Raw genomic sequence first — 144,179 nt, forward strand, 5'->3', positions numbered from 1 at the left:
TCCAAACCACTGCCCACTCTTCAAAACACTGTCCACCCTCTCTCCAAACCACTGCTCATTCACTCTCCCAAACCATTGTCCACTGTGTCTCCAAACCAGTGTCCACTCTCTCTACAAACCACTGCCCACTGTCTCTCCAATCCACTGCCCATTCTCTCTCCAATCTACTGCTCACTCTCTCCCAAACCACTGCCCACTCTCTCTCCAATCCACTGCCCACTCTCTATCCAAACCACTGCCCAATCCCCCTCCAAAACCACTGCCCACTATCTCTCCAAACCACTGCCCACTTTCTCTCCAAACCACTCGGCACTCCCTCTCCAAACCACTGCCACTCTCTTTACAAACCACTGCCCACTCTCTCTCTAAACCACTGCACACTCTCTCTCAAACACCCTGCGCACTCCCTCTCCAAACCACTACCACTCTCTCAACAAACCACTGCCCACTCTCTCTCCAAACCACTGCCCACACTCTCTCCAACTCACTGCGCACTCCCTCTCCAATTCACTGCCCACTCACTCACAAATCCACTGCCCACTCTCTCTCCAAACCACTGCCCACTCTCTCTCCAATCCACTGCCCTCTCACTCTCCAAGCCACAGCCCATTCTCTCTCAAAACCTTTGTCGATCATCTCGAGATAACTGCCCACTCTCTCACAAATCCACTGCCCACTGTCTCTCCCAAACCACTGCCCACTCTCTCTGCAATCCACTGCCCACACTCTATCCAAACCACTGCCCAATCCCCCTCCAAAACCACTGCCAACTCTCTCTCCAAACTACTGCACACTCTCTCTTCAAACCACTGCGCATTCCCTCTCCAAACCACTGCCACTTTCTTAACAAACCACTGCCCACTCTCTCTCTAAACCACTGCACACTCTCTCTCAAAACCCCTGCGCACTCCCTCTCCAAACCTGTACCACTCTCTCTCCAAACCTCTGCCCACTCTCTCTCTAATCCACTGCCCACTCTGTCGCCAAACCACTGTCCAATTTCTCTCCAAAACCACTGCCCAATCTCTCTCCAATCGACTGCCCACACTCTCTCCAAATTACTGCCACTATCTCTCCAAACTACTGCCCACTCTCTCTCCAATCCACTGCCCACTCTCTCTCCAATCCACTGCCCTCTCTCTCTCCAAGCCACTGCCCATTCTCTCTCAAAACCATTGTCGATCATCTCGAGATAACTGCCCACTCTCTCACAAATCCACTGCCCACCCTCTCTCCAAACCACTGCCCACTGTCTCTCCAATCCACTGCCCACTCTCTCCTCAAACCACTGTCCAATTGCTCTCCAAAACCACTGCCCACTCTCTCCCAAAACTACTGGGCATTGCCTCACAATCCACTGCCACTCTCTCACAAACCACTGCCCAATCTCTCTCGAAACCACTGTCCACTCTCCCTCCAAACCACTGCTCACGATTCTCCAATCCACTGTCCACTGTCTCTCCAAACCACTGCCCACTCTCTCTCCAAACCACTAGGCACTCCCTCTCCAACCCACTGCCACTCTCTTTCCAAACCACTGCCCACTCTCTCTCTAAACCGCTGCACACTCTCTCCCAAAACTACTGCCCACTCCCTCTCCAAACCACTGCTCACGATTCTCCAATCCACTGTCAACTGACTCTCCAAACCACTGCACACTCTCTCGCCAATCCACTGCCCACTCTCTCTCCAATCCACTGCTCACTCTCTCTCCCAAACCATTGTCCACTGTCTCTCCAAACCACTGCCAACTCTCTCTCCAAATTACTGCACACTCTCTCTTCAAACCACTGCGCACTCCCTCGCCAAACCACTGGCAGTCTCTCTCCAAATCACTGCCTACTTTCTCTCTAAACCACTGCACACTCTCTCTCAAAACTACTGCGCACTCCCTCTCCAAACCACTGCCACTCTCTCTCAAAACTACTGCCCACTCTCTCTCCAATCCACTGCCCTCTCTCGCTCCAAGCCACTGCCCACTCTCTCTCAAAACCATTGCCGACCATCTCGAAATCACTGCCCACTCTCTCTCCAAACCACTGCCCACAATCTATCCAATCCACTGCCTACTCTCTCTCCAATCTACTGCTTACTCTCTCCCAAACGGCTCCCAATCGCTCGCCAAACCACTGCCCACTCTCTCTCCAAAACCACTGCCCACTCTCTCTCCAAATCACTAGCACACTCTCTCCAAACCACTGCCCACTCTTCAAACCACTGTCCACCCTCTCTCCAAACCACTGCTAATTCACTCTCCCAAACCATTGTCCACTGTCTCTCCAAACCAGTGTCCACTCTCTCTCCAAACCACTGCACACTTTCTCTCCTAACCACTGCCCACTGTCTCTCCAATCCACTGCCCATTCTCTCTCCAATCTACTGCTCACTCTCTCCCAAACCACTGCCCACTCTCTCTCCAATCCACTGCCCACTCTCTATCCAAACCACTGCCCAATCTCCCTCCAAAACCACTGCCCACTATCTCTCCAAAGCACTGCCCACTCTCTCTCCAAACCACTCGGCACTCCCTCTCCAAACCACTGCCACTCTCTTTACAAACCACTGCCCACTCTCTCTCTAAACCACTGCACACTCTCTCTCAAACCCCCTGCGCACTCCCTCTCCAAACCACTACCACTCCATCTCCAAACCACTGCCCACTCTCTCTCCAAACCACTGCCCAGTGTCTCGAAACCACTGCCCACTCTCTCTCCAAACCACTGCCCACACTCTCTCCAACCCACTGCGCACTCCCTCTCCAATTCACTGCCCACTCACTCACAAATCCACTGCCCACTCTCTCTCCAAACCACTGCCCACTCTCTCTCCAATCCACTGCCCACTCTGTCTCCAAACCACTGTCCAATTTCTCTCCAAAACCACTGCCCAATCTCTCTCCAATCGACTGCCCACTCTCTCTCCAAATTACTGCCCACTCTCTCTCCAATCCACTGCCCACTCTCTCTCCAATCCATTGCCCTCTCACTCTCCAAAGCCACAGCCCATTCTCTCTCAAAACCTTTGTCGATCATCTCGAGATAACTGCCCACTCTCTCACAAATCCACTGCCCACTGTCTCTCCAAACCACTGCCCCCTCTTTCTCCAATCCACTGCCCGCTCTCTCTCCCAAACCACTGCCCACTCTCTCTCCAATCCACTGCCCACACTCTTTCCAAACCACTGCCCAATCCCCCTCCAAAACCACTACGCACTCTCTCTCGAAACCACTGCCCACTCTCTCTCCAAACCACTGGGCACTCCCTCTCCAAATCACTGCCCACTCTCTCTCTAATCCACTGCCCACTCTGTCGCCAAACCACTGTCCAATTTCTCTCCAAAACCACTGCCCAATCTCTCTCCAATCGACTGCCCACTCTCTCTCCAAACCACTGGGCACTCCCTCTCCAAACCACTGCCCACTCTTTCTCTAATCCACTGCCCACTCTGTCGCCAAACCACTGCCCACTCTCTCTCCAATCCACTGCCCACTCTCTCTCCAATCCATTGCCCTCTCACTGTCCAAGCCACAGCCCATTCTCTCTCAAAACCTTTGTCGATCATCTCGAGATAACTGCCCACTCTCTCACAAATCCACTGCCCACTGTCTCTCCAAACCACTGCCCCCTCTTTCTCCAATCCACTGCCCGCTCTCTCTCCCAAACCACTGCCCACTCTCTCTCCAATCCACTGCCCACACTCTATCCAAACGACTGCCCAATCCCCCTCCAAAACCACTGCGCACTCTCTCTCGAAACCACTGCCCACTCTCTCTCCAAACCACTGGGCACTCCCTCTCCAAACCACTGCCACTCTCTTTACAAACCACTGCCCACTCTCTCTCTAAACCACTGCACACTCTCTCTCAAAACCCCTGCACACTCCCTCTCCAAACCTGTACCACTCTCTCTCCAAACCTCTGCCCACTCTCTCTCTAGTCCACTGCCCACTCTCTCTCCAATCCACTGCCCTCTATCTCTCCAAGCCACTGCCCATTCTCTCTCAAAACCATTGTCGATCATCTCGAGATAACTGTCCACTCTCTCACAAATCCACTGCCCACACTCTCTCCAAACCACTGCCCACTCTCTCTCCAAACCACTGTCCAATTGCTCTCCAAAACCACTGCCCACACTCTCCCAAAACTACTGGGCATTGCCTCACAATCCACTGCCACTCTCTCCCAAACCACTTCCCACTCTCTCTTCAAACCACTGGGCACTCCCTCTCCAACCCACTGCCACTCTCTTTCCAAACCACTGCCCACTCTCTCGCTAAACCACTGCCACTCTCTCCCAAACCACTGCCCAATCTCCCGCCAAACCACTGCCCACTCTCTCTCCAAAACCACTGCCCACTCTCTCTCCAAACCACTGCTCACGATTCTCCAATCCACTGTCAACTGACTCTCCAAACCACTGCACACTCTCTCGCCAATCCACTGCCCACTCTCTCTCCAATCCACTGCTCACTCTCTCTCCCAAACCACTGTCCACTGTCTCTCCAAACCACTGCCAACTCTCTCTCCAAACTACTGCACACTCTCTCTTCAAACCACTGCGCACTCCCTCGCCAAACCACTGCCACTCTCTCTCCATATCACTGCCTACTTTCTCTCTAAACCACTGCACACTCCCTCTCAAAACTACTGCGCACTCCCTCTCCAAACCACTGCCACTCTCTCTCAAAACTACTGCCCACTCTCTCTCCAATCCACTGCCCTCTCTCGCTCCAAGCCACTGCCCACTCTCTCTCAAAACAATTGCCGACCATATCGAAATCACTGCCCACTCTCTCTCCAAACCACTGCCCACAGTCTATCCAATCCACTGCCCACTCTCTCTCCAATCTACTGCTTACTCTCTCCCAAACGGCTCCCAATCTCTCGCCAAACCACTGCCCACTCTCTCTCCAAAACCACTGCCCACTCTCTCTCCAAACGACTGTCCACTCTCTCTCCAAACCACTGCTCATTCACTCTCCCAAACCATTGTCCACTGTCTCTCCAAACCAGTGTCCACTCTCTCTCCAAACCACTGCACACTTTCTCTCCTAACCACTGCCCACTGTCTCTCCAATCCACTGCCCATTCTCTCTCCAATCTACTGCTCACTCTCTCCCAAACCACTGCCCACTCTCTCCAATCCACTGTCCACTGTCTCTCCTAACCACTCGAAACTCTCTCTCCAATCCACTGCCCACTCTCTCTCCAATCCACTGCTCACTCTCTCTCCAAACCACTGCCCACTCTCTCTCCAAACCACTGGGCACTCCCTCTCCAAACCACTGCCACTCTATTTACAAACCACTGCCCACTCTCTCTCTAAACCACTGCACACTCTCTCTCAAACCCCCTGCGCACTCCCTCTCCAAACCACTACCACTCTCTCTCCAAACCACTGCCCACTCTCTCTCCAAACCACTGCCCACTCTCTCTTCAAACCACTGCCCACAGTGTCTCGAAACCACTGCCCACTCTCTCTCCAAACCACTGCCCACTCTCTCTCCAATCCACTGCCCACTCTGTCTCCAAACCACTGTCCAATTTCTCTCCAAAACCACTGCCCAATCTCTCTCAAAACCTTTGTCGATCATCTCGAGATAACTGCCCACTCTCTCACAAATCCACTGCCCACTGTCTCTACAAACCACTGCCCCCTCTCTCTCCAATCCACTGCCCACTCTCTCTCCAAACCACTGTCCAATTGCTCTCCAAAACCACTGCCCACTCTCTCTCCAAACCACTGAACCCTCTCTCTTCAAAACTCTGCCCACTCTCTCTCCAATCCACTGTCCAATGTCTCTTCAATCTACTGCTTACTCTCTCCCAAACGGCTCCCAATCTCTCGCCAAACCACTGCCCACTCTCTCTCCAAAACCACTGCCCACTCTCTCTCCAAACCACTGTCCACTCTCTCTCCAAACCACTGCTCATTCACTCTCCCAAACCATTGTCCACTGTCTCTCCAAACCAGTGTCCACTCTCTCTCCAAACCACTGCACACTTTCTCTCCTAACCACTGCCCACTCTCTCCAATCCACTGTCCACTGTCTCTCCTAACCACTCGAAACTCTCTCTCCAATCCACTGCCCACTCTCTCTCCAATCCACTGCTCACTCTCTCCCAAACAACTGCCCACTCCCTCTCCAATCCACTGCCCACTCTCTATCCAAACCACTGCCCAATCTCCCTCCAAAACCACTGCCCACTATCTCTCCAAACCACTGCCCACTCTCTCTCCAAACCACTGGGCACTCCCTCTCCAAACCACTGCCACTCTATTTACAAACCACTGCCCACTCTCTCTCTAAACCACTGCACACTCTCTCTCAAACCCCCTGCGCACTCCCTCTCCAAGCCACTACCACTCTCTCTCCAAACCACTGCCCACTCTCTCTCCAAACCACTGCCCACTCTCTCTTCAAACCACTGCCCACAGTGTCTCGAAACCACTGCCCACTCTCTCTCCAAACCACTGCCCACACTCTCTCCAACCAACTGCGCACTCCCTCTCCAATTCACTGCCCACTCACTCACAAATCCACTGCCCACTCTCTCTCCAAACCACTGCCCACTCTCTCTCCAATCCACTGCCCACTCTGTCTCCAAACCGCTGTCCAATTTCTCTCCAAAACCACTGGCCAATCTCTCTCAAAACCTTTGTCGATCATCTCGAGATAACTGCCCACTCTCTCACAAATCCACTGCCCACTGTCTCTCCAAACCACTGCCCCCTCTCTCTCCAATCCACTGCCCGCTCTCTCTCCAAACCACTGTCCAATTGCTCTCCAAAACCACTGCCCACTCTCTCTCCAAACCACTGAACCCTCTCTCTTCAAAACTCTGCCCACTCTCTCTCCAATCCACTGTCCAATGTCTCTCCAAACCACTCGAAACACTCTCTCCAATCCACTGCACGCACTCTCCAATCTACTGCCCATTCTCTCTCCCAAACCACTGCCAACTCTCTCCAATCCACTGCTCATTCACTCTCCAAAACCATTGTCCACTGTCTCTGCAAACCACTGTCCACTCTCTCTCCAAACCACTGCGAACATTCTCTCCAAATCAATGCCCACTGTCTCTCCAATGCACTGCTCACTGTCTCTCCAATCTACTGCTCACTCTCTCCCAAACCACGGCCCACTCTCTCTCCAATCCACTGCCCACACTCTATCCAAACAACTGCCCAATCCCCCTCCAAAACCACTGCCCACTCTCTCTCCAAACCACTGCCCACTCTCTCTCCAAACCACTGGGCACTCCGTCTACAAACCACTGCCACTCTCTTGACAAACCACTGCCCACTCTCTCTCTAAACCACTGCACACTCTCTCTCAAAACCCCTGCGCACTCCCTCTCCAAACCAGTACCACTCTCTCTCCAAACCTCTGCCCACTCTCTCTCCAAACCACTGCCCAGAGTGTCTCCAAACCACTGCCCACTCTCTCTCCAAACCACTGCCCACACTCTCTCCAACCCACTGCGCACTCCCTCTCCAATTCACTGCCCACTCACCCACAAATCCACTGCCCACTCTCTCTCCAAACCATTGCCCACTCTCTCTCCAATCCACTGCCCACACTGTCTCCAAACAACTGTCAAATTTCTCTCCAAATCCACTGCCCAATCTCTCTCCAATCGACTGCCCACTCTCTCTGCAAATTACTGCCACTATCTCTCCAATCCAGTGTCCACTCTCTCTCCAATCCACTGCACTCTCTCTCTCCAAGCCACTGCCCATTCTCTCTCAAAACCATGGTCGACCATCTCGAGATCACTGCCCACTCTCTCACAAATCCACTGCCCACTCTCTCTCCAAACCACTGCCCACTCTCTCTCCAATCCACTGCCACTCTCTCTCCAAACCACTGTCCAATTTCTCTCCAAACCACTGCCCACCCTCTCTCCAAACCACAGCCCCCTCTCTCTACATACCTCTGCCCACTCTCTCTCCAATCCACTGCCCACTCTCTCTCCAAACCACTGCTCACGCTCTCTCCAATCCACTGACCACTGTCTCTCCAAACCACTGCACACTCTCTCTCCAATCCACTGCCCACTCTCTCTCCAGTCCACTGCCCATTCTCTCTCCCAAACTACTGCCCACTCTCTCTCCAATCCACTGCTCACTCTCTCTCCCAAACCATTATCCACTGTCACTCCAAACCACTGCCCACTCTCTCTCCAAACCACTGCACACTCTCTCTCCAAATAACTGCCCACTGTCTCTAGAATCCACTGCCCACTCTACCTCCAATCTGCTGCTCACTCTCTCCCAAACCAGTGCCCAATCTCTCTCCAAACCACTATGCAGTCCCTCTCCAAACCACTGCCCACTCTCTCTACCAACCACTGCCCACTCTCTCTCAAAATCCCTGCCCACTCTCTCTCCAAAACACTGCGAACAGCCTCTCCAAATCACTGCCACTCTCTCGCCAAACGGCTGCCACTCTCTCTCTAAACCACTGCACATTCTCTCTCAATACTACTGCGCACTCCCTCTCCAAACCACTACCACTCTCTCTCCAAACCACTACCCACTCTCTCGCCAAACCACTGCCCACCCTCTCACACATCCACTGCCCACTCTCTCTCCAAACCACTGCCCATTGTCTCTCCAATCCACTGACCACTCTCTCTCCAATCCACTGTCCACACTCTCTCTAAACCACTGCCCACTCTCTCTCCAATCAACTGCCCACTCTCTCTCAAATCCACTGCCCACTATCTCTCCAATCCACTGCCCTCTCTCTCTCCAAGCCACTTCCCACTCTCTCTCAAAACCATTGCCGACCATCTCGATATCACTGCCCACTCTCTTAACCACTGCCCACTCTCTCTCTAATCCACTGTCCACTCTCTCTCCAATCTACTGCTCACTCTCTCCCAAACCACTGCCCAATCTCTCTAAAAAAAACACTGTCCACTCTCTCTCCAAAACCACTGCCCACTCTCTCTCCAAACCACTGTGCACTTTCTCTCCAAATCACTGCCCACTCTTCAAACCACTGCCCACTCTCTCTCTAAACCATTGCTCACGATTCTCCAATCCACTGTCCACTGTCTCTCCAAACCACTGCACACTCTCTCTCCAATTCACTGCCCACTCTCTCGCGAAAAACACTGCCCACTCTCTCTCCAATCCACTGCACACTCTCTCTCCCAAACCTTTGTCCACTGTCTCTCCAATCCACTGCACCATCTCTCTCTCCAAACCACTGCATACTCTCTCTCCAAACCACTGCTCACTGTCTCTCTAATCCACTGCCCACTCTCTCTCCAATCTACTGCTCACTCTCTCCCAAACCACTGCCTAATCTCTCTCCAAACCACTGTTCACTCTCTCTCCAAAACCACTGCCCACTCTCTCTCCAAACCACAGCGCACTCTCTCTCCAAACCACTGCCCACTCTTCATACCACTGTCCACTCTCTCTCCAAAACACTGCCCACAGTGTCTCCAAATCACTGCCCACTCTCTCTCCAACCCACTGCGCACACCCTCTCCAATTCACTGTCCACTCTCTCACAAATCCACGGCCCACTCTCTCTCCAAACCACTGCCCACTCTCTCTCCAATCCACTGCCCACTCTCTCTCCAAACCACTGTCCAATTTCTCTCCAAAACCACTGCCCACTCTCTCTCCAATCGACTGCCCACTCTCTCTCCAAATTACTGCCACTATCTCTCCAAACCACTGTCCAATTTCTCTCCAAAACCACTGCCCACTCTCTCACCAATCCACTGCCCCCTCTCTCTCTCCAAGTCACTGCCCACTCTCTCTCAAAACCATTGTCGGCCATCTCGAGATCACTGCCTACTCTCTCACAAATCCACTGCCCATTCTCTCTCCAAACCACTGCCCACTCTCTCTCCAAACCACTGCCCACTCTCTCTCCAAACTACTGGCCGATTTCTCTCCAAAACCACTGCCCTCTCTCTCTCCAAACCACTGCCCCCTCTCTCTACAAACCTCTGTCCACTCTCTCTCCAAACCACTGCCCACTCTCTCTCCAAACCACAGCTCACGCTCTCTCCAATCCACTGCCCATTCTATCTCCCAAACCACTGCCCACTCTCTCTCCAATCCACTGCTCACTCTCTCTTCAAATCCATTATCCACTGTCACTCCAAGCCACTGACCACTCTCTCTCCAAACCACTGCACACACTCTCTCCAAACAACTGCCCACTGTCTCTAGAATCCACTGCCCACTCTCCCTCCAATCTGCTGCTCACTCTCTCCCAAACCACTGCCCAATCTCTCTCCAAACCACTAAGCAGTCCCTCTCCAAACCACTGCCCACTCTCTCTACAAAATACTGCCCACTCTCTCTCCAAACCACTGCGCACTCTCTCTCCAAACTACTGCGGACTCCCTCTCCAAAACACTGCCACTCTCTCTCCAAACCACTGCCCAATCTCTCTCTGAACCACTGCACACTCTCTCTCAATACTACTGCGCACACCCTCTCCAAACTACTATCATTCTCTCTCTAAACCACTGCCCACTCTCTCTCCAAACCACTGCCCATTGTCTCTCCAATCGACTGCCCACTCTCTCTCCAAATTACTGCCACTATCTCTCCAAACCACTGCCCAGTCTCTCCCCAATCCACTACCCATCTCTCCAATCCACTGCCCTCTCTCTCTCCAAGCCACTGCCCACTCTCTCTCAAAACCATTGCCGACCATCTCGAGAGCACTGCCCACTCTCCCCAAACCAATGCCCACTGTCTCTCTAATCCACTGCCCACTCTCTCTGCAATCTACTGCTTACTCTCTCCCAAACCACTGCCAAATCACTCTCCAAACCACTGCCCACTCTCTCTCCAAAACCACTGCCCACTCTCTCTCTCCAAACCACTGCCCACTCTTCGACCCACTGCCCAGTCTCTCTCCAAACCATTGCTTACACTTCTCCAATCCACTGTCCACTCTCTCACCAATCCACTGCCCATTCTCTCTCGCAAAACACTGCCCCGTCTCTCTCCAATCCACTGCTCACTCTTTCATAGTTTCATCGAATTTACAGTGCAGAAGGAGGCCATTCGGCCCATCGAGTCTGCACCAGCTCTTGGAAAGAGCACCCTACCCAAGCCCACACCACTCTATCCCCATAACCCAGTAACCCCACTCAACCAACAGTAAGGGCAATTTTGGACACTAAGGGCAATCTAGCATGGCCAATCCACAAAACCTGCACATCTTTGGACTGTGGGAGGAAACCGGAGAACCCAGAGGAAACCCACGCACGCACGGGGAGAACGTGCAGACTCCGCACAGAGAGTGACCCAGCCGGGAATCGAACCTGGAACACTGCAGCTGTGAAGCAATTGCGCTAACCGCTATGCTACCGTGCTGCCCTAACCTTTCCCCCAAACCTTTGTCCACTCTCTCTCCAAACCACTGTCCAATTTCTCTCCAAAACCACTGCCCACTCTCTCTCCAACCGAATGCCCACTCTCTCTCCAAATTACTGCCACTACCTCTCCAAACCACTGCCCACTCTCTCTCCAATCCACTGCGCACTCTCTCTCGAATCCACTGCCCCCTCTCTCTCTCAAAGCCACTGCCCACTCTCTCTCAAAACCATTGTCGACCATCTCGAGATCACTGTCTACTCTCTCACAAATTCACTGCCCACTCTCTCTCCAAACCACTGCCCACTCTCTCCAATCAACTGCCCTCTCTCTCTGCAAACCGCTGACCCCTCTCTCTACAAACCTCTGCCCACTCTCTCTCCAAAACTCTGCGAACAGCCTCTCCAAATCACTGCCACTCTCTCGCCAAACGACTGCCACTCTCTCTCTAAGCCACTGCACACTCTCTCTCAATACTACTGCGCACTCCCTCTCCAAACCACTACCACTCTCTCTCCAAACCACTGCCCACTCTCTCGCCAAACCACTGCCCACCCTCTCACACATCCACTGCCCACTCTCTCTCCAAACCACTGCCCATTGTCTCTCCAATCCACTGACCAATCACTCTCCAATCCACTGTCCACACTTTCTCCAAACCACTGCCCACTCTCTCTCCAATCAACTGCCCACTCTCTCTCCAAATTACTGCCACTATCTCTCCAAACCACTGCCCACTCTCTCTCCAATCCACTGCCCACTATCTCTCCAATCCACTGCCCTCTCTCTCTCCAAGCCACTTCCCACTCTCTCTCAAAACCATTGCCGACCATCTCGATATCACTGCCCACTCTCTTAACCACTGCCCACTCTCTCTCTAATCCACTGTCCCCTCTCTCTCCAATCTACTGCTCACTCTCTCCCAAACCACTGCCCAATCTCTCTAAAAAAAACACTGTCCACTCTCTCTCCAAAACCACTGCCCACTCTCTCTCCAAACCACTGTGCACTTTCTCTCCAAACCACTGCCCACTCTTCAAACCACTGCCCACTCTCTCTCTAAACCATTGCTCACGATTCTCCAATCCACTGTCCACTGTCTCTCCAAACCACTGCACACTCTCTCTCCAATCCACTGCCCACTCTCTCGCGCAAAACACTGCCCACTCTCTCTCCAATCCACTGCACACTCTCTCTCCCAAACCTTTGTCCACTGTCTCTCCAATCCACTGCACACTCTCTCTCTCCAAACCACTGCACACTCTCTCTCCAAACCACTGCTCACTGTCTCTCTAATCCACTGCCCACTCTCTCTCCAATCTACTGCTCACTCTCTCCCAAACCACTGCCTAATCTCTCTCCAAACCACTGTTCACTCTCTCTCCAAAACCACTGCCCACTCTCTCTCCAAACCACAGCGCACTCTCTCTCCAAACCACTGCCCACTCTTCATACCACTGTCCACTCTCTCTCCAAAACACTGCCCACAGTGTCTCCAAACCACTGCCCACTCTCTCTCCAAAACACTGCCCACAGTGTCTCCAAACCACTGCCCACTCTCTCTCCAAACTACTGAACACACTCTTTCCAACCCACTGCGCACACCCTCTCCAATTCACTGTCCACTCTCTCACAAATCCACGGCCCACTCTCTCTCCAAACCACTGCCCACTCTGTCTCCAATCCACTGCCCACTCTCTCTCCAAACCACTGTCCAATTTCTCTCCAAAACCACTGCCCACTCTCTCTCCAATCGACTGCCCACTCTCTCTCCAAATTACTGCCACTACCTCTCCAAACCACTGTCCAATTTCTCTCCAAAACCACTGCCCACTCTCTCACCAATCCACTGCCCCCTCTCTCTCTCCAAGTCACTGCCCACTCTCTCTCAAAACCATTGTCGGCCATCTCGAGATCACTGCCTACTCTCTCACAAATCCACTGCCCAATCTCTCTCCAAACCACTGCCCACTCTCTCCCCAAACAACTGCCCATTGTCTCTCCAATCCACTGCCCACTCTCTCTCCAAACCACTGCCCACTCTCTCTCCAAACTACTGTCCGATTTCTCTCCAAAACCACTGCGCTCTCTCTCTCCAAACCACTGCCCCTTCTCTCTACAAACCTCTGTCCACTCTCTCTCCAAAACACTGCCCACTCTCTCTCCAAACCACAGCTCACGCTCTCTCCAATCCACTGCCCATTCTATCTCCCAAACCACTGCCCACTCTCTCTCCAATCCACTGCTCACTCTCTCTTCAAATCCATTATCCACTGTCACTCCAAACCACTGACCACTCTCTCTCCAAACCACTGCACACACACTCTCCAAACAACTACCCACTGTCTCTAGAATCCACTGCCCACTCTCCCTCCAATCTGCTGCTCACTCTCTCCCAAACCACTGCCCAATCTCTCTCCAAACCACTAAGCAGTCCCTCTCCAAACCACTGCCCACTCTCTCTACAAAATACTGCCCACTCTCTCTCCAAACCACTGCGCACTCTCTCTCCAAACTACTGCGGACTCCCTCTCCAAAACACTGCCACTCTCTCTCCAAACCACTGCCCACTCTCTCTCTGAACCACTGCACACTCTCTCTCAATACTACTGCGCACACCCTCTCCAAACTACTATCATTCTCTCTCTAAACCACTGCCCACTCTCTCTCCAAACCTCTGCCCACCCTCTCACACATCCACTGCCCACTCTCTCTCCAAACCACTGCCCATTGTTTCTCCAATCGACTGCCCACTCTCTCTCCAAATTACTGCCACTATCTCTCCAAACCACTGCCCAGTCTCTCCCCAATCCACTACCCATCTCTCCAATCCACTGCCCTCTCTCTCTCCAAGCCACTGCCCACTCTCTCTCAAAACCATTGCCGACCATCTCGAGAGCACTGCCCACTCTCCCCAAACCAATGCCCACTGTCTCTCTAATCCACTGCCCACTTTCTCTGCAATCTACTGCTTACTCTCTCCCAAACCACTGCCAAATCACTCTCCAAACCACTGCCCACTCTCTCTCCAAAACCACTGCCCACTCTCTCTCTCCAAACCACTGCCCACTCTTCGACCCACTGCCCAGTCTCTCTCCAAACCATTGCTTACACTTCTCCAATCCACTGTCCACTCTCTCACCAATCCACTGCCCATTCTCTCTCGCAAAACACTGCCCAGTCTCTCTCCAATCCACTGCTCACTCTTTCATAGTTTCATCGAATTTACAGTGCAGAAGGAGGCCATTCGGCCCATCGAGTCTGCACCAGCTCTTGGAAAGAGCACCCTACCCAAGCCCACACCACTCTATCCCCATAACCCAGTAACCCCACTCAACCAACAGTAAGGGCAATTTTGGACACTAAGGGCAATCTAGCATGGCCAATCCACAAAACCTGCACATCTTTGGACTGTGGGAGGAAACCGGCGAACCCAGAGGAAACCCACGCACACACGGGGAGAACGTGCAGACTCCGCACAGAGAGTGACCCAGCCGGAAATCGAACCTGGGACACTGCAGCTGTGAAGCAATTGCGCTAACCGCTATGCTACGGTGCTGCCCTAACCTTTCTCCCAAACCTTTGTCCACTCTCTCTCCAAACCACTGTCCAATTTCTCTCCAAAACCACTGACCACTCTCTCTCCAATCGACTGCCCACTCTCTCTCCAAATTACTGCCACTACCTCTCCAAACCACTGCCCACTCTCTCTCCAATCCACTGCCCACTCTCTCTCGAATCCACTGCCCCCTCTCTCTCTCTCAAAGCCACTGCCCACTCTTTCTCAAAACCATTGTCGACCATCTCGAGATCACTGTCTACTCTCTCACAAATCCACTGCCCACTCTCTCTCCAAACCACTGCCCACTCTCTCCAATCAACTGCCCTCTCTCTCTGCAAACCGCTGACCCCTCTCTCTACAAACCTCTGCACACTCTCTCTCCAAACCACTGCCCACTCTCTCTCCAAACTACTGAACACACTCTCTCCAACCCACTGCGCACACCCTCTCCAATCCACTGCCCACTCTCTCTCCAAACCACTGCCCACTCTCTCTCCAAACTACTGTCCGATTTCTCTCCAAAACCACTGCCCTCTCTCTCTCCAAACCACTGCACACACTCTCTCCAAACAACTGCCCACTGTCTCTAGAATCCACTGCCCACTCTCCCTCCAATCTGCTGCTCACTCTCTCCCAAACCACTGCCCAATCTCTCTCCAAACCACTAAGCAGTCCCTCTCCAAACCACTGCCCACTCTCTCTACAAAATACTGCCCACTCTCTCTCCAAACCACTGCGCACTCTTTCTCCAAACTACTGCGGACTCCCTCTCCAAAATACTGCCACTCTCTCTCCAAACCACTGCCCACTCTCTCTCTGAACCACTGCACACACTCTCTCCAAACAACTGCCCACTGTCTCTAGAATCCACTGCCCACTCTCCCTCCAATCTGCTGCTCACTCTCTCCCAAACCACTGCCCAATCTCTCTCCAAACCACTAAGCAGTCCCTCTCCAAACCACTGCCCACTCTCTCTACAAAATACTGCCCACTCTCTCTCCAAACCACTGCGCACTCTTTCTCCAAACTACTGCGGACTCCCTCTCCAAAACACTGCCACTCTCTCTCCAAACCACTGCCCACTCTCTCTCTGAACCACTGCACACTCTCTCTCAATACTACTGCGCACACCCTCTCCAAACTACTTTCATTCTCTCTCTAAACCACTGCCCACTCTCTCTCCAAACCACTGCCCACCCTCTCACACATCCACTGCCCACTCTCTCTCCAAACCACTGCCCATTGTCTCTCCAATCGACTGCCCACTCTCTCTCCAAATTACTGCCACTATCTCTCCAAACCATTGCCCAGTCTCTCCCCAATCCACTACCCATCTCTCCAATCCACTGCCCTCTCTCTCTCCAAGCCACTGCCCACTCTCTCTCAAAACCATTGCCGACCATCTCGAGAGCACTGCCCACTCTCCCCAAACCAATGCCCACTGTCTCTCTAATCCACTGCCCACTCTCTCTGCAATCTACTGCTTACTCTCTCCCAAACCACTGCCAAATCACTCTCCAAACCACTGCCCACTCTCTCTGCAAAACCACTGCCCACTCTCTCTCTCCAAACCACTGCCCACTCTTCGACCCACTGCCCAGTCTCTCTCCAAACCATTGCTTACACTTCTCCAATCCACTGTCCACTCTCTCACCAATCCACTGCCCATTCTCTCTCGCAAAACACTGCCCAGTCTCTCTCCAATCCACTGCTCACTCTTTCATAGTTTCATCGAATTTACAGTGCAGAAGGAGGCCATTCGGCCCATCGAGTCTGCACCAGCTCTTGGAAAGAGCACCCTACCCAAGCCCACACCACTCTATCCCCATAACCCAGTAACCCCACTCAACCAACAGTAAGGGCAATTTTGGACACTAAGGGCAATCTAGCATGGCCAATCCACAAAACCTGCACATCTTTGGACTGTGGGAGGAAACCGGAGAACCCAGAGGAAACCCACGCACACACGGGGAGAACGTGCAGACTCCGCACAGAGAGTGACCCAGCCGGGAATCGAACCTGGGACACTGCAGCTGTGAAGCAATTGCGCTAACCGCTATGCTACCGTGCTGCCCTAACCTTTCTCCCAAACCTTTGTCCACTCTCTCTCCAAACCACTGTCCAATTTCTCTCCAAAACCACTGCCCACTCTCTCTCCAATCGACTGCCCACTCTCTCTCCAAATTACTGCCACTACCTCTCCAAACCACTGCCCACTCTCTCTCCAATCCACTGCCCACTCTCTCTCGAATCCACTGCCCCCTCTCTCTCTCAAAGCCACTGCCCACTCTCTCTCAAAACCATTGTCGACCATCTCGAGATCACTGTCTACTCTCTCACAAATCCACTGCCCACTCTCTCTCCAAACCACTGCCCACTCTCTCCAATCAACTGCCCTCTCTCTCTGCAAACCGCTGACCCCTCTCTCTACAAACCTCTGCACACTTTCTCTCCAAACCACTGCCCACTCTCTCTCCAAACCACTGCTCACGCTCTCTCCAATCCACTGACCACTGTCTCTCCAAACCACTGCACACTTTCTCCCCAATCCACTGCCCACTCTCTCTCCAAGCCATTGCCCATTCTCTCTCCCAAACTACTGCCCACTCTCTCTCCAATCCACTGCTCACTCTCGCTCCCAATCCATTATCCACTGTCACTCCAAACCACTGCCCACTCTTTCTCCAAACCACTGCACACTTTCCCTCCAAACAACTGCCCACTGTCTCTAGAATCCACTGCCCACTCTCCCTCCAATCTGCTGCTCACTCTCTCCCAAACCACTGCACACTCTATCTCCAAACCACTGCTCACTGTCTCTCCAATCCACTGCCCACTCTCTCTCCAATCTACTGCTCACTCTCTCCCAAACCACGGCCCACTCTCTCTCCAATACACTGCCCACTCTCTATCCAAATCACTGCCCAATCTCTCTCCAAAACCACTGCCCACTCTCTCTCCAAACCGCTGCCCACTCTCTCTCCAAACCACTGGGCACTTCCTCTCCAAACCACTGCCACTCTCTTTCCAAACCACTGCCCACTCTCTCTCTACACCACTGCACACTCTATCTCAAACCCCCTGCGCACTCCATCTCCAAACCACTAGCACTCTCTCTCCAAACCACTGCCCACTCTCTCTCTCCAAACCACTGCCCACAGTGTCTCCAAACCATTGCCCACTCTCTCTCCAAATTACTGCCACTATCTCTCCAAACCACTGCCCACTCTCTCTCCAATCCACTGCCTACACTCTCTCCAATCCACTGCCCTCTCTCTCTCCAAGCCAGTGCCCACTCTCTTTCAAAACCATTGTCGACGATCTCGAGATCACTGCTCACTCTCTTACAAATCCACTGCCCACTCTCTCTCCAAGCCACTGTCCAATTTCTCTCCAAAACCACTGCCCTCTCTCTCTCCAAACCACTGCCCCCTCTCTCTACAAACCTCTGCCCTCTCTCACACCAAACCACTGCCCACTCTCTCTCCAAACCACTGCACACTCTCTCTCCAATCCACTGCCCACTATCTCTCTAATCCACTCCCCATTCTCTCTGCCAAATCACTGCCCACTCTCTCTCCAATCCACTGCTCACTCTCTCTCCCAATCCATTATTCACTGTCACTCCAAAACACTGCCCACTCTCTCTCCAAACCACTGCACACTCTCTCTCCAAACAACTGCCCACTGTCTCTAGAATCCACTGCCCACTCTCCCTCCAATCTGCTGCTCACTCTCTCCCAAACCACAGCCCAATCTCTCTCCAAACTACTAAGCAGTACCTCTCCAAACCACTGCCCACTCTCTCTACAAACCACTGCCCACTCTCTCTCCAAACGACTGCCCACTCTCTCTCCAAATCACTGCGCACTCCCTCTCCAAACCACTGCCACTCTCTCTCCCAACCACTGCCCACACTCTCTCTGAACCACTGCACACTCTCTCTCAATACTACTGCGCACTCCCTCTCCAAACCACTACCACTCTCTCTCCAACCCACTGCCCATTGTCTGTCCAATCGACTGCCCACTCTCTCTCCAAATTACTGCCACTATCTCTCCAAACCACTGACCAGTCGCTCTCCAATCCTCTGACCACTCTCTCTCCAATCCACTGACCTCTCTCTCTCAAAACCATTGCCGACCATCACGATATCACTGCCCACTCTCTCCAAACCACTGCCCACTGCCTCTCTAATCCACTGCCCACTCTCTCTGCAATCTACTGCTTACTCTCTCCCAAACCACTCTCCAAACCACTGCCCACTCTCTCTCCAAAACCACTGCCCACTCTCTCTCCCAAACCTTTGACCAGTGTCTCTCCAAACCACTGCACACTATCTCTCCAAACCACTGCACACTCTCTCTCCAAACCACTGCTGACTGTCTCTCCAATCCACTGCCCACTCTCTCTCCAATCTACTGCTCACTCTCTCCCAAACCACGGCCCACTCTCTCTCCAATACACTGCCCACTCTCTATCCAAACGACTGCCCAATCTCTCTCCAAAACCACTGCCCAGTCTCTCTCCAAACCGCTGCCCACTCTCTCCAAAACCACTGCCCAATCTCTCTTCAATCTACTGCTTACTCTCTCCCAAACCACGGGCCACTCTCTCTCCAATACACTGCCCACTCTCTATCCAAACGACTGCCCAATCTCTCTCCAAAACCACTGCCCACTCTCTCTCCAAACCGTTGCCCACTCTCTCTTCAAAACCACTGCCACTCTCTCTCCCAACCACTGCCCACACTCTCTCGGAACCACTGCCCACCATCTCACACATCCACTGCCCACTCTCTCTCCAAACCACTGCCCATTGTCTCTCCAATCGACTGCCCACTCTCTCTCCAAATTACTGCCACTATCTCTCCAAACCACTGCCCAGTCTCTCTCCAATCCACTGCCCCTCTCTCTCCAATCCACTGCCCTCGCTCTCTCCAAGCCACTGCCCACTCTCTCTCAAAACCATTGCCGACCATTTCGAGATCACTGCCCACTCTCTCCAAACAACTGCCCACTGTCTCTCTAATCCACTGCCCACTATCTCTGCAATCTACTGCGTATTCTCTCCCAAACCACTGCCAAATCTCTCTCCAAGCCACTGCCCACTCTCTCTCAAAACCATTGCCGACCATTTCGAGATCACTGCCCACTCTCTCCAAACCACTGCCCACTGTCTCTCTAATCCACTGCCCACAATCTCTGCAATCTACTGCTTATTCTCTCCCAAACCACTACCAAATCACTCTCCAAACCACTGCCCACTCTCTCTCCAAAACCACTGCCCACTCTCTCACCAAACCACTGCCCACTCTTCGAACCACTGCCCAGTCTCTCTCCAAACCATTGCTCACGATTCTCCAATCCACTGCCCACTCTCGCTCCAATCCACTGCTCACTCTCTCTCCCAAACCTTTGCCCACTGTCTCTCCAAAGTACTGCACGTTATCTCTCCAAACCACTGCACACTCTCTCTCCAAACCACTGCTCACTGTCTCTCCAATCCACTACCCACTCTCTCTCCAATCCACTGCCCACTCTCTCCCAAACCACGGCCCACTCTCTCTCCAATACACTGCCCACTCTCTCTCCAAACCACTGCGCAAACTATCTCCAACCCACTGCGCACTCCCTCTCCAATTCACTGCCCACTCTCTCACAAATCCACTGCCCACTCTCTCTCCAAACCACTGCCCACTCTCTCTCCAATCCACTGCTCACTCTCTCCAAACCAATATCCAATTTCTCTCCAAAATCACTGCCCACTCTCTCTCCAATCGACTGCCCACTCCTTCTCCAAATTACTGCCACTATCTCTGCAAACCACTGCCCACTCTCTCTCCAATCCACTGCCTACTCTCTCTCCAATCCACTGCCCTCTCTCTCTCCAAGCCACTGCCCACTCTCTCTCAAAACCATTGTCGACGATCTCGAGATCACTGCCCACTCTCTCACAAATCCACTGCCCACTCTCTCTCCAAACCATTGCCCACTCTCTCTCCAATCCACTGCCCACTCTCTATCCAAGCCACTGTCCAATTTCTCTCCAAAACCACTGTCCTCTCTCTCTCCAAACCACTGCCCCCTCTATCTACAAACCTCTGCCCTCTCTCACTCCAGACCACTGCCCACTCTCTCTCCAAACCACTGCTCACGCTCTCTCCATTCCACTGACCACTGTCGCGCCAAACCACTGCACACTCTCTCTCCAATCCACTGCCCACTCTCTCTCCAAACCAGTGCTCACTCTCTCTCCAACCCACTGCCCACTCTCTCTCCAAACCACTGTCCAAATTCTCTCCACAACAATTACCCACTCTCTCTCCAATCGACTGCCCACTCTCTCTCCAATCCACTGCCCACTCTCTCTCCAATCCACTGCCCCCTCTCTCTCTCCAAGCCACTGCCCACTCTCTCTCAAAACCATTGTCGACCATCTCGAGATCACTGCCTACTCTCTCACAAATCCACTGTCCACTCTCTCTCCAAACCACTGCCCACTCTCTCTCCAATCCACTGCCCACTCTCTCTCCAAACCACTGTCCAATTTCTCTCCAAAACCACTGCCCTCTCTCTCTCCAAACCACTGCCCACTCTCTCTCCAATCCACTGCTCACTCTCTCTCCCAATCCATTATCCACTGTCACTCCAAAACGCTGCCCACTCTCTCTCCAAACCACTGCACACTCTCTCTCCAAACAACTGCCCACTGTCTCTAGAATCCACTACCCACTCTTCCTCCAATCTGCTGCTCACTCTCTCCCAAACCACTGCCCAATCTCTCTCCAAACCACTAAGCAGTCCCTCTCCAAAACACTGCCCACTCTCTCTACAAACCACTGCCCACTCTCTCTCCAAACCACTGCCCACTCTCTCTCCAAACCACTGCGCACTCCCTCTCCAAACCACGACCACTCTCTCTCCAACCCACTGCCCATTGTCTATCCAATCGACTGCCCACTCTCTCTACAAATTACTGCCACTATCTCTCCAAACCACTGCCCAGTCTCTCTCCAATCCTCTGCCCACTCTCTCTCCAATCCACTGCCCTCTCTCTCTCAAAACCATTGCCGACCATTTCGATATCACTGCACACTCTCTCCAAACCACTGCCCACTGTCTCTCTAATCCACTGCCCACTCTCTCTGCAATCTACTGCTTACTCTCTCACAAACCACTCTCCAAACCACTGCCCACTCTCTCTCCAAAACCACTGCACACTCTCTCTCCAAATCACTGCCACTCTCTCTCCAAACCACTGCGCACTCCCTCTCCAAACCACTGCCACTCTCTCTCCCAACCACTGCCCACTCTCTCTCTGAACCACTGCACGTTCTCTCTCAATACTACTGCGCACTCCCTCTCAAAACCACTACCACTCTCTCTCCAAACCACTGCCCATTGTCTCTCCAATCGACTGCCCACTCTCTCTCCAAATTACTGCCACTATCTCTACAAACCACTGCCCACTCTCTCTCCAATCCTCTGCCCACTCTATCTCCAATCCACTGCCCACTCTCTCTCAAAACCATTGCCGACCATCTCGAGATCACTGCCCACTCTCTCCAAACCACTGCCCACTGTCTCTCTAATCCACTGCCCACTCACTCTGCAATCTACAGCTTACTCTCTCCCAAACCACTGCCAAATCACTCTCCAAACCACTGCCCACTCTTTCTCCAATACCACTGCCCACGCTCTCTTCAAACCACTGCGCACTCTCTCTCCAAACCACTGCCCACTCTTCGAACCACTGCCCACTCTCTCTCCAAACCATTGCTCTCGATTCTCCAATCCACTGTCCATTGTCTCTCCATACCACTGCACACTCTCTCTCCAATCCACTGCCCACTCTCTCACCAATCCACTGCCCATTCTCTCTCGCAAAACACTGTCCACTCTCTACAATCCACTGCTCACTCTCTCTCCCAAACCTTTGTCCACTGTCTCTCCAAACCACTGCACACTCTCTCTCCAGACCACTGCACACTATCTCTCCAAACCACTGCTCACTGTCTCTCCAATCCACTGCCCACTCTCTCTCCAATCTACTGCGCACTCTCTCCCAAACCACTGCCCACTCTCTCTCCAATCCACTGCACACTCTCTATCCAAAGCACTGCCCAATCTCTCTCCAAAACCACTGCCCACCCTCTCTCCAAACCACTGCCCACTTTCTCTCCAAACCACTGGGCACTCCCTCTCCAAACCACGGCCACTCTCTTTCCAAACCACTGCCCACTCTCTCTATACACCACTGCACACTCTCTCTCAAACTCCCTGCGCACTCCCGCTCCAATCCACTACCACTCTCTCTCCAAACCACTGCCCACTCTCTCTCCAAACCACTGCCCACAGTGTGTCCAAACCACTGCCCACTCTATCTCCAAACCACTACCCACACTCTCTCCAACCCACTGCGCACTCCCTCTCCAATTCACTGCCCACTCTCTCACAAATCCACTGCCTACTCTCTCTCCAAACCACTGCCATTCTATCTCCAATCCACTGAACACTCTCTCTCCAAACCACTGCCCATTGTCTATCCAATCGACTGCCCACTCTCTCTCCAAATTACTGGCACTGTCTCTCCAAACCACTGCCCACTCTCTCTCCAATCCACTGCCTACTCTCTCTCCAATCAACTGCCCTCTCTCTCCAAGCCACTGCCCACTCTCTCTCATAACCATTGTCGACCATCTCGAGATCACTGCCCACTCTCTCACAAATCCACTGCCCACTCTCTCTTTAAACCATTGCCCACTCTCTCTCCAATCCACTGCCCTCTCTCTCTCCAAACCACTGCCCCCTCTCTCTACAAACCTCTGCCCTCTCTCTCTCCAAACCACTGCCCACTCTCTCTCCAAACCACTGCCCACTCTCTCTCCAAACCACTGCGCACTGCCTCTCCAAACCACTGTCACTCTCTCTCCAAACCACTGTCCACTCTCACTGCAATCTACTGTTTAATCTCTCCCAAACCACTGCCAAATCTCTCTCCAAACCACTGCCCACTCACTCTCCAAAACCACTGCCCACTCTCTCTCCAAACCACTGCGCCCGTTTTCTCCAAACCACTACCCACTCTTCAACCACTGCCCACTCTCTCTCCAAACCATTGCTCACGATTCTCCAATCCACTGTCCACTGTCTCTCCAAACCACTGCACACTCACTCTCCAATCCACTGCCCACTCTCTCACCAATCCACTGCCCATTCTCTCTCGCAAAACACTGCCCACTCTCTCTCCAATCCACTGCTCACTCTCTCTCCCAAACCTTTGTCCACTGCCTCTCCAAAACACTGCTCACTGTCTCTCCAATCCACTGCCCACTCTCTCTCCAATCTACTGCTCACTCTCTCCCAAACCACTGCTCACTCTATCTCCAATCCACTGCCCACTCTCTATCCAAACCACTGCCCAATCTCTCTCCAAAACCACTGCCCACTCTCACTGCAATCTACTGTTTACTCTCTCCCAAACCACTGCCAAATCTCTCTCCAAACCACTGCCCACTCACTCTCCAAAACCACTGCCCACTCTCTCTCCAAACCACTGCGCCCTTTTTCTCCAAACCACTACCCACTCTTCAACCACTGCCCACTTTCTCTCAAAACCATTGCTCACGATTCTCCAATCCACTGTCCACTGTCTCTCCAAACCACTGCACACTCACTCTCCAATCCACTGCCCACTCTCTCACCAATCCACTGCCCATTCTCTCTCGCAAAACACTGCCCACTCTCTCTCCAATCTACTGCTCACTCACTCTCCCAAACCTTTGTCCACTGCCTCTCCAAAACACTGCTCACTGTCTCTCCAATCCACTGCCCACTCTCTCTCCAAACCACTGCCCAATCTCTCTCCAAAACCACTGCCCACTCTCTCTCCAAACCACTTCCCACTCTCTCTCCAAATCACTGGGCACTCCCTCTCCAAACCACTGCCACTCTCTTTCCAAAGCACTGCCCACTCTCTCTCTAAACCACTGCACACTCTCTCTCAAACCCCCTGCGCACTCCCTCTCCAAACCTCTTCCACTCCCCCCAAACCACTGCCCACTCTCTCTCCAAACTACTGCCCACATTGTCTGCAAACCACTGCCCACTCTCTCTCTCCAAACCACTGCCCCCTCTCTCTACAAAGCTTTGCCCACTCTCTCTCCAAACCACTGCCCACTCTCTCTCCAAACCACTGCTCACGCTCTCTCCAATCCACTGACCACAGTCTCTCCAAACCAATGCACACACTCTCTCAAATCCACTGCCCACTCTCTCTCCAAACCACTGACCCCTCTCTCTACAAACTACTGCCCACTCTCTCTCCAAACCACTGCCCACTCTCTCTCCAAACCACTGCTCACGCTCTCTCCAATCCACTGACCACTGTCTCTCCAAACCAATGCACACTCTCTCTCCAATCCACTGCCACTCTCTCTCCAATCTACTGCCCATTCTCTCTCTCCAAACCTCTGCCCACTCTCTCTCGAAACCACTGCCCACAGTGTCTCCAAACCACTGCCCACTCTCTCTCCAAACTACGGCCAACACTCTCTCCATCGCACTGCGCACTTCCTCTCCAATTCACTGCCCCCTCTCTCACAAATCCACTGCCCACTCTCTCTCAAAACAACTGCCCACTCTCTCTACAATCCATTGCCCATACTCTCTCCAAACCACTGTCCAATTTCTCTCCAAAACCACTGCCCACTCTCTCTCCAAACCACTGCCCACTCTCTCTCCAAACCACTGCTCACGCTCTCTCCAAACCACTGACCACAGTCTCTCCAAACCAATGCACACACTCTCTCAAATCCACTGCCCACACTCTCTCCAATCCACTGCCCATTCTCTCTCCCAAACCACTGCCACGCTCTCCAATCCACTGCCCACACTCTCTCCAATCCACTGCCCATTCTCTCTCCCAAACCACTGCCCACTCTCTCCAAACCACTGCCCACTCTCTCTCCAAACCACTGAACACTCTCTCCAAACAACTGCCCACTGTCTCTTGAATCCACTGCCCACACTCCCTCCAATCTGCTGGTGACTCTCTCCCAAACCACTGCCCTATCTCTCTCCAAACCACTAAGCAGTCCCTCTCCAAACCACTGCCCACTCTCTCTACCAACCACTTCCCACTCTCTCTCCAAACCACTGCCCACCCTCTCTCCAAACCACTGCGCACAGCCTCTCCAACATCCACTGCCCACTCTCTCTCCAAACCACTGTCCACACTCTCTCCAAACCACTTCCCACTCTCTCTCCAATCGACTGCCCACTCTCTCTCCAAGTTACTGCCACTATCTCTCCAAAACACTGCCCACTCTCTCGAGATAACTGCACACTCACTCCAAACCACTGCCCCCTGTCTCTCTAATCCACTGTCCACTCTCTCTCCAATCTACTGCTTCCTCTCTCCCAAACCACTGCCCAATCTCTCTCCAAACCACTGCCCACTCGATCTCCAAAACCACTGCCCACTCTCTCTCCAAACCACTGCGCACTCTCTCTACAAACCACTGCCCACTCTTCAAACCACTGCCCACTCGCTCTCGAATCCTTTGCTCACGATTCTCCAATCCACTGACCACTGTCTCTCCAGACCACTGTAAACTCTCTCTCCAATCCACTGCACACTCTCTCACTAATCCACTGCCCATTCTCTCTCGCAAAACACTGCCCACTCTCTCTACAATCCACTGCTCACACTCTCTCCCAAACCTTTGTCCACTGTCTCTCCAAACCACTGCACACTCTCTCTCCAAACCACTGCCCACTCTCTCTCCAAACCACTGCTCACTGTCTCTCCAATCCACTGCCCACTCTCTCTCCCGTCTACTGCTCACTCTGTCTCAAACCACTGCCTAATCTTTCTCCAAACCACTGCGCACTCCCTCTCAAAGCCACTGCCCACCATCTCTCCAGGCCACTGCCCACTCTCTCTCCAAACTACTAACCTCTCTCTCTCCAAACCACTGCACACTCTCTCCCAAATCCGCTGCGCACTCCCTCACAAACCACTTCCACTCTCTCTCCAAACAACTGCCCACTGTGTCTCCAAACCACTGCCCACTCTCTCTCCAAACCACTGCCCACACTCTTTCCAACCTTCTGCGCACTCCCTGTCCAAACCACTGCCCACTCTCTCTCCAAGCCACTGCCCACTCTCCCTAAACCACTGCACACTCTCTCTCAAAACCACTGCGCACTCCCTCTCCAAACCACTGCCCACTCTCTCACCAAACCACTGCCCACCCTCTCACACATCTACTGCCCACACTCTCTCCAAACCACTGCCTATTGTCTCTCCAATCCACTGGCCACTCTCTCTGCAATCCACTGTCCACACTCTCCCCAAACCACTGGCCACTCTCTCTCCAATCGACTGCCCACTCTCTCACCAAATTACTGCCACTATCTCTCCAAACGACTGCCCACTCTATCACCAAACCACTGCCCACTTTCTCTCCAATCTACTGCTTACTCTCTCCCAAACCACTGCTCAATCTCTCTCCAAACCACTGCCCACTCTCTCTCGCAAACCACTGCCCACTCTCTCTCCAATCCACTGCTCAAGATTCTCCAATCCACTGTCCACTGTCCCTCCAAACCACAGCACATTCTCTCTCCAATCCACTGCACATTCTCTCTCCAATCCACTGCCCATTCTCTCTCGCAAACCACTGCCCACTCTCTCTCCAATCCACTGCTCACACTCTCTCCCAAACCGTTGTCCACTGTCTCTCCAAACCACTGCCCACTCTCTCTCCAAACCACTGCACACTCTCTCTCCAAACTACTGCCCACTGTCTCTCCCATCCACTGCCCACTCTCTCTCCAATCTACTGCTCACTCTCTCCCAATCCACTGCCTAATCTCTCTCCAAACCACTGCGCACTCCCTCTCCAAACCACTGCCCACTCTCTCTCCAAATCACTGCCCAATATCTCTCCAAACTATTGCCCACTCTCTCTCCAAACAACTGGGCACTCCCTCTTCAAGCCACTGCCACTCTCTTTCCAAACCACTGCCCACTCTCTCTCTAAACCACGGCACACTCTCTCCCAAAACCACTGCGCACTCCCTCACAAACCACTGCCACTCTCTCTCCAATCGACTGCCCACTCTCTCTCCAAATTACTGCCACTATCTCTTCAAACGACTGCCCACTCTCTCTCCAAACAACTGCCCACTGTGTCTCCAAACCACTGCCCACTCTCTCTCCAAACCATTGCCCACACACTTTCCAACCCTCTGCGCACTCCCTGTCCAAACCACTGCCCACTCTCTCTCCAAACCACTGCCCACTCTCTCTAAACCACTGCACACTCTCTCTCAAAACCACTGCGCACTCCCTCTCCAAACCACTGCCCACTCTCTCACCAAACCACTGCCCACCCTCTCACACATCTACTGCCCACAGTCTCTCCAAACCACTGCCCACTGTCTCTCCAATCCACTGGCCACTCTCTCTCCAATCCACTGTCCACACTCTCCCCAAACCACTTCTATCTCTCTCTCCAAATTACTGCCACTATCTCTCGAAACGACTGCCCACTCTCTCTCCAAACCACTGCCCACTCTCTCTCCAATCTACCGCTCACTCTCTCCCAATCTACTGCCTAATCTCTCTCCAAACCACTGCCCACCCTCTCACACATCTACTGCCCACAGTCTCTCCAAACCACTGCCCACTGTCTCTCCAATCCACTGGCCACTCTCTCTCCAATCCACTGTCCACACTCTCCCCAAACCACTTCTCACTCTCTCTCCAATCGACTGCCCACTCTCTCACCAAATTACTGCCACTATCTCTCCAAACGACTGCCCACTCTATCACCAAACCACTGCCCACTGTCTCTCCAATCCACTTCCCAATCTCTCCCCAATCTACTGCTTTCTCTCTCCCAAACCACTGCTCAATCTCTCTCCAAACTACTGCCCACTCACTCTCGCAAACCACTGCCCACTCTCCCTCCGATCCACTGCTCACGATTCTCCAATCCACTGTCCACTGTACCTCCAAACCACTGCAAATTCTCTCTCCAATCCACTGCACATTCTCTCTCCAATCCACTGCCCATTCTCTCTCGCAAACCACTGCCCACTCTCTCGCCAATCCACTGCTCACTCTGTCTCCCAACCCGTTGTCCACTGTCTCTCCAAACCACTGCCCACTCTCTCTCCAAACCACTGCACACTCTCTCGCCAATCCACTGCTCACTCTGTCTCCCAACCCGTTGTCCACTGTATCTGCAATCTACTGCTCACTCTCTCCCAATCCACTGCCTAATCTCTCTCCAAACCACTACGCACTCCCTCTCCAAACCACTGCCCACTCTCTCTCCAAACCACTGCCCACTCTCTCTCCAAACTATTGCCCACTCTCTCTCCAAACAACTGGGCACTCCCTCTCCAAGCCACTGCCACTCTCTCCAATCGACTGCCCACTCTCTCTCCAAATTACTGCAACCATCTCTTCAAACGACTGCCCACTCTCTCTCCAAACTACTGCCCACTGTCTCTCCAATCCACTGCCATATCTCTCTCCAATCTACTGCTTACTCTCTCCCAAACCACTGCTCAATCTCTTTCAAACCACTGCCCACTCGCTCTCCAAAACCACTGTCCACTCTCTCTCCAAACCACTGCGCACTCTCTCTCCAAACCACTGCCCACTCTTCAAACCACAGCCCACTATCTCTCCAAACCACTGCTCACGATTCTGCAATCCACTGCGCACAGCCTCTCCAAACCACTGCCACTCTCTCTCCCAACCACTGCCCACTCTCTCTCTAAACCACTGCACACTCTCTCTCAATACTACTGCGCACACCTTCTCCAAACCACTACCACTCTCTCTCCAAACGACTGCCCACTCTCTCTCCAAACCACTGCCCACCCTCTCACACATCCACTGACCACTCTCATTCCAATCCACTGCCCTCTCTCTCTCCAAGCCACGGCACAATCTCTCTCAAAACCATTGCCGACCATCTCGAGATCACTGCCCAATCACTCCAAATCACTGCCCACTGTCTCTCTAATCCACTGTCCACTCTCTCTCCAATCTACTGCTTACTCTCTCCCAAACCACTGCCCAATCTCTCTCCAAACCACTGCCCACTCTCTCTCCAAATCCACTCCCACTCTCTCTCCAAATCACGGCGCACTCTCTCTCCAAACCACTGCCCACTCTTCAAACCACTGCCCACTCGCTCTCTAAACCATTGCTCACGATTCTCCAATCCACTGACCACTGTCTCTCCAAACCACTGCACACTCTCTCTCCAATCCACTGACCACTCTCTCACCAATCCACTGCCCATTCTCTCTCGCAAAACACTGCCCACTCTCTCTACAATCCACTGCTCACACTCTCTCCCAAACCTTTGTCCACTGTCTCTCCAAACCACTGCACATTCTCTCTCCAAACCACTGCACACTCTCTCTCCAAACCACTGCTCACTGTCTCTAAAATCCACTGCCCACTCTCTCTCCCATCTACTGCTCACTCTCTCCCAAACCACTGCCTAATCTCTCTCCAAACCACTGCGCACTCCCTCTCAAAACCACTGCCCACCATCTCTCCATTCCACTGTCCACTCTCTCTCCAATCTACTGCTCACTCTCTCCCAAACCACTGCTCACTCTATCTCCAATCCACTGCCCACTCTCTAGCCAAACCAAAGCCCAATCTCTCTCCAAAACCACTGCCCACTCTCTCTCCAAACCACTGCCCACTTTCTCTCCAAACCACTGGGCACTCCCTCTCCAAACCACTGCCACTCTCTTTCCAAACCACTGTCCACTCTCTATCTAAACCACTGCACACTCTCTCTCAAACCCCCTGCGCACTCCCTCTCCAAATACTACCACTCTCTCTCCAAACCACTGCCCACTCTCTCTCCAAACCACTGCCCACAGTGTCTCCAAACCACTGCCCACTCTCTCTCCAAACCACGGCCCACACTCTCTCCAACCCACTGCGCACTCCCTCTCCAATTCACTGCCCACTCTCTCACAAATCCACTGCCCACTCTCTCTCAAAACCACTGCCCACTCTCTCTCCAATTCATTACCCACCCTCTCTTCAAACCACTGTCCAATTTCTCTCCCAAACCACTGCCCACTCTCTCTCCAATCCACTGCTCACTCTCTCTCCCAAAACTTTGTCCACTGCTTCTCCAAACCACTGCACACTCTCTCTCCAAACCACTGCACACTCTCTCTCCAAACCTTTGCTCACTGTCTCTCCAATCCACTGCCCACTAATTCTCCAATCTACTGCTCACTTTCTCCAAATCCACTGCCCCCACTCTCTACAAACCTCTGCTATCTCTCTCTCCAAACCACTGCCCACTCTCTCTCCAAACCACTGCTCACGCTCTCTCCAATCCACTGACCACTGTCTCTCCAAACCACTGCACACTCTCTCTCCAATCCACTGACCACTCTCTCTCCAATCCACTGCCCATTCTCTCTCCCAAACCACTGCCCACTCTCTCTCCAATCCACTGCCCATTCTCTCTCCCAAACCACTGCCCACTCTCTCTCCAATCCACTGCTCACTCTCTCTCCCAAACCATTATCCACTGTCACACCAAACAACTGCCCACTCTCTCTCCAAATCACTGCACACTCTCTCTCCAAACCACTGCACACTCTCTCTCCAAACAACTGCCCACTGTCTCTAGAATCCACTGCCCACTCTCACTCCAATCTGCTGCTGACTCTCTCCCAAACCACTGCCCAATCTCTCTCCAAACCACTAAGCAGTCCCTATCCAAACTACTGCCCACTCTCTCTCCAAACCACTGCGCACATCCTCTCCAAACCACTGCCACTCTCTCTCCAACCCACTGCCCACTCTCTCTCCAAACCACTGCCCCCTCACTCTACAAACCTCTGCCCTCTCTCTCTCTCCAAACCACTGCCCACTCTCTCAAAAAACCACTGCTCACGCTCTCTCCAATCCACTGCCCACTCTCTCTCCAAACCATTGCTCACGGTTCTCCAATCCACTGTCTCTCCAAACCACTGCACACTCACTCTCCAATCCACTGCACAATCTCTCACCAATCCACTGCCCATTCTCTCTCGCAAAACATTGCCAACTCTCTCTCCAATCCACTGCTCACTCTCTCTCCCAAACCTTTGTCCACTGCCTCTCCAAACCACTGCACACTCTCTCTCCAAACCACTGCACACTCTCTCTCAATACCATTGTCGACCATCTCGAGATCACTGCCCACTCTCTCTCAAATCCACTCCCCACTCTCTCTCCAAAGCATTGCCGACTCTCTCTCCAACCCACTGCCCACTCTCTCTCCAAACCACTGCCCCCGCTCTCTACAAAACTCTGCCCTCTCTCTCTCCAAACCTCTGCCGACTCTCTCTCCAAACCACTGTTCACGCTCTCTCCAATCCACTGACCACTGTCTCTCCAAACCACTGCACACTCTCTCTCCAATCCACTGCCCACTCTCTCTCAAATCCACTGCCCATTCTCTCTCCCAAACCACTGCCCACTCTCTCTCCAATCCACTGCTCACTCTCTCTCCCAAACCATTATCCACTGTCACTCCAAACCACTGCCCATTCTCTCTCCAACCCACTGCCCACTCTCTCTCCAAACCACTGCCCCCTCACTCTACAAACCTCTGCCCTCTCTCTCCAAACCACTGCCCACTCTCTCAAAAAACCACTGCTCACGCTCTCTCCAATCCACTGCCCACTCTCTCTCCAAACCATTGCTCACGGTTCTCCAATTCACTGTCCACTGTCTCTCCAAACCACTGCACACTCAATCTCCAATCCACTGCACAATCTCTCACCAATCCACTGCCCATTCTCTCTCGCAAAACACTGCCCACTCTCTCTCCAATCCACTACTCACTCTCTCTCCCAAACCTTTGTCCACTGCCTCTCCAAACCACTGCACACTCTCTCTCCAAACCACTGCACACTCTCTCTCCAAACCTTCGCTCACTGTCTCTCCATTCCACTGTCCACTCTCTCTCCAATCTACTGCTCACTCTCTCCCAAACCACTGCTCACTCTATCTCCAATCCACTGCCCACTCTCTAGCCAAACCAAAGCCCAATCTCTCTCCAAAACCACTGCCCACTCTCTCTCCAAACCACTGCCCACTTTCTCTCCAAACCACTGGGCACTCCCTCTCCAAACCACTGCCACTCTCTTTCCAAACCACTGTCCACTCTCTATCTAAACCACTGCACACTCTCTCTCAAACCCCCTGCGCACTCCCTCTCCAAATACTACCACTCTCTCTCCAAACCACTGCCCACTCTCTCTCCAAACCACTGCCCACAGTGTCTCCAAACCACTGCCCACTCTCTCTCCAAACCACGGCCCACACTCTCTCCAACCCACTGCGCACTCCCTCTCCAATTCACTGCCCACTCTCTCACAAATCCACTGCCCACTCTCTCTCAAAACCACTGCCCACTCTCTCTCCAATTCATTACCCACCCTCTCTTCAAACCACTGTCCAATTTCTCTCCCAAACCACTGCCCACTCTCTCTCCAATCCACTGCTCACTCTCTCTCCCAAAACTTTGTCCACTGCTTCTCCAAACCACTGCACACTCTCTCTCCAAACCACTGCACACTCTCTCTCCAAACCTTTGCTCACTGTCTCTCCAATCCACTGCCCACTAATTCTCCAATCTACTGCTCACTTTCTCCAAATCCACTGCCCCCACTCTCTACAAACCTCTGCTATCTCTCTCTCCAAACCACTGCCCACTCTCTCTCCAAACCACTGCTCACGCTCTCTCCAATCCACTGACCACTGTCTCTCCAAACCACTGCACACTCTCTCTCCAATCCACTGACCACTCTCTCTCCAATCCACTGCCCATTCTCTCTCCCAAACCACTGCCCACTCTCTCTCCAATCCACTGCCCATTCTCTCTCCCAAACCACTGCCCACTCTCTCTCCAATCCACTGCTCACTCTCTCTCCCAAACCATTATCCACTGTCACACCAAACAACTGCCCACTCTCTCTCCAAATCACTGCACACTCTCTCTCCAAACCACTGCACACTCTCTCTCCAAACAACTGCCCACTGTCTCTAGAATCCACTGCCCACTCTCACTCCAATCTGCTGCTGACTCTCTCCCAAACCACTGCCCAATCTCTCTCCAAACCACTAAGCAGTCCCTATCCAAACTACTGCCCACTCTCTCTCCAAACCACTGCGCACATCCTCTCCAAACCACTGCCACTCTCTCTCGAAACCACTGCCACTCTCTCTCGAAACCACTGCCCACTCTCTCTCTAAACCACTGCACACTCTCTCTCAATACTACTGCGCTTCCCTCTCCAAACCACTACCACTCTCTCTCCAAACCACTGCCCACTCTCTCTCCAAACCACTGCACACCCTCTCACACATCCACTGCCCTCTCTCTCTCAAAACCATTGCCGACCATCTCGAGATCACTGCCCACTCTCTCCAAACCACTGCCCACTGTCTCTCTAATCCACTGCCCACTCTCTCTGCAATCTACTGCTTACTCTCTCCCAAACCACTGCCAAATCTCTCTCCAAACCACTGCCCACTCTCTCTCCAATTCACTGCCGACTCTCTCTCCAATCCACTGCCCTCTCTCTCTCCAAGCCACTGCCCACTCTCTCTCAAAACCATTGTCGACCATCTCGAGATCACTGCCCACTCTCTCACAAATCCACTCCCCACTCTCTCTCCAAACCATTGCCCACTCTCTCTCCAACCCACTGCCCATTCTCTCTCCAAATCAATGCCCCCTCTCTCTACAAACCTCTGCCCACTCTCTCTCCAAACCTCTGCCGACTCTCTCTCCAAACCACTGTTCACGCTCTCTCCAATCCACTGACCACTGTCTCTCCAAACCACTGCACACTCTCTCTCCAATCCACTGCCCACTCTCTCTCCAATCCACTGCCCAATCTCTCTCCCAAACCACTGCCCACTCTCTCTCCAATCCACTGCTCACTCTCTCTCCCAAACCATTATCCACTGTCACTCCAACCCACTGCCCACTCTCTCTCCAAACCACTGCACACTCTCTCTCCAAACAAATGCCCACTGTCTCTAGAATCCAATGCCCATACTCCCTCCAATCTGCTGCTCACTCTCTCCCAAACAACTGCCCACTCTCTCTCCAAACCACTAAGCAGTCCCTCTCCAAACCACTGCCCACTCTCTCTCCAAACCACTGCCCACTCTCTCCATACCACTGCCTACACTCTCTCCAAACCACTGCAAACTCCCTCTCAAAACCACTGCCACTCTTTCTCCAAACCACTGCCCACTCTCTCTCCAAACCACTGCCAACCCTCTCACACATCCACTGCCCACTCTCTCTCAAAATCATTGCCGACCATCTCGAGATCACTGCCCACTCTCTACAAACCACTGCCCACTGTCTCTCTAATCCACTGCCCACTCTCGCTGCAATCTACTGCTTACTCTCTCCCAAACCACTGCCAATTCTTTCTCCAAACCACTGCCCACTCCCTCTCCAATCTACTGCTTACTCTCTCCCAAACCACTGCCAAATCTCTCTCCAAACCACTGCCCACTATCTCTCCAAACCACTGCGCACTCTCTCTCCAAACCACTGCCCACTCTTCAACCACTGCCCACTCTCTCTCTCCAAACCATTGCTCACGATTCTCCAATCCACTGTCCACTGTCTCTCCAAACCACTTCTCACTCTCTCTCCAATCCACTGCTCATTCTCTCTCCAATCCACTGTCCAATTTCTCTCCAAAACCACTGCCCACTCTCTCTCCAATCGACTGCCCACTCTCTCTCGAAATTACTGCCACTACCTCTCCAAACCACTGCCCACTCTCTCTCCAATCCACTGCCTACTCTCTCTCAAATCCACTGCCCTCTCTCTCTCCAAGCCACTGCCCAATCTCTCTCAAAACCATTGTCGACCATTTCGAGATCACTGCCCACTCTCTCACAAATCCACTTCCCACTCTCTCCAAACCATTGCCCACTCTCTCTCCAACCCACTGCCCACTCTCTCTCCAAAGCACTGCCCCCTCACTCGACAAACCTCTGCCCTCTCTCTCTCCAAACCACTGCCCACTCTCTCAACAAACCACTGCTCACGCTCTCTCCAATCCACTGCCCACTCTCTCTCCAAACCATTGCTCACGGTTCTCCAATCCACTGCACAATCTCTCACCAATCCACTGCCCATTCTCTCTCGCAAAACACTGCCCACTCTCTCTCCAATCCACTGCCCATTCTCTCTCGCAAATCACTGCCCACTCTCTCTCCAATCCACTGCTCACTCTCTCTCCCAAACCTTTGTCCACTGCCCCTCCAAACCACTGCACACTCTCTCTCCAAACCACTGCACACTCTCTCTCCAAACCTTTGCTCACTCTCTCTCCAATCCACTGCTCACTCTCTCCGAAACCACTGCTCACTCTATCTCCAATCCACTGCCCACTCTCTAGCCAAACCAAAGCCCAATCTCTCTCCAAAACCACTGCCCACTCTCTCTCCAAACCACTGCCCACTCTCTCTCCAAACCACTGGGCACTCCCTCTCCAAATCACTGCCACTCTCTTTCCAAACCACTGTCCACTTTCTCTCTAAACCACTGCACACTCTCTCTCAAACCCCCTGCGCACTCCCTCTCCAAACCACTACCACTCTCTCTCCAAACCATTGCTCACGATTCTCCAATCCACTGTCCACTGTCCCAAACCACTGCACACTCTCTCTCCAATCCACTGCTCGCTCTCTCTCCAATCCACTGTCCAATTTCTCTCCAAAACCACTGCCCACTCTCTCTCCAATCGACTGCCCACTCTCTCTCCAAATTACTGCCACTATCTCTCCAAACCACTGCCCACTCTCTCTCCAATCCACTGCCAGCTCTCTCTCCAATCGTCTGCCCACTTTCTCTCCAAATTACTGCCACTATCTCTCCGAACCACTGCCCACTCTCTCTCCAATCTACTGCTTACTCTCTCCCAAACCACTGCCAAATCACTCTCCAAACCACTGCCCACTCTCTCTCCAAACCACTGCCCACTATCTCTCCAAACCACTGCGCACTCTCTCTCCAAACCACTGCCCACTCTTCAACCACTGCCCACTCTCTCTCCAAACCATTGCTCACGATTCTCCAATCCACTGTCCACTGTCTCTCCAAACCACTGCACACTCTCTCTCCAATCCACTGCTCATTCTCTCTCCATTCCACTGTCCAATTTCTCTCCAAATCCACTGCCCACTCTCTCTCCAATCGACTGCCCACTCTCTCTCCAAATTACTGCCCACTCTCTCAACAAACCACTGCTCACGCTCTCTCCAATCCACTGCCCAATCTCTCTCCAAACCATTGCTCACGATTCTCCAATCCACTGTCCACTGTCTCTCCAAACCACTGCACACTCTCTCTCCAATCCACTGTCCACTGTCTCTCCAAACCACTGCACACTCACTCTCCAATCCACTGCACAATCTCTCACCAATCCACTGCCCATTCTCTCTCGCAAAACACTGCCCACTCTCTCTCCAATCCACTGCTCACTCTCTCTCCCAAACCTTTGTCCACTGCCCCTCCAAACCACTGCACACTCTCTCTCCAAACCACTGCACACTCTCGCTCCAAACCTTTGCTCACTGTCTCTCCAATCCACTGCCCACTCTCTCTCCTATCCACTGCTCACTCTCTCCGAAACCACTGCTCACTCTATCTCCAATCCACTGCGCACTCTCTAGCCAAACCAAAGCCCAATCTCTCTCCAAAACCACTGCCCACTCTCTCTCCAAACCACTGCCCACTCTCTCGCCAAACCACTGAGCACGCCCTCTCCAAACCACTGCCACTCTCTTACCAAACCACTGTCCACTCTCTCTCTAAACCACTGCACACTCTATCTCAAACCCCCTGCGCACTCGCTCTCCAAACCACTACCACTCTCTCTCCAAACCACTGCCCACAGTGTCTCCAAACCACTGCCAACTCTCTCTCCAAACCACGGCCCACACTCTCTCCAACCCACTGCGCACTCCCTCTCCAATTCACTGCCCACTCTCTCACAAATCCACTGCCCACTCTCTCTCCAATCCTTTACCCACACTCTCTTCAAACCACTGTCCAATTTCTCTCCAAAACCACTGCACTCTCTCTCCAAACCACTGCCCCCTCTCTCTACAAACCTCTGCCCACTCTCTCTCCAAACCACTGCACGCTCTCTCTCCAAACCACTGCTCACGCTCTCTCCAATCCACTGACCACTGTCTCTCCAAACCACTGCACACTCACTCTCCAATCCACTGCACAATCTCTCACCAATCCACTGCCCATTCTCTCTCGCAAAACACTGCCCACTCTCTCTCCAATCCACTGCTCACTCTCTCTCCCAAACCTTTGTCCACTGCCCCTCCAAACCACTGCGCACTCTCTCTCCAAACCACTGCACACTCTCTCTCCAAACCTTTGCTCACTCTCTCTCCAATCCACTGCCCACTCTCTAGCCAAACCAAAGCCCAATCTCTCTCCAAAACCACTGCCCACTCTCTCTCCAAACCACTGCCCACTCTCTCTCCAAACCACTGGGCACTCGCTCTCCAAACCACTGCCACTCTCTTTCCAAACCACTGTCCACTCTCTCTCTAAACCACTGCACACTCTCTCTCAAACCCCCTGCGCACTCCCTCTCCAAACCACTACCACTCTCTCTCCAAACCATTGCTCACGATTCTCCAATCCACTGTCCAATGTCCCAAACCACTGCACACTCTCTCTCCAATCCACTGCTCGCTCTCTCTCCAATCCACTGTCCAATTTCTCTCCAAAACCACTGCCCACTCTCTCTCCAATCGACTGCCCACTCTCTCTCCAATCCACTGCTCACTCTCTCAACAAACCACTGCTCACGCTCTCTCCAATCCACTGTCCACTGTCTCTCCAAACCACTGCACACTCACTCTCCAATCCACTGCACAATCTCTCACCAATCCACTGCCCATTCTCTCTCGCAAAACACTGCCCACTCTCTCTCCAATCCACTGCTCACTCTCTCTCCCAAACCGTTGTCCACTACCCCTCCAAACCACTGCACACTCTCTCTCCAATCTACTGCACAATCTCTCACCAATCCACTGCCCATTCTCTCTCGCAAAACACTGCCCACTCTCTCTCCAATCCACTGCTCACTCTCTCTCCCAAACCTTTGTCCACTGCCCCTCCAAACCACTGCACACTCTCTCTCCAAACCACTGCACACTCTCTCTCCAAACTTTTGCTCACTCTCTCTCCAATCCACTGCTCACTCCCTCCGAAACCACTGCTCACTCTATCTCCAATCCACTGCCCACTCTCTAGCCAAACCAAAGCCCAATCTCTCTCCAAAACCACTGCCCACTCTCTCTCCAAACCACTGCCCAGTCTCTCTCCAAACCACTGGGCACTCCCTCTCCAAACCACTGCCACTCTCTCTCCAACCCACTGCCCACTCCCTCTCCAAACCACTGCCCACTCTCTCAACAAACCACTGCTCACGCTCTCTCCAATCCACTGCCCACTCTCTCTCCAAACCATTGCTCACGATTCTCCAATCCACTGTCTCTCCAAACCACTGCACACTCACTCTCCAATCCACTGCACAATCTCTCACCAATCCACTGCCCATTCTCTCTCGCAAAACACTGCCCACTCTCTCTCCAATCGACTGCTCACTCTCTCTCCCAAACCGTTGTCCACTACCCCTCCAAACCACTGCACACTCTCTCTCCAAACCACTGCACACTCTCTCTCCAAACCTTTGCTCACTGTCTCTCCAATCCATTGCCACTCTCTCTCCAATCTACTGCTCACTCTCTCCAAACCACTGCCCACTCTTCAACCACTGCCCAATCTCTCACCAAACTATTGCTCACGATTCTCCAATCCACTGTCCACTGTCCCAAACCACTGCACACTCTCTCTCCAATCCACTGCTCACTCTCTCTCCAATCCACTGTCCAATTTCTCTCCAAAACCACTGCCCACTCTCTCTCCAATCGCCTGCCCACTTTCTCTCCAAATTACTGCCACTATCTCTCCGAACCACTGCCCACTCTCTCTCCAAACCACTGCCCACTATCTCTCCAAACCACTGCGCACTCTCTCTCCAAACCACTGCCCACTCTTCAACCACTGCCCACTCTCTCTCCAAACCATTGCTCACGATTCTCCAATCCACTGCCCACTGTCTCTCCAAACCAATGCACACTCTCTCTCCAATCCACTGCTCATTCTCTCTCCAATCCACTGTCCAATTTCTCTCCAAAACCACTGCCCACTCTCTCTCCAATCGACTGCCCACTCTCTCTCCAAATTACTGCCACTATCTCTCCAAACCACTGCCCACTCTCTCTCCAATCCACTGCCTACTCTCTCACAAATCCACTGCCCTCTCTCTCTCCAAGCCACTGCCCAATCTCTCTCAAAACCATTGTCGACCATCTCGAGATCACTGCCCACTCTCTCACAAATCCACTTCCCACTCTCTCCAAACCATTGCGCACTCCCTCTCCAATTCACTGCCCACTCTCTCTCCAAACCACTGCCCACTCTCTCAACAAACCACTGCTCACGCTCTCTCCAATCCACTGTCCACTGTCTCTCCAAACCACTGCACACTCACTCTCCAATCCACTGCACAATCTCTCACCAATCCACTGCCCATTCTCTCTCGCAAAACACTGCCCACTCTCTCTCCAATCCACTGCTCACTCTCTCTCCCAAACCGTTGTCCACTACCCCTCCAAACCACTGCACACTCTCTCTCCAATCTACTGCACAATCTCTCACCAATCCACTGCCCATTCTCTCTCGCAAAACACTGCCCACTCTCTCTCCAATCCACTGCTCACTCTCTCTCCCAAACCTTTGTCCACTGCCCCTCCAAACCACTGCACACTCTCTCTCCAAACCACTGCACACTCTCTCTCCAAACTTTTGCTCACTCTCTCTCCAATCCACTGCTCACTCCCTCCGAAACCACTGCTCACTCTATCTCCAATCCACTGCCCACTCTCTAGCCAAACCAAAGCCCAATCTCTCTCCAAAACCACTGCCCACTCTCTCTCCAAACCACTGCCCAGTCTCTCTCCAAACCACTGGGCACTCCCTCTCCAAACCACTGCCACTCTCTCTCCAACCCACTGCCCACTCCCTCTCCAAACCACTGCCCACTCTCTCAACAAACCACTGCTCACGCTCTCTCCAATCCACTGCCCACTCTCTCTCCAAACCATTGCTCACGATTCTCCAATCCACTGTCTCTCCAAACCACTGCACACTCACTCTCCAATCCACTGCACAATCTCTCACCAATCCACTGCCCATTCTCTCTCGCAAAACACTGCCCACTCTCTCTCCAATCGACTGCTCACTCTCTCTCCCAAACCGTTGTCCACTACCCCTCCAAACCACTGCACACTCTCTCTCCAAACCACTGCACACTCTCTCTCCAAACCTTTGCTCACTGTCTCTCCAATCCATTGCCACTCTCTCTCCAATCTACTGCTCACTCTCTCCGAAACCACTGCTCACTCTATCTCCAATCCACTGCCCACTCTCTAGCCAAACCAAAGCCCAATCTCTCTACAAAACCACTGCCCACTCTCTCTCCAAACCACTGCCCAGTCTCTCTCCAAACCACTGGGCACTCCCTCTCCAAACCACTGCCACTCTCTTTCCAAACCACTGTCCACTCTCTCTCTAAACCACTGCACACACTCTCTCAAACCCCCTGCGCACTCCCTCTCCAAACCACTACTACTCTCTCTCCAAACCACTGCCCACTCTCTCTCCAAATCACTGCCCACAGTGTCTCCAAACCACTGCCCACTCTCTCTCCAAACCACGGCCCACACTCTCTCCAACCCACTGCGCACTCCCTCTCAAATTCACTGCCCACTCTCTCACAAATCCACTGCCCACTCACTCTCAAAATCATTGCCCACTCTCTCTCCAATCCATTACCCACACTCTCTTCAAACCACTGTCCAATTTCTCTCCAAAACCACTGCACTCTCTCTCCAAACCACTGCCCCCTCTCTCTACAAACCTCTGCCCACTCTCTCTCCAAACCACTGCCAACTCTCTCCAAACCACTGTTCACGCTCTCTCCAATCCACTGACCAATGTCTCTCCAAACCAATGCACACTCTCTCTCCAAACCACTGCCCACTCTTCAACCACTGCCCAATCTCTCACCAAACTATTGCTCACGATTCTCCAATCCACTGTCCACTGTCCCAAACCACTGCACACTCTCTCTCCAATCCACTGTCCAATGTCCCAAACCACTGCACACTCTCTCTCCAATCCACTGCTCACTCTCTCTCCAATCCACTGTCCAATTTCTCTCCAAAACCACTGCCCACTCTCTCTCCAATCGCCTGCCCACTTTCTCTCCAAATTACTGCCACTATCTCTCCGAACCACTGCCCACTCTCTCTCCAAACCACTGCCCACTATCTCTCCAAACCACTGCGCACTCTCTCTCCAAACCACTGCCCACTCTTCAACCACTGCCCACTCTCTCTCCAAACCATTGCTCACGATTCTCCAATCCACTGCCCACTGTCTCTCCAAACCAATGCACACTCTCTCTCCAATCCACTGCTCATTCTCTCTCCAATCCACTGTCCAATTTCTCTCCAAAACCACTGCCCACTCTCTCTCCAATCGACTGCCCACTCTCTCTCCAAATTACTGCCACTATCTCTCCAAACCACTGCCCACTCTCTCTCCAATCCACTGCCTACTCTCTCACAAATCCACTGCCCTCTCTCTCTCCAAGCCACTGCCCAATCTCTCTCAAAACCATTGTCGACCATCTCGAGATCACTGCCCACTCTCTCACAAATCCACTTCCCACTCTCTCCAAACCATTGCGCACTCCCTCTCCAATTCACTGCCCACTCTCTCTCCAAACCACTGCCCACTCTCTCAACAAACCACTGCTCACGCTCTCTCCAATCCACTGTCCACTGTCTCTCCAAACCACTGCACACTCACTCTCCAATCCACTGCACAATCTCTCACCAATCCACTGCCCATTCTCTCTCGCAAAACACTGCCCACTCTCTCTCCAATCCACTGCTCACTCTCTCTCCCAAACCGTTGTCCACTACCCCTCCAAACCACTGCACACTCTCTCTCCAATCTACTGCACAATCTCTCACCAATCCACTGCCCATTCTCTCTCGCAAAACACTGCCCACTCTCTCTCCAATCCACTGCTCACTCTCTCTCCCAAACCTTTGTCCACTGCCCCTCCAAACCACTGCACACTCTCTCTCCAAACCACTGCACACTCTCTCTCCAAACTTTTGCTCACTCTCTCTCCAATCCACTGCTCACTCCCTCCGAAACCACTGCTCACTCTATCTCCAATCCACTGCCCACTCTCTAGCCAAACCAAAGCCCAATCTCTCTCCAAAACCACTGCCCACTCTCTCTCCAAACCACTGCCCACTCTCTCTCCAAACCACTGGGCACTCGCTCTCCAAACCACTGCCACTCTCTTTCCAAACCACTGTCCACTCTCTCTCTAAACCACTGCACACTCTCTCTCAAACCCCCTGCGCACTCCCTCTCCAAACCACTACCACTCTCTCTCCAAACCATTGCTCACGATTCTCCAATCCACTGTCCAATGTCCCAAACCACTGCACACTCTCTCTCCAATCCACTGCTCGCTCTCTCTCCAATCCACTGTCCAATTTCTCTCCAAAACCACTGCCCACTCTCTCTCCAATCGACTGCCCACTCTCTCTCCAATCCACTGCTCACTCTCTCCGAAACAACTGCTCACGCTATCTCCAATCCACTGCCCACTCTCTAGCCAAACCAAAGCCCAATCTCTCTCCAAACCACTGCCCGCTCTCTCTCCAAACCACTGCTCACGCTCTCTCCAATCCACTGACCATTGTCTCTCCAAAACACGGCACACTCTCTCTCCAATCCACTGCCCACTCTCTCTCCAATCCACTGCCCATTCTCTCTCCCAAACCACTGCCCACTCTCTCTCCAATCCACTTCTCACTCTCTCTCCCAAACCATTATCCACTGTCACTCCAAACAACTGCCCACTCTCTCTCCAAACCACTGCACACTCTCTCTCCAAACCACTGCACACTCTCTCTCCAAACAACTGCCCACTGTCTCTAGAATCCACTGCCCACTCTCACTCCAATCTGCTGCTGACTCTCTCCCAAACCACTGCCCAATCTCTCTCCAAACCACTAAGCAGTCCCTCTCCAAACCACTGCGCACTCTCTCTCCAAACCACTGCGCACATCCTCTCCAAACCACTGCCACTCTCTCTCGAAACCACTGCCCACTCTCTCTCTAAACCACTGCACACTCTCTCTCAATACTACTGCGCATTCCCTCTCCAAACCACTACCACTCTCTCTCCAAACCACTGCCCACTCTCTCTCCAAACCACTGCACACCCTCTCACACATCCCCTGCCCACTCTCTCTCAAAATCATTGCCGACCATCTCGAGGTCACTGCCCACTCTCTCCAAAACACTGCCCACTGTCTCTCTAATCCACTGCCCACTCTCTCTGCAATCTACTGCTTACTCTCTCCCAAACCACTGCCAAATCTCTCTCCAAACCACTGCCCACTCTCTCTCCAATCCACTGCCTACTCTCTCTCCAATCCACTGCCCTGTCTCTCTCCAAGCCACTGCCCACTCTCTCTCAAAACCATTGTCGACCATCTCGAGATCACTGCCCACTCTCTCAAAAATCCACTCTCCACTCTCTCTCCAAACCATTGCCCACTCTCTCTCCAACCCACTGCCCACTCTCTCTCCAAACCTCTGCCCCCTCTCTCTACAAACCTCTGCACTCTCTCTCTCCAAACCACTGCCGACTCTCTCTCCAAACCACTGTTCACGCTCTCTCCAATCCACTGACCACTGTCTCTCCAAACCACTGCACACTCTCTCTCCAATCCACTGCCCACTCTCTCTCCAATCCACTGCCCATTCTCTCTCCCAAAAAACTGCCCACTCTCTCTCCAATCCACTGCCCATTCTCTCTCCCAAAAAACTGCCCACTCTCTCTCCAATCCACTGCTGACTCTCTCTCCCAAACCATTATCCACTGTCACTCCAAACCACTGCACACTCTCTCTCCAAACCACTGCACACTCTCTCTCCAAACAACTGCCCACTGTCTCTAGAATCCAATGCCCATACTCCCTCCAATCTGCTGCTCACTCTCTCCCAAACAACTGCCCACTCTTTCTCCAAACCACTAAGCAGTCCCTCTCCAAACCACTGCCCACTCTCTCTCCAAACCACTGCCCACTCTCTCTCCATACCACTGCCCACTCTCTCTCCAAACCACTGCGAACTCCCTCTCCAAACCACTGCCAATCTCTCTCCAAACCACTGCCCACTCTCTCTCTACACCACTGCACAGTCTCTCTCAATACTACTGCGCACTCCCTCTCCAAACCACTACAACTCTCTCTCCAAACCACTGCCCCTCTCTCTCCAAACCACTGCCCACCCTCTCACACATCCACTGCCCACTCTCTCTCAAAAACATTGCCGACCATCTCGAGATAACTGCCCACTCTCTCCAGACCACTGCCCACTGTCTCTCTAATCCACTGCCCACTCTCGCTGCAATCTACTGCTTACTCTCTCCCAAACCAATGCCAATTCTTTCTCCAAACCACTGCCCACACTCTCTCCAAAACCACTGCCCACTCTCTCTCCAAACCACTGCCCACTATCTCTCCAAACCACTGCCCACTCTTCAACCACTGCCCACTCTCTCTCCAAACCATTGCTCACGATTCTCCAATCCACTGTCCACTGTCTCTCCAAACCACTGCACACTCTCTCTCCAAACCACTGCCCACTCTCTCTCCATACCACTGCCCACTCTCTCTGCAATCTACTGCTTACTCTCTCCCAAACCACTGCCAAATTGGATTTCGGCGGCAGCGGTGCGCAGGGGCCTTCTTGGAGGTGAGTAGTGAGTTTAAAAACCTTACCTTTACAGGAGCAGCCCTTTGGATTTCGGCGGCAGCGGTGCGCAGGGGCCTTCTTGGAGGTGAGTAGTGAGTTTAAAAACCTTACCTTTACAGGAGCAGCCCTTTGGATTTCGGCGGCAGCGGTGCGCAGGGGCCTTCTTGGAGGTGAGTAGTGAGTTTAAAAACCTTACCTTTACAGGAGCAGCCCTTTGGATTTCGGCGGCAGCGGTGCGCAGGGGCCTTCTGGGAGGTGAGTAGTTAGTTTAAAAGCTCTTACCTTTACAGGAGCAGCCCATTGGATTTCGGTGGCAGCGGTGCGCAGGGGCCTTCTTGGAGGTGAGTAGTTAGTTTAAAAGCTCTTACCTTTACAGGAGCAGCCCATTGGATTTCGGTGGCAGCGGTGCGCAGGGGCCTTCTTGGAGGTGAGTAGTTAGTTTAAAAGCTCTTACCTTTACAGGAGCAGCCCATTGGATTTCGGTGGCAGCGGTGCGCAGGGGCCTTCTTGGAGGTGAGTAGTTAGTTTAAAAGCTCTTACCTTTACAGGAGCAGCCCATTGGATTTCGGTGGCAGCGGTGCGCAGGGGCCTTCTTGGAGGTGAGTAGTTAGTTTAAAAGCTCTTACCTTTACAGGAGCAGCCCATTGGATTTCGGCGGCAGCGGTGCGCAGGGGCCTTCTGGGAGGTGAGTAGTTAGTTTAAAAGCTCTTACCTTTACAGGAGCAGCCCATTGGATTTCGGCGGCAGCGGTGCGCAGGGGCCTTCTTGGAGGTGAGTAGTGAGTTTAAAAGCTCTTACCTTTACAGGAGCAGCCCATTGGATTTCGGTGGCAGCGGTGCGCAGGGGCCTTCTTGGAGGTGAGTAGTTAGTTTAAAAGCTCTTACCTTTACAGGAGCAGCCCATTGGATTTCGGTGGCAGCGGTGCGCAGGGGCCTTCTTGGAGGTGAGTAGTTAGTTTAAAAGCTCTTACCTTTACAGGAGCAGCCCATTGGATTTCGGCGGCAGCGGTGCGCAGGGGCCTTCTGGGAGGTGAGTAGTTAGTTTAAAAGCTCTTACCTTTACAGGAGCAGCCCATTGGATTTCGGCGGCAGCGGTGCGCAGGGGCCTTCTTGGAGGTGAGTAGTGAGTTTAAAAGCTCTTACCTTTACAGGAGCAGCCCATTGGATTTCGGTGGCAGCGGTGCGCAGGGGCCTTCTTGGAGGTGAGTAGTTAGTTTAAAAGCTCTTACCTTTACAGGAGCAGCCCATTGGATTTCGGTGGCAGCGGTGCGCAGGGGCCTTCTTGGAGGTGAGTAGTTAGTTTAAAAGCTCTTACCTTTACAGGAGCAGCCCATTGGATTTCGGTGGCAGCGGTGCGCAGGGGCCTTCTTGGAGGTGAGTAGTTAGTTTAAAAGCTCTTACCTTTACAGGAGCAGCCCATTGGATTTCGGTGGCAGCGGTGCGCAGGGGCCTTCTTGGAGGTGAGTAGTTAGTTTAAAAGCTCTTACCTTTACAGGAGCAGCCCATTGGATTTCGGCGGCAGCGGTGCGCAGGGGCCTTCTGGGAGGTGAGTAGTTAGTTTAAAAGCTCTTACCTTTACAGGAGCAGCCCATTGGATTTCGGCGGCAGCGGTGCGCAGGGGCCTTCTTGGAGGTGAGTAGTGAGTTTAAAAGCTCTTACCTTTACAGGAGCAGCCCATTGGATTTCGGTGGCAGCGGTGCGCAGGGGCCTTCTTGGAGGTGAGTAGTTAGTTTAAAAGCTCTTACCTTTACAGGAGCAGCCCATTGGATTTCGGTGGCAGCGGTGCGCAGGGGCCTTCTTGGAGGTGAGTAGTTAGTTTAAAAGCTCTTACCTTTACAGGAGCAGCCCATTGGATTTCGGTGGCAGCGGTGCGCAGGGGCCTTCTTGGAGGTGAGTAGTTAGTTTAAAAGCTCTTACCTTTACAGGAGCAGCCCATTGGATTTCGGTGGCAGCGTTGCGCAGGGGCCTTCTTGGAGGTGAGTAGTTAGTTTAAAAGCTCTTACCTTTACAGGAGCAGCCCATTGGATTTCGGTGGCAGCGGTGCGCAGGGGCCTTCTTGGAGGTGAGTAGTGAGTTTAAAAGCTCTTACCTTTACAGGAGCAGCCCATTGGATTTCGGTGGCAGCGGTGCGCAGGGGCCTTCTTGGAGGTGAGTAGTTAGTTTAAAAGCTCTTACCTTTACAGGAGCAGCCCATTGGATTTCGGTGGCAGCGGTGCGCAGGGGCCTTCTTGGAGGTGAGTAGTTAGTTTAAAAGCTCTTACCTTTACAGGAGCAGCCCATTGGATTTCGGTGGCAGCGGTGCGCAGGGGCCTTCTTGGAGGTGAGTAGTTAGTTTAAAAGCTCTTACCTTTACAGGAGCAGCCCATTGGATTTCGGTGGCAGCGTTGCGCAGGGGCCTTCTTGGAGGTGAGTAGTTAGTTTAAAAGCTCTTACCTTTACAGGAGCAGCCCATTGGATTTCGGTGGCAGCGGTGCGCAGGGGCCTTCTTGGAGGTGAGTAGTTAGTTTAAAAGCTCTTACCTTTACAGGAGCAGCCCATTGGATTTCGGTGGCAGCGGTGCGCAGGGGCCTTCTTGGAGGTGAGTAGTTAGTTTAAAAGCTCTTACCTTTACAGGAGCAGCCCATTGGATTTCGGTGGCAGCGTTGCGCAGGGGCCTTCTTGGAGGTGAGTAGTTAGTTTAAAAGCTCTTACCTTTACAGGAGCAGCCCATTGGATTTAGGTGGCAGCGGTGCGCAGGGGCCTTCTTGGAGGTGAGTAGTTAGTTTAAAAGCTCTTACCTTTACAGGAGCAGCCCATTGGATTTCGGCGGGAACCGGAAGTTCGACCTCTGGCAAGTCCCCCCCCCCCCCAATAAATTCTGGTGGAGAGGAAACCCGAGACACTACACGTGTAGTGTCTCCCACCCACCCTCCTCCTCTAACCTAATAATAAGACCCATTGGTGTAAGGTAAGTGCCATATTATATTATATATTATTAGCATTGTGCAGGCCAAGGATTGGAGGTGGAGGAGCAGTCTCTGTCAGCGAGAGAACCTGAGAACATCTCAGAAGGTAAGCAAGTGATTTTTACTTTTATACCTTTTTTCAAATTGTGTGTGTCGGGGGGAAACTGAAGTGACATCACAGAAAAGCTGTGACCTGAGTGGCTGGTTGGGATTCTAACCTAAATTTTTTTTGACTATTTGGGAACTAATTAAACATAATAACTTAATTATAATTTAGAGGATATCTAAGCCAGAGATCGGAGGATATTATAGTTAGCTATCGCATTTCTATTAGAAATCTAGTGCTAGGAAACAGATAGTTGACAGTAACTTTGTAATTTAAAAAAAAAAGTATTTATTAAAAAAAAAAAAGACAAATTTTAATTTTAATTAATTGACGCAATGTCAGTTAGAGGGGTGCTGTGCTCTGACTGTGAGATGTGGCAGGTCCGGGAGGCTTCCAGCGTCCTGGATGGCTTCATCTGCAGAAAGTGCACCCAACTGCAGCTCCTCACAGACCGCATGGTTCGGTTGGAGCAGCAATTGGATGCACTTAGGAGCATGCAGGTGGCGGAAAGCGTCATAGATCGCAGTTATGTAAGTGTGGTCACACCCAAGGTGCAGGCAGAGAAATGGGTGACCACCAGAAAGGGCAGGCAGTCAGTGCAGGAATCCCCTGTGGTTGTCCCCCTCTCGAACAGGTATACCCCTTTGGATACTGTCGGGGGGGATAGCCTATCAGGGGAAAACAGCAGCAGCCAGAGCAGTGGCACCACGGCTGGCTCTGATGTTCAGAAGGGAGGGTCAAAGCGCAGAAGAGTAATAGTTATAGGGGACTCTATAGTCAGGGGAACAGATAGGCGCTTCTGTGGACGTGAAAGAGACTCCAGGATGGTATGTTGCCTCCCTGGTGCCAGGGTCCAGGATGTCTCCGAACGGGTAGAGGGAATCCTGAAGGGGGAGGGCAAACAGGTAGAGGTCGTTGTACATATTGGTACTAACGACATAGGCAGGAAGAGGCATGAGGTCCTGCAGCAGGAGTTCAGGGAGCTAGGCAGAAAGTTAAAAGACAGGACCTCGAGGGTTGTAATCTCGGGATTACTCCCTGTGCCACGTGCCAGTGAGGCTAGAAATAGGAAGATAGAGCAGACAAACACGTGGCTAAACAGCTGGTGTAGGAGGGAGGGTTTCGGTTATCTGGACCACTGGGAGCTCTTCCGGGGCAGGTGTGACCTGTATAAGATGGACGGGTTGCATCTAAACCGGAGAGGCATAAATATCCTGGCCGCGAGATTTGCTAGTGTCACATGGGAGGGTTTAAACTAGTATGGCAGGGGGGTGGGCACGGGAGCAATAGGTCAGAAGGTGAGAGCGTTGAGGGAGAACTAGGGAATATGGACAGTGTGGCTCTGAGGCAGAGCAGACGGGGAGAAGTTGCTGAACACAGCGGGTCTGGTGGCCTGAAGTGCATATGTTTTAATGCAAGGAGCATTACGGGTAAGGCAGATGAACTTAGAGCTTGGATTACTACTTGGAACTATGATGTTGTTGCCATTACAGAGACCTGGTTGAGGGAAGGGCAGGATTGGCAGCTAAACGTTCCAGGTTTTAGATGTTTCAGGCGGGATAGAGGGGGATGTAAAAGGGGAGGCGGAGTTGCGCTACTTGTTCAGGAGAGTATCACAGCTATACAGCGAGAGGACACCTCAGAGGGCAGTGAGGCTATATGGGTAGAGATCAGGAATAAGAAGGGTGCAGTCACAATGTTGGGGGTATACTACAGGCCTCCCAACAGCCAGCGGGAGATAGAGGAGCAGATAGGTAGACAGATTTTGGAAAAGAGTAAAAACAACAGGGTTGTGGTGATGGGAGACTTCAACTTCCCCAATATTGACTGGGACTCACTTAGTGCCAGGGGCTTAGACGGGGCAGAGTTTGTAAGGAGCATCCAGGAGGGCTTCTTAAAACAATATGTAAACAGTCCAACTAGGGAAGAGGCGGTACTGGACCTGGTATTGGGGAATGAGCCCGGCCAGGTGGTAGATGTTTCAGTAGGGGAGCATTTCGGTAACAGTGACCACAATTCAGTAAGTTTTAAAGTACTGGTGGACAAGGATAAGAGTGGTCCGAGGATGAATGTGCTAAATTGGGGGAAGGCTAATTATAACAATATTAGGCGGGAACTGAAGAGCATAGATTGGGGGCGGATGTTTGAGGGCAAATCAACATCTGACATGTGGGAGGCTTTCAAGTGTCAGTTGATAGGAATACAGGACAGGCATGTTCCTGTGAGGAAGAAAGACAAATACGGCAATTTTCGGGAACCTTGGATGACGAATGATATTGTAGGCCTCGTCAAAAAGAAAAAGGAGGCATTTGTCAGGGCTAAAAGGCTGGGAACAGACGAAGCCTGTGTGGCATATAAGGAAAGTAGGAAGGAACTTAAGCAGGGAGTCAGGAGGGCTAGAAGGGGTCATGAAAAGTCATTGGCAAATAGGGTTAAGGAAAATCCCAAGGCTTTTTACACTTACATAAAAAGCAAGAGGGTAGCCAGGGAAAGGGTTGGCCCACTGAAGGATAGGCAAGGGAATCTATGTGTGGAGCCAGAGGAAATGGGCGAGGTACTAAATGAATACTTTGCATCAGTATTCACCAAAGAGAAGGAATTGGTAGATGTTGAGTCTGGAGAAGGGGGTGTAGATAGCCTGGGTCACATTGTGATCCAAAAAGACGAGGTGTTGGGTGTCTTAAAAAATATTAAGGTAGATAAGTCCCCAGGGCCGGATGGGATCTACCCCAGAATACTGAAGGAGGCTGGAGAGGAAATTGCTGAGGCCTTGACAGAAATCTTTGGATCCTCGCTGTCTTCAGGGGATGTCCCGGAGGACTGGAGAATAGCCAATGTTGTTCCTCTGTTTAAGAAGGGTGGCAGGGATAATCCCGGGAACTACAGGCCGGTGAGCCTTACTTCAGTGGTAGGGAAATTACTGGAGAGAATTCTTCGAGACAGGATCTACTCCCATTTGGAAGCAAATGGACGTATTAGTGAGAGGCAGCACGGTTTTGTGAAGGGGAGGTCGTGTCTCACTAACTTGATAGAGTTTTTCGAGGAGGTCACTAAGATGATTGATGCAGGTAGGGCAGTAGATGTTGTCTATATGGACTTCAGTAAGGCCTTTGACAAGGTCCCTCATGGTAGACTAGTACAAAAGGTGAAGTCACACGGGATCAGGGGTGAACTGGCAAGGTGGATACAGAACTGGCTAGGCCATAGAAGGCAGAGGGTAGCAATGGAGGGATGCTTTTCTAATTGGAGGGCTGTGACCAGTGGTGTTCCACAGGGATCAGTGCTGGGACCTTTGCTCTTTGTAGTATATATAAATGATTTGGAGGAAAATGTAACTGGTCTGATTAGTAAGTTTGCAGACGACACAAAGGTTGGTGGAATTGCGGATAGCGATGAGGACTGTCTGAGGATACAGCAGGATTTAGATTGTCTGGAGACTTGGGCGGAGAGATGGCAGATGGAGTTTAACCTGGACAAATGTGAGGTAATGCATTTTGGAAGGGCTAATGCAGGTAGGGAATATACGGTGAATGGTAGAACCCTCAAGAGTATTGAAAGTCAAAGAGATCTAGGAGTACAGGTCCACAGATCACTGAAAGGGGCTACACAGGTGGAGAAGGTAGTCAAGAAGGCATACGGCATGCTTGCCTTCATTGGCCGGGGCATTGAGTATAAGAATTGGCAAGTCATGTTGCAGCTGTATAGAACCTTAGTTAGGCCACACTTGGAGTATAGTGTTCAATTCTGGTCGCCACACTACCAGAAGGATGTGGAGGCTTTAGAGAGGGTGCAGAAGAGATTTACCAGAATGTTGCCTGGTATGGAGGGCATAAGCTATGAGGAGCGATTGAATAAACTCGGTTTGTTCTCACTGGAACGAAGGAGGTTGAGGGGCGACCTGATAGAGGTATACAAAATTATGAGGGGCATAGACAGAGTGGATAGTCAGAGGCTTTTCCCCAGGGTAGAGGGGTCAATTACTAGGGGGCATAGGTTTAAGGTGAGAGGGGCAAAGTTTAGAGTAGATGTACGAGGCAAGTTTTTTACGCAGAGGGTAGTGGGTGCCTGGAACTCACTACCGGAGGAGGTAGTGGAGGCAGGGACGATAGGGACATTTAAGGGGCATCTTGACAAATATATGAATAGGATGGGAATAGAAGGATACGGACCCAGGAAGTGTAGAAGATTGTAGTTTAGTCGGGCAGTATGGTCGGCACGGGCTTGGAGGGCCGAAGGGCCTGTTCCTGTGCTGTACATTTCTTTGTTCTTTGTTCTTTGTTCTTCAACCACTGCCCACTCTCTCTCCAAACCATTGCTCACGATTCTCCAATCCACTGTCCACTGTCTCTCCAAACCACTGCACACTCTCTCTCCAATCCACTGCTCATTCTCTCTCCAATCCACTGTCCAATTTCTCTCCAAATCCACTGCCCACTCTCTCTCCAATCGACTGCCCACTCTCTCCAAATTACTGCCACTATCTCTCCAAACCACTGGCCACTCTCTCTCCAATCCACTGCCTACTCTCTCACAAATCCACTGCCCTCTCTCTCTCCAAGCCACTGCCCAATCTCTCTCAAAACCATTGTCGACCATCTCGAGATCACTGCCCACTCTCTCACAAATCCACTTCCCACTCTCTACAAACCATTGCCCACTCTCTCTCCAACCCACTGCCCACTCCCTCTCCAAACCACTGCCCACTCTCTCAACAAACCACTGCTCACGCTCTCTCCAATCCACTGCCCACTCTCTCTCCAAACCATTGCTCACGATTCTCCAATCCACTGTCCACTGTCTCTCCAAACCACTGCACACTCACTCTCCAATCCACTGCACAATCTCTCACCAATCCACTGCCCATTCTCTCTCGCAAAACACTGCCCACTCTCTCTCCAATCCACTGCTCACTATCTCTCCCAAACCTTTGTCCACTACCCCTCCAAACCACTGCACACTCTCTCTCCAAACCACTGCACACTCTCTCTCCAAACCTTTGCTCACTGTCTCTCCAATCCATTGCCACTCTCTCTCCAATCTACTGCTCACTCTCTCCGAAACCACTGCTCACTCTATCTCCAATCCACTGCCCACTCTCTAGCCAAACCAAAGCCCAATCTCTCTACAAAACCACTGCCCACTCTCTCTCCAAACCACTGCCCAGTCTCTCTCCAAACCACTGGGCACTCCCTCTCCAAACCACTGCCACTCTCTTTCCAAACCACTGTCCACTCTCTCTCTAAACCACTGCACACTCTCTCTCAAACCCCCTGCGCACTCCCTCTCCAAACCACTACCACTCTCCAAACCACTGCCCACTCTCTCTCCAATCGACTGCCCACTCTCTCTCCAAATTACTGCCACTATCTCTCCAAACCACTGCCCACTCTCTCTCCAATCCACTGACTACTCTCTCACAAATCCACTGCCCTCTCTCTCTCCAAGCCACTGCCCAATCTCTCTCAAAACCATTGTCGACCATCTCGAGATCACTGCCCACTCTCTCACAAATCCACTTCCCACTCTCTCCAAACCATTGCCCACTCTCTCTCCAACCCACTGCCCACTCTCTCTCCAAACCACTGCCCACTCTCTCAACAAACCACTGCTCACGCTCTCTCCAATCCACTGTCCACTGTCTCTCCAAACCACTGCACACTCACTCTCCAATCCACTGCACAATCTCTCACCAATCCACTGCCCATTCTCTCTCGCAAAACACTGCCCACTCTCTCTCCAATCCACTGCTCACTCTCTCTCCCAAACCGTTGTCCACTACCCCTCCAAACCACTGCACACTCTCTCTCCAAACCACTGCACACTCTCTCTCCAAACCTTTGCTCACTGTCTCTCCAATCCATTGCCACTCTCTCTCCAATCTACTGCTCACTCTCTCCGAAAACACTGCTCACTCTATCTCCAATCCACTGCCCACTCTCTAGCCAAACCAAAGCCCAATCTCTCTACAAAACCACTGCCCACTCTCTCTCCAAACCACTGCCCAGTCTCTCTCCAAACCACTGGGCACTCCCTCTCCAAACCACTGCCACTCTCTTTCCAAACCACTGTCCACTCTCTCTCTAAACCACTGCACACTCTCTCTCAAACCCCCTGCGCACTCCCTCTCCAAACCACTGCCACTCTCTTTCCAAACCACTGCCAACTCTCTCTCCAAACCACGGCCCACACTCTCTCCAACCCACTGCGCACTCCCTCTCCAATTCACTGCCCACTCTCTCACAAATCCACTGCCCACTCTCTCTCCAATCCATTACCCACACTCTCTTCAAACCACTGTCCAATTTCTCTCCAAAACCACTGCACTCTCTCTCCAAACCACTGCCCCCTCTCTCTACAAACCTCTGCCCACTCTCTCTCCAAACCACTGCCCGCTCTCTCTCCAAACCACTGCTCACGCTCTCTCCAATCCACTGACCACTGTCTCTCCAAACCACTGCACACTCACTCTCCAATCCACTGCACAATCTTTCACCAATCCACTGCCCATTCTCTCTCGCAAAACACTGCCCACTCTCTCTCCAATCCACTGCTCACTCTCTCTCCCAAACCTTTGTCCACTGCCCCTCCAAACCACTGCACACTCTCTCTCCAAACCACTGCACACTCTCTCTCCAAACCTTTGCTCACTCTCTCTCCAATCCACTGCTCACTCCCTCCGAAACCACTGCTCACTCTATCTCCAATCCACTGCCCACTCTCTAGCCAAACCAAAGCCCAATCTCTCTCCAAACCACTGCCCACTCTCTCTCCAAACCACTGCCCACTCTCTCTCCAAACCACTGGGCACTCGCTCTCCAAACCACTGCCACTCTCATTCCAAACCACTGTCCACTCTCTCTCTAAACCACTGCACACTCTCTCTCAAACCCCCTGCGCACTCCCTCTCCAAACCACTACCACTCTCTCTCCAAACCATTGCTCACGATTCTCCAATCCACTGTCCAATGTCCCAAACCACTGCACACTCTCTCTCCCATCCACTGCTCGCTCTCTCTCCAATCCACTGTCCAATTTCTCTCCAAAACCACTGCCCACTCTCTCTCCAATCGACTGCCCAATCTCTCTCCAATCCACTGCTCACTCTCTCCGAAACAACTGCTCACGCTATCTCCAATCCACTGCCCACTCTCTAGCCAAACCAAAGCCCAATCTCTCTCCAAACCACTGCCCGCTCTCTCTCCAAACCACTGCTCACGCTCTCTCCAATCCACTGACCATTGTCTCTCCAAAACACGGCACACTCTCTCTCCAATCCACTGCCCACTCTCTCTCCAATCCACTGCCCACTCTCTCTCCCAAACCACTGCCCACTCTCTCTCCAATCCACTTCTCACTCTCTCTCCCAAACCATTATCCACTGTCACTCCAAACAACTGCCCACTCTCTCTCCAAACCACTGCACACTCTCTCTCCAAACCACTGCACACTCTCTCTCCAAACAACTGCCCACTGTCTCTAGAATCCACTGCCCACTCTCACTCCAATCTGCTGCTGACTCTCTCCCAAACCACTGCCCAATCTCTCTCCAAACCACTAAGCAGTCCCTCTCCAAACCACTGCGCACTCTCTCTCCAAACCACTGCGCACATCCTCTCCAAACCACTGCCACTCTCTCTCGAAACCACTGCCCACTCTCTCTCTAAACCACTGCACACTCTCTCTCAATACTACTGCGCATTCCCTCTCCAAACCACTACCACTCTCTCTCCAAACCACTGCCCACTCTCTCTCCAAACCACTGCACACCCTCTCACACATCCACTGCCCACTCTCTCTCAAAATCATTGCCGACCATCTCGAGGTCACTGCCCACTCTCTCCAAAACACTGCCCACTGTCTCTCTAATCCACTGCCCACTCTCTCTGCAATCTACTGCTTACTCTCTCCCAAACCACTGCCAAATCTCTCTCCAAACCACTGCCCACTCTCTCTCCAATCCACTGCCTACTCTCTCTCCAATCCACTGCCCTGTCTCTCTCCAAGCCACTGCCCACTCTCTCTCAAAACCATTGTCGACCATCTCGAGATCACTGCCCACTCTCTCAAAAATCCACTCTCCACTCTCTCTCCAAACCATTGCCCACTATCTCTCTCCAACCCACTGCCCACTCTCTCTCCAAACCTCTGCCTCCTCTCTCTACAAACCTCTGCACTCTCTCTCTCCAAACCACTGCCGACTCTCTCTCCAAACCACTGTTCACGCTCTCTCCAATCCACTGACCACTGTCTCTCCAAACCACTGCACACTCTCTCTCCAATCCACTGCCCACTCTCTCTCCAATCCACTGCCCATTCTCTCTCCCAAAAAACTGCCCACTCTCTCTCCAATCCACTGCTCACTCTCTCTCCCAAACCTTTGTCCACTGCCCCTCCAAACCATTGCTCACGATTCTCCAATCCACTATTCACTGTCTCTCCAAACCACTGCACACACACTCTCGAGATCACTGCCCACTCTCTCACAAATCCACTTCCCACTCTCTACAAACCATTGCCCACTCTCTCTCCAACCCACTGCCCACTCCCTCTCCAAACCACTGCCCACTCTCTCAACAAACCACTGCTCACGCTCTCTCCAATCCACTGCCCACTCTCTCTCCAAACCATTGCTCACGATTCTCCAATCCACTATTCACTGTCTCTCCAAACCACTGCACACACACTCTCCAATCTACTGCACAATCTCTCACCAATCCACTGCCCATTCTCTCTCGCAAAACACTGCCCACTCTCTCTCCAATCCACTGCCCACTCTCTCTCCAATCTACTACTCACTCTCTCCGAAACCACTGCTCACTCTATCTCCAATCCACTGCCCACTCCCTAGCCAAACCAAAGCCCAACCTCTCTCCAAAACCACTGCCCACTCTCTCTCCAAACCACTGCCCACTCTCTCTCCAAACCACTGGGCACTCCCTCTCCAAACCACTGCCACTCTCTTTCCAAACCACTGTCCACTCTCTCTCTAAACCACTGCACACTCTCTCTCAAACCCCCTGCGCACTCCCTCTCCAAACCACTACCACTCTCTCTCCAAACCACTGCCCACTCTCTCTCCAAACCACTGCCCACAGTGTCTCCAAACCACTGCCCACACTCTCTCCAAACCACGGCCCACACTCTCTCCAACACACTGCGCACTCCCTCTCCAATTCACTGCCCACTCTCTCACAAATCCACTGCCCACTCTCTCTCAAATCCACTGCCCACTCTCTCTCCAACCCATTACCCACACTCTCTTCATACCACTGTCCAATTTCTCTCCAAAACCACTGCACTCTCTCTCCAAACCACTGCCCCCTCTCTCTACAAACCTCTGCCCACTCTCTCTCCAAACCACTGCCCACTCTCTCTCCAAACCACTGTTCACGCTCTCTCCAATCCACTGACCACAGTCTCTAAAAACCAATGCACACTCTCTCTCCAATCCACTGCCCACTCTCTCTCCAATCCACTGCCCATTCTCTCTCCCAAACCACTGCCCACTCTCTCTCCAATCCACTGCTCACTTTCTCTCCCAAACCATTATCCACTGTCACTCCAAACCACTGCCCACTCTCTCTCCAAACCACTGCACACTCTCTCTCCAAACAACTGCCCACTGTCTCTAGAATCCACTGCCCACTCTCCCTCCAATCTACTGCTGACTCTCTCCCAAACCACTGCCCAATCTCTCTCCAAACTACTAAGCAGTCCCTCTCCAAACCACTGCCCACTCTCTCTCCAAACCCCTGCCCACTCTCTCTGCAAAACACTGCGCACTCCCTCTCCAAACCACTGCAACTCTCTCTCCAAACCACTGCCCACTCTCTCTAAACCACTGCCCACTCTCTAGCCAAACCAAAGCGCAATCTCTCTCCAAAACCACTGCACACTCTCTCTCAATAATACTGCGCACTCCCTCTCCAAACCACTACCATGTCTCTCCAAACCACTGCGCACTCTCTCTCCAAACCACTGCCCACACTGTCACACATCCACTGCCCACTCTCTCTCCTAACCACTGCCCATTGTCTCTCCAATCCACTGACCACTCTCTCTCCAATCCACTGCCCTCTCTCTCTCCAAGCCACTGCCCACTCTCTCACAAAACTATTGCCGACCATCTTGAGATCACTGCCCACTCTCTCCAAACCACTGTCCACTGTCCCTCTAATCCACTGTCCACTCTCTCTCCAAACGGCTGCACACTCTCTCCAATCCACTGCCCACTCTCTCACCAATCCACTGCCCATTCTCTCTCGCAAAACACTGCCCACTCTCTCTCCAATCCACTGTCCACACTCTCCCCAAACCACTGCCCACTCTCTCTCCATTCGACTGCCCACTCTCTCTCCAAATTACTGCCACAATCTCTCCAAACGACTGCCCACTCTCTCTCCAAACCACTGTCCACTGTCTCTCCAATCCACTGCCCAATCTCTCTCCAATCTACTGCTAACTCTCTCCCAAACCACTGCTCAATCTCTCTCCAAACCACTGCCCACTCTCTCTCCAAAACCACTGCCCACTCTCTCTCCAAACCACTGCGCACTCTCTTTCCAAACCACTGCCCAATCTTTAAACCACTGCCCACTATCTCTCCAAACCACTGCTCACGATTCTCCAATCCACTGTCCACTGTCCCCCCAAACCACTGCACATTCCCTCTCCAATCCACTGCACATTCTCTCTCCAATCCACTTCCCATTCTCTCTCGCAAGCCACTGCCCACTTTCTCTCCAATCCACTGCCCTCTCTCTCTGCAAGCCACTGCCCACTCTCTCACAAAACTATTGCCGACCATCTTGAGATCACTGCACACTCTCTCCAATCCACTGCCCACTCTCTCACCAATCCACTGCCCATTCTCTCTCGCAAAACACTGCCCACTCTCTCTACAATCCACTGCTCACACTCTCTCCCAAACCTTTGTCCACTGTCTCACCAAACCACTGCACACTCTCTCTCCAAACCACTGCACAATCTCTCTCCAAACCACTGCTCACTGTCTCTCCAATCCACTGCCCACTCTCTCTCCCATCTACTGCTCACTCTCTCCCAAACCACTGCCTAATCTCTCTCCACACCACTGCGCACTCCCTCTCCAAACCACTGCCCACTCTCTCTCCAGACCACTGCCCACTCTCTCTCCAGACTACTGCCCTCTCTCTCTCCAAACCACTTCACACTCTCTCCCAAATCCACTGCGCACTCCCTCACAAACCACTTCCACTCTCTCTCCAAGCAACTGCCCACTGTGTCTCCAAACCACTGCCCACTCTCTCACCAAACCACTGCCCACACTCTCTCCAACCCACTGCGCACTCCCTGTCCATACCACTGCCCACTCTCTCTCCAAACCACTGCCCACTCTCTCTAAACCACTGCACACTCTCTCTCAAAACCACTGCGCACTCCCTCTCACAACCACTGCCCACTCTCTCACCAAACCACTGCCCACACTGTCACACATCTACTGCCCACACTCTCTCAAAACCACTGCCCAATGTCTCTCCAATCCACTGTCCACACTCTCCCCAAACCCTGCCCACTCTCTCTCCAATCGACTGCCCACTCTCTCTCCAAATTACTGCCACTATCTCTCGAAACGACTGCCCACTCTCTCTCCAATCAACTGCCCACTCTCTCTCCAATCCATTGCCCTTTCTCTCTCCAAGCCTCTGCCCACTCTCTCACCAAACCACCTCCCGCCCTCTCACACATCTACTGCCCACACTCTCTCCAAACCACTGCCCATTGTCTCTCCAATCCACTGACCAGTCCCTCTCCAATCCACTGTCCACACTCTCCCCAAACCACTGCCCACTCTCTCTCCAATCGACTGCCCACTCTCTCTCCAAATTACTGCCACAATCTCTCCAAACGACTGCCCACTCTCTCTCCAAACCACTGTCCACTGTCTCTCCAATCCACTGCCCAATCTCTCTCCAATCTACTGCTAACTCTCTCCCAAAACACTGCTCAATCTCTCTCCAAACCGCTGCCCACTCTCTCTCCAAACCACTGCGCACTCTCTTTCCAAACCACTGCCCAATCTTTAAACCACTGTCCACTCTCTCTCCAAACCACTGCTCACGATTCTCAAATCCACTGTCCACTGTCCCTCCAAACCACTGCACATTCCCTCTCCAATCCACTGCACATTCTCTCTCCAATCCACTTCCCATTCTCTCTCGCAAACCACTGCCCACTCTCTCTCCAATCCACTGCTCAATCTCTCTCCCAAACCGTTGTCCCCTGTCTCTCCAAACCACTGCCCGCTCTCTCTCCAAACCACTGCACACTCTCCAAACCACTGCCCACTGTCTCTCCAATCCACTGCCCACTCTCTCTCCAATCTACTGCTCACTCTCTCCAAATCCACTGCCTAATCTCTCTCCAAACCACTGCGCACTCCCTCTCCAAACCACTGCTCACTCTCTCTCCAAACCACTGCCCACTCTCTCTCCAAACTACTGCCCACTCTCTCTCCAAACCACTGGGCACGCCCTCTCCAAGCCACTGCCACTCTCTTTCCAAACCACTGCCCTCTCTCTCTAAACCACTGCCCACTCTCTCCCAAATCCACTGCGCCCTCCCTGACAAACCACTGCCACTCTCTCTCCAATCGACTGCCCACTCTCTCTCCAAATTACTGCCACTATCTCTCCAAACGACTGCCCACTCTCTCTCAAAACCATTGCCCACTGTCTCTCCAATCCACGGCCCAATCTCTCTCCAATCTACTGCTTAATCTCTCCCAAGCCACTGCTCAATCTCTCTCCAAACCACTGCCCACTCTCTCTCCAAAACCACTGCCCACTCTATATCCAAACCACTGCCCAATCTTTAAACCACAGCCCACACTCTCTCCAAACCACTGCTCACGATTCTCCAATCCACTGTCCACTGTCCCTCCAAACCACTGCACATTCTCTCAACAATCCACTGCACATTCTCTCTCCAATCCACTGCCCATTCTCTTACAATCCACTGCCTAATCTCTCTCCAAACCACTGCGCATTCCCTCTCCAAACCACTGCCCACTCTCTCTCCAAACCACTGCCCACTCTCTCTCCAATCCACTGCTCACTCTCTCTCCCAAACCGTTGTCCATTGTCTCTCCAAACCAATGCCCACGCTCTCTCCAAACCACTGCACACTCTCTCCAAACCACTGCCCACAGTCTCTCCAATCCACTGCCCACTCTCTCTCCAATCTACTGCTCACTCTCTCCCAATCCAATGCCTAATCTCTCTCCAAACCACTGCGCACTCCCTCTCCAAACCACTGCCCACTCTCTCTCCAAACCACTGCCCAATCTCTCCCCAAACTACTGACAACTCTCTCTCCAAACCACTGGGCACTCCCTCTCCAAGCCACTGCCACTCTCTTTCCAAACCACTGCCCACTCTCTCTCCAAACCACTGCACACTCTCTCCCCAAACCACTGCGCACTCCCTCACAAACCAGTGCCACTCTCTCACCAAACCACTGCCCACACTCTCTCCAAACCACTGCCCACTGTGTCTCCAAACCACTGCCCACTCTCTCTCCAAACTACTGCCCACACTCTCTCCAACACACTGCGCACTCCCTGCCCAAACCACTGCCCACTCTCTCCCCAAACCACTGCCCACTCTCTCCAAACCACTGCCCACTCTCTCTCCAAACCACTGCCCACTGTGTCTCCAAACCACTGACCACTCTCTCTCCAAACCACTGCCCAATCTCTCTCCAAACCACTGACCACTGTGTCTCCAAACCATTGCCCACTCTCTCTGCAAACCACTGCCCACTCTCTCTCAAAACTACTGCCCACTGCTCTGCTGCCTGACAGCTCCAGGGTCCATGATTAGATTCCCCGCTGGGCCACTCTCTGTGCGAATTCTCCAAACCACTGCCCACTGTCTCTCCAAATCACTGCCCATTCTCTCTCCAAACCACTGCACACTCTCTCTCCAATCCACTGCCCACTCTCTCTGCAATCCATTGCCCTCTCTCTCTCCAAGCCTCTGCCCACTCTCTCACCAAATCACTGCCCACCCTCTCACACATCTACTGCCCACACTCTCTCCAAACCACTGCCCATTGTCACTCCAATCTACTGGCCACTCTCACTCCAATCCACTGTCCACACTCTCCCCAAACCACTGCCCACTGTCTCTCCAATCCACTGCCCAATCTCTCTCCACTCTACTGCTTACTCTCTCCCAAACCACTGCTCAATCTCTCTCCAAACCACTGCCCACTCGCTCTCCAAAACCACTGTCCACTCTCTCTCCAAACCACTGCGAACTTTCTCTCCAAACCACTGCCCACTCTCTCTCCAAACCACTGCTCACGATTCTCCAATCCACTGTCCACTGTCTCTCCAAACCACTGCACATTCTCTCTCCAATCCACTGCCCATTCTCTCTCCAATCCATTGCCCATTCTCTCTCGCAAACCACTGCCCACTCTCTCTCCAATCCACTGCTCACTCTCTCCCCCAATTCGTTGTCCACTGTCTCTCCAAACCACTGCCCACTCTCTCTCCAACCCACTGCACACTCTCTCTCCAAATCACTGCCCACTCTCTCTCCAATCTACTGCTCACTCTCTCCCAATCCACTGCCTAATCTCTCTCCAAACCACTGCGCACTCCCTCTGCAAACCACTGCCCACTCTATCTCCAAACCACTGCCCACTCTCTCTCCAAACTACTGCCCACTCTCTCTCCAAATCACTGGGCACGCCCTCTCCAAGCCACTGCCACCCTCTTTCTAAACCACTGCCCACTCTCTCTCTAAACCACTGCACACTCTCTCCCAAAACCACTGTGCACTCCCTCACAAACCACTGCCACTCTCTCACCAAACCACTGCCCACACTCTCTCCAGACCACTGCCCACTGTGTCTCCAAACCACTGACCACTCTCTCTCCAAACCACTGCTCTCGATTCTCCAATCCACTGTCCACTGTCTCTCCAAACCACTGCACATTCTCTCTCCAATCCACTGCCCATTCTCTCTCCAATCCATTGCCCATTCTCTCTCGCAAACCACTGCCCACTCTCTCTCCAATCCACTGCTCACTCTCTCCCCCAATTCGTTGTCCACTGTCTCTCCAAACCACTGGCCACTCTCTCTCCAAACCACTGCCCACTCTCTCTCCAACCCACTGCACACTCTCTCTCCAAACCACTGCCCACTCTCTCTCCAATCTACTGCTCACTCTCTCCCAATCCACTTGCTAATCTCTCTCCAAACCACTGCGCACTCCCTCTGCAAACCACTGCCCACTCTATCTCCAAACCACTGCCCACTCTCTCTCCAAACTACTGCCCACTCTCTCTCCAAATCACTGGGCACCCCCTCTCCAAGCCACTGCCACCCTCTTTCTAAACCACTGCCCACTCTCTCTCTAAACCACTGCACACTCTCTCCCAAAACCACTGTGCACTCCCTCACAAACCACTGCCACTCTCTCACCAAACCACTGCCCACACTCTCTCCAGACCACTGCCCACTGTGTCTCCAAACCACTGCCCACTCTCTCTCCAAACCACTGCCCACACTCTCTCCAACACACTGCGCACTCCCTGTCGAAACCACTGCCCACTCTCTCTCCAAACCACTGCCCACTCTCTCCAAACCACTGCACACTCTCTCCCAAAACCACTGCGCACTCCCTCACAAACCACTGCCACTCTCTCACCAAACCACTGCCCACACTCTCTCCAGACCACTGCCCACTGTGTCTCCAAACCACTGCCCACTCTCTCTCCAAACCACTGCCCACACTCTCTCCAACACACTGCGCACTCCCTGTCGAAACCACTGCCCACTCTCTCTCCAAACCACTGCCCACTCTCTCCAAACCACTGCCCACTCTCTCTCCAAACCACTGCCCACTGTGTCTCCAAACCACTGATCACTCACTCTCCAAACCACTGCCCAATCTCTTTCCAAACCACTGACGAATGTGTCTCCAAACCAGTGCCCACTCTCTCTGCAAACCAATGCCCACTCTCTCTCAAAACCACTGCCCACTCACTCTCCAAGCCACTGCCCACTCTCTCTCCAAACCGCTACACTCACTCTCACCAAACGACTGCCCACTTTCTCCAAACCACTGCTCACTCTCTCTCCAAATCACTGCTCACTCTCTCTCCAATTCACTGCCCCCTCTCTCTCAAGCAACTGCCCAATGTCTCAAAATAACTGATGCACTTTGACCAAAATACGGCCCACATTCTTTCCTAAAAATGTTTCACTCTCTCCAAACAACTGACCACTCTCTTTTCAATCCACAGTGGTTAGCACTGCTGCCTGACAGCTCCAGGGTCCATGATTAGATTCCCCGCTGGGCCACTCTCTGTGCGAATTCTCCAAACCACTGCCCATTCTCTCTCCAAATCACTGCGCATTCTCTCTCCAAAACACTGCCCACTCTCTCTCCAATCCACTGCCCACTCTCTCTGCAATCCATTGCCCTCTCTCTCTCCAAGCCTCTGCCCACTCTCTCACCAAACCACTGCCCACCCTCTCACACATCTACTGCCCACACTCTCTCGCAAACCACTGCCCACTCTCTCTCCAATCCACTGCTCACTCTCTCCCCCAATTCGTTGTCCACTGTCTCTCCAAACCACTGGCCACTCTCTCTCCAAACCACTGCCCACTCTCTCTCCAACCCACTGCACACTCTCTCTCCAAACCACTGCCCACTCTCTCTCCAATCTACTGCTCAATCTCTCCCAATCCACTGGCTAATCTCTCTCCAAACCACTGCGCACTCCCTCTGCAAACCACTGCCCACTCTATCTCCAAACCACTGCCCACTCTCTCTCCAAACTACTGCCCACTCTCTATCCAAATCACTGGGCACCCCCTCTCCAAGCCACTGCCACCCTCTTTCTAAACCACTGCCCACTCTCTCTCTAAACCACTGCACACTCTCTCCCAAAACCACTGTGCACTCCCTCACAAACCACTGCCACTCTCTCACCAAACCACTGCCCACACTCTCTCCAGACCACTGCCCACTGTGTCTCCAAACCACTGCCCACTCTCTCTCCAAACCACTGCCCACACTCTCTCCAACACACTGCGCACTCCCTGTCGAAACCACTGCCCACTCTCTCTCCAAATCACTGCCCAGTCTCTCCAAACCACTGCACACTCTCTCCCAAAACCACTGCGCACTCCCTCACAAACCACTGCCACTCTCTCACCAAACCACTGCCCACACTCTCTCCAGACCACTGCCCACTGTGTCTCCAAACCACTGCCCACTCTCTCTCCAAACCACTGCCCACAATCTCTATAACACACTGCGCACTCCCTGTCGAAACCACTGCCCACTCTCTCTCCAAACCACTGCCCACTCTCTCCAAACCACTGCCCACTCTCTCTCCAAACCACTGCCCACTGTGTCTCCAAACCACTGATCACTCACTCTCCAAACCACTGCCCAATCTCTTTCCAAACCACTGACGACTGTGTCTCCAAACCAGTGCCCACTCTCTCTGCAAACCAATGCCCACTCTCTCTCAAAACCACTGCCCACTCACTCTCCAAGCCACTGCCCACTCTCTCTCCAAACCGCTACACTCACTCTCACCAAACGACTGCCCACTTTCTCCAAACCACTGCTCACTCTCTCTCCAAACCACTGCTCACTCTCTCTCCAATTCACTGCCCCCTCTCTCTCAAGCAACTGCCCAATGTCTCAAAATAACTGATGCACTTTGACCAAAATACGGCCCACATTCTTTCCTAAAAATGTTTCACTCTCTCCAAACAACTGACCACTCTCTTTTCAATCCACAGTGGTTAGCACTGTTGCCTGACAGCTCCAGGGTCCATGATTAGATTCCCCGCTGGGCCACTCTCTGTGCGAATTCTCCAAACCACTGCCCATTCTCTCTCCAAATCACTGCGCATTCTCTCTCCAAACCACTGCCCACTCTCTCTCCAATCCACTGCCCACTCTCTCTGCAATCCATTGCCCTCTCTCTCTCCAAGCCTCTGCCCACTCTCTCACCAAACCACTGCCCACCCTCTCACACATCTACTGCCCACACTCTCTCCCAAACCACTGCCCACTCTCTCTCCAATCCACTGCCCACTCTCTCTCCCAAACCACTGTCCACTGTCTCTCCAATCCACTGCCCACTCTCTCCAATTGACTGCCCCCTCTCTCACTGATCGACTGCTCACTCTCTCTCCAATTTACAGCCCACTCTCTCCCCAATACACTGCCCACTCTCTCTCCAATCCACTGCCCACTCTCTCCAATTCACTGCCCACTCTCTCACCAATCCACTGCACACCCTCTCTCCAATCCACTGCCCAATCTCTCTCCAAACCACTGTCCACTCTCTCCCAATCTAGTGTCTCCCTCTTTCCAAACCACTGCCTCCCTCTTTCAAAACCACTACCGACTCTCTCGTCAATCCACTGTCGATTCTCTCCAAACCTATGCCCAGCCTCTTTCCAAACGACGACCCACTCTCCCTCCAAACCACTGCCCACTCTCTCTCCAAGCCACTGCCCATTGTCTCTCCAAATCACTGTCCACTCTCTCCCAAACCACTGCCTACCTCTTTCCAAACCACTGCCTCCCCCTTTCCAAACCACTACCTCCCGCTTTCCAATCCACTGCCCACTCTCTCACCAATCCACTGTCCACTCTCTCCAAACCTATGCCCAGCCTCTTTCCAATCGACGACCCACTCTCTCTCCAAACCACTACCCACTCTCTCTCCAAACCACCGCCCACTCTCGTTCTAAACTACTATGCATTCTCTCCAAACCACTGCCCATCTCTCCAAATCACTGCCACTCTCTCCAAACCACTGCCAACTCTCCTTCTAAATCATTGTCCACTCTTGCTTAGAAACCACTGCCCATTCTCTCCAATCCTCTGCCAACGCTCTCTTGGTTGTATTGCAATTCACCGACTGACCACTAGGAGCCTCACTAGTATTTACGTGCATGTTCGTGTTAAGAGATCTCAGAATGACTGCAGACCATGGGAGGGAGAAGTGGATTGTTAATACTGTTATTCACTTATTGTTTTTTATATAGTTGACCCATAGCTGATGTTAACAAATTGTTCATAGCTTTAGCTGCAAGTGTTCTTGTAATACAAATCAGGCTAGCCAACAAGAACATTACATGGTTCCTGGAGTGGGGTTGAAATAACATTCACATGCAGATCTACATCTTCAGCGATTTCATAGCTAATAGTTTGCATCGGTGCTCAAGATAATGCGTCTTCTTCAAATTGTATCTCGTTGGCAAATGGGAGTGCACTAAAATCCTTGTGGATAGCATAATTGCTTCACAGCTCCAGGGTCCCAGGTTCGATTCCGGCTTGGGTCACTGTCTGTGCGGAGTCTGCACATCCTCCCCGTGTGTGCGTGGGTTTCCTCCGGGTGCTCCGATTTCCTCCCACAGTCCAAAGATGTGCAGGTTAGGTGGATTGGCCATGATAAATTGCCCTTAGTGTCCAAAATTGCCCTTAGTGTTGGGTGGGGTTACTGGGTTATGAGGATAGGGTGGAGGTGTGGACCTTGGGTAGGGTGCTCTTTCCAAGAGCCGGTGCAGACTCGATGGGCTGAATTGCCTCCTTCTGCACTGTAAATTCTATGATAATCTATGAAAATCAGTGAACAAATCGCTGAATTTGCTGACAATGTTCTCTGACTCGTTGGAGTGTTGATTCAATCCTTTGAGGATGCTCTATACCAACTACACTAGACCTAATTCTTCACAGGACTGATCACCTGTCCAAGCCCTCGGACACAATACAGAATGGGGCAGAATAAACTGTGTTCTTCACCACCACTCTCAAGTCACAAGCACCATAACATTTAGTACTTCAACCGTTATGATCTCTCAGAGATATTTTGTGATTTCTTCTAATCGGCTGAATTTTTATATTTTTAAAATCAGTCATGCTGATGAAATTGGCTTTGGATCCAATATCTACATTTAATTGGATCCATGCGCCGTTAACCTCAAGTGGTAGAAGCTAGTTGTCCTCATCAACCGCATTTATTTTAAATGGAGCATCAGTTTGCATGTTTTTAAGTGCTGAAGAATGTTTTGATGTCTCAAGTAAATGATTCTTCTGTTATTACTCCAACAAACAATGATGTTTCATCACTGGAGACTGTGTCTTCCCCTGTGTTGACTGATCTGGGGCTGAGCTCAGAGTGACGATTCTGAGCAAAGTGATCTTTTTCCTTTGCATTTGGAACAAAACTTGCCAAACGCTGGACACGGCCTTAATCTGTGCCTCCGACCACATCTTTCACATAGAAATACTGTGTCCTGATCTTTATCCTGTTTGTTGGTGGGTGAGGAGCTGCAACAACTTTCCCGCCTTTATTGGACGTTTCCTGCCTTTTTGGGGAAAGGGCGATAAGCGGAGTGCTTTCCTCCAAGAAGCTGCCGCCATTACTGAGAAACATTTCACAATGCTGTGCTGCTAGCTCGTGAGCCTGGCAAATCTTAACTCTTTGTTCCAAAGAAAGATTCCCTGGCAACTGTTTCCTCAGCAACCGTTCCCTCCGTAACCGTTCCCTCAGCTTATTTTCATTCATACCGAACACAATCTGGTCCCGAATCATGTGGATTCCACCACAGAAAAATTCCAGGTGTTAACTTTTACCTTTAAATCAGCGATGAAATGATCTATGGACTCTCCTGTCTTCTGTTAACTTGATCTAAACAGACATCATTCATAAATTTCATTCTTTCTGGGGTGCAATGTGCATCTTACTATCTTCCATGTTGGCAAATTTAAACGTGTTAACCACAGCAAGCATTTCGGGCCTTGCCACTGTTCGGAGCATCGCTCATTCCGCAAATCTGATTGATGTCCGAAATGTACTGCAGTAAGGAACAGATTAAATTGTTGTTTAACACAGCCAGTTGCTCTGCACATTACCATGAAAGCTGAGACTGATTGGTGACTTCACCGACTCCATTCGTGCTGTCTGCATAATCTTCAAATCTCTGTGGACATCGTGGCAGGTTGATGTTTTTTTTTCTCAGTGTTTAATACCATCCTGATCTGGTACTGGTCCATCCGACCCACTGTCCAATCTCACCAAGGCACTTCCCACTCTCTATCCAGTCCACTGGCCACTCTCTCCAAACCACTGTCCACTCTCTCTACACCAAATCACTGCCCACTCTCTCTCCAAACTACTGCCCACTCTCCCCCCAAATCACTGCCCACTCTCTCTCCAAACTACTGCCCACATTCTCACCCGTCCACTGGCCATTCTCTCAAAATACACTGCTCACGCTCTTTCCAATCACTGCCCACTTCTCTCCAAATCACTGCCCACTCGCTCCCAAAACCACTGCCAACTCTCTCTCCAAGCTAATACCCACTCCCTCTCTAAACCACTGCCCACTCTCTCTACACCAAATCACTGCCCACTCTCTCTCCAAATCACTGCCCACTCTCTCTCCAAACCACTGCCCACTCTCTCTCCAAACCACTGCCCACTCTCCCAAACCACTGCCCACCCTCCCCCCAAGCCACTTCCCACTTTATCCAAAACACTTCCCACTCTCTCTCTAAATACCTGCCCACCCTTTCCGAACTATTGCCCACTCTCTTACCAAACCACTTATTCTTCTCTCTCTAAACCACAGGCCACTGTTTCCAACACACTGCCCACTCTCCCCCTCTCCAAACCACTACTCACCTGGTTCGGACCTGCTTCAAGACCCGACCCCAGGAGCACCCAGGGAGGGAACAGACCACGGGACTCAGCCCACCCTGCCTCAGGAAGCGCCTGCCGACGACCCAGGACCCCCAAAATGGCGGAGACCCCGCGCGAGGACCCGAACGCGCTGCAAGGTATTCACCTGCCCGCAGAACGCCGCGACCCATCCAGATCGCAAACATGCCCCCCTAGCAACCCCTCTACCTCAACCAGCGTCATGGATTCTGCCAGACGCGACCCTAGAAAGGTAGCCAGCGCCCTGGTCCCCGCCAGCGCACTGGACCCCGCCAGCGCCCTGGTCCCCGCCAGCGCCCTGGTCCCCGCCAGCGCACTGGACCCAACCAGATTCAACCGCCGACCTTCCACAAGGTCAGACCTCTCCCATCGGATCCCAGGATCATTCAGCCGCAGCTGCCGACCGAGGAAGCGAGGGAAACGCGGCGGTCTGCAGGTTAGACTGAAGCAATGCGGTTTCAAGACCCCTTTCCCCAGCATACTCCTGGCAAACGTCCAAGCGATCTAAAACAAGCTTTATGAACTTAACGCCAGACTTACCTCTCAGAGGGAAGTAAGTGACTGCTGTGTACTCTGTTTCACAGAGACATGGCTCACTCCCGCCTCACCGGACTGCGCCATACAACCTGAAGACTTCTCAATTCACCGGCGGACCGTACCGCGTCATCAGGCAAGGCGAAGGGTGGAGGGGTTTGCCTCCTCATCAACTTCTCCTGGTGCTTAGATGTGGCGACCCTGGCGACCTACTGCTCCCCGGTCCTGGAATACCTGACCGTGAAGTGCCGCCCATACTATCTTCCACGTGAGTTCATTCCAGCCATTATCACAGCGGTCTACATCCTACCCCAGGCAGAAGTGAGGAAGGCGCTGGACGAACTGTACACAGTTATAAACAGCTATGAACCAGAACATCCGGAGACCTTGTTCATCATGGCCAGAGACTTCAACAAGGCCGACTCCCCTCTCCTCCTGACTCTCTCTGCTTCTCCCACTTCCCCTCTCCACTACTCCCACTTGCCCTCTGCTCCCCACTCTCTCTGCTACTCCCACTTCACCTCTCCTCCCCACTCTCTCTGCTACTCTCCGTCCCACTTCCCCTCTCCTCCCCACTTTCTCTGCAACTCCCACTGCCCTTCCACTACCCACACTCTCTACTACTCTGCCTCCCACTTCCCCTCTCCTCCTCACTTTCTCTGCTGCTCCCACTTCCCTCTCCACTCCTGCCACTTCCCCTCTCCTCCTCACTCTCTCTGCTGCTCCCACTTCCCTCTCCACTCCTGCCACTTCCCCTCTCCTCCTCACTCTTTCTGCTAATCTCCCTCCCACTTGCCCTCACCCCCCCACTCTCTTTACTACTCCCACTTCCCCTCTCCACTACTCCCACTTCCCCTCTCCTCCTCACTCTCTCTGCTGCTCCCACTTCCCCTCTCCACTACTCCCACTTCCCCTCTCCACTACTCCCACTTCCCCTCTCCTCCTCACTCTCTCTGCTGCTCCCACTTCCCCTCTCCACTACTCCCACTTCCCCTCTCCACCCCACTCTCTCTGCTAATCTCCCTTCCACTTCCCCTCTCCTCCCCACTCTCTCTACTACTCCCACTCCCCCCCTCCTCACCACTCTCTCTGCTGGTCGTTCTCCCACTTCCCCTCTCCTCCTCCATCTCTCTGCTGCTCCAACTTCCCCTCTCCTCCCCACTCTGCGACACCAACTTCCCCTCTCCTGCCCACTCTCTCTGCAATGCGCACTTCCCGTCTCCTCCCTACTCTCTCTGCTACTCCCACTTCTCCTCTCCTCCTCACTCTCTCTGCTGCTCCAACTTCACCTCTCTACTATTCCCGCTTCTCCTCTGCTCCCCACTCTCGCTGCTACTCCCATTGCACATCTCCTCCCCACTCTATCTGTCCTCTCCCTCCCACTTCCCCTCTATTCCACACTCTATCAGCTACTCCCAGTGCCCCTCTCCTCCCCACTTTCTCTGCTACTCCCACTGCCCCTCCCCTCCCCACTCTCCCTGCTACGCCCACTTCACCTCTCCTCCCCAGTATCTCTGCTACTCTCCCTCCCCCTTCCCCGATCCTTCCCACTCTCTCTGCTACTCTCCCTCCGCTTTCCCCGATCCTTCGCACTCTCTCTGGTAGTCTGCCTCCCACTCCTCCTCTCCACCCCACTCTCTCTGACAATCTACCTTCCCCTTCCCTTCTCTTCCCAAAACCCTCTGCTACTCGCCCTCCCACTTTCCTTCTCCTCCCCACTCTCTCTGCTACTCTCCCTCCCACTTTCCCTCTCCTCCCCACTCTCTCTTCTACTGCCAGTACCCCTCTCCTCCCCACTCTCTCTACTGCTCTCCCTCCCACTTCCCCTCTCCTCGTTACTAACTCTGCTGCTCCCAATTCCCCTCTCCACTACTCCCACTTCCCCTCTCCTCCCCACTCTCTCTGCTTCTCCCACTTCCCATCTCCTCCCCACTCTCTCTACTGCTCTCCCTCCCACTTCCCCTCTCCTCGTTACTAACTCTGCTGCTCCCAATTCCCCTCTCCACTACTCCCACTTCCCCTCTCCTCCCCACTCTCTCTGCTTCTCCCACTTCCCCTCTCCTCCACACTCTCTCTGCTGCTCCCACTTCCCCTCTCCACTACTCCCACTTCATCTCTCCTCCCCACTCTCTCTGCTACTCCACCTTCACCTCGCCTCCTCACTCTCTCCGCTAGTCTCACTCCCACTTCCCCTCTCCTCCACACTCTCTCGGCTAATCTGCCTCCCACTTCCCCTCTCCTCCCCACTCTCCCTACTACTACCACTTCCCCACTCCTCCCCACTCTCTCAGGTGGTCCCACTCCAACTTCCCCTCACGTCCTCAGTCTCTCTGCTACTCCCACTTCCCCCCTCCTCCCCACTCACTCTGCTGCTCTCCCTCCCCCTTCCCCGATCCTTCCCACTCTCTCTGCTGGTCTCCCTCCCACTTCCACTCCCCTCCCCACTCTCTCTGCTACTCACCCTCCCCTTCCCTTCTCCTCCCAACTCTCTCTGCTTCTCTCGCTCCCAATTCCCCTCTCCTCCCCACTCTTTCTGCTGCTCCCAGTTCCCATCTCATCCAAAGACATTCTGCTACTCCCAATTCCACTCTAGTCCCCACTCTCTCTGCTACTCTCCCTTCAACATCCCCTCTCCTAAGCCCTCTCTCTCCTACTCCCAGTTCCCAACTCCACCCCAGACTCTCTGCTACTCCCGCTTCCCCCTCGTCCGCACTCTCTCTCCTACTCCCACTTCACCGCTCTTTCGCACTCTGTCTGCTATTCCCACTACCCCTCTCCTCTCCACTGTATCTGCTTCTCCCACTGCCCCACCCCTCCCCACTCTCTCTACTACTCTCCCTCCCACTTCCCCTTTCCAACCCACTCTCTCCGCTACTCCCACTTACCCTCTGCTCCCCACTTACTCTGCTACTCCCAATTCACCTCTCCTCCACACTCTCTCTGCTACTCCCACTTCCCTTCTCCTCCCCACTCTCCGTGCTACGCCCACTTACCCTCTCCTCTTCACTCTCTCTGCTACTCTCCCTCCACTTTCCCCGATCCTTCCCACTCTCTCTGCTACTCTCCCTCCGCCTTCCCCGATACTTCCCACTCTCTCTGGTTGTCTCCCTCCCACTCCCCCTCTCCACCCCACTATCTCTGACACTCTACCTTCCCCTTCCCTTCTCTTCCCAAAACCCTCTGCTACTCGCCCTCCCACTTTCACTCTCCTCCCCATTCTCTCTGCTACTCTCCCTCCCACTTTCCCTCTCCTCCCCACTCTCTCTTCTACTGCCAGTACCCCTCTCCTCCCCACTCTCTCTACTGCTCTCCCTCCCACATCCCCTCTCCTCGTTACTAACTCTGCTGCTCCCAATTCCCCTCTCCACTACTCCCACTTCCCCTCTCCTCCCCACTCTCTCTGCTTCTCCCACTTCCCCTCTCCTCCACACTCTCTCTGCTGCTCCCACTTCCACTCTCCACTACTCCCACTTCATCTCTCCTCCCCACTCTCTCTGCTACTCCACCTTCACCTCGCCTCCTCACTCTCTCCGCTAGTCTCACTCCCACTTCCCCTCTCCTCCCCACTCTCTCGGCTAATCTGCCTCCCACTTCCCCTCTCCTCCCCACTCTCCCTACTACTACCACTTCCCCACTCCTCACCACTCTCTCAGCTGGTCCCACTCCAACTTCCCCTCACGTCCTCAGTCTCTCTGTTACTCCCACTTCCCCCCTCCTCCCCACTCACTCTGCTGCTCTCCCTCCCCCTTCCCCGATCCTTCCCACTCTCTCTGCTGGTCTCCCTCCCACTTCCACTCTCCTCCCCACTCTCTCTGCTACTCACCCTCCCCTTCCCTTCTCCTCCCAACTCTCTCTGCTCCTCTCGCTCCCAATTCTCCTCTCCTCCCCACTCTTTCTGCTGCTCCCAGTTCCCATCTCATCCAAAGACACTCTGCTACTCCCAATTCCACTCTTGTCCCAACTCTCTCTGCTACTCTTCCTTCAACATCCGCTCTCCTAAGCCCTCTCTCTACTACTCCCAGTTCCCAACTCGACCCCAGACTCTCTGCTACTCCCGCTTCCCCCTCGTCCGCACTCTCTCTCCTACTCCCACTTCACCGCTCTTTCGCACTCTGTCTGCTATTCCCACTACTCCTCTCCTCCCCACTTTATCTGCTTCTCCCACTGCCCCACCCCTCCCCACTCTCTCTGCTACTCCCACTTCCCCTCTGCTCCCAACTTACTCTGCTACTCCCAATTCACCTCTGCTCCACACTCTCTCTGCTACTCCCACTTCCCTTCTCCTCCCCACTCTCCGTGCTACGCCCACTTACCCTCTCCTCTCCACTCTCTCTGCTACTCTCCCTCCACTTTTCCCCATCCTTCCCACTCTCTCTGCTACTCTCCCTCCCCTTCCCCGATCCTTCCCACTCTCCCTGCTACTCTCCCTCCGCCTTCCCCGATACTTCCCACTCTCTCTGGTAGTCTCCCTCCCACTCCCCCTCTCCACCCCACTCTCTCTGATACTCTACCTTCCCCTTCCCTTCTCTTCTCAAAACTCTCTGCTACTCGCCCTCCCACTTTCCCTCTCCACCCCACTCTCTCTGCTACTTTACCTCCCACTTTCCCTCTCCTCCCCACTCTCTCTGCTACTGCCAATTCCCCTCTCCTCCCCACTCTCTCTACTACTCTCCCTCCCATTTCCCCTCTCCTCCTTATTCACTCTGCTCCTCCCAATTTCCCTCTTCACTACTCCCACTTCCCCTCTCCTCCCCACTCTCTCGGCTAATCTGTCTTCCACTTCCACTCTCCTCCCCTCTCTCCCTACTACTACCACTTCCCCCCCCTCCTTCCCACTCTCTCAGCTGGTCCCATTCCCACTTCCCCTTACGTCCACAGTCTCTCTGCTACTCCCACTTCCCCCCTCCTCCCCACTCACTCTGCTGCTCTCTAACTCCCCCTTCCCCGATCCTTCCCACTCTCCCTGCTGGTCTCCCTCCCACTTCCACTCTCCTCCCCACTCTCTCTGCTGCTCACCCTCCCCTTCCCTTCTCCTCCCAACTCTCTCTGCTTCTCTCGCTCCCAATTCCCCTCTCCTCCCCACTCTTTCTGCTGCTCCCAGTTCCCATCTCATCCAAAGACACTCTGCTACTCCCAATTCCACTCTAGTCCCCACTCTCTCTGCTACTCTTCCTTCAACATTCTCTCTCCTAAGCCCTCTCTCTCCTACTCCCAGTTCCCAACTCCTCCCCAGGCTCTCTGCTACTCCCGCTTCCCCCTCCTCCGCACTCTCTCTCCTACTCCCACTTCACCGCTCTTTCGCACTCAGTCTGCTATTCCCACTACCCCTCTCCTCCCCATTGTTTCTGCTTCTCCCACTGCCCCACCCCTCCCCACTCTCTCTACTACTCTCCCTCCCACTTCCCCTTTCCAACCCACTCTCTCTGCTACTCCCACTTCCCCTCTGCTCCCCACTTACTCTGCTACTCCCAATTCACCTCTCCTCCACACTCTCTCTGCTACTCCCATTTCCCTTCTCCTCCCCACTCTCCGTGCTACGCCCACTTACCCTCTCCTCTCCACTCTCTCTACTACTCTCCCTCCACTTTCCCCGATCCTTCCCACTCTCTCTGCTACTCTCCCTCCCCTTCCCCGATCCTTCCCACTCTCCCTGCTACTCTCCCTCCGCCTTCCCCGATACTTCCCACTCTCTCTGGTAGTCTCCCTCCCACTCCCCCTCTCCACCCCACTCTCTCTGATACTCTACCTTCCCCTTCCCTTCTCTTCTCAAAACTCTCTGCTACTCGCCCTCCCACTTTCCCTCTCCTCCCCACTCTCTCTGCTACTTTACCTCCCACTTTCCCTCTCCTCCCCACTCTCTCTTCTACTGCCAGTTCCCCTCTCCTCCCCACTCTCTCTACTATTCTCCCTCCCACTTCCCCTCTCCTCCTGACTCGCTCTGCTCCTCCCAATTTCCCTCTCCACTACTCCCACTTCCCCTCTCCTCCCCACTCTCTCTGCTGCTCCCTATTCCCCTCTCCACTACTCCCACTTCATCTCTCCTCCCCACTCTCTCTGCTACTCCCCCTTCACCTCTCCTCCTCACTCTCTCCGCTAGTCTCACTCCCACTTCCCCTCTCCTCCCCACTCTCTCGGCTAATCTGCCTTCCACTTCCCCTCTCCTCCCCTCTCTCCCTACTGCTACCACTTCCCCCCCTCCCCACTCTCTCAGCTGGTCCCATTCCCACTTCCCCTCACGTCCTCAGTCTCTCTGCTACTCCCACTTCCCCCCTCCTCCCCACTCACTCTGCTGCTCTCCCTCCCCCTTCCCCGATCCTTCCCACTCTCTCTGCTGGTCTCCCTCCCACTTCCACTCTTCTCCCCACTCCCTCTGCTACTCACCCTCCCCTTCCCTTCTCCTCCCAACTCTCACTGCTTCTCTCGCTCCCAATTCCCCTCTAGTCACTCTGCTCCTCCCAATTCCACTCTAGTCCCCACTCTCTCTGCTACTCTCCCTTCAACATCCCCTCTCCTAAGCCCTCTCTCTGCTACTCCCAGTTCCCAACTCCTCCCCAGGCTCTCTGCTACTCCCGCTTCCCCCTCCTCCGCACTCTCTCTCCTACTCCCACTTCACCGCTCTTTCGCACTCTGTCTGCAATTCCCACTACCCCTCTCCTCCCCACTTTATCTGCTTCTCCCACTCCCCCACCCCTCCCCACTCTCTCTACTACTCTCCCTCCCACTTCCCCATTCCAACCCACTCTCTCTGCTACTCCCACTTCCCCTCTGCTCCCCACTTACTCTGCTACTCCAAATTCACCTCTCTTCCACACCCTCGCTACTACTCCCACTTCCCTTCTCCTCCCCACCCTCCCTGCTACGCCCACTTACCCTCTCCTCTCCACTCTCTCTGCTACTCTCCCTCCACTATCCCCGATTCTTCCCACTCTCTATGCTACTCTCCCTCCCCTTCCCCGATTCTTCCCACTCTCTCTGCTACTCTCCCTCTCACTTTCCCTCTCCTCCACACTCACTCTGCTGCTCCCACTTACCCTCTCCTCTCAACTCTCTCTGCTACTCTCACTCCTCTTTCCCCGATCCTTCCCACTCTCTCTGCTAATCTCCCTCTCACTTTCCCTCTCCTCCCCACTCACTCTGCTGCTCCCACTTACCCTCTCCACTACTCCCACGTTCCCTCTCCTGCCCAATCTCTCTGCTGCTATCCTCCCACTTCCCCCCTTCTCTCCACTCTCTCTGGTACTCAAGGTTCCCCTCTCCTCCCCACTTTCTCTGCTACTCCCACTTCCCCTCCCCTCCCCACTCTCTCTACAACACTCCCTCCCACATCCCCTCTCCTACACACTCTCTTTGCTACTCTCCTCCCACTGCCCATCGCCACCCCACTCGCTCTGCTGGTCCCACTCCCACTTCCCCTCTCCTCCACACTCTCTATACTACTTCCACTTCCTCCCCACTCTCTCTACTGGTCTCCCTCCCACTTCCCCTCTCCTCCCTATTCTCTCTGTTACTCTCCCTCCCACTTCCCTTCTTCTCCCTACTCTCTCTGCCACTCTCCCTTCACCATCCCCTCTCTTAAACCCTCTCTCTGCTACTCCCAGTTCCCAACCCGTGCCCAGACTCTCTGCTACTACCTCTTCCCCTCTCCTCCGCACTATCTCTGCTAGTCTCCCTCCCACTTCACCTCTCCTCCCCAATTTCTCTGCTACTCCCACTGCCCCTCCCCTCCCCACTCTCTCTGCTGCTCCCACTTGTCCTCTCATCCCCACTCTCTCTGTTACTCTCGCTCCCCCTTTCCCTCTCCTCCCCACTCTTTCTGCTACTCTCCCTCTCACTTCCCTCTCCTCCCCACTCTCTGTTCTACTCCCAGTTCCCCTCTCCTCCCCACTCTCTCTACTACTCTCCCTCCCACTTCCCCGCTCCTCTTTACTCACTCTGCTGCTCCCAATTCCCCTCTCCAATTCTCCCACTTCCCCTCTTCTACCCACTCTCTCGACTACTCACCCTCCCACTTCCCCTCTCCTCCTTACTCACTCTGCTGCTCCCAATTCCCCTCTCCACTACTCCCACTTCCCCTCTCCTCCCCACTCTCTCTGCTACTCGCACTTCACCTCTCCTCCCCACTCTCTCTGCTACTCTCCTGCCCACTTCCCCCCTCGTCCCCACTCTCTCTGTTACTCCAGGTTCCCCTCTCCTCCCCACTTTATCTGCTACTCCAACTTCCCCTAGCCTCCCCACTCTCTCTGCTACTCTCCCTCCCACGTGCACTCTCCTACCCACTCTCTCTGCTGCTCCCACTTCCCCTCTCCACTATTCCCACTTCATCTCTCCTCCCCACTCTTTCTGCTACTCCCCCTTCACCTCTCCTCCTCACTCTCTCCGCTAGTCTCACTCCCACTTCCCCTCTCCTCCCCACTCTCTCGGGTAATCTGCCTCCCACTTCCCCGCTCCTCCCCAATCTCCCAACTACTACCACTTCCCTTCTCCTCCCCACACTCTCAGCTGGTCCCACTCCCACTTCCCCTCTCGTCCTCAATCTCTCTGCTACTCCCACTTCCCTTCTCCTCCCCACCCTCCCTGCTACGCCCACTTACCCACTCCTCTCCACTCTCTCTGCTACTCTCACTCCACTATCCCCGATCCTTCCCACTCTCTATGCTACTCTCCCTCCCCTTCCCCGATTCTTCCCATTCTCTCTGCTACTCTCCCTCTCACTTTCCCTCTCCTCCCCACTCCCCCTACTACGCCCACTTCCCCTCTCCTCTCAACTCTCTCTGCTACTCTCTCTCCTCTTTCCCCGATCCTTCCCACTCTGCTACTCTCACACCCCTTCACCGATCCTTCCCACTCTCTCTGCAAATCTCCCTCTCCCTTTCTCTCTCCTCCCCACTCACTTTGCTGCTCCCACTTACCCTCTCCATTACTCCCACTTCCCCTCTCCTCCCCAATCTCTCTGCTGCTATCCTCCCACTTCCCCCCTCCTCCCCACTCTCTCTGGTACTCAAAGTTCCCCTCTCCTCCCCACATTCTCTGCTACTCCCACTTCCCCTCCCCTCCCCACTCTCTCTACAACACTCCCTCCCACATCCCCTCTCCTACACACTCTCTCTGCTACTTTCCTCCCACTGCCCCTCGCCACCCCACTCTCTCTGCTGGTCCCACTCCCACTTCCCCTCTTCTCCCCACTCTCTCTGTTGGTTTCCCTCCCACTTCCCCTTTCCTCCCCACTCTCTATACTACTTCCACTTCCACTTCCTCCCCACTCTCTCTGCTGGTCTCCCTCCCACTTCCCTTCTTCTCCCCACTCTATCTGCCACTCTCTCTTCACCATCCCCTCTCTTAAACCCTCTCTCTGCTACTCCCAGTTCCCAACCCGTGCCCAGACACTCTGCTACTCGCTCTTCCCCTCTCCTCCGCACTCTCTTTGCTACTCTCCCTCCCACTTCACCTCTTCTCCCCAATTTCTCTGCGACTCACACTGCCCCTCCCCTCCCCACTCTCTCTGCTGCTCCCACTTTCCCTCTCCTCCCCACTCTTTCTGCTACTCTCCCTCGGACTTTCCCTCTCCTCCACACACTCTCTTCTACTCCCAGTTCCCCTCTCCTCCCCACTCTCTCTACTACTCTCTCTCGCACTTCCCCTCTCCTCCTTACTCACTCTGCTGCTCCCAATTCCCCTCTCCACTACTCCCACTTCCCCTCTCCACCCCACTCTCTCTACTACTCTCCCTCCCACTTCCTCTCTCCTCCTTACTCACTCTGCTGCTCCCAATTACCCTCTCCACTACTCCAACTTCCCCTCTCCTCCCCACTCTCTCTGCTACTCTCCCTCCCACGTCCACTCTCCTACCCACTCTCTCTGCTGCTCCCACTTCCCCTCTCCACTATTCCCACTCCATCTCTCCCCCCTACTCTTTATGCTACTCCCCTTCACCTCTCCTCCTCACTCTCTCCGCTAGTCTCACTCCCACTTCCCCTCTCCTCCCCACTCTCTCGGGTAATCTGCCTCCGACTTCCCTGCTCCTCCCCACTCTCCCAACTACTACCACTTCCTTTCAGCTCCCCTCTCTCTAGCTGGTCCCACTCCCACTTCCCCTCTCGTCCTCAGTCTCTCTGCTATTCCCATTTCCCCTCTCCTCCCCACTCTCTCAGCTGCTCTCCCTCCCCCTTCCCCGATCCTTCCCACTCTCTCTGCTGGTCTCCGTCCCACTTCCCCGATCCTCCCCACTCTCTCTGCTACTCACCCTCCCCTTCCCTTCTCCTCACAACTCGCACTGCTTCTCTCGCTCCCAATTCCCCTCTCCTCCCCACTCTCTCTGCTGCTCCCAGTTCCCATCACATCCAATGACTCTCTGCTACTCCCAATTCCACTCTTGTCCCCCTCTCGCTGCTACTCTCCCTTCAATATCCCCTCTCCTAAGCCCTCTCTCTGCTACTCCCAGTTCCCAACTCCTCCCCAGCCTCTCTGCTACTCCCGCTTCCACCTCCTCCGCACTCTATCTCCTACTCCCACTTCACCGCTCTTTCACACTCTGTCTGCTACTCCCACTACCCCTCTCCTCCCCACCTTCTCTGCTTCTCCCACTGCCCCACCCCTCCCCACTCTCTCTATTTCTCTCCCTCCCACTTCTCCTTTCCAACCCACTCTCTGCTACTCCAACTTCCCCTCTGCTCCCCACTTACTCTGCTACTCACAATTCACTTCTCCTCTCAACTCTCTCCGCTATTCTCCCTCCACTTTCCCCGATCCTTCCCACTCTCTCTGCTACTCTCACTCCCCTTCCCCGATCCTTCCCACTCTCTCTGCTAATCTCCCTCTCACTTTCCCTCTCCTCCCCACTTACTCTGATGCTCCCACTTCCCCACTCCTCCGCACTCTCTCTGGTACTCCCAGTTCCCCTCTCCTCCCCACTCTCTCTGGAACTCCCAGTTCCCCTCTCCTCCCCACTTTCTCTGCTACTCCCACTTCCCCTCCCCTCCCCACTCTCTCTACAACACTCCCTCCCACATCCCCTCTCCTACACACTCTCTCTGCTACTTTCCTCCCACTGCCCCTCGCCACCCCACTCTCTCTGCTGGTCCCACTCCCACTTCCCCTCTTCTCCCCACTCTCTCTGTTGGTTTCCCTCCCACTTCCCCTCTCCTCCCCACTCTATTTACTACTTCCACTTCCACTTCCTCCCCACTCTCTCTGCTGGTCTCCCTCCCACTTCCCTTCTTCTCCCCACTCTCTCTGCCACTCTCCCTTCACCATCCCCTCTCTTAAACCCTCTCTCTGCTACTCCCAGTTCCCAACCCGTGCCCAGACTCTCTGCTACTCGCTCTTCCCCTCTCCTCCGCACTCTCTCTGCTACTCTCCCTCCCACTTCACCTCTTCTCCCCAATTTCTCTGCGACTCACACTGCCCCTCCCCTCCCCACTCTCTCTGCTGCTCCCACTTTCCCTCTCCTCCGCACTCTCTCTGCTACTCTCCCTCCCACTTCACCTCTTCTCCCCAATTTCTCTGCGACTCACACTGCCCCTCCCCTCCCCACTCTCTCTGCTGCTCCCACTTTCCCTCTCCTCCCCACTCTTTCTGCTACTCTCCCTCGGACTTTCCCTCTCCTCCACACTCTCTCTTCTACTCCCAGTTCCCCTCTCCTCCCCACTCTCTCTACTACTCTCTCTCGCACTTCCCCTCTCCTCCTTACTCACTCTGCTGCTCCCAATTCCCCTCTCCACTACTCCCACTTCCCCTCTCCACCCCACTCTCTCTACTACTCTCCCTCCCACTTCCTCTCTCCTCCTTACTCACTCTGCTGTTCCCAATTCCCCTCTCCACTACTCCAGCTTCCCCTCTCCTCCCCACTCTCTCTGCTACTCTCCCTCCCACGTCCACTCTCCTACCCACTCTCTCTGCTGCTCCCACTTCCTCTCTCCACTATTCCCACTCCATCTCTCCCCCCTACTCTTTCTGCTACTCCCCCTTCACCTCTCCTCCTCACTCTCTCCGCTAGTCTCACTCCCACTTCCCCTCTCCTCCCCACTCTCTCGGGTAATCTGCCTCCGACTTCCCCGCTCCTCCCCACTCTCCCAACCACTACCACTTCCTTTCAGCTCCCATCACATCCAATGACTCTCTGCTACTCCCAATTCCACTCTTGTCCCCCTCTCTCTGCTACTCTCCCTTCAATATCCCCTCTCCTCAGCCCTCTCTCTTCTACTCCCAGTTCCCAACTCCTCCCCAGCCTCTCTGCTACTCCCGCTTCCACCTCCTCCACACTCTATCTCCTACTCCCACTTCACCGCTCTTTCACACTCTGTCTGCTACTCCCACTACCCCTCTCCTCCCCACCTTCTCTGCTTCTCCCACTGCCCCACCCCTCCCCACTCTCTCTATTACTCTCCCTCCCACGTCTCCTTTCCAACCCACTCTCTCTGCTACTCCAACTTCCCCTCTGCTCCCCACTTACTCTGCTACTCACAATTCACTTCTCCTCTCAACTCTCTCCGCTACTCTCCCTCCACTTTCCCCGATCCTTCCCACTCTCTCTGCTACTCTCACTCCCCTTCCCCGATCCTTCCCACTCTCTCTGCTAATCTCCCTCTCACTTTCCCTCTCCTCCCCACTTACTCTGATGCTCCCACTTCCCCACTCCTCCGCACTCTCTCTGGTACTCCCAGTTCCCCTCTCCTCCCCACTCTCTCTGGTACTCCCAGTTCCCCTCTCCTCCCCACTTTCTCTGCTACTCCCACTTCCCCTCTCCTCCCCACTCTCTCTACTACTCCCACTCCCCCATCCTCCCCACTCTCTCTGGTACTCCCAGTTCCCCTCTCCTCCCCACTTTCTCTGCTACTCCCACTTCCCCACCCCTCCCCACTCTCTCTACAGCACTCCCTCCAACTTCCACTCTCCTCCCCACTCTCTCTGCTACTCTCCTCCCACTTTCCCTCTCCTGCCAACTCTCTTTGCTACATCCACTTCCCCTCTCCTCCGCACTCTCTCTACCACTCTCCCTACTAGTTCCCCTCTCCTCCTCACTCTCTCCGCAAGTCTCATTGCCACTGCCCCCCTCCTCCCCACTCTCTCTGCTGGTACCACTCCTACTTCCCCTCTTCTCCCCACTCTCTCTGCTGGCCTCCCTCTTACTTCCCCCCTAATCCCCACTCTCTCTACTACTTCCACTTCCACTTCCTCCCTACTCTCACTGCTGGTCCACCTTCCACTTCCTCTCTCCTCCCCACTCTCTCTGCTGCTCTCCCTCCCTCTTCCCTTCTTCTTCCCACTCTCACTGCTACTCTCCCTTCACCATCCCCTCTCTTAAGCCCTCTCTCTCCTACTCCCAGATCCCAACTCGTGTCCAGACTCTCTGTTACTCCCACTTCCCGTCTCCTCCGTACTCTCTCTACTACTCTCCCTCCCACTTCACCTCTCCTCACCACTTTCTCTGCTACTCACACTGCCCCTCCCCTCCCCACTCTCTCTACTAATCGCCCTCCCACTTCACCTCTCCTCCCTTCTCTCCCTGCTACTCCCACTTCTCCTCACCTCCTCAATCTCTCTGCTGCTCCCACTTCCTCTCTCCACTATTCCCACTTCTCCTCTGCTCCACACTCTCTCTGCTACTCCCGGCGCCCCTCTCCTCCCCACTTCCTCTGCTACTCCCACTGTCCCTCCACTCCCCACTCTCCCTGCTCCTCCCACTTCCCATCTCCTCTCCACTCTCTCTGATACTCTCCCTCCCCTTCCCCGATCCTTCCCACTCTCTCTGCTAGTCTCCTTCCCCTTTCCCCGATCCATACCACTCTCTCTTCTAATCCCAGTTCCCCTCTCCTCTCCACTCTCTCTACTACTCTCCCTCCCACTACCCCTCTCCTCCTTACTCACTCTGCGGCTCCCACTTCCCCTCTCCACTACTCCCACTTCCCCTCTCCTCCCCACTCTCTCTGCTACTCGCACTTCACCTCCCCTCCCCACTCTCACTGCTACTCTCCCTCCCTCTTGCCCCCTCCAGCCCACTCTCTCTGCTACTCCAGGTTCCCCTCTCCTCACCACTTTCTCTGCTACTCCCACTTCCCCTGCCCTCTCCACTCTCTCTACTACTGTCGCTCCCACTCCCCAACTCCAACCCACTCTCTCTGCTACTCCAGTTTCCCCTCTCCTACCCACTCTCTCTGCTACTCCCACTTCCCCTGTCCTCCTCACTCTCTCTGCTGCTCCCACTTCCTCTCTCCACTTCTACCACTTCCCCTATCATCCTCACTCTCTCTGCTACTCCCACTTCCCCTCTCCTCCTCCCCCTCTCTGCTGCTCCCACGTCCCCTCTCCACTGCTCCCTCTTCCACTATCCTCCCTACACTCTCTGCTACTCCCACTTCACCTCTCCTCCTTACTCTCTATGCTAGTCTCACACCCACTTCCCCGATCCTCCCCACTCTCTCTGCTACACTCCCTCCCACTTTCCCTCTCCTCCCCACTCTCTCTTCTACTCCCAGTTCCCGTCTCCTCCCCACTCTCTCTACTACTCTCCCTCCCATTTCCCCTCTCCTCCTTACTCACTCTGCTGCTCCCACTTCCCCTCGCCTCCTCACTCTCTCTGCTAGTCTCACTCCCACTTCCACGATCCTTCCCCCTCTCTCTGGTAGTCTACCTCCCACTGCCCCTCTCCTCCCCACTCTCTCTGCTACTCCCACTTCACCTCTCCTCCTCACTCTCTACGCTAGTCTCACTCCCACTTTCCCTCTACTCCCCACTCTCTGTACTACTCACACTTTCCCTCTTCTCCCCACTCTCTCTGCTGGTCGCACTCCCACTCCCCCTCTTCTTCTCAGTCTCTCTGCTAATCGCACTTCCCCTCTCCTCCGCAGTCTCTCTGCTACTTCCACTTTCGTTCTCCTCCCACTCTCCCTGATACGCTCACTTCCACTTCCTCCCCACTCTCTCTGATACTCTCCCTCCCTCTTCCCCGATCCTTCCCACTCTCTCTGCTGGTCTCCCTCCCACATCCCCTCTCCTCCCCACTCTCTCTGCTACTCTCCCTCCCACTTCCCCTCTCCACCCCTCTCTCTCTGCTACTCTCCCTTCAACATTCCCTCTCCTAAGCACTCTCTCTGCTACTCCCAGTTCCCAACTCGTACCCAGACTCTCTGCGACTCACACTTCCCCTCTCCTCCCCACTTTCTCTGCTACTCCCACTGCCCCTTCCATCCCACTCTCTCTACGACTCTCCCTCCCACTTCCCCTCTCCTCCCTACTCTCTCTTCTACTCGCACTTCTCCTCTGCTCCTCACTCTCTCTGCTGCTCCCACTCCCCCTCTCCACTATTCCCACTTCTCCTCTGCTCCCCACTCTCTCTGCTACTCCCATTGCACCTCTCCTCCCCACTCTATCTGCTGCTCTCCCTCCCACTTCCCCTCTCCTCCCCACTCTCTCAGCTACTCCCAGTGCCCCTCTCCTCCCCACTTTCACTGCTACTCCCACTGCCCCTCCCCTCACCACTCTCCCTGCTACGCCCACTTCCCCTCTCCTCTCTCTCTGCAACTCTCCCTCCCCCTTCCCCGATCCTTCCCACTCTCTCTGCTACTCTCCCTCCCCCTTCCCCGATCCTTTCCACTCTCTCTGGTAGTCTCGCTCCCACTCACCCTCTTCACCCCGCTCTCTATGATACACTACCTCCCCCTTCTCTTCTCCTCCCAAAATTCTCTGCTACTCGCCCTCCAACTTTCCCTCTCCTCCCCACTCTCTCTGCTACTCTCCCTCCCACATTCCCATTCCTCCCCACTCTCTCTGCTACTCTCGCTCCGACTTTCCCTCTCCTCCCCACTCTCTCTACTACTCTCCCTCCCACTTCCCCTCTCCTCCACACTCACTCTGATGCTCCCACCTCCCCTCTCCACTACTCCCACTTCACCTCTCCTCCCCACTCTCTCTGCTACACTGCCTCCCACCTCCCACCTCCAACCCACTCTCTCTGCTACTCCAGGTTCCCCTCTCCTCTCCACTTTCTCTGCTACTCCCACTTCCCGTCCCCTCTCCTCTCTCTCTACTACTCTCCCTCCCTCTGCCCCTCTCCTACCCACTCTCTCTGCTACTACCACTTCCCCTCTCCTCCTCACTCTCTCTGCTGCTCCCACATCCCCTCTCCACTTCTGCCACTTCCCCTATCCTGCTCACTCTCTCTGCTGCTCCCACGTCCCCTCTCCACTTCTCCCTCTTCCCCTATCCTCCACACTCTCTCTGCTACTCCCACTTCACCTCTCCTCCTCACTCTCTCCAGTAGTCTCACTCCCACTTCCCCGATCTTTCCCACTCTCTCTGCTACTCTCCCTCCCCCTTCCCCGATCCTTCCCACTCTCTCTGCTACTCTCCCACCCCCCCTTCCCCGATCCTTCCCACTCTCCCTGGTAGTCTCCCTCCCACTCTCATAGAACATAGAACAATACAGCGCAGTACAGGCCCTTCGGCCCACGATGTTGCACCGAAACAAAAGCCATCTAACCTACACTACGCCATTATCATCCATATGTTTATCCAATAAACTTTTAAATGCCCTCAATGTTGGCGAGTTCACTACTGTAGCAGGTAGGGCATTCCACTCTCTCTGATACTCTACCTCCCCTTCTCTTCTCCTCCCTAAACTCTCTGCTACTCTCCCTCCCACTTTCCCTCTCCTCTTCACTCTCTCCGCTAGTCTCACTCCCACTTCCACACTCCTCCCCACTCTCTCTACTACTCCCACTGCCCCTCTCGTCCCTACTCTCTCTGCTACTCCCACTTCCCGTCTCCTCCCCACTCTCTCTGCTAATCTCCCTCCCACTTCCCCTCTCGTCCTCAGTCTCTCTGCTAGTCCCACTTCCCCTCTCCTCCCTACTCTCTCTGCTACTCGCACTTCCCCTCTCCTCTCCATCCCTCTGTTACTCTCCCTCCCCTTACCCGATCCTTCCCACTCGCTCTGCAGGTCTCCCTCCCACATCCCCTCTCCTCCGCAATCTCTCTGCTACTCACTCTCCCCTTCCCTTCTCCTCCCAACTCACTCTGCTTCTCTCCCTCCCACTTCCCCTCTCCTCTCCACTCTCTCTGCTACTCTCCCTCCCACTTCCCCTCTCCTCCCCACTCTCCCTGCTGCTTCCAGTTCCCATCTCATCCAAAGACTCTCTGCTCCTCCCACTTCCACTCTCGTCCCCACTCTCTCTGCATTTCAGAGACCTGATTGAGGGAAGGGCAGGATTGGCAGCTAAACGTTCCAGGATTTAGATGTTTCAAGCGGTATAGAGGGGGATGTAAAAGGGGTGGCGGAGTTGCGCTACTGATTAGGGAGAATATCACATCTGTACTGCGGGAGGACACCTCAGAGGGCAGTGAAGCTATATGGGTAGAGATCAGAAATAAGAAGGGTGCAGTCACAATGTTGGGGGTTTGCTACAGGCCTCCCAACAGCCAGCGGGAGATAGAGGAGCAGATAGGTAGACAGATTTTGGAAAAGAGTATAAACAACAGGGTTGTGGTGATGGGAGACTTCAACTTCCCCAATATTGACTGGGACTCACTTAGTGCCAGGGGCGTATACGGGGCAGAGTTTGTAAGGAGCATCCAGGAGGGCTTCTTAAAACAATATGTTGCCTGTCCAACTAGGGTAGGGACGGCACTGGACATGGATTTGGGGAATTAGCCCGGCCAAGTGGTAGAAGTTTCAGTAGGAGAACATTTCGGGAACAGTGACCACAATTCAATAAGTTTTAAAGTGCTGGTGGACAAGGATAAGAGTGGTCCGAGGATGAATGTGCTAAATTGGGGGAAGGCTAATTATAACAATATTAGGCGGGAACTGAAGAACATAGATTGGGGGCAGATGTTTGAGGGCAAATCAACATCTGACATGTGGGACGCTTTCAAGCGAAAGTTGAAAGGAATTGAGGACCGGCATGTTCCTGTGAGGAAGAAGGATAAATACGGCAATTTTCGGGAACCTTCGATAACGAGAGATATTGTAGGACTCATCAAAAAGAAAAAGGAGGCATTTGTCGGGGCTAAAAGCCTGGGAACAGACGAAGCCTGTGTGGGATATAAGGAAAGTAGGAAGGAACTTAAGCAAGGAGTCAGGAGGGCTAGAAGGGGTCACGAAAAGTCATTGGCAAAAAGGTTAAGGAAAATCCCAAGGCTTTTTACACAAACAGAAAAAGCAAGAGGGTAGCCAGGGAAAGCGTTGGCCCACTGAAGGATAGGCAAGGGAATCTATGTGTGGAGCCGGAGGAAATGGGCGAGGTACTAAATGAATACTTTGCATCAGTATTCACCAAAGAGAAGGAATTGGTAGATGTTGAGTCTGGAGAAGGGTGTGTAGATAGCCGGGGTCACATTGAGATCCAAGAAGACGAGGTGTTGGGTGTCTTAAAAAATATTAAGGTAGATAAGTCCCCAGGGCCTGATGGGATCTACCCCAGAATACTGAAGGAGACTGGAGAGGAAATTGCTGAGGCTTTGAATGAAATCTTTGTATCCTCACTGTCTTCAGGTGATCTCCCGGAGGACTGGAGAATCGCCAATATTGTTTCTCTGTTTCAGAAGGGTGGCAAGGATAATCCAGGGAACTACAGGCCGGTGAGCCTTACTTCAGTGGTAGGGAAATTACTGGAGAAAATTCTTCGAGACAGGATCTACTCCCATTTGGAAGCAAATGGACGTATTATTGAGAGGCAGCATGGTTTTGTGAAGGGGAGGTCGTGACTCACTAATTTTTTCGAGGAGGTCACAAAGATGATTGATGCAGGTAGGGCAGTGGATGTTGTCTATATGGACTTCAGTAAGGCCTTTGACAAGGTCCCTTCTGGTAGACTAGTACAAAAGGTGAAGTCACACGGGATCAGGGATGAGCTGGCAAGGTGGATACAGAACTGGATAGGTCATAGAAGGCAGAGAGTAGCAATGGAAGGATGCTTTTCTAATTGGAGGGCTGTGAAGAGTGGTGTTCCACAGGGATCAGTGCTGGGACCTTTGCTCTTTGTAGTATACATAAATGATTTTGAGGAAAATGTAACTGGTCTGATTAGTAAGTTTGCAGACGACACAAAGGTTGGTGGAATTGCGGATAGCGATGAGGACTGTCAGAGGATACAGCAGGATTTAGATTGTTTGGAGACTTGGGCGGAGAGACGGCAGATGGACATTAATCCGGACAAATGAGAGGTACTGCATTTTGGAAGGTCTAATGCAGGTAGGGAATATACAGTGAATGGTAGAACCCTCAAGTGTATTGAAAGTCAGAGAGATCTAGGAGTACAGGTCCACAGGTCACTGAAAGGGGCAACACAGGTGGAGAAGGTAGTCAAGCAGGCATACGGCATGCTTGGCTTCATTGGCCGGGGCATTGAGTATAAGTATTGGCAAGTCATGGTGCAGCTGTATAGAACCTTAGTTAGGCTTGGAGTATACACACTTGGAGTATAGTGTTCAATTCTGGTCGCCACACTGCCAGAAGGATGTTGAGGCTTTAGAGAGGGTGCAGAAGAGATTTACCAGAATGTTGCCTGGTATGGAGGGCATTAGCTATGAGGAGCGGTTGAATAAACTCGGTTTGTTCTCACTGGAATGACGGAGGTTGAGGGGCGACCTGATAGAGGTCTACAAAACTATGAGGGGCATAGATAGAGTGGATAGTCAGAGGCTTTTCCCCAGGGTAGAGGGGTCAATTACTAGGGGGCATAGGTTTAAGGTGAGAGGGGCAAGGTTTAGAGTAGATGGACGAGGCAAGTTTTTTACACAGAGGGTAGTGGGTGCCTGGAACTCACTACCGGAGGAGGTGGTGGAAGCAGGGACGATAAGTGACATTTAAGGGGCATCTTGACAAATACATGAATAGGATGGGAATAGAGGGAATAGAGGGACCCAGGAAGAGTAGAAGATTGTAGTTTAGTCGGGCAGCATGATCGACACGGGCTTGGAGGGCCGAAGCGCCTGTTCCTCTGCTGTACATTTCTTTGTTCTTTGTCTTTGCTTCTCTCCCTTCAACATGCACTCTCCCCCCACTCTCTCTGCTACTCCCACTTCCCCTCTCCTCCGCACTCTCTCTGCTACTCCCACTTCCCCTCTCCTCCGCACTCTCTCTGCTACTCCCACTTCCCCTCTACTCCGCACTCTCTCTGCTACTCCCACTTCCCCTCTCCTCCGCACTCTCTCTGCTACTCCCACTTCCCCTCTCCTCCGCACTCTCTCTGCTACTCCCACTTCCCCTCTCCTCCGCACTCTCTCTGCTACTCCCACTTCCCCTCTCCTCCGCACTCTCTCTGCTACTCCCACTTCCCCTCTCCTCCGCACTCTCTCTGCTACTCCCACTTCCCCTCTCCTCCGCACTCTCTCTGCTACTCCCACTTCCCCTCTCCTCCGCACTCTCTCTGCTACTCCCACTTCCCCTCTCCTCCGCACTCTCTCTGCTACTCCCACTTCCCCTCTCCTCCGCACTCTCTCTGCTACTCCCACTTCCCCTCTCCTCCGCACTCTCTCTGCTACTCCCACTTCCCCTCTCCTCCGCACTCTCTCTGCTACTCCCACTTCCCCTCTCCTCCCCAGTATCTCTGCAACTCTCCCTCCCACTTCCCCTCTCCTCCCACTGTCGTGGCTACTGTCCCTTCCCTTTCCCTCTCGTCCTCACTCTCTCTGCTACTCCCACGACCCCTCTCATTCCCACTCTCTCTACTACTCTCCCTCCCCTTCCCCTCTTCTCCCCACTCTCTCTGCTACTCCATCTTCCCCTCTCCTCCTCACTCTCTCCGCTAGTCTCACTTCCACGTCCCATCTTTCCCCACTCTCTCTGCTACTCTCCCTCACACTTCCCTCTCGTCCTCACTCTCTCTGCTACTCCCACTTGCGTTATCCTCCTCACTCTCTCTGCTACACTCCCTCCCCTACCCCTCACCTCCCCAATCTCTCTGCTAGTCTCACTTCCACTCCCCCTCTTCCCCCACTCACTCTGCTACTCTCCCTCCCACTTCACTCTCCTCCTCACACTCACTGCTAATCCCACTCCCCCTCTCCTCCCCATTCTCTCTGCTACTATCCCTCCCCTGCCCCTCTCCTCCTCACTCTCTCTGCTACTCCATCTCCAACTTCCCCTCTCCTCCCCACTCTCGCTGCAGCTGTCCCTCCCACTTCCCTCTCGTCCACACTCTCTCTGCTACTCCCACTACCCCTCTCATCCCCAATCTCTCTGCTACTCAACCTCCCCCTTCCCCACTACTCCCCACTCTGCATTCTACTCCATCTTCCCCTCTCCTTCCTACTCTCTCTGCAACTCCCCCTTCCGCTCTCCTCCTCACTCTCTGTGCTACTCTACCACCCCCTTTCCACTCTCCTCCCCACCGCTCTGCAACTCCATCTTCCCTGTCCTTCCCACTCTCTCTGCTAATCCCACTTACCCACTACTCCTCACTCTCTCTGCTACTCCTACTTCCGCTCTCCTCCTCACTCTCTCTGCTACTCTCCCTCCCTGACCCCTCACCTCCACAATCGCTGTGCTACTCCCATTTGGCCTCTCCTCCTCACTCTCTCTGCTAGTCTCACTGCCACTTCCCCTCTCTTCCCACTCTGACTGCTAGTCTCACTTCCACTTCCCCTCTTCGCCCACTCGCTCTGCTACTCTCCCTCCCACTTCCCTCTCCTCCTCACTCTCACTGCTAATCCCACTCCCCCTCCCCTCCCCACTCTCTCTGCTACTCTCCCTCCCCTTCCCCTCTCATTCCCACTCTCTCTGCTACTCCCACTTCCCCTCTTCACCCCGCTCTCTCTCCAAATTACACTACCGCTCTCCTCTCCACTCTCTCCGCTAAACTCCTTCCCACTTCCCCTTTCCTCCCCACTCTCTCTGCTACTCCCCATTCCCCTCTCCTTCCTATTCTCTCTGCCACTCCCATTTCCCCTCTGCTCCCCACTCTCTCTATTACTCCCACTTCCCCTCTCCTCCCCACTCTCTCTGCTGGTCCCACTCCCACTTCCCCTCTCCTCCCCACGATCTCTGCTACTCTCACTCCCCCTTCCCCGCTCCTTCACACTCTCTTCTACTCTCCCTCCCCATTGCCTCCTCCTCCGAACTTTCTCTGCTCCTCTCCCTCCCACTTCCCCTCTCCTCCCCACTCTCTCTGCTACTCCCAGTTCCCCTTTCCTCCCCACTCTCTCTGCTACTACCTCCCACCTCCCCTATCCTCCCCGCTCTCTCTGCTACTCCCAGTTCCTCTCTCCTCCCCGCTCTCTCTGCTACTCCCACTTCCCCTCTCCTCTTTACTCTCTCTCTGCTGCTCCCACTTCCCCTCTCCACTGCTCCCAATTCCTCTCTCCTCCCCATTCTCACTGCTACTCCCACTTCACCTCTCCTCCTCACTCTCTCCGATAGTCTCACTCCCACTTCCCCTCCCCTACCCGCTCTCTCTGCTACTCTCCCTCCTCCTTCCCTCTCGCCCTCACTCTCTCCGCTAGTCTCACTCCCACATCCCCTCTCCTTCCCGCTCTCTCTGCTACATTCCATCCCACTTGCCCCTCTCCTCCTCACTCACTCTGCTAGTCTCACTTCCAAATCCCCTCCCCCACGCTCTCGGCTACTCTCCCTCCCCTTCCCCTCTACTTCCCACTCTCTCTGCTGCTCCCATTTCCCCTCTCCTCCCCACTATCTCTGCTACTCTACTTCACCTCTGCTTCCCACTCTCTGTGCTTCTCTCCCTCCCACTTCCATCTCGTCCGCAATCTCTGCTACTGACCCTCCACCTTTCCTTCTCCTCCCCACTCTCTCTGCTACTTTCCCTCCCACTTCCCTTCTCTCCTTACTCTCCCTGCTACTCCCACTTCCACTCTCGTCCCCACTCTCTCTGCTTCTCTCCCTAGCCCTACCCCTCACCTCCCCAATCTCTCTGCTGCTCTCATTTCCCATCTTCTCCTCACTCTCTCTGCTAGTCTCACTGCGACTTCCCCTCTCCTTCCCACTCTCACTGCTAGTCTCAATTCCACTTCCCCTCTCCCCCACGCTCTCTGCTACTCTCCCTCCCACTTCCCCTCTCCTCCCCACTCCCTCTGCTACTCCCTCTACCTCTCTCCTTCCCATTCTCTCTGCTACTCCCTATTCCCCTCTCCTCCTCACTCTCCCTGCTACTCCCATTTCCACTCTCCTTCGCACTATGTCTGCTACTCCCACTTTGCCTGTCCTCCTCACTCATAGATCATAGATCATAGATCATAGACTCTCTCTGCTACTCTCCCTCCCACTTCCACTCTCCTCGCCAGTATCTCTACAACTCGCCCTCCCATCCCCTCTCCTCCCAACATTCGTGGCTACTGTCCCTCCCCTTTCCCTCTCGTCCCCACTCTCTCTGCTACTCCATCTTCCCCTCTCCTCCTCACTCTCTCCGCTAGTCTCACTTCCACGTCCCATCTTTCCCCACTCTCTCTGCTACTCTCCCTCACACTTCCCTCTCGTCCTCACTCTCTCTGCTACTCCCACTTGCGTTATCCTCCTCACTCTCTCTGCTACACTCCCTCCCCTACCCCTCACCTCCCCAATCTCTCTGCTAGTCTCACTTCCACTTCCCCTCTTCCCCCACTCACTCTGCTACTCTCCCTCCCACTTCACTCTCCTCCTCACACTCACTGCTAATCCCACTCCCCCTCTCCTCCCCATTCTCTCTGCTACTATCCCTCCCCTGCCCCTCTCCTCCTCACTCTCTCTGCTACTCCATCTCCAACTTCCCCTCTCCTCCCCACTCTCGCTGCAGCTGTCCCTCCCACTTCCCTCTCGTCCACACTCTCTCTGCTACTCCCACTACCCCTCTCATCCCCAATCTCTCTGCTACTCAACCTCCCCCTTCCCCACTACTCCCCACTCTGCATTCTACTCCATCTTCCCCTCTCCTTCCTACTCTCTCTGCAACTCCCCCTTCCGCTCTCCTCCTCACTCTCTGTGCTACTCTACCACCCCCTTTCCACTCTCCTCCCCACCGCTCTGCAACTCCATCTTCCCTGTCCTTCCCACTCTCTCTGCTAATCCCACTTACCCACTACTCCTCACTCTCTCTGCTACTCCTACTTCCGCTCTCCTCCTCACTCTCTCTGCTACTCTCCCTCCCTGACCCCTCACCTCCACAATCGCTGTGCTACTCCCATTTGGCCTCTCCTCCTCACTCTCTCTGCTAGTCTCACTGCCACTACCCCTCTCTTCCCACTCTGACTGCTAGTCTCACTTCCACTTCCCCTCTTCGCCCACTCGCTCTGCTACTCTCCCTCCCACTTCCCTCTCCTCCTCACTCTCACTGCTAATCCCACTCCCCCTCCCCTCCCCACTCTCTCTGCTACTCTCCCTCCCCTTCCCCTCTCATTCCCACTCTCTCTGCTACTCCCACTTCCCCTCTTCACCCCGCTCTCTCTCCAAATTACACTACCGCTCTCCTCTCCACTCTCTCCGCTAAACTCCTTCCCACTTCCCCTTTCCTCCCCACTCTCTCTGCTGGTCCCACTCCCACTTCCCCTCTCCTCCCCACGATCTCTGCTACTCTCACTCCCCCTTCCCCGCTCCTTCCCACTCTCTTCTATTCTCCCTCCCCATTGCCTCCTCCTCCGAACTTTCTCTGCTCCTCTCCCTCCCACTTCCCCTCTCCTCCCCACTCTCTCTGCTACTCCCAGTTCCCCTTTCCTCCCCACTCTCTCTGCTACTACCTCCCACCTCCCCTATCCTCCCCGCTCTCTCTGCTACTCCCAGTTCCTCTCTCCTCCCCGCTCTCTCTGCTACTCCCACTTCCCCTCTCCTCCTTACTCTCTCTCTGCTGCTCCCACTTCCCCTCTCCACTGCTCCCAATTCCTCTCTCCTCCCCATTCTCACTGCTACTCCCACTTCACCTCTCCTCCTCACTCTCTCCGATAGTCTCACTCCCACTTCCCCTCCCCTACCCGCTCTCTCTGCTACTCTCCCTCCTCCTTCCCTCTCGCCCTCACTCTCTCCGCTAGTCTCACTCCCACATCCCCTCTCCTTCCCGCTCTCTCTGCTACATTCCATCCCACTTGCCCCTCTCCTCCTCACTCACTCTGCTAGTCTCACTTCCAAATCCCCTCCCCCACGCTCTCGGCTACTCTCCCTCCCCTTCCCCTCTACTTCCCACTCTCTCTGCTGCTCCCATTTCCCCTCTCCTCCCCACTATCTCTGCTACTCTACTTCACCTCTGCTTCCCACTCTCTGTGCTTCTCTCCCTCCCACTTCCATCTCGTCCGCAATCTCTGCTACTGACCCTCCACCTTTCCTTCTCCTCCCCACTCTCTCTGCTACTTTCCCTCCCACTTCCCTTCTCTCCTTACTCTCCCTGCTACTCCCACTTCCACTCTCGTCCCCACTCTCTCTGCTTCTCTCCCTAGCCCTACCCCTCACCTCCCCAATCTCTCTGCTGCTCTCATTTCCCATCTTCTCCTCACTCTCTCTGCTAGTCTCACTGCGACTTCCCCTCTCCTTCCCACTCTCACTGCTAGTCTCAATTCCACTTCCCCTCTCCCCCACGCTCTCTGCTACTCTCCCTCCCACTTCCCCTCTCCTCCCCACTCCCTCTGCTACTCCCTCTACCTCTCTCCTTCCCATTCTCTCTGCTACTCCCTATTCCCCTCTCCTCCTCACTCTCCCTGCTACTCCCATTTCCACTCTCCTTCGCACTATGTCTGCTACTCCCACTTTGCCTGTCCTCCTCACTCATAGATCATAGATCATAGACTCTCTCTGCTACTCTCCCTCCCACTTCCACTCTCCTCGCCAGTATCTCTACAACTCGCCCTCCCACATCCCCTCTCCTCCCACTGTCGTGGCTACTGTCCCTCCCCTTTCCCTCTCGTCCCCACTCTCTCTGCTACTCCATCTTCCCCTCTCCTCCTCACTCTCTCCGCTAGTCTCACTTCCACGTCCCATCTTTCCCCACTCTCTCTGCTACTCTCCCTCACACTTCCCTCTCGTCCTCACTCTCTCTGCTACTCTCACTTGCGTTATCCTCCTCACTCTCTCTGCTACACTCCCTCCCCTACCCCTCACCTCCCCAATCTCTCTGCTAGTCTCACTTCCACTTCCCCTCTTCCCCCACTCACTCTGCTACTCTCCCTCCCACTTCACTCTCCTCCTCACACTCACTGCTAATCCCACTCCCCCTCTCCTCCCCATTCTCTCTGCTACTATCCCTCCCCTGCCCCTCTCCTCCTCACTCTCTCTGCTACTCCATCTCTAACTTCCCCTCTCCTCCCCACTCTCGCTGCAGCTGTCCCTCCCACTTCCCTCTCGTCCACACTCTCTCTGCTACTCCCACTACCCCTCTCATCCCCAATCTCTCTGCTACTCAACCTCCCCCTTCCCCACTACTCCCCACTCTGCATTCTACTCCATCTTCCCCTCTCCTTCCTACTCTCTCTGCAACTCCCCCTTCCGCTCTCCTCCTCACTCTCTGTGCTACTCTACCACCCCCTTTCCACTCTCCTCCCCACCGCTCTGCAACTCCATCTTCCCTGTCCTTCCCACTCTCTCTGCTAATCCCACTTACCCACTACTCCTCACTCTCTCTGCTACTCCTACTTCCGCTCTCCTCCTCACTCTCTCTGCTACTCTCCCTCCCTGACCCCTCACCTCCACAATCGCTGTGCTACTCCCATTTGGCCTCTCCTCCTCACTCTCTCTGCTAGTCTCACTGCCACTTCCCCTCTCTTCCCACTCTGACTGCTAGTCTCACTTCCACTTCCCCTCTTCGCCCACTCGCTCTGCTACTCTCCCTCCCACTTCCCTCTCCTCCTCACTCTCACTGCTAATCCCACTCCCCCTCCCCTCCCCACTCTCTCTGCTACTCTCCCTCCCCTTCCCCTCTCATTCCCAGTCTCTCTGCTACTCCCACTTCCCCTCTTCACCCCGCTCTCTCTCCAAATTACACTACCGCTCTCCTCTCCACTCTCTCCGCTAAACTCCTTCCCACTTCCCCTTTCCTCCCCACTCTCTCTGCTACTCCCCATTCCCCTCTCCTTCCTATTCTTTCTGCCACTCCCATTTCCCCTCTGCTCCCCACTCTCTCTATTACTCCCACTTCCCCTCTCCTCCCCACTCTCTCTGCTGGTCCCACTCCCACTTCCCCTCTCCTCCCCACGATCTCTGCTACTCTCACTCCCCCTTCCCCGCTCCTTCCCACTCTCTTCTACTCTCCCTCCCCATTGCCTCCTCCTCCGAACTTTCTCTGCTCCTCTCCCTCCCACTTCCCCTCTCCTCCCCACTCTCTCTGCTACTCCCAGTTCCCCTTTCCTCCCCACTCTCTCTGCTACTACCTCCCACCTCCCCTATCCTCCCCGCTCTCTTTGCTACTCCCAGTTCCACTCTCCTCCCCGCTCTCTCTGCTACTCCCACTTCCCCTCTCCTCCTTACTCTCTCTCTGCTGCTCCCACTTCCCCTCTCCACTGCTCCCAATTCCTCTCTCCTCCCCATTCTCACTGCTACTCCCACTTCACCTCTCCTCCTCACTCTCTCCGATAGTCTCACTCCCACTTCCCCTCCCCTACCCGCTCTCTCTGCTACTCTCCCTCCTCCTTCCCTCTCGCCCTCACTCTCTCCGCTAGTCTCACTCCCACATCCCCTCTCCTTCCCGCTCTCTCTGCTACATTCCATCCCACTTGCCCCTCTCCTCTTCACTCACTCTGCTAGTCTCACTTCCAAATCCCCTCCCCCACGCTCTCGGCTACTCTCCCTCCCCTTCCCCTCTACTTCCCACTCTCTCTGCTGCTCCCATTTCCCCTCTCCTCCCCACTATCTCTGCTACTCTACTTCACCTCTGCTTCCCACTCTATGTGCTTCTCTCCCTCCCACTTCCATCTCGTCCGCAATCTCTGCTACTGACCCTCCACCTTTCCTTCTCCTCCCCACTCTCTCTGCTACTTTCCCTCCCACTTCCCTTCTCTCCTTACTCTCCCTGCTACTCCCACTTCCACTCTCGTCCCCACTCTCTCTGCTTCTCTCCCTAGCCCTACCCCTCACCTCCCCAATCTCTCTGCTGCTCTCATTTCCCATCTTCTCCTCACTCTCTCTGCTAGTCTCACTGCGACTTCCCCTCTCCTTCCCACTCTCACTGCTAGTCTCAATTCCACTTCCCCTCTCCCCCACGCTCTCTGCTACTCTCCCTCCCACTTCCCCTCTCCTCCCCACTCCCTCTGCTACTCCCTCTACCTCTCTCCTTCCCATTCTCTCTGCTACTCCCAATTCCCCTCTCCTCCTCACTCTCCCTGCTACTCCCATTTCCACTCTCCTTCGCACTATGTCTGCTACTCCCACTTTGCCTGTCCTCCTCACTCATAGATCATAGATCATAGATCATAGACTCTCTCTGCTACTCTCCCTCCCACTTCCACTCTCCTCGCCAGTATCTCTACAACTCGCCCTCCCACATCCCCTCTCCTCCACATTCTCCCTGCTAGTCTACCTCCCAATTCCCCTCTCCTCATCACTATCTGCTGCTCCCAGTTCCCCTTTCCTCCCCACTCTCTCTGCTACTCCATCTTTCATCTCCTTACCACTCTCTCAGCTACTCCCACCTGCCCTCTCCTTTACACGCTCTCTGCAGCTCCCACTTCCCCACTTCTCCCCACTCTCTCTGCTACTCTCCCTCCCGCTTTTCCCTCTCCTCCCCACGATCTCTGCTACTCCATCTTCCTCTCTCCTTCCCACTCTCTCTGCGATTTTTACTTCCACTCTCCTCCTCACTCTCTCTGCTACTCCCACTTCCGCTCTGCTCCTCACGCTCTCTGCAACTCTCCCACCCACTTTCCCTCTCCTCCCCACTATCTCTGCTGCTTTCCCTCCCACTTCCCCTGTCCTTCACACTCTCTTGCTAGTCTCACTGCCACTTTCCCTCTCCTCCCCACTCTCTCTGCTACTCACCCTCCCACTACCCTCTCCTCCTCACCCTCACTGCTAATCCCACTTCCCCTGCCCTCCCCACTCTCTCTGCTACTCTTTCTCCCCATCTCCTCTCCTTCCCACTCTCGCTGCTACTCCTACTTCCCCTCTTCTCCCCACTCTCCCTGCCACTCCCACTACCCCTCTCATCGCGTCTCTCTGCTAGTCTCCCTCCCAATTCCCCTCTCCTACCCACTCTCTCTGCAACTCCATCTTCCCCTCTTCTTACCACTCTCTCTGCTACTCCCACTTGCCCTCTCCTCCCTGCAACTCTCCCTCCCACTTCTCCTCTACTTCCCACTCTCTCTGCAAGTCTCACTGCCCACTTCCCCTCTTCCCCCCACTTTCTCTGCTACTCTCGCTCCCACTTCCCATCTCCACCCCACTTTCTCTGCTACTCCCTCGTCCCCTCTCCTCCCTACTCTCCCTGCTACTCCAACTTCCCCCCTCCACCCCACTTTCTCTGCTACTCCCAATTCACCTCTCAGCCATACTCTCTCTGCTAATGTCCCTCCTACTTTCCCTCTCCTCACGACTCTCCTACTCCCAGTAGGTAACTCCCCAGACACTCTGCGACTCCCACGTCCACTCTCTTCCCCCCTCTCGCTGCTACTCCCACTACCCCTATCCTCCTAACTTTCTCTGCTACTCCCACTTCCCCTCTCCTTCGCTCGTTCTCTGCTACTCCCAATTCCCCTCTGTTCCCCACTCTGTCTGCTCCCCCAACTGCCCCTCTCTTCCGCACTCTCTCTGCTACTCCCACTTCACTCTACTCGCCACTCTCTCTGCTACTCCCACTTCCCCTCTCCTCCCCACTCTCTCTGCTCATCCCACTTCCCCTCTCCTCCCCACTCTCTATGCTGATCACACTCCCACTTCCCCTCTGCTCCCCAGTCACTCTGCTACTCCCACTTCCCCTATCCTCCCCACTCTCTCTGCAGCTTTCGCTCCCTTTTTCCAGCTGCTTCCCACTCTCTGTGCCAGTCTCCATCCCACTTTACCTCTCCTCCCAACTCTGTCTGCTACTATCCCTACCACTTCCTCTCTCCACCCCACTCTCTCAGCTACTCACTGTTCCCAAGACCTCCCCAGACTCTCTGCTCCTCCCACTTCCCCACTCTTTTATCTCCTCCCATTTTCCCTCTCCTCCCCTCTCTCTCTGCTATTCCCACTTACCCTCTCCTCCCCACTTTCTCTGCTACTCTCCCTTTCCTTCCATTCTCCTTCCCACTCTTTCTGCTACTCTCCCTCCTACTTCCCCTCTCTCTGCTACTCCCACTTACCCTCTCATCCCCACACTCTCTGCTCCTCTCCTATCCACTTCCCCTCTCCTCTTCACTCTCTCTGCTACTCCCACTTCCCCTCTCCTCATCACTCTCAATGCTACTCCCACTTCGCCTCTCCTCCCCACTCTCTCTGCGACTCCATCTTTCATCTCCTTATCACTCCCTCTGCTACTCTCTCTCCCGCTTTCCCCTCTCCTCCCCACGCTCTCTGCTACTCCATCTTCCCCTCTCCTTCCCACTCTCTCTGCGACTCCCACTTCCCCTCTCCTCCTTACTTTCTCTGCTACTCTCCCTCCCCCTGACCCTCTCCTCCCCACTCTCGCTGCTACTCCCACTTCCCCTCTTCTCCCCACACTCTCTGCTACTCCCACTACCCCACTCATCCCGCCTATCTGCTAGTCTCCCTCCCCTTCCGCTCTCCTCCCCACTCTCTCCAACTCCATGTTCCCCTCTTCTTACCACTCCCTCTGCTACTCCCACTTGCCCTCTCCTCCTCATTATGTCTGCTACTCCCACTTCTCCACTCCACCCCACTCGCTCTGCTACTCTCCCTCCCCCTTTGCCCTCTCCTTCCCACTCTCTCTGCTACTCCCACTTCCCCTCTCCTCCTCACTCTCTCTGCTACTCCCACTTCCGCTCTCCTCCTCACGCTCTCTGCTACTCTCCCTCCCCCTAGCCCTCTCATCCCCACTCTCTCTACTACACCCATTTCCCCTCTCCACCTCACTCTCTCTGCTATTCCAACTATCCCTCTCCTCCCTACTCTCCCTGCAACTCTCCCTCCCACTTCCCCTCTCCTCCCCACTTTCTCTGCTGCTCTCCCTCCCACTTCCCCTCTCCCCCCACTCTCTCTGCTACTCTCCCTCCCCTTCCCTTCTCCTTCCCACTCTCTCTGCTAATCCCACTACCCCTCTCCTCCCCACTCTCTTTGCTACCCTCCCTCCCACATCCCATCTCCACCCCACTCTCTCTGCTACTCCCTCTTCCCCTCTACTTCCCATTCTCTCTGCTACTCCCATTTCCCCTCTCCTCCTCACTCGCCCTGCTACTCCAACTTCCCCTCTCCACCCCACTCTCTCTGCTTTTTTTCCTCCCACGTCCCATCTCCTCCCCACTCTCTGCTACTCCCAGTTCCCAACTCCTCCCCAGGCTCTCTGCTACTCCCAATTCCCCTCTCCTCCATACTCTCTCTGCTAATTTCCCTCCCACTGTCCCTCTCCTCACCACTCTCGTTCCTACTCCCAGTTCCCAACTCCTCCCCAGACACTCTGCGACTCCCACTTTCACTCTCCTCCACGTTCTCTCTGCTACTCCCACTTTCCCTCTCCTCCTAATTTTCTCTGCTACTCCCACTTCCCATCTCCTTCGTTCGTTCTCTGCTACTCCCAATTCCCCTCTTTTCCCCACTCTGTCTGCTCCCCCAACTGCCCCTCTCCTCCACACTCTCTCTGCTACTCCCACTTCACTCTACTCGCCACTCCCTCTGCTACTTCCACTTCCCCTCTCCTCCTCACTCTCTCTGATAATACCACTCCCCTCTCTTCCTAGCTCTCTCTCCTCTTCTAGCTCCCCCTTCCCCTATCCCCTCCACTGTCTCTGCTACTCCCATTTCACCTCTCCTCCTCACTCTCTCTGCTACTCTCAGTTCCCAACTCCTCCCCAGATTCTCTGCTACTCCCAATTCCCCTCTCCTCCATACTCTCTCTGCTAATTTCCCTCCCACGTTTCCTCTCCTCACCACTCTCAGAGGGGGCGGGGTTACCTTGTTAATTGGGAATGAAATTAAATCAATAGCACTAAACGACATGCGTCAGATGATGTGGAGTCTGTGTGGGTAGAGTTGAGGAACCACAAAGGCAAAAAAACCATAATGGGAGTTATGTACAGGCCTCCTAGCAGTGGTCAGGACCGGGGGCACAAAATGCACCATGAAATAGAAAGTGCATGTCAGAAAGGCAAGGTCACAGTGATCATGGGGGACTTCAATATACAGGTGGACTGGGTAAATAATGCTGTCATTGGACCCAAGGAAAGGAAATTCATTGAATTTTTACAGGAGGGCTTTTTGGAACAGCTTGTGATGGAGCCCACGAGGGAACAGGCCATTCTGGACTTAGTGTTATGTAATGAGGCAGACTTGATTAAAGATCTTAAAGTAAGGGAACACTTAGGAGGCAGTGATCATAGTATGGTCGAATTCAATCTCCAATTTGAAAGAAAGAAGGTAGAATCAGATGTAAAGGTGTTACAGTTAAATAAAGGTAACTAGAGGGGCATGAGGGAGGAACTGACGAAAATCAACTGGGGGCAGAGCCTAGTGGGAAAGAGTAGTGGGAAGTCAGAAGATTGGGAAGACTACAAAAACAAACAGAGGATAACAAAGAGAGAAATAAGGAAAGAGAGGATCAAATTTGAAGGTAGGCTAGCCAGTAACATTCGGAATGATAGGAAAAGTTTCTTTAAATACATTAAAAACAAACGGGAGGCAAAAGTTGACATTGGGCCGCTCCAAAATGACGCTGGTAATTTTGTGATGGGAGACAAGGAAACAGCTGAGGAACTGAATACGTACTTTGCGTCAGCCTTCACAGTAGAAGACAGGAGTAATATCCCAACAATTCCGGAGAGTCAGGGGGCAGAGTTGAATATGGTAGCAATCACAAAGGAGAAAGTGCTAGAGAAACTAAGAGGTCTAAAAATTGATAAATCCCCGGGCCCAGATGGGCTACATCCTCGAGCTCTAAAGGAGATAGCTGAAGAAATAGTGGAGGCGTTAGTTATGATCTTTCAAAAGTCACTGGAGTCAGGGAAAGTCCCAGAGGATTGGAAAATCGCTGTTGTAACCCCCCTGTTCAAGAAGGGAACAAGGAAAAAGATGGAAGATTATAGACCAATTAGCCTAACCTCGGTTGTTGGCAAAATTCTAGAATCCATTGTTAAGGATGAGATTTCTAAATTCTTGGAAGTGCAGGGTCGGATTAGGACAAGTCGGCATGGATTTAGTAAGGGGAGGTCGTGCCTGACAAACCTGTTAGAGTTCTTTGAAGAGATAACAAATAGGTTAGACCAAGGAGAGCCAATGGATGTTATCTATCTTGACTTCCAAAAGGCCTTTGATCAGGTGCCTCACGGGAGACTGCTGAGTAAAATAAGGGCCCATGGTATTCGAGGCAAGGTACTAACATGAATTGACGATTGGCTGTCAGGCAGAAGGCAGAGAGTTGGGATAAAAGGTTCTTTTTCGGAAATGGCAACCGGTGACGAGTGGTGTCCCGCAGGGTTCAGTGTTGGGGCCACAGCTGTTCTCTTTATATATTAACGATCTAGATGACGGGACTGGGGGCATTCTGGCTAAGTTTGCCGATGATACAAAGATAGGTGGAGGGGCAGGTAGTATGGAGGAGGTGGGGAGGCTGCAGAAAGATTTAGACAGTTTAGTAGAGTGGTCCAAGAAATGGCTGATGAAATTTAACGTGGGCAAGTGCGAGGTCTTGCACTTTGGAAAAAAGAATAGAGGCATGGACTATTTTCTTAACGGTGACAAAATTCATAATGCTGAAGTGCAAAGGGACTTGGGAGTCCGAGTCCAGGATTCTCTAAAGGTAAACTTGCAGGTTGAGTCCGTAATTAAGAAAGCAAATGCAATGTTGTCATTCATCTCAAGAGGTTTGGAATATAAAAGCAGGGATGTGCTTCTGAAGATTTATAAAGCATTAGTTAGGCCCCATTAAGAATACTGTGAGCAATTTTGGGCCCCACACCTCAGGAAGGACATACTGGCACTGGAGCGCGTCCAGTGGAGATTCACACGGATGATCCCAGGAATGGTAGGCCTAACATACGATGAACGTCTGAGGATCCCTCCCCCTTCCATTCTCCACCCAACTATCTCTGCTACTCTCCCTACCACTTCCCCTCTCCTCCCCACTCTCGCTGCTACTCTCTCTTCCCCTTCCCTTCTCCTCCCAACTATCTCTGCTACTCTCCCTACCACTTCCCCTCTCCACCCCATTCTCTCTGCTACTCACTGTTCCCAACTCCTCCCCAGACTCTCTGCTACTCCCACTTCCCCTCTCTTCGCCACTTTCTCTGTTATTCCCACTTAGCCTCGCCTCCCCACTCTCTCTGCCACGCCCACTTCCCCATTCCACCACCGCACTCTCAGCTACTCCCACTACCCCTCTCCTCCCACTCTCTCTGCTATTCTCCCTCCCCTTCCCCACTCCTTCCCACTCTCTCTGCCACTCTCCCTCCCACTTCCCCTCACCTCCCCACTATCACTGCTACTCCCACTTCCCCTTTCCTCCCCACTCGCTCTGCCACTCCGAACTCCCCTCTCCTCCCCACTCCCTCTGCTACCCTCCCACCCCTTCCCCGCTCCTTCCCACTCTCTGCTCGTCTCCCTCCCCTTCCCCTCTCCTTCCCACTCTCTCTATTACTCTCCCTCCCAGTTCCCCACTTCTCCCCACTCTCTCTGCGACTCTCCCTCCCAATTCCCCTCTCCTCCCCACTCTCTCTGCTACTCTCACTGCCCCTCTCCTCCCAACTCTCTCTGTTCCTCTCCCTCCCACTGCTACTCCCACTACCCCTCTCCTCCCCAATCTCTCTGCTACTCTCCCGCCAATTGCCTCTCCTCTTCACTCTCTCTGCGACTCTCCCTCCCAATTCCCCTCTCCTCCCCACTCTCTCGGCTACTCCCACTACCCCTCTCCTTCCCACTCTCTATGCTACTCCCACATCCCCTCTCCACCCCACTCTCTCTACTACTCACATTTACCCTCTCCTCCCCACTCTCTCTACTACTCACATTTACCCTCTCCTCCTCACTCTCTCTGTTACTCTCCCTCCGGCTGACCCTCTCCACCCCACTCAATCTGCTACTCCCACTACCCATCTCCTCCCCACTCTCTCTACTACACTCCCTCCCACTTCCCGTCTCCTCCCCACTCACTCTGCTACTCCCAGTACCTCTCTCCTCCCCACACTCTCTGCTATTCTCCGCCCCCTTCCCCTCTCCTCCGCACTCTCACTGCTACTCCGTCTTCCCCTCTCCTTCCCACTCTCTCTGCTACCCCCACTTCCCCACTACTCCTCACTCTCTCTGCTACTCCCACTTCCCCTCTACTCCCGACGCTCTCTGCTACTCTCCCCCCCCCCCTTCCCCTCTCCTTCCCACTCTCTCTGCTAGTCTCACTCCCACTTCCCCTCTCCTCCCCACTCTCTCCACTACACCCACTGCGTCTCACATCCCCACTCTCTCTGCTGGTCCCACTCCCACTTCCCCTCTCCTCCCCAATCTCTCAACGACTCTCACTTCCCCTCTCCCCCCCCCCCCCCTGCACGCACTCTCACTGCTACTCCCAGTTCCACTCTCTTCCCCACTCTCTCGGCTAATCTCCCTCCCCTTCCCCGCTCCTTCCCACTCTCTCCTAGTCTCCCTCACACTTCCCCTCTACTCCCCACTCTCTCTGCCACTCTCACACCCCTTCCGTTCTCCTCCCTACTCTCTCTGCTTCTCTCCCTCCTACTTCCCCTCTCCTCCCCACTCTCTCTGCTTTTCCCACTTACCCTCTCCTCCCCACTCTCTCTGCTACTCCCACTTTCCCTCTCCACCCCGCACTCTCAGCTACTCCCATTTCCCCTTTCCTCCCCACTCTCTCTGCCACTCTCCCTCTCACTTCCCCTCTCCTCCCCACTCTCACTGCTACTCCCAGTTCCCAACTCCCCCCCAGAATCTCTGGCACTCCCAATTCCACTCTCGTCCGGACTATTTCTGCTACTCTCCATCCCACTTCCCCTATCCTCCACACTCTCTCTGCTACTCACATTTACCCTCTCCTCCTCACTCTCTCTGTTACTCCCCCTCCGGCTGACCCTCTCCACCCCACTCAAACTGCCACTCCCACTACCCATCTCCTCCCCACTCTCTCTACTACACTCCCTCCCACTTCCCGTCTCCTCCCCACTCACTCTGCTACTCCCAGTACCTCTCTCCTCCCCACACTCTCTGCTACTCCCCGCCCCCTTCCCCTCTCCTCCGCACTCTCACTGCTACTCCCTCTTCCCCTCTCCTTCCCACTCTCTCTGCTACCCCCACTTCCCCACTACTCCTCACTCTCTCTGCTACTCCCACTTCCCCTCTACTCCCGACGCTCTCTGCTACTCTCCCCCCCCCTTCCCCTCTCGTTCCCACTCTCTTTGCTAGTCTCACTCCCACTTCCCCTCTCCTCCCCACTCTCTCCACTACACCCACTGCGTCTCACATCCCCACTCTCTCTGCTGGTCCCACTCCCACTTCCCCTCTCCTCCCCAATCTCTCAACGACTCCCACTTCCCCTCTCCCCCCCCCACGCACTCTCACTGCTTCTTCCAGTTCCACTCTCTTCCCCACTCTCTCGACTAATCTCCCTCCGCTTCCCCGCTCCTTCCCACTCTTTCCTAGTCTCCCTCACACTTCCCCTCTACTCCCCACTCTCTCTGCCACTCTCCCACCCCTTCCGTTCTCCTCCCTACTCTCTCTGCTTCTCTCCCTCCTACTTCCCCTCTCCTCCCCCTCTCTCTGCTTTTCCCACTTACCCTCTCCACCCCGCACTCTCAGCTACTCCCATTTCCCCTTTCCTCCCCACTCTCTCTGCCACTCTCCCTCTCACTTCCCCTCTCCTCCCCACTCTCTCTGCTACTCCCAGTTCCCAACTCCCCTCGAGAATCTCTGTCACTCCCAATTCCACTCTCGTCCGGGCTCTTTCTGCTACTCTCCCTCCCACTTCCCCTATCCTCCACACTCTCTCTGCTACTCCCACTTTAACTCTACTCCCCACACTGTCTGCTACTCCCACATGCGCTTTGCTCCCCGATCTCTCTGCTACTCTCCCTCCCCCTTTCCCTCTCCTCCCCACTCTCTCTGCTACTCCCAGTTCCCCTCTCCTGCTCACTCTTTATGCTGCTCAAACATCCCCTCTCTTCCCCACTCTCTGCTGGTCTCCCTCCCACTTCCAGTCTCTTCCCCACTCTCTCTGCAATCCCACTTCCACTTTCCTTCCCACTCTCTCTGCTACTCTCCCTCCCACTTCCCTCTCCTCCTCACTCTCTCTGATACACCCACCTCGCCTCTCCTCCCCACACTCTATGCTACTCCCACAGCTCCCCTCCTCCTCAATCTCTCTGCTACTCCCACTTCCCCTCAACTCCCCACGCTCTCTGCTATTCCCACTTAGCCTCTCCACCCCACTCTCTCTGCCACTACCACTTCCACTCTCCTCCCCTCTCTCTCTGTTACTCTCACTCCAACTCCCCCTCTCCAACCCACTCTCTCTGCTACTTTCCCTCCCAATTCCCCTCTCCTCCACACTCTCTCTGCTTCAGTCCCACCCCTTCGCCTCTCCTCCCCACTCTCTCTTCTGCTCCATCTTTCCCTCGCCTTCCCTCTCTCTCTGCCACTCCCACTTCCCCTCTCCTCCACACGCTCTCTGCTACTCCTACTTTCCCTCTCCTCCCCACTCTCTCTGTTACTCCCCCTTTCTCTCTCCGCCCCACTCTCTCTGCTAGTCCCACATGCCGTCTGCTCCCCGATCTCTCTGCTACTCTCCCTCCCCTTACCCCTCTCCTCCCCATTCTCTCTGCTACTCCCACTTCCCCTCTCCTCCTCACTCTTTCAGCTGCTCAAACTTCCCCTCTCTTCCCCACACTCTGCTGGTCTCCCTCCCACTTCCCGTCTCTTCCCCACTCTGTCTGCAACTCCCTCTTCCCCTCTCCTCCCCACTATCTCTGCTATCCCACTTCCCCTTTCCTTCCCACTCTCTCTGCTACAGTCCCTCCCCTTCGCCTCTACTCCCCACTCTTTCTGCTACTCCATCTTCCCCTCGTCTTCCCACTCTCTCTGCCTCTCCCACTTCCCCTCTCCTCCCCACTCTCTCTGTTACTCTCACTCCCACTTCCCCTCTCACCCCACTCTCTCTGCTAATCTCCCTCCCAATTCCCCTCTCCTCCACACTCTCTCTGCTACAGTCCCTCCCCTTCGCCTCTCCTCCCCACTCTCTCTACTACTCCATCTTCCCCTCGCCTTCCCACTCTCTCTGCCACGCCCACTTCCCCTCTCCTCCACACTCTCTCTGCTACTCCCAGTTCCCGTCTCCTCCTCACTCTTTCAGCTGCTCAAACTTCCCCTCTCTTCCCCACTCTCTGCTGGTCTCCCTCCCACTTACCGTCTCTTCCACACTCTGTCTGCAACTCCCTCTTCCCCTCTCCTCCCCACTCTCTCTGCTATCCCACGTCCCCTTTCCTTCCCACTCTCTCTGCTACTTTGCCTCCCACTTAACATCTCCACCCCACTCTCTCTGCTACTCCGAGTTCCCAATTCCTCCCCAGAATCTCTGCTACTCACAATTCCACTCTCGTCCGTACTCTTTCTGCTACTCTGCCTCCCACTTCACCACTCCACCCCACTCTCTCAGCTACTCTCCCTCCCAATTCTCCTCTCCTCCACACTCTCTCTGCTACTCTCCCTCCCCTTCGCCTGTCCTCCCCACTCTCTCTCTGCTACTCCATCTCCCCCTCTCCTTCCCACTCTCGCTGCTAGTCTGTCTCACACTTCCCCTCTCCTCCCCACTCTTCTGTGAGTCTCACTCCCACTACCCCTCTCCTCCCCACTCTCTGTGCTACTCCCACTTCCACTCTCCTCCCCACTCTCTCTGCTACTCCCAATAGCCCTCTCCTCCCCACTCTCCCTGCTACTCTCCATCCCCTTCCTCCTCACTCTCTCTGCTGCTCCCACTTCGACACTCCACTACTCACACTTCCCCTCTCCTCCCCACTCTTCTGCGAGTCTCACTCCCACTACCCCTCTCCTCCCCACTCTCTCTGCTACTCCCACTTCCACTCTCCTCCCCACTCTCTCTGCTACTCCCAATACCCCTCTCCTCCCCACTCTCTCTACTACTCTCCCTTCCCTTCCTCCTCACTCTCTCTGCTGCTCCCACATCGACACTCCACTACTCCCACTTCCCCTCTACTCCCCACTCTCTCTGCTACTCCAACTTTCACTTTCCTCCCCGCTCTCTCTGCTACTCCCACTTTCCCTCTTCTCCCCACTCACTCTGCTGCTCCCAGTACCTCTCTCCTGCCCACACTCTCTGCTATTCTCCGTCCCCTTCCCCTCTCCTCCGCACTCTCTCTGCTACTCTCTCTTCCCCTCTCCTTCCCACTCTCTCTGCTACCCACATTTCCCCATTACTCCTCACTCTCTCTGCTACTCCCACTTCCCCTCCACTCCCACTCTCTCTGCTACTCCCACTTCCCCTCTCCTCCCAACTCTCTCTGCTATTCCCACTTAGCCTCTCCTCCCCACTCTTTCTGCTACTCCCACTTCCCCTTTCCACCCCGCACTCTCAGCTACTCCCACTTCCCCTCTCCTCCCCACTCTCTCTGCGATTCTCCCTCCCACTTCCCCTCTCCTCCCCAATCTCACTGCTACTCCCAGTGCCCAACTCCTCCCCAGAATCTCTGCTACTCCCAATTCTACTCTCGTCCGTACTCTTTCTGCTACTCTCCCTCCCACTTCCCCACACCACCCCACTCTCTCTGCTACTCTCCCTCCCAATTCCCCACTCCGCCACACTCTCTCTGCTACTCCCACTTTCCCTCTCCTCCCCACTGTCTCTGCTACTCACCCTTTCCCTCTCCGCCCCACTCTCTCTGCTACTCCCACATGCGCTCTGCTCCCCGATCTCACTGCTCCTCTCCCTCCCCTTCCCCTCTCCTCACCACTCTCTCTGCTACTCCCTCTTCCCCTCACCTTCCCACTCTCTCTGCTACACCCACTTCCCCACTACTCCTCACTCTCTCTGCTACTCCCACTTCCCCTCCACTCCCACTCTCTCTGCAACTCCCCCTTCCCCTCTCCTCCCCACTCTCTCTGCTACTCCCACTTCCCCTCTCCTTCCCACTCTCTCTGCTACCCCACTTCCCCACTACTCCTCACTCTCTCTGCTACTCCCTCTTCGCCTCCACTCCCACTCTTTCTGCTACCCACACTTCCCCTCTCCTCCCCAATCTCTCTGCTACTCTCCCGCCAATTGGCTCTCCTCTTCACTCTCTCTGCTACTCTCCCTCCCAATTCCCCACTCCTCCCCATTCTTTCTGCTACCCACACTTCCCCTCTCCTCCCCACTTCTCTCCCTCCCAGTATCCCTCTCCTTCCCACCCTCGCTGCTAGTCTGACTCCCACTCCACCTGTCCTCCCCACTCTTCTGCGGGTCTCACTCCCACTACCCCTCTCCTCCCCACTCTCTCTGCTACTCCCACTTCCACTCTCCTCCCCAATCTCTCTGCCACTACGACTTCCACTCTCCTCTCCACTCTCTCTGTTACTCTCCCTCCAACTTCCACTCTCCTCCCCACTCTTTCTGCTACCCACACTTCCCCTCTCCTGTGCAATCTCTCCGCTACTCCCACTACCACTCTGCTACTCTCCCGCAGATTGCCTTTCCTCTTCACTCTCTCTGCTACTCTCCCTCCCACTTCCCCTCACCTCCCCACTTCTCTGCTGCTCTCCCTCCCACTATCCCTCTCCTTCCCACATTGGTTGCTAGTCTCACTCCCACTTCTTCTCTCCTCCCCACTCTTATGCGAGTCTCACTCCCACTACCCTTCTCCTCCCCACTCTCTCTACTACTCCCACTTCCGCTCTCCTCCCCACTCTCTCTGCTACTCCCAATACCCCTCTCCTCCCCATTCACTCTGCTACTCTCCCTCCCCCTTCCCCTATCCATCCGACTCTCTCTGCTATTCCCACTTCCACTCTCCTCCCTCCTCTCTCTGCTACTCCCAATACCCCTCTCCTCCCCACTTTCTCTATTACTCTCCCTCCCCCTTCCCCTATTCTTCCCACTCTCTCTGCTAGTCTCACTCCCCGTTCCCCTCTCGTCCCCACTCTCACTGCTACTCCCAGTTCCCCTCTCCTCCTCACTCTTTCTGCTGCTCAAAGGTCCCGTCTCTTCCCCACTCTCTGCTGGTCTCACTCCCACTTCCCGTCTCTTCCCCACTCTGTCTGCAACTCCCTCTTCCCCTCTCCTCCCCACTCACTCTGCAAGCCACTTCCCCTTTCCTTCCCACTCTCTCTGCTACTCCCCCTCCCAATTCCCTCTCCTACTCACTCTCTCTGCTACACACTCTTTGCCTCTCCTCCCCACACTCTATGCTACTCCCACAGCCCCTCTCTTCCACACTCTCTCTCCTACTCTCCCTCCCCTTCGGCTCTCCTCCTCACTCTCTCTGCTACTCCATCTTCCCCTCGCCTTCCCACTCTCTCTGCCACTCCCACTTCCCCTCTCCTCCCCACTCTCTCTGCTACTCCCACATGCGCTCGGCTCCCCAATCTCTCTGCTACTCTCGCTGACCCTTCGCCTCTCCTCCCCACTCACTCTGCTACTGCCAGTTCCCCTCTCCTCCCCACTCACTCTGCTACTGCCAGTTCCCCTCTCCTCCTCACGCTTTCTGCTGCTCAAACTTCCCCTCTCATCCCCACTCTCTCTGCTACTCCCACATGCGCTCGGCTCCCCAATCTCTCTGCTACTCTCGCTGACCCTTCCCCTCTCCTCCCCACTCACTCTGCGACTGCCAGTTACCCTCTGCTCCTCACTCTCTCTGCTACTCCGACTTCTCATCTCCTTCGCACTCTCTCTGCTACTCCCACTTACCCACTCCTCGACAGTCCCTCTGCTACCATCCCTATCATTCCCCGCTCCTTCCCACTCACTGCTAGTCTCACTCCCACTTCCCCTCTCCTCCCCACTCTCTCTGCTACTCTCCCTCCCCTTCCCTTCTCCTCCCAACTCTCTGTGCTACTCTCCCTCCCACTTCCCCATCCTCCCCACTCTCTCTTCTACTGCCAGTTCCCAACTGCTCCCCAAATTCTCTGCTCCTCCCACTTCCACTCTCCTTCCCGCTCTCTCTGCTACTCACATTTCCCCTCTCCTCCCCACTCTTTCTGCTACACCCACTTCCCCTCTCCTTCGCACTCTCGCTGCTTCTCCAAATTCCCCTCTCCTCCCCACTCTCTCTGCTACTCTCCCGCCCACTTCCCTCTTCTCTTCATTCTCTCTGCTACTCTCCCGCCCACTTCCCTCTTCTCTTCATTCTCTCTGCTACTCTCCCTCCCACTACCCCTCTCCTTCCCACTCTCTGCTAGTCTGACTCCCCCTTTCCCTATCCATCCCACTCCCTCTGCTACTCCCGCTTCCCCTCTCCTTCCCAGTCTCTATGCTACTCCCCCTTCCCGTCTACTCCCCACTCTCTCTGCTAATCGCCCACCCTCTTCCCCTCTCCTTCCCACTCTCTCTACTGCTCACATTTACCCTCTCTGCCCAACTATCTCTGCTACTCTCGCTCCCGCTTACCCTTTCCACCCCACTCTATCTGCTACTCCCAATATCCCTTTCCTCCCCACTCTATCTGCTACTCCCAATATCCCTCTCCTCCCCACTCTATCTGCTACTCTCCCTCCCCCACTCCTCCCAACTCTCTCTGCTACTCCCCTTTCCCTCTCCTTCCCACTCTCTCTGCTAGTCTCACTCCCACTTCCCCTCTCCTCCCCACTCTCTCTACTACTCACATATACCCTCTCCACCCCACTCTGTCTGCTACTCCAACTACCTCTCTTCTCATCAATCTATCTGCTGCTCCCACTACCTCTCTCCTCCCCACTCTCATTACTACTCTCCCTCCCACATCCCCCTTCCTCCTCACTCACTCTGCTGCTCCCACTTGCCCTCTCCACTACTCCCACTTCCCCTCTAGTCCACACTCTCTCTGCTTCTCCCACTTCCACTCACCACGCCGCTCTTTCTGCTATTCCCACTTACCCACTCCTCGACAGTCCCCCTGCTACTCTCCCTCCCATTCCAAGCTCCTTCCCACTCACTGCTAGTCTCCCTCCTACTTCCCCTCTCTTCCCCACTCTCTCTGCTATTCTCCCTCCCCTTCCCTTCTCCTCCCAACTCTCTGTGCTACTCTCCCTCCCACTTCGCCTTCCTCCCCACTCTCTCTTCTACACACAGTTCCCAACTCCTCCCCAGACACTCTGCTACTCCCACTTCCACGCTCCTTCCCGCTCCCTCTGCTACTCACACTTCCCCTCAGGACACTCTCTCTGCTACTCCCACTTCCCATCACTTTCGCACTCGCTCTGCTACTCCCAATTCCCCTCTTCCCCCCACTCTCTCGGCGAGTAGCACTCACACTATCCCTCTCCTCCCCACTCTCTCTGCTACTCTCACTTCCACTCTCCTCCTCACTCTCTCTGCTATTCCCCCTTCCCCTCTCCTACCCACTCTCTCTGCTAGTCTCACTCCCACTTCCCCTCTCCTCCCCACTCTATCTACTAATCACATTTACCCTCTCCTCCCCACTCTCCCTGCTACTCTCCCTCCCGCTTCCCCTCTCCTCCCCACTCTATCTGCTGCTCCCACTACCCCTCTCCTCCCCACTCTCATTACAACTCTCCCTCCCACATCCCCCTTCCTCCTCACTCGCTCTGCTGCTCCCACTTCCCCTCTGCACTACTCCCACTTCCCCTCTACTCCCCACTCTCTCTGCTACTCCCACTTCCACTCACCACACCGCTCTTTCTGCTACTCCCACTTTTCCTCTCCTCCTCACTCTCTCTGCTACTCCCACTGCTCATCTCCTTCCCACTCTCTCTGCTAGTCTGACTCCCCTTTCCCTATCCATCCCACTCCCTCTGCTACTCCCGCTTCCCCTCTCCTTCCCACTCTCTAAGATACTCCCACTTCCCGTCTACTCTCCACTCTCTCTGCTACTCGCCCACTCTCTTCCCCTCTCCTTCCCACTCTCTCTACTGCTTACATTTACCCTCTCTGCCCCACTATCTCTGCTACTCTCCCTCCCGCTTACCCTTTCCACCCCACTCTATCTGCTACTCCCAATTCCCCTCTCCTCCCCACTCTATCTGCTACTCTCCCTCCCCCTTCCCCACTCCTCCCAACTCTCTCTGCTACTCCCCTTTCCCTCTCCTTCCCACTCTCTCTGTTAGTCTCACTCCCACTTCCCCTCTCCTCCCCACTTTCTCTACTACTCACATATACCCTCTCCTCCCCACTCTGTCTGCTACTCCAACTACCTCTCTTCTCCCCAATCTATCTGCTGCTCCCACTACCTCTCTCCTCCCCACTCTCATTGCTACTCTCCCTCCCACATCCCCCTTCCTCCTCACTCACTCTGCTGCTCCCACTTGCCCTCTCCACTACTCCCACTTCCCCTCTAGGCCACACGCTCTCTGCTACTCCCACTTCCACTCACCACGCCGCTCTTTCTGCTACTCCCACTTCTCATCTACTACGCACTCTCTCTGCTACTCCCACTTACCCACTCCTCGACAGTCCCTCTGCTACTCTCCCTCCCATTCCAAGCTCCTTCCCACTCACTGCTAGTCTCCCTCCTACTTCCCCTCTCCTCCCCACTCTCTCTGCTATTCTCCCTCCCCTTCCCTTCTCCTCCCAACTCTCTGTGCTACTCTCCCTCCCACTTCGCCTTCCTCACCACTCTCTCTTCTACACACAGTTCCCAACTCCTCCCCAGACACTCTGCTACTCCCACTTCCACGCTCCTTCCCGCTCCCTCTGCTACTCACACTTCCCCTCAGGACACTCTCTCTGCTACTCCCACTTCCCATCACTTTCGCACTCGCTCTGCTATTCCCAATTCCCCTCTTCTCCCCACTCTCTCGGCGAGTAGCACTCACACTATCCCTCTCCTCCCCACTCTCTCTGCTACTCCCACTTCCACTCTCCTCCTCACTCTCTCTGCTATTCCCCCTTCCCCTCTCCTACCCACTCTCTCTGCTAGTCTCACTCCCACTTCCCCTCTCCTCCCCACTCTATCTACTATTCACATTTACCCTCTCCTCCCCACTCTCCCTGCTACTCTCCCTCCCGCTTCCCCTCTCCTCCACACTCTATCTGCTGCTCCCACTACCCCTCTCCTCCCCACTCTCATTACAACTCTCCCTCCCACATCCCCCTTCCTCCTCACTCGCTCTGCTGCTCCCACTTCCCCTCTGCACTACTCCCACTTCCCCTCTATTCCCCACTCTCTCTGCTACTCCCACTTCCACTCACCACACCGCTCTTTCTGCTACTCCCACTTTTCCTCTCCTCCTCACTCTCTCTGCTACTCCCACTGCTCATCTCCTTCCCACTCTCTCTGCTAGTCTGACTCCCCTTTCCCTATCCATCCCACTCCCTCTGCTACTCCCGCTTCCCCTCTCCTTCCCACTCTCTATGCTACTCCCACTTCCCGTCTACTCTCCACTCTCTCTGCTACTCGCCCACTCTCTTCCCCTCTCCTTCCCACTCTCTCTACTGCTTACATTTACCCTCTCTGCCCCACTATCTCTGCTACTCTCCCTCCCGCTTACCCTTTCCACCCCACTCTATCTGCTACTCCCAATTCCCCTCTCCTCCCCACTCTATCTGCTACTCTCCCTCCCCCTTCCCCACTCCTCCCAACTCTCTCTGCTACTCTCCTTTCCCTCTCCTTCCCACTCACTCTGCTAGTCTCACTCCCACTTCACCTCTCCTCCCCACTTTCTCTACTACTCACATATATCCTCTCCTCCCCACTCTCCCTGCTACTCTCCCTCCCGCTTCCCCTCTCCTCCCCACTCTATCTGCTGCTCCCACTACCCCTCTCCTCCCCACTCTCATTACAACTCTCCCTCCCACATCCCCCTTCCTCCTCACTCGCTCTGCTGCTCCCACTTCCCCTCTGCACTACTCCCACTTCCCCTCTACTCCCCACTCTCTCTGCTACTCCCACTTCCACTCACCACACCGCTCTTTCTGCTACTCCCACTTTTCCTCTCCTCTTCACTCTCTCTGCTACTCCCACTTCTCATCTCCTTCGCACTCTCTCTGCTACTCACCCTCCCCTTCCCCTCCCCTCACCTCTCTCTCTGCTACTCACACTTCTCCTCTCCTCCCCAACTCTCTGCTGCCCCTGCTACTCCCACTTCGCCACTCCTCCCCCTCCCTGCTACTCTCCCTCCCCCTCCTTCCCACTATCTCTACTACTCCCACCCGCTTTCCCTCTCCCCCTCACTCTCTCTGCTGCTCCCACTTCCCCTCTGCTCCTCACTTTCTCTGCTACTCCCACTTCCACTCTCCTCCCCACTCTATCTACTACTCACATTTACCCTCTCATCCCCACTCTCCCTGCTACTGTCCCTTCCGCTTCCCCTCTCCTCCCCACTCTCATTACTACGCTCCCTCCCACTTCCCCCTTCCCCCTCACTCTCTCTGCTGCTCCCACTTCACCTCTCCACTACTCCCACTTCCCGTCTAGTCCACACTCTCTCTGCTACTCCCACTTCCACTCAACACCCCGCTCTTTCTGCTACTCCCACTTTTCATCTCCTCCCCACTCTCTCTGCTACTCTCCCTCCCATTTCCCTCTCCACCTCACTCTCTCTGCTACTCCTTCTTCCCCTCTACTTCCCAGTCTCTCTGCTACTCTCCCTCCCGTTCCCCTCCCCTTCCCACTGTCTCTGCTAGTCTCACTCCCACTTCTCCTCTCCTCCCCAGTCTCTCTAATACTCACATCTACCCTCTCCTCCCCACTCTCCCTGCTACTCTCCATGCCGCTCCCCACTCTTTCTTCTGCTCCCACATCCCCTCTCCTCCTCATTCTCACCGCTAGTCTCACTCCCACTTCCCCTCTCCTTCCCGCTCTCTCTGCTACTCTCCCTCGCACTTCCCTTCTCCTCCCCAATCTCTCTACTACTCCCACTTCCCCTCGCCTTCCGACTCTCTCTGCTAGTCCCACTTCCACTTCTCCTTTCCTCCCCAGTCTCTCTGCTACTCCCACTTCTCTTCTCCTTCCCACACTCTCTGCTTCTCACCCTCCCCTACCCTGCTCCTTCCCACTCTCTCTGCTACTCCCACTTCGCCACTCCTCCCCCTCCCCTGCTACTCTCCCTCCCCTCCTTCCCACTCACTCTACTACTCCCACCCGCTTTCCCTCTCCCCCTCACTCTCTCTGCATCTCCCACTTCCCCTCTGCTCCTCACTTTCTCTCCCACCCCCACTTCCCCTCTCCTCCCACTCTCTCTGCTACACCCACTTCACCTCTCCTCCTCAATCTCTCTGCCACTTACCCACTCATCGACAGTCCCTCTGCCACTCTTCCTCCCATTCCCCGCTCCTTCCCACTCTCTGCTAGTCTCCATCCCACTTCTCCTCTCCTCCACACTCTCTCTGCTACTCTCCCTCGCCTTCACTTCTCCTCCCAACTCCTTCTGCTACTCTACCTCCCACTTTCCCTCTCCTACCCACTTCTCTGCTGCTCTCCCTCCCACTCCCCCTCTCTTTCCCACTCTCTCTGCTAATCTGACTCACACTTCCCCACTTCTCCCCACTCTCTCTGCGAGTCTCACTCCCACTTCCCCTCTACTCCCCACTCTATCTGCTACTCCCACTTCCACTCTCCTCCCCGCCTTCTCGGCGACTCACACTTTCCCTCTGCTCCTCACTGTCTCTTCTACTCCCACTTCCAATCTCTTTCGCACTCTCTCTGCTACTCCCACTACCCCACTTCTCTCCACTCTCTCTGCTACTCCCAATACCCCTCTCCTCCCCACTCTATCTGCTACTCTCCCTCACCCTTCCCCTCTCCTCCCAACTCTTTCTGCTACTCCCCTTCCCCTCTCCTTCCCACTCTCTCTGCTAGTCTCACTCCCACTTCCCCTCTCATCCCCACTCTCTCTAATAGTCACATTTACCCTCTCCTCCCCACTCTCCCTGCTACTCTCCCTCCCGCTTCCGCTCTCCTCCCCACTCTATCTGCTACTCCCACTGCCCCTCACATCCCCACTCTCATTACGACTCTTCCTCCCACTTCCCCCTTCCTACTCACTCTCTCTGCTGCTCCCACTTTCCCTCTCCACTACTCCCACTTCCCGTCTCGTCCACACTCTCTCTGCTACTCCCACTTCCACTCACCACCCTGCTCTTTCTGCTACTCCCACTTTTCCTCTCCTCCTCACTCTGTCTGCGACTCCCACTTCCCCTCTTCTCCCTACTCTCTCTGCTACTCTCCCTCCCATTCTCCTCTCCACCTCGCTCTCTCTGCTACTCCCTCTTCCCCTCTACACCCCAGTCTCTCTGCTACTCCCACTTCTCTTCTCCATCCCACTCTCTCTGTTTCTCTCCCTCCCCTACTCTGCTCCTTCCCAATCTCCCTGCTAGTCTCCCTACCACTTCCCCTCTCCTCCCCACACTCTCTGCTGCTCTCCCTCCCCTCCCCCCCCCCAACTCTCTCTGCTACTCTTCCTCCCACTTTCCCTCTCCTCCCCACTCTCTCTGCTACACTCCCTCCCACTTCCCCTCTCCGCTCCACGCTCTCTGCTACGCCCACGTCCCTTCTTCTCCCCACTCTCTCTACTACTCCCAATACGCCCCTCCTCCCCACTCTCTCTGCTACTCTCCCTCCCCTTCCCCTCTCCTCCCCTCTCTCTCTGCTCCTACCACTTCCCTTCTTCTCCCCACTCTATCTGCTACTCCCACTACCCCTCTCCTCTCCACTCTCATTCCTACTCTCCCTCCCACTTCCCCCTTCCTCATCACTCTCTGTGCCGCTCCCACATGCCCTCTCCACTACTCCCACTTCCCGTCTAGTCCACACTCTCTCTGCTACTCCCACTTCCACTCACCACCCCGCTCTTTCTGCTACTCCCACTTTTCCTCTCCTCCTCACTCTCTCTGCTACTCCCACTTACACTCTTCTCCCTACTCTCTCTGCAACTCCCTCTTCCCCTCTACTCCCCAGTCTCTCTGCTACTCTCCCTCCCCTTCCCTTCCCCTTCCCACTGCCTCTCACTCCCACTTCCCCTCTCCTCCCCAGTCTCACTATTACTGCTCTATGCCTCCTCCTCCCCACTCTCCCTGCTACTCCCACATAACCTCTTCTTCCCACTCTTTCTGCTGTTCCCACATTCCCTCTCCTCCTCAATCTCACCGCTAGTCTCACTCCCACTTCCCCTCTCCTTCCCGCTCTCTCTGCTATTCCCTCTTCCCCTCTCCTTCCCACTCTGTCTACTACTTCCACATCCCCACTACACCTCACTCTCTCTGCTAATCCAACTTCCCCAATCCTCCCCCCTCTCTCTGCTACTCACACTTCCCCTCTACTCCCCAACTCTGTGCTGCTCACTGCTACTCCCACGTCACCACTCCTCCACACTCTCACGGCTACTCTCCCTCCCCCTCCTCTTCCCACTCTCTCTACTACTTCCCCTCCCGCTTTACATCTTCCACTCACTCTCTCTGCTACTCCCATTTCCCCTGTCCTCCTCACTCTCTCTGCTACTCCCACTACCCAGTCTCTCTAATACTCACATGTACCCTCTCCTCCCCACTCTCCATGCTACGGTCCATGCTTCCCCTCTCACTCTCACTGCTACTCCCACTACCCCTCTCCTCCTCATTCTCTCCGCTAATCTCACTCCCATTTCCCCTCTCCTTCCCGCTCTCTCTGCTACTCTCCCTCCCACTTCCCTTCTCCTCCAGAGTCTCCCTACTACTCCCACTGCCCCTCGCCTTCGGACTCTCTCTGCTAGTCTCCCTCCCACTACATCTCTTCTCCCCACTCTCTCTGCTGCTCTCCCTCCCCTTCCCTTCTCCTCCCAACTCTCTCTGCTACACTCCCTCCCACTTCCCCTCTCCGCCCCACTCTCTCTGCTACTCACACTTCCCTTCTTCTCCCCACTCTCTCTGCTACTCCCACTACGCCCCACCTCCCCAGTCTCTCTGCTACTCCCACTTCTCTTCTCCATCCCACTCTCTCTGTTTCTCTCCCTCACCTACTCTGCTCCTTCCCACTCTCCCTGCTAGTCTCCCTCCCACTTCCCCTCTCCAACCCACTCTCTCTGCTGCTCCCACTTCGCCTCTGCTCCTCACTTCCTCTGCTACTCCCACTTGCCCTCTCCTCCCCACTCTCACTTCGACTCCCACTTCCCCTCTCCTCCCCACTCTCACTGTTACTCACACTTCCCCTCTCCTCCCCACTCTCTCTGCCGCTCTCCCTCCCACTTCCCTCACTTCCTCATTCTCTCTGCTACTCCCACTGCGCCACTCCTCCCCACTCTCTCTGCTACACACACCCCCACGTTCCCTCTCCTCTTCACTCTCTCTGATAGTCCCACGATCCCTCTCCTTCTCACTCTCTCTGCTACTCCCACTTCCCCTCACCTACTCACTCTATTTGCAACTCCCACTTCCCCTCTCCGCCCTACCCTCACTGCTACTCCGACTTCCCCACTCTCTCTGCTATTCATACTCCCACTTTCGCTCTCCTCTTCACTCTCTCTGCTACTCCCACTCCCCCTCTCCTCCCCACTCTCTCTGCTACTCTCCCACTTTCCCTCTCCTCCTCATTCTCTCTGCTACTCCCACTTCCCGACTCCTCCCCACTCTCTCTGCTACTCCCAATACCCCCTCTTCTCCACTCTCTCTGCTACTCTCCCTCCTCTTCCCCTCTCCACCCCACTCTCTCTGCCATTCCCTCTTCCCCACTCCTTCTCACTCTCTCTGCTACACCCACTTCCCCTCTCCTCCCCACTCTCTCTCCTACTCTCACTCCTACTTCCCCACTCCTTCTCACTCTCACTGCTACTCCCACATCCCCTCTCCTCCCCACTCTCGCTGCTACTCCCACTTTCTCTCTCCTTCCCACTCTCTCTTCTACTCTCACTCCCACTTTCCCTCTCCTCCTCACTCTCTCTGCTACTCCCACTCTCCGACTCCTCCCCACTCTCTCTGCTACTCACACCTCGCATCTCCTCCCCAACTCTCTGCTGCTCCCTGCCACTCCCACTTCACAACCCCTCCACACACTCCCTCATACTCTCGCTCCCCCTCCCCTTCCCTCTCTCTCTACTACTCCCCCTCCCGCATTCCAACACCCCCTCACTCTCTCTGCTACTCCCACTTCCCCTGTGCTCCTCACTCTCTCTGCTACTCCCACTTCCCCTCTCCTCCCCACTCTTTTTGCTACTCTCACTCGCACTTTCCCTCTCCTCCTCACTCTCTCTGCTACTCCCACTTCCCGACTCCTCCCCACTCTCTCTGCTACTCCCAATACCCCCTCCTCCCCACTCTTTCTGCTATTCTCCCTCCCCTTCCCCTATCCACCCCACTCTCTCTGCTATTCCCTCTTCCCATCGCCTTCCGACTCTCTCTGCTAGTCTCACTCCCACTTCTCTTCTCCTCCCCAGTCTCTCTGCTACTCCCACTTCTCTTCTCCTTCCAACTCTCTCTGCTTCTCCCCCTCCCCTACCCTGCTCCTTCCCACACTCCCTGCTAGACTACCTCCCACTTCCCTTCTCCTCGCCACTCTCTTTGCTGCTCCCACTTCGCCTCTGCTCCTCACTTTCTCTGCTACTCCCACTTCCCCTCTGCTCCCCAAACTCTCTGCCGCTCTCCCTCCCACATCCCTCTCTTCCTCATTCTCTCTGCTACTCCCACTGCGCCACTCCTCACCACTCTCTCTGCTACTCACACTCCCACGTTCCCTCTCCTATTCACTCTGCTACTCCCACTACCCCTCTCCTCCCCACTCTCACTGCGACTCCCACTCCCCCAGTCCTCCCCACTCTCTCTGCTACTCCCACTTCCACATTCACTCTCCTCCTCACTCTCTCTGCTACTCTCACTCCCACTTTCACTCTCCTCCTCACTCTCTCTGCTACTCCCAATTTCCGACTACTCCCCTCTCTCTCTGCTACTCCCAATACCCCCTCCTCCCCACTCCATCTGCTATTCCCTCTTCCCCCTCCTCCCCACTCTAACTGCTACTCTCCCTCCTCTTCCCCTCTCCTCCCCACTCTCACTGCTACTCACACTTCACCACTCCTACCCACTCTCAATGCTACTCTCCCTCCCACTTCCCTTCTCATCCCCAATCTCTCTACCACTCCCACTTCCCCTCGCCTCCCTACCTTCTCTGCTACTCCAACTTACCCTCTCCTCCCCACTCTCTCTGCTACTCCCACTTCCCCTCTCCTCACCAACTCTCTGCTGCCCCTGCTACTCCCACTTCGCCACTCCTCCCCCTCCCTGCTACTCTCCCTCCCCCTCCTTCCCACTATCTCTACTACTCCCACCCGCTTTCCCTCTCCCCCTCACTCTCTCTGCTGCTCCCACTTCCCCTCTGCTCCTCACTTTCTCTGCTACTCCCACTTCCACTCTCCTCCCCACTCTATCTACTACTCACATTTACCCTCTCATCCCCACTCTCCCTGCTACTGTCCCTTCCGCTTCCCCTCTCCTCCCCACTCTCATTACTACGCTCCCTCCCACTTCCCCCTTCCCCCTCACTCTCTCTGCTGCTCCCACTTCACCTCTCCACTACTCCCACTTCCCGTCTAGTCCACACTCTCTCTGCTACTCCCACTTCCACTCAACACCCCGCTCTTTCTGCTACTCCCACTTTTCATCTCCTCCCCACTCTCTCTGCTACTCTCCCTCCCATTTCCCTCTCCACCTCACTCTCTCTGCTACTCCTTCTTCCCCTCTACTTCCCAGTCTCTCTGCTACTCTCCCTCCCGTTCCCCTCCCCTTCCCACTGTCTCTGCTAGTCTCACTCCCACTTCTCCTCTCCTCCCCAGTCTCTCTAATACTCACATCTACCCTCTCCTCCCCACTCTCCCTGCTACTCTCCATGCCGCTCCCCACTCTTTCTTCTGCTCCCACATCCCCTCTCCTCCTCATTCTCACCGCTAGTCTCACTCCCACTTCCCCTCTCCTTCCCGCTCTCTCTGCTACTCTCCCTCGCACTTCCCTTCTCCTCCCCAATCTCTCTACTACTCCCACTTCCCCTCGCCTTCCGACTCTCTCTGCTAGTCCCACTTCCACTTCTCCTTTCCTCCCCAGTCTCTCTGCTACTCCCACTTCTCTTCTCCTTCCCACACTCTCTGCTTCTCACCCTCCCCTACCCTGCTCCTTCCCACTCTCTCTGCTACTCCCACTTCGCCACTCCTCCCCCTCCCCTGCTACTCTCCCTCCCCTCCTTCCCACTCACTCTACTACTCCCACCCGCTTTCCCTCTCCCCCTCACTCTCTCTGCATCTCCCACTTCCCCTCTGCTCCTCACTTTCTCTCCCACCCCCACTTCCCCTCTCCTCCCACTCTCTCTGCTACACCCACTTCACCTCTCCTCCTCAATCTCTCTGCCACTTACCCACTCATCGACAGTCCCTCTGCCACTCTTCCTCCCATTCCCCGCTCCTTCCCACTCTCTGCTAGTCTCCATCCCACTTCTCCTCTCCTCCACACTCTCTCTGCTACTCTCCCTCGCCTTCACTTCTCCTCCCAACTCCTTCTGCTACTCTACCTCCCACTTTCCCTCTCCTACCCACTTCTCTGCTGCTCTCCCTCCCACTCCCCCTCTCTTTCCCACTCTCTCTGCTAATCTGACTCACACTTCCCCACTTCTCCCCACTCTCTCTGCGAGTCTCACTCCCACTTCCCCTCTACTCCCCACTCTATCTGCTACTCCCACTTCCACTCTCCTCCCCGCCTTCTCGGCGACTCACACTTTCCCTCTGCTCCTCACTGTCTCTTCTACTCCCACTTCCAATCTCTTTCGCACTCTCTCTGCTACTCCCACTACCCCACTTCTCTCCACTCTCTCTGCTACTCCCAATACCCCTCTCCTCCCCACTCTATCTGCTACTCTCCCTCACCCTTCCCCTCTCCTCCCAACTCTTTCTGCTACTCCCCTTCCCCTCTCCTTCCCACTCTCTCTGCTAGTCTCACTCCCACTTCCCCTCTCATCCCCACTCTCTCTAATAGTCACATTTACCCTCTCCTCCCCACTCTCCCTGCTACTCTCCCTCCCGCTTCCGCTCTCCTCCCCACTCTATCTGCTACTCCCACTGCCCCTCACATCCCCACTCTCATTACGACTCTTCCTCCCACTTCCCCCTTCCTACTCACTCTCTCTGCTGCTCCCACTTTCCCTCTCCACTACTCCCACTTCCCGTCTCGTCCACACTCTCTCTGCTACTCCCACTTCCACTCACCACCCTGCTCTTTCTGCTACTCCCACTTTTCCTCTCCTCCTCACTCTGTCTGCGACTCCCACTTCCCCTCTTCTCCCTACTCTCTCTGCTACTCTCCCTCCCATTCTCCTCTCCACCTCGCTCTCTCTGCTACTCCCTCTTCCCCTCTACACCCCAGTCTCTCTGCTACTCCCACTTCTCTTCTCCATCCCACTCTCTCTGTTTCTCTCCCTCCCCTACTCTGCTCCTTCCCAATCTCCCTGCTAGTCTCCCTACCACTTCCCCTCTCCTCCCCACACTCTCTGCTGCTCTCCCTCCCCTCCCCCCCCCAACTCTCTCTGCTACTCTTCCTCCCACTTTCCCTCTCCTCCCCACTCTCTCTGCTACACTCCCTCCCACTTCCCCTCTCCGCTCCACGCTCTCTGCTACGCCCACGTCCCTTCTTCTCCCCACTCTCTCTACTACTCCCAATACGCCCCTCCTCCCCACTCTCTCTGCTACTCTCCCTCCCCTTCCCCTCTCCTCCCCTCTCTCTCTGCTCCTACCACTTCCCTTCTTCTCCCCACTCTATCTGCTACTCCCACTACCCCTCTCCTCTCCACTCTCATTCCTACTCTCCCTCCCACTTCCCCCTTCCTCATCACTCTCTGTGCCGCTCCCACATGCCCTCTCCACTACTCCCACTTCCCGTCTAGTCCACACTCTCTCTGCTACTCCCACTTCCACTCACCACCCCGCTCTTTCTGCTACTCCCACTTTTCCTCTCCACCTCACTCTCTCTGCTACTCCTTCTTCCCCTCTACTTCCCAGTCTCTCTGCTACTCTCCCTCCCGTTCCCCTCCCCTTCCCACTGTCTCTGCTAGTCTCACTCCCACTTCTCCTCTCCTCCCCAGTCTCTCTAATACTCACATCTACCCTCTCCTCCCCACTCTCCCTGCTACTCTCCATGCCGCTCCCCACTCTTTCTTCTGCTCCCACATCCCCTCTCCTCCTCATTCTCACCGCTAGTCTCACTCCCACTTCCCCTCTCCTTCCCGCTCTCTCTGCTACTCTCCCTCGCACTTCCCTTCTCCTCCCCAATCTCTCTACTACTCCCACTTCCCCTCGCCTTCCGACTCTCTCTGCTAGTCCCACTTCCACTTCTCCTTTCCTCCCCAGTCTCTCTGCTACTCCCACTTCTCTTCTCCTTCCCACACTCTCTGCTTCTCACCCTCCCCTACCCTGCTCCTTCCCACTCTCTCTGCTACTCCCACTTCGCCACTCCTCCCCCCCTGCTACTCTCCCTCCCCTCCTTCCCACTCACTCTACTACTCCCACCCGCTTTCCCTCTCCCCCTCACTCTCTCTGCATCTCCCACTTCCCCTCTGCTCCTCACTTTCTCTCCCACCCCCACTTCCCCTCTCCTCCCACTCTCTCTGCTACACCCACTTCACCTCTCCTCCTCAATCTCTCTGCCACTTACCCACTCATCGACAGTCCCTCTGCCACTCTTCCTCCCATTCTCCGCTCCTTCCCACTCTCTGCTAGTCTCCATCCCACTTCTCCTCTCCTCCACACTCTCTCTGCTACTCTCCCTCGCCTTCACTTCTCCTCCCAACTCCTTCTGCTACTCTACCTCCCACTTTCCCTCTCCTACCCACTTCTCTGCTGCTCTCCCTCCCACTCCCCCTCTCTTTCCCACTCTCTCTGCTTATCTGACTCACACTTCCCCACTTCTCCCCACTCTCTCTGCGAGTCTCACTCCCACTTCCCCTCTACTCCCCACTCTATCTGCTACTCCCACTTCCACTCTCCTCCCCGCCTTCTCGGCGACTCACACTTTCCCTCTGCTCCTCACTGTCTCTTCTACTCCCACTTCCAATCTCTTTCGCACTCTCTCTGCTACTCCCACTACCCCACTTCTCTCCACTCTCTCTGCTACTCCCAATACCCCTCTCCTCCCCACTCTATCTGCTACTCTCCCTCACCCTTCCCCTCTCCTCCCAACTCTCTCTGCTACTCCCCTTCCCCTCTCCTTCCCACTCTCTCTGCTAGTCTCACTCCCACTTCCCCTCTCATCCCCACTCTCTCTACTAGTCACATTTACCCTCTCCTCCCCACTCTCCCTGCTACTCTCCCTCCCGCTTCCGCTCTCCTCCCCACTCTATCTGCTACTCCCACTGCCCCTCACATCCCCACTCTCATTACGACTCTTCCTCCCACTTCCCCCTTCCTCCTCACTCTCTCTGCTGCTCCCACTTTCCCTCTCCACTACTCCCACTTCCCGTCTCGTCCACACTCTCTCTGCTACTCCCACTTCCACTCACCACCCTGCTCTTTCTGCTACTCCCACTTTTCCTCTCCTCCTCACTCTGTCTGCGACTCCCACTTCCCCTCTTCTCCCTACTCTCTCTGCTACTCTCCCTCCCATTCTCCTCTCCACCTCGCTCTCTCTGCTACTCCCTCTTCCCCTCTACACCCCAGTCTCTCTGCTACTCCCACTTCTCTTCTCCATCCCACTCTCTCTGTTTCTCTCCCTCCCCTACTCTGCTCCTTCCCAATCTCCCTGCTAGTCTCCCTACCACTTCCCCTCTCCTCCCCACACTCTCTGCTGCTCTCCCTCCCCTCCCCCCCCCAACTCTCTCTGCTACTCTTCCTCCCACTTTCCCTCTCCTCCCCACTCTCTCTGCTACACTCCCTCCCACTTCCCCTCTCCGCTCCACGCTCTCTGCTACGCCCACGTCCCTTCTTCTCCCCACTCTCTCTACTACTCCCAATACGCCCCTCCTCCCCACTCTCTCTGCTACTCTCCCTCCCCTTCCCCTCTCCTCCCCTCTCTCTCTGCTCCTACCACTTCCCTTCTTCTCCCCACTCTATCTGCTACTCCCACTACCCCTCTCCTCTCCACTCTCATTCCTACTCTCCCTCCCACTTCCCCCTTCCTCATCACTCTCTGTGCCGCTCCCACATGCCCTCTCCACTACTCCCACTTCCCGTCTAGTCCACACTCTCTCTGCTACTCCCACTTCCACTCACCACCCCGCTCTTTCTGCTACTCCCACTTTTCCTCTCCTCCTCACTCTCTCTGCTACTCCCACTTACACTCTTCTCCCTACTCTCTCTGCAACTCCCTCTTCCCCTCTACTCCCCAGTCTCTCTGCTACTCTCCCTCCCCTTCCCTTCCCCTTCCCACTGCCTCTCACTCCCACTTCCCCTCTCCTCCCCAGTCTCACTATTACTGCTCTATGCCTCCTCCTCCCCACTCTCCCTGCTACTCCCACATAACCTCTTCTTCCCACTCTTTCTGCTGTTCCCACATTCCCTCTCCTCCTCAATCTCACCGCTAGTCTCACTCCCACTTCCCCTCTCCTTCCCGCTCTCTCTGCTATTCCCTCTTCCCCTCTCCTTCCCACTCTGTCTACTACTTCCACATCCCCACTACACCTCACTCTCTCTGCTAATCCAACTTCCCCAATCCTCCCCCCTCTCTCTGCTACTCACACTTCCCCTCTACTCCCCAACTCTGTGCTGCTCACTGCTACTCCCACGTCACCACTCCTCCACACTCTCACGGCTACTCTCCCTCCCCCTCCTCTTCCCACTCTCTCTACTACTTCCCCTCCCGCTTTACATCTTCCACTCACTCTCTCTGCTACTCCCATTTCCCCTGTCCTCCTCACTCTCTCTGCTACTCCCACTACCCAGTCTCTCTAATACTCACATGTACCCTCTCCTCCCCACTCTCCATGCTACGGTCCATGCTTCCCCTCTCACTCTCACTGCTACTCCCACTACCCCTCTCCTCCTCATTCTCTCCGCTAATCTCACTCCCATTTCCCCTCTCCTTCCCGCTCTCTCTGCTACTCTCCCTCCCACTTCCCTTCTCCTCCAGAGTCTCCCTACTACTCCCACTGCCCCTCGCCTTCGGACTCTCTCTGCTAGTCTCCCTCCCACTACATCTCTTCTCCCCACTCTCTCTGCTGCTCTCCCTCCCCTTCCCTTCTCCTCCCAACTCTCTCTGCTACACTCCCTCCCACTTCCCCTCTCCGCCCCACTCTCTCTGCTACTCACACTTCCCTTCTTCTCCCCACTCTCTCTGCTACTCCCACTACGCCCCACCTCCCCAGTCTCTCTGCTACTCCCACTTCTCTTCTCCATCCCACTCTCTCTGTTTCTCTCCCTCACCTACTCTGCTCCTTCCCACTCTCCCTGCTAGTCTCCCTCCCACTTCCCCTCTCCAACCCACTCTCTCTGCTGCTCCCACTTCGCCTCTGCTCCTCACTTCCTCTGCTACTCCCACTTGCCCTCTCCTCCCCACTCTCACTTCGACTCCCACTTCCCCTCTCCTCCCCACTCTCACTGTTACTCACACTTCCCCTCTCCTCCCCACTCTCTCTGCCGCTCTCCCTCCCACTTCCCTCACTTCCTCATTCTCTCTGCTACTCCCACTGCGCCACTCCTCCCCACTCTCTCTGCTACACACACCCCCACGTTCCCTCTCCTCTTCACTCTCTCTGATAGTCCCACGATCCCTCTCCTTCTCACTCTCTCTGCTACTCCCACTTCCCCTCACCTACTCACTCTATTTGCAACTCCCACTTCCCCTCTCCGCCCTACCCTCACTGCTACTCCGACTTCCCCACTCTCTCTGCTATTCATACTCCCACTTTCGCTCTCCTCTTCACTCTCTCTGCTACTCCCACTCCCCCTCTCCTCCCCACTCTCTCTGCTACTCTCCCACTTTCCCTCTCCTCCTCATTCTCTCTGCTACTCCCACTTCCCGACTCCTCCCCACTCTCTCTGCTACTCCCAATACCCCCTCTTCTCCACTCTCTCTGCTACTCTCCCTCCTCTTCCCCTCTCCACCCCACTCTCTCTGCCATTCCCTCTTCCCCACTCCTTCTCACTCTCTCTGCTACACCCACTTCCCCTCTCCTCCCCACTCTCTCTCCTACTCTCACTCCTACTTCCCCACTCCTTCTCACTCTCACTGCTACTCCCACATCCCCTCTCCTCCCCACTCTCGCTGCTACTCCCACTTTCTCTCTCCTTCCCACTCTCTCTTCTACTCTCACTCCCACTTTCCCTCTCCTCCTCACTCTCTCTGCTACTCCCACTCTCCGACTCCTCCCCACTCTCTCTGCTACTCACACCTCGCATCTCCTCCCCAACTCTCTGCTGCTCCCTGCCACTCCCACTTCACAACCCCTCCACACACTCCCTCATACTCTCGCTCCCCCTCCCCTTCCCTCTCTCTCTACTACTCCCCCTCCCGCATTCCAACACCCCCTCACTCTCTCTGCTACTCCCACTTCCCCTGTGCTCCTCACTCTCTCTGCTACTCCCACTTCCCCTCTCCTCCCCACTCTTTTTGCTACTCTCACTCGCACTTTCCCTCTCCTCCTCACTCTCTCTGCTACTCCCACTTCCCGACTCCTCCCCACTCTCTCTGCTACTCCCAATACCCCCTCCTCCCCACTCTTTCTGCTATTCTCCCTCCCCTTCCCCTATCCACCCCACTCTCTCTGCTATTCCCTCTTCCCATCGCCTTCCGACTCTCTCTGCTAGTCTCACTCCCACTTCTCTTCTCCTCCCCAGTCTCTCTGCTACTCCCACTTCTCTTCTCCTTCCAACTCTCTCTGCTTCTCCCCCTCCCCTACCCTGCTCCTTCCCACACTCCCTGCTAGACTACCTCCCACTTCCCTTCTCCTCGCCACTCTCTTTGCTGCTCCCACTTCGCCTCTGCTCCTCACTTTCTCTGCTACTCCCACTTCCCCTCTGCTCCCCAAACTCTCTGCCGCTCTCCCTCCCACATCCCTCTCTTCCTCATTCTCTCTGCTACTCCCACTGCGCCACTCCTCACCACTCTCTCTGCTACTCACACTCCCACGTTCCCTCTCCTATTCACTCTCTGCTACTCCCACTACCCCTCTCCTCCCCACTCTCACTGCGACTCCCACTCCCCCAGTCCTCCCCACTCTCTCTGCTACTCCCACTTCCACATTCACTCTCCTCCTCACTCTCTCTGCTACTCTCACTCCCACTTTCACTCTCCTCCTCACTCTCTCTGCTACTCCCAATTTCCGACTACTCCCCTCTCTCTCTGCTACTCCCAATACCCCCTCCTCCCCACTCCATCTGCTATTCCCTCTTCCCCCTCCTCCCCACTCTAACTGCTACTCTCCCTCCTCTTCCCCTCTCCTCCCCACTCTCACTGCTACTCACACTTCACCACTCCTACCCACTCTCAATGCTACTCTCCCTCCCACTTCCCTTCTCATCCCCAATCTCTCTACCACTCCCACTTCCCCTCGCCTCCCTACCTTCTCTGCTACTCCAACTTACCCTCTCCTCCCCACTCTCTCTGCTACTCCCACTTCCCCTCTCCTCACCAACTCTCTGCTGCCCCCTGCTACTCCAGCTTCCCCTCTCCACCCCACTCTCTCTGCTACTCCCGTTTCCCCTCCCAGCCCCCACGCTCACTGCTACTCGCACTTTCCCAATCTTCCGCACACTCTCTGCTACTCTCCCTCCCATCTTTCCTCTCCTCTTCACTCCCTCTGCTACTCCCACTTCCCCTCGCCACTCTATTTGCAACTCCCACTTCCACTCTCCTCCCCACTCTCTCTGCTACTCTCACTCCAACTTTCCGTCTCCTCCTCACTCTCTCTGCTGGTCCCACTGCCACTTCCCCTCGCCTCCCCAACTCTCATCTGCCCCCTGCTACATCCACTTCTCCACTCCTCCCCACTCTCTCTGCTACTACTACATCCCCTCTCCTCCCCACTCTCACTGCTACTCCCTCTCCACCTCTACTCCCCAATCTCACTGCTACTCCCACTTCGCTCTCCTCCCCACTCTCTCTGCTACTCTCCCTCCCACTTCCCTTTTTCTTCATTCTCTCTGCTACTCCCTCTGCCCCACTCCTCCCGACTCTCTCTGCTACTCACACTCCAACTTCCCCTCTCCTCCCCATTCTATTTGCAACTCCCACTTCCCCTCTCCCCCCGCTCTCTCTGCTACTCCCACTTCCGCTCTCCTCCCCACTCTCACTGCTACTCACACATCACCACTCCTCCCCACTCTCTCTCTGCTACTCTCCCACTCCTTCCCCACTTCTTCCCACTCTCTCTGCTAGTTTCCGCCCACTTCCCCTTTCTCCTCCCCACTCTCTCTGCTACTCTCCCTCCCCTTCCCTTCTCCTCCCAACTCTCTCTGTTACTCTCCCTCCCACTTTCCCTCTCCTCCGCACTCTCTCTGCTACTCTCCCTCCCAGTTCCCCTCTCCGCCCCACTCAGTCTGCTACTCCCAGTTCCGAACTCCACCCCAGACTCTCTGCAACTCCCATTTTCCCTCTCCTCCTCAATCTCTCTGCTACTACCACATCCCCACTCCTCCCCACTCTCTCTGCTACACTCACTCCCACTTTCCCTCTCCTCTTCACTCTGTCTGCTACTCCCACTTCCGCTCGACACTCTATTTGCAGCTCCAACTTCCCCTCTCCTCCGCACTCTATTTGCAACTCCCACTTCCCCTCTTCCCCCCCCTCTCTCTGCTACTCCCAATGCGCCCTTCCCCCCACTCTCTCTGCTACTCTCTCTCCCACTTTCCTTCTCCCCACTGTCTCTGCTACTCCCAATACCCCCCTCCCTCCCTCTCTCTCAGCTACTCCCAATACCCCCTCCTCCTCACTCTCTCTGCTTCTCTCCCTCCAGCTTCCCCTCTGCTCCCCTCTCTCTCTGCTATTCCCTCTTCCCCACTCCTCCCCACTCTCTCTGCTACACACACTCCCACTTTCCCTCTCCTCTTCACTCTCTCTGGCTACTCTCGCTTTCCCTCTCCTCCCCACTCTCTCTGCTACACACACTTTCCCTCTCCACCCCACTCTCACTGCTACTCCCTCTTCCCCTCTCCTTCCCACGCTCTCTGCTACTCCCACATCTACTCGCCTCCCCACTCTCTCTGCTATTCCCACATCTATTCTCCTCACTCTCTCTGCTGCTCCCACTTCCCCTCTCCTCCCCACTCTATTTGCAACTCCCACTTCCCATCTCCTCCCCTCTCTGATCCTCTCACTTACCGACTCCTCCCCACTCTCTCTGCTACTCCCACTACCTCCTCCTCCCCACTCTCTCTGCTACTCTCTCTCCCACTTCCACTCTGCTCCCCACTCTCTCGGCTGCTCCCTCTTCCCCTCTCCTCCCCAACTCTCTCTGCTACTCTTCCTCCCCTTCCCTTCTCCTCCCAACTCTCTCCGCTACTCTCCCTCCACTTCTCCTCTTCTCCCCACTGTCTCTGCTACTCCCAATACCCCCCCTCCTCCCCACTCTCTCTGCTACTTTCCCACCCCCTTCCCCTCTTCTCCCCACTCTCTCTGCTACTCCCTCTTCCCCTCTCCTTCCCACTCTCTCTGCTACTCCTTCACCCTCAGTACTCCTCACTCTCTCTGCTACTCCCACTCCCACTTTCCCTCTCCTCTTCACTCTCTCTGATACTCTCACTTCCCCTCTCCTCCCCACTCTCTCTGCAACTCACACTTCCCCTCTCTTCCCCAACTGTCTGCAGCCTCCTGCTACTCCCACTTCGCCTCTCCTCCTCACTCTCCCTGCTACTCTCCCTCCCCCTCTTCTTCCCACTCTCTCAATTACTCCCCCTCCCGCTTCCCCTCTCCTCTTCACTCTCCCTGCTACCCCCACTTCCACTCTGCTCCTCAAACACTCTGCTACTGCCACATCCCCTCTCTTCCCAATCTCTCTGCTACACCCACTTCCCCTCTCCTCCCCACTCTCACTGCTACTCCCACTTCCCCTCACCTCCCCACTCTCTCTGCTGCTCTCCCTTCCACTTCCCTCTCTTCCTCATTCTCTCTGCTACTCCCACTGCCCCACTCCTCCCACGGTCTCTCTACTCACACTCCGTCTTTCCCTCTCTTCTTCACTCTATCTCCACTACTCACACTTCCCCTTTCAGCGCCTATCTATTTGCAAATGGCACTTCCCCTCTCCCTCCTCCCCACTCTATTTGCAACTCCCATTTCCCCTCTCCCCCCTCTCTGCTACTCCCACTTCCCAACTTCTCCCCACTCTCTCTGCTACTCCCCCTCCCCTCCCCCTCTCCTCTCCCCTCTCTGCTACTCCCTCTTCCCTTTTCCTTCCCACTCTCTCTGCTACACCCACATCCCCACTACGCCTCACTCTCTCTGGTACTCCCCCTTGCCCTCTCCTCCCCACTCTCTCTGTTACTCACACTTCCACTCTCCTCCTCAACTCTCTGCTGCTCCCTGTTACTCCCACGATACCACTCCTCACCACTCTCCCTGCAACTCCCCCTCCCCCTCTACTTCCCACTCTCTCTTCTACTCCTCCTCCCGCTTTCCCTCTCCTCCTCACTCTCTCTGCTACTTCTACTTCCCCTCTGCTCCTCACTCTCTCTGCTGCTCCTACTGCCCCTCTCCTCACACTCTCTCTGCTACTCCCACTTCTCCTCTCATCCCCACTCTCTCCGCTACTCTCCCTCCCACTTCCTTTTCTTCCTCATTCTCTCTGCTACTCCCACTGCCTCACTCCTCCCCACTCTCTCCGCTACTCACACTCCCACTTTCCCTCTCCTCTTCACTATTTCTGCTACTCCCACTATCCCCTCACCTCGCCACACTATTTGCAACTCCCACTTCCCCTCTCCTCCCCAGTCTCTCTGTTATTCTCACTCCCACTTTCCCTCTCCTCCCCACTCTACTTGCAACTCCCACTTCCCATCTCCCCCCTCTCTGCTACTCCCACTTCTCGACTAATCCCCACTCTCTCTGCTACTTCCAATACCCCATTCCTCTCCACCCTCTCTGTTCTCTCACTCCCCTTACCCTCTCCTCCCCACTCTCTCTGCGACTACCTCTTCCCTTTTCCTTCCGGCTCTCTCTGCTGCTCCCACATCCCCTCTCCTGCCAATCTCTCTGCTACACCTACTTCCCCTCTCCTCCCCACTCTCTCTCTGCTCTCCCTCCCACTTCCCTCTCTTCCCCGTTCCCTCTGCTACTCCCACTGCCCCACTCCTCCCACTATCTCTGCTGCTCACACTCCCACTTTCCCTCTCCTCTTCACTCTCTCTGCTATTCCCACTTCCCCTCTCCGCCCCACTATATTTGCAACTGCCACTTCCCCTCTCCCCCCCACGCTCTCTGCTACTTCCACTTCCCATATCCTCCCCCTCTCACTTCTACACCCACTTCCCCAATCCTCCCCACACTCTCTGCTGCTCACGCTCTCTGCTGCTCACACTCAGACTTTCCCTCTCTTCTTCACTCTCTATGTAACTCCCACTTCCCCTCGCCACTCTATTTGCAACTCCAACTTCCCCTCTCCTCCCCACTCTATTTGCAACTCCCACTTCCCCTCGCCCCCCCTCTCTGCTACTCCCACGGCTCGACTGCTCCCCACTCTCTCAGCTACTCCCAATACCCCCCTCCTCCCCACTCTCTCTGCTACTCTCACGCCCCCTTCCCCGCTCCTCCCCACAGTCTCTGCTGCTCCCTCTTCCTTTTTCCTTCCCTCTCTCTCTGCTACTCCCCCTTTCCCTCTCATCCCCACTCCCTCCGCTACTCACACTTCCACTCTCCTTACCAACTCTCTGCTGCTCCCTGTTACACCCACTTCCCCACTCCTCCCCACTCTCCCTGCAACTCTCCCACCACCTGTCTTTCCCACACTCTCTACTACTCCCCCTCCCGCTTTCCCTCTCCCCTCACTCTCTTTGCTACTCCCACTTCGCCTATCTTCCCACTCGCTCTGCTACTCCCACTTCCCCTCTCCTGCCCACTCTCACTGCAACTCCCACTTCCCCCCTCCTCCCCACTCTATTTGCAACTCCAACTTCCTCCTCTCCCCTCTCTGCTACTCCCACTTCCCGACTCCTCCCAATTCTCTCTGCTACTCCCAATAAGCCACTCCTCCCACTCTCTCTGCTACTCTCCCTCCCCCTTCCCCTCTCCTCGCCACTCTCTCTGCTACTCACTCTTCCCTTTTCCTTCCTACTCTCTCTGCTTCTCCCACACCCCTCTCCTCCCACTCCCTATGCGACACCCACTCCCCCTCTCCTCCCCACTCTCACAGCTACTCCCACTTCCCCTCTCTTCCCCAATTCTCTGCAGCCTCCTGCTACTCCCACTTCGCCTCTCCTCCTCACTCTCCCTGCTACTCTTCCCCTTCCCCTCTTCTCCCCACTGTCTCTGCTACACCCAATACCCCCTCCTCCCCACTCTCTCTGCTACTCGCTCTTCCCCTTCCTACTCTCTCTGCTACTCCTCCATCCTCACTCCTCCCCACTCTCTCTGCTACTCTCCCTCCCCCTTCCACTCTCCTCGCAACTCTCTCTGCTACTCACTCTTCCCTTTTCCTTCCTACTCTCTCTGCTTCTCCCACATCCCCTCTCCTCCCACTCCCTCTGCGACACCCACTCCCCCTCTCCTCCCCACTCTCACAGCTACTCCCACTTCCCCTCTCTTCCCCAACTCTCTGCAGCCTCCTGCTACTCCCACTTCAACTCTCCTCCTCACTCTCCCTGCTACTCTCCCCCCCTTCCCCTCTTCTCCCCACTGTCTCTGCTACTCCCAATACCCCCCTCCTCCCCACTCTCTCTGCTACTCTCCCACCCCCTTCCCCTCTTCTCCCCACTCTCTCTGCTTCTCCCTCTTCCCCTTCCCACTCTCTCTGCTACTCCTCCATCCTCAGTACTCCTCACTCTCTCTGCTACTCCCACTCCCACTTTCCCTCTCCTCTTCACTCTCTCTGATACTCTCACTTCCCCTCTCCTCCCCACTCTCTCTGCTACTCACACTTCCCCTCTCTTCCCCAACTCTCTGTAGCATCCTGCTACTCCCACTTCGCCTCTCCTCCTCACTCTCCCTGCTACTCTCCCTCCCCCTCTCCTTCCCACTCTCTCTATTACTCCCCCTCCCGCTTCCCCTAACCCCTTCCCTCTCCCTGCTACCCCCACTTCCACTCTGCTCCTCACACACTCTGCTACGCAACATCCCCTCTCTTCCCACTCTCTCTGCTACACCCACTTCCCCTCTCCTCCCCAGTCTTACTGCTACTCCCACTTCCTCTCACCTCCCCGCTCTCTCTGCTGCTCTCTCTTCCACTTCCGTCTCTTCCTCTGTCTCTCTGCTACTCCCACTGCCCCACTCCTCCCCACTGTCTCTTCTACTCACACTCCGTCTTTCCCTCTCTTCTTCACTCTCTCTCCACTACTCCCACTTCCCCTCTCAGCGCCAATCTATTTGCAAATGGCACTTCCCCTCTCCCTCCTCCCCACTTTATTTGCAACTCCCATTTCCCCTCTCCCCCCTCTCTGCTACGCCCACTTCCCGACTTCTCCCCACTCTCTCTGCTACTCTCCCTCCCCTTCCCCTCTCCTCTCCCCTCTCTGCTACTCCCTCTTCCCTTTTCCTTCCCACTCTCTAAGCTACTCCCACATCCCCACTACGCCTCACTCTCTCTGGTACTCCCCCTTGCCCTCTCCTCCCCACTCTCTCTGTTACTCACACTTCCACTCACCTACTCAACTTTCTGCTGCTCCCTGTTACTCCCACGATACCACTCCTCACCACTCTCCCTGCAACTCCCCCTCTACTTCCCACTCTCTCTTCTACTCCTCCTCCCGCTTTCCCTCTCCTCCTCACTCTCTCTGCTCCTTCTACTTCCCCTCTGCTCCTCACTCTCTCTGCTGCTCCTACTGCCCCTCTCCTCCCATTCTCTCTGCTACACCGACTTCTCCTCTCATCCCCACTCTCTCCGCTACTCTCCCTCCCACTTCCTTTTCTTCCTCATTCTCTCTGCTACTCCCGCTGCCTCACTCCTCCCCACTCTCTCCGCTACTCACACTCCCACTTTCCCTCTCCTCTTCACTATTTCTGCTACTCCCACTATCCCCTCACCTCGCCACACTATTTGCTACTCCCACTTCCCCTCTCCTCCCCAGTCTCTCTGTTATTCTCACTCCCACTTTCCCTCTCCTCCCCACTCTACTTGCAACTCCCACTTCCCATCTCCCCCCTCTCTGCTACTCCCACTTCTCGACTAATCCCCACTCTCTCTGCTACTTCCAATACCCCATTCCTCTCCACCCTCTCTGTTCTCTCACTCCCCTTACCCTCTCCTCCCCACTCTCTCTGCGACTACCTCTTCCCTTTTCCTTCCGGCTCTCTCTGCTGCTCCCACATCCCCTCTCCTGCCAATCTCTCTGCTACACCTACTTCCCCTCTCCTCCCCACTCTCTCTCTGCTCTCCCTCCCACTTCCCTCTCTTCCCCGTTCCCTCTGCTACTCCCACTGCCCCACTCCTCCCACTATCTCTGCTGCTCACACTCCCACTTTCCCTCTCCTCTTCACTCTCTCTGCTACTCCCACTTCCCCTCTCCGCCCCACTCTATTTGCAACTGCCACTTCCCCTCTCCACCCACATTCTCTGCTACTTCCACTTCCCATATCCTCCCCCTCTCACTTCTACACCCACTTCCCCAATCCTCCCCACACTCTCTGCTGCTCACGCTCTCTGCTGCTCACACTCACACTTTCCCTCTCCTCTTCACTCTCTATGTAACTCCCACTTCCCCTCGCCACTCTATTTGCAACTCCAACATCCCCTCTCCTCCCCACTCTATTTGCAACTCCCACTTCCCCTCGCCCCACCTCTCTGCTACTCCCACGGCCCGACTACTCCCCACTCTCTCAGCTACTCCCAATACCCCCCTCCTCCCCACTCTCTCTGCTACTCACCCTCCCCCTTCCCCGCTCCTCCCCACAGTCTCTGCTGCTCCCTCTTCCTTTTTCCTTCCCTCTCTCTCTGCTACTCCCCCTTCCCCTCTCCTCCCCACTCCCTCCGCTACTCACACTTCCACTCTCCTTACCAACTCTCTGCTGCTCCCTGTTACACCCACTTCCCCACTCCTCCCCAATCTCCCTGCAACTCTCCCACCACCTGTCTTTCCCACACTCTCTACTACTCCCCCTCCCGCTTTCCCTCTCCCCTCACTCTCTTTGCTACTCCCACTTCCCCTCTGCTCCTCACTCTCTCTGCTACTCCCACTCCCCCTCTCCTCCCCATTCTCCCTGCAACTCTTCCTCCCCCTCCCCTTCCCACGCTCTGTACTACTCCCCCTCCCGCTTTCCCTCTCGCCCTCACTCTCTCCGCTACTCCCACTTCGCCTATCTTCCCACTCGCTCTGCTACTCCCACTTCCCCTCTCCTGCCCACTCTCACTGCAACTCCCACTTCCCCTCTCCTCCCCACTCTATTTGCAACTCCACCTTCCCCCTCTTCCCTCTCTGCTACTCCCACTTCCCGACTCCTCCCAATTCTCTCTGCTACTCCCAATAAGCCACTCCTCCCCACTCTCTCTGCTACTCTCCCTCCCCCTTCCCCTCTCCTCGCCACTCTCTCTGCTACTCACTCTTCCCTTTTCCTTCCTACTCTCTCTGCTTCTCCCACATCCCCTCTCCTCCCACTCCCTCTGCGACACCCACTCCCCCTCTCCTCCCCACTCTCACAGCTACTCCCACTTCCCCTCTCTTCCCCAACTCTCTGCAGCCTCCTGCTACTCCCACTTCGCCTCTCCTCCTCACTCTCCCTGCTACTCTCCCCCTTCCCCTCTTCTCCCCACTGTCTCTGCTACTCCCAATATCCCCCTCCTCCCCACTCTCTCTGCTACTCTCCCACCCCCCTCCCCTCTTCTCCCCACTCTCTCTGCTACTCCCTCTTCCCCTTCCCACTCTCTCTGCTACTCCTCCATCCTCACTCCTCCCCACTCTCTCTGCTACTCTCCCTCCCCCTTCCACTCTCCTCGCCACTCTCTCTGCTACTCACTCTTCCCTTTTCCTTCCTACTCTCTCTGCTTCTCCCACATCCCCTCTCCTCCCACTCCCTCTGCGACATCCACTCCCCCTCTCCTCCCCACTCTCACAGCTACTCCCACTTCCCCTCTCTTCCCCAACTCTCTGCAGCCTCCTGCTACTCCCACTTCGCCTCTCCTCCTCACTCTCCCTGCTACTCTCCCCCCTTCCCCTCTTCTCCCCACTGTCTCTGCTACTCCCAATACCCCCCTCCTCCCCACACTCTCTGCTACTCTCCCACCCCCTTCCCCTCTTCTCCCCACTCTCTCTGCTACTCCCTCTTCCCCTTCCCACTCTCTCTGCTACTCCTCCATCCTCAGTACTCCTCACTCTCTCTGCTACTCCCACTCCCACTTTCCCTCTCCTCTTCACTCTCTCTGATACTCTCACTTCCCCTCTCCTCCCCACTCTCTCTGCTACTCACACTTCCCCTCTCTTTCCCAACTCTCTGCAGAATCCTGCTACTCCCACTTCGCCTCTCCTCCTCACTCTCCCTGCTACTCTCCCTCCCCCTCTCCTTCCCACTCTCTCTATTACTCTCCCTCCCGCTTCCTCTCTCCCCTTCCCTCTCCCTGCTACCCCCACTTCCACTCTGCTCCTCACACACTCTGCTACGCCACATCCCCTCTCTTCCCACTCTCTCTGCTACACCCACTTCCCCTCTCCTCCCCAGTCTCACTGCTACTCCCACTTCCTCTCACCTCCCCGCTCTCTCTGCTGCTCTCTCTTCCACTTCCCTCTCTTCCTCTGTCTCTCTGCTACTCCCACTGCCCCACTCCTCCCCACTGTCTCTTCTACTCACACTCCGTCTTTCCCTCTCTTCTTCTCTCTCTCTCCACTACTCCCACTTCCCCTCTCAGCGCCAATCTATTTGCAAATGGCATTTCCCCTCTCCCTCCTCCCCACTCTATTTGCAACTCCCATTTCCCCTCTCCCCCCTCTCTGCTACTGCCACTTCCCGACTTCTCCCCACTCTCTCTGCTACTCCCAATACCCCTCTCCTCCCCACTCTCTCTGCTACTCTCCCTCACCTTCACCTCTCCTCTCCCCTCTCTCTGCTACTCCCTCTTCCCTTTTCCTTCCCACTCTCTCTGCTGCTCCCACATCCCCACTACGCCTCACTCTCTCTGGTACCCCCCCTTGCCCTCTCCTCCCCACTCTCTCTGTTACTCACACTTCCACTCTCCTCCTCAACTCTCTGCTGCTCCCTGTTAGTCCCACTTAGCCACTCCTCACCACTCTCGCTGCAACTCCCCCTCCCCCTCTCCTTCCCACTCTCACTTCTACTCCTCCCCCCGCTTTCCCTCTCCTCCTCACTCTCTCAGCTACTTCTACTTCCCCTCTGCTCCTCACTCTCTCTGCTGCTCCTACTGCCCCTTTCCTCCCACTCTCTCTGCTACTCCCACTTCTCCTCTCATCCCCACTCTCTCCGCTACTCTCCCTCCCATTTCCTTTTCTTCCTCATTCTCTCTGCTACTCCCACTGCCTCACTCCTCCCCACTCTCTCCGCTACTCACACTCCCACTTTCCCTCTCCTCTTCACTATATCTGCTACTCCCACTATCCCCTCCCCTCGCCACACTGTTTGCAACTCCCACTTCCCATCTCCCCCCTCTCTGCTACTCCCACTTCTCGACTAATCCCCACTCTCTCTGCTACTTCCAATACCCCATTCCTCTCCACCCTCTCTGCTACTCTCCCTTCCCTTCCCCTATCCTCCCCACTCTCTCTGCGACTAACTCTTCCCTTTTCCTTCCGGCTCTCTCTGCTGCTCCCACATCCCCTCTCCTGCCAATATCTCTGCTACACCCATTTCCCCTCTCCTCCCCACTCTCTCTCTGCTCTCACTCCCACTTCTCTCTCTTCCCCGTTCCCTCTGCTACTCCCACTGCCCCACTCCTCCCACTATCTCTGCTACTCTCCCCCCCCCTTCCCCGCTCCTCCCCACAGTCTCTGCTGCTCCCTCTTCCTTTTTCCTTCCCTCTCTCTCTGCTACTCCCCTTTCCCCACTCCTCCCCACTCTCCCTGCAACTCTCCCACCCCCTGTCTTTCCTACACTCTCTACTACTCACCTCTCCCCTCACTCTCTTTGCTATTCCCACTTCCGCTCTGCTCCGCACTCTGTCCGCTACTCCCACTTCCCCTCTCCTCCCCATTCTCCCTGCAACTCTCCCTCCCCCTCCCCTTCCCACTCTCTGTACTACTCCCCCTCCCGCTTTCCCTCTCGCCCTCACTCTCTCCGCTACTCCCACTTCACCTCTCTTCCCACTCTCTCTGCTACTCCCACTTCCCCTCTCCTGCCCACTCTCACTGCAACTCCCACTTCCCTTCTCCTCCCCACTCTATTTGCAACTCCCACTTCCCCCTCTCCCCTCTCTGCTACTCCCACTTCCCGACTCCTCCCAACTCTCTCTGCTACTCCCAATAAGCCACTCCTCCCCACTCTCTCTGCTACTCTCCCTCCCCCTTCCCCTCTCCTCGCCACTCTCTCTGCTACTCCCTCTTCCCTTTTCCTTCCTACTCTCTCTGCTTCTCCCACATCCCCTCTCCTCCCACTCCCTCTGCGACACCCACTCCCCCTCTCCTCCCCACTCTCAGAGCTACTCCCACTTCCCCCCTCTTCCCCAACTCTCTGCAGCCTCCTGCTACTCCCACTTTGCCTCTCCTCCTCACTCTCCCTGCTACTCTCCCTCCCCTTACCCTCTTCTCCCCACTGCCTCTGCTACTCCCAATACCTCCCTCCTCCTCACTCTCTCTGCTACTCCCACTTCCTCTCTCCTCCCCACTCTATTTGCAACTCCCACTTCCCCTCTCCCCCCTCTATGCTACTCCCACTTCCCGACTCCTTCCCGACTCCTTCAGCTCCTCAAAGACCGTGTTAGGGAACTGGAGCTGAAGCTGGATGAACTTCGGATCATCCGGGAGGCAGAGGGGGTGATTGAGAAGAGTTACAAGGAGGTAACCACACCCAAGGTACAGGACAAGAATAGCTGGGTTACAGTCAGGGGGAAAAAAACAAACAGGCAGAAAGTGCAGGGATCCCTCGTGGCCTTTCCCCTTCAAAACAAGTATACCGTTTCTGATGCTGTTGGGGGGGATGACCTACTGGGGGAAGGCCCTAGCGGCCAGGTCTCTGGCACTGAGTCTGGCTCTGGGGTTCAGAAGGGGAAGGGGGGAGAATAGAAAAGCAATAGTTGTAGGAGATTCAATGGTTAGGGGAATAGATAGGAGATTCTGTGGTCGCGAGCGAGACTCCCAGAAGGTATGTTGCCTCCCGGGTGCCAGGGCCAGGGATGTCTCGGATCGTGTCTTCAGGATCCTTAAGCGGGAGGGGGAGCAGCCAGAAGTTGTGGTGCACATTGGTACCAACGACATAGGTAGGAAAAGGGGTGTGGAGGTAATAAACAAGTTTAGGGAGTTAGGCTGGAAGTTGAAAGCCAGGACAGACAGAGTTGTCATCTCTGGTTTGTTGCCGGTGCCACGTGATAGCGAGGCGAGGAATAGGGAGAGAGTGCAGTTGAACACGTGGCTGCAGGAATGGTGTAGGAGGGAGGGCTTCAGGTATTTGGATAATTGGAGCGCATTCTGGGGAAGGTGGGACCTGTACAAGCAGGACGGGTTGCATCTGAACCAGAGGGGCACCAATATCCTGGGAGGGAGGTTTTCTAGTACTCTTCGGGAGGGTTTAAACTAATTTGGCAGGGGAATGGGAACCGGAATTGTAGTCCAGCATCTAAGGTAGCCGATA

The sequence above is a fragment of the Scyliorhinus torazame genome, chromosome 3 (genome assembly GCF_047496885.1).
Source record: "Scyliorhinus torazame isolate Kashiwa2021f chromosome 3, sScyTor2.1, whole genome shotgun sequence".
NCBI lineage: Eukaryota > Metazoa > Chordata > Chondrichthyes > Carcharhiniformes > Scyliorhinidae > Scyliorhinus > Scyliorhinus torazame.